Raw genomic sequence first — 144,179 nt, 5'->3', positions numbered from 1 at the left:
ACAATTTACTTTGTAACTCAACCCAAAACTCTCGGCAGTTTAGGTTTACCAATGTCAGAGGTAGGGTCTGCCCTCTAGCAGCTCCAGTTCAGGTGGGAATGCTCTAATTGTCCTCATCCAGGTCTTGAGCAGTGCCAGGCATGGCTATGAAAGGCTTCTTTTGGTCATCAGCAGTCCCTTGGACTACGACCCCAAAAAAATCCTGACAAAGCTTAAATTGTACCACTTACAAAGGAGAATGCAAGACTTAGCTCCTTGTTTTCCCTAATTTTATTAGCTAGGACAATGTCATATTCTCTTGGTTTGATGACCTCTCCGAACAAGTTTTTTTGATTTAAAAAACTGTACCAGTCTGCTTGAAGGAAGAAAGAATATGCTTCCTTTTACTGGAATATGTGAAGTGATCATAGGAAGAAGAAAAAAAAAAAAGAGAAAACAATAAAGACAAAAGTGATCAATTTAGAACAGAACAAAATAAATATATGCACATTAACACGGACTGAACAGAAACATTCTTGATCAGCAGCATAGAAACACTCGAGCAAAGGGATGCTATATTGATAAAAATAAATACCAAAATGAAGTTCCTTTCTATTTCCAGTGTATTCTAATTCTCTTCCATCAGCTGTTGGTTTGAGGTGCTTTTTCCCAGAATGCAAGAAAAGAAAGGAAGAAATTACAGAGTCACAGGAGTCTTAGAAACCAGGTACTGCATACTGGTGAGACTGTGCCAGCCAAGGCACATAAACACTAACAGTTGTTCTTTTGCCACCCACTGGATTGGTTTCCACATTCTGGGTTTCCTTCTCAATCCCATCCTCCTTCATATTTCTTTATGCTATTGTTATTATTCTCTTAACTGTTGAGGGTTTTGTCCAACTTCTTTGAAAAAGTCACCTGTATCTTCTCCTCCCTTTGTTTTGATCTCATTTTAATTAACTCTTCCTAATTTATAACTTTAGTGTACTTGGCTTAATTCCTCTTTTTTCTGAAAGTTTAATTCCACAATCACCCTTTTCTATGGAAAATCCTCCCTAGAGTTTATCAGTCATGAATTTGCACTAAACCAGTTATCTTTAAGACCACAGAATTTTACAGAAAAAACTGAGCTCTGCTTTTTATGGGGTTGGATTTTTTTGGCTATGGTCCTGTTGTTTTGTTGAGTTTTTTAATTGCAGACTCATAAGAACACAGCAGCCCAATAAATGCTACAAAATGACCTGGAAAACCTGTTAAAACATTCACACTGTCTACTAAATCATATAAAGCTGCTTATATCACCTCGTTTCCTATAATTTCCAAGCATCTTATAATCAATATTACAGCTGTACTTACATCATGGAAAGGAGCAAGCAAATATCCCTGTTTGCAGCAGGAGAGATACAGATCTCCATGCATTAAAGAAGATGCAGCTGCTCCCCGGAATGCAGAGCAGGCTCTTTGTTGCTCCGGGGTTTTGGCAGTGGATCAGTGACCCTATTTCCAGGTCTGTGTCCCCACTGGCAGTCAGCTTCTTTTCTCCTGGGGCTCCCAGGACTCTGGGACAAGTCCCTGGAGAGCAGAGCACAGGGAATGCTGCCTCACTGAGCAGCCCTTACTGGTTTGCTGGGGGGAAAGGGCTCCAGGAACCTGCTGGCTCTATTCTGTTCCCAGCTCTAACTTCTGAGAACATCTCATTCCAAATGAATTTCTTATCGCAGAAACATAACTCCAAAGAGCATTTCCTGCAGATTTCAGTCGAGTTGAGGAAAAAAGGATCTCATGAGAAAGGCTGCATCACAGTATCTCCTTATTGGAAAACAGTGATTGCACAGGATCTTTATAAATGCCCAGCTGTAAGGAGGCTTCATGCCTCTCAGACACCATAACGTATTTGTGCAGGAAAGTGTTGGATTATACTCCATGAGGAATGAGGCTTTACTGATGTCACCTCTCAAAGAGTTGCATGAGAATCTGACAATTTTTTTTTTGTTTAGGATCAAAGTATTTTGTGTCAAACTGCAAATAAGTTTTCTTTATTTTGAGACATTTAAGAGAACACACTTTCTTTTTCACATCTAAATTCAGAACAAAAATAGCATTTTAAAATTTTACTTTCTTTTGCCTGAAACTATCTGCCTACTTTGACCCCAACTCAGTAACTATTCTCCTTGAACTCCCTTTATCAGCAAAATCCCACCAGTCTTTATTTTTCATACTCTATTTCAGCTGTATTTCACAGCACTGGAAAAACACCAGTTCTGAAAAGTGCATTCACTTGTGTCTCACTGGTCACTTTATCCTACAGACTGAGACAAAAATTATCCCCAGAACAAAGTATGTGGGGGGAAAAAACTGCTCAGTTCAACCTTCTCAATTACCAAACAGGAAAAGAGAATTATATCTTAGGATGGGATTTTCAGTGTGCATTCTACATCCAGTGCTACCAGTGAGGTTTTAGATCACACAGAGATGGACATTAAAACCAGCAAAATCTCTCATCTTTATCTCCTGCCTTGTTTTTCTTCCCTCTGTTCACAAAGCAGCCTCCCCAGTGTGGGATAATTCCTCATAAAGATCTGTCTTGCTCTCTGTGTCCTGGGATGTTTCTCTCTTTTCACGCTACAAGCATCCCTTGAGTGGAATAATGCCCTGTAAAAAGCTTAATAGTGCATGTGCACATGTTGTCTATTTGTGTTTTAAATGCCTTCCCCAGTGTGGTAAAACACCCTGTAAAAGATCTGTCCTGTCTTTATGTTCTGCATTGTTGTTTTCTGAAACCAGTGAGTTCTGTGACTGAGCAGCGTCAGATCCTTGTAAATGTCAGTGTCCTTTGAACAGCTACTAATACCATGAAAACAGATTCTATCCTGAAATGTTTCTCCTTAATTTCTAGGGTAAGAATAGCGTGTATTCTGCATTAACCACCACTAGTGGTAAGTACCTGAACGGGTAGGGGCCTGAGAGACAGGTGCACAAATACTTTGGGGATATACTTTGAAATAATGTACATATCCAAAGCTCATACCTACTCTCATCCCAGTTTCTGAAAATGACGATAAGCAAAAATTAAACACCCAATTGTGCTTACTCCACCCTGAGAGCAGAGGACAAAAGCAGAGGGTTTGATCTGTGATTTTCATTGCTATCTCCTCCAGCCTGCTGCTCAGGGAACAGAAACACTGAGAGGTAGGTCTGTACACTGATGGCTCTCCCTAATCCAGAGCAGCAGGAAGCCTGGGAAAGGTAGATAATGCAAAAGCATGAGCAATATTGGTGCTGCATTCTGCAGAACATGGTACTGAGACCCCAGACAAGCTCAGGTCCCCCAAAGCTGCTTAGCCCCTGCTCAGGCAGTTCTATCGTGTCCATTCTGCTTTGCCTTGCCCCATTCTCTCTATCAGCACTACACATGCTTATTTTCTTTTTAGTTAAAAACCTTTCATCACCCACAAGCGCAAAAAAAAAAAAAAAAAAAAAAAAACAAGTCCCAGCAATACTGGAACTTGATGAGCATTTTCAGTTACACGTTACTGCTTCCCATATTTTCTGTGGCAAATCAGCATTTATTCAGAAGCAATTTTCTGGTCTAAACTAACAAGCAATGAGTGTGACAAATACTGCTGGTGGTGATTGTGCATTTTAAGGTAATTTTAGAGTGCATGATCTCTATGGGAATTGCCAACCACATTTTGTTTCTCACATACATATAACTTCAAGTCTCAGTGATAAAGTCCCATTAAAGATATCCTACCCTCTTGACTGGGGTTTTTATCTTTGTTAATGTATTGCTAGTGTCTCTGATGCAATGTGGATGTCCTTGGATGGATTTAATTGGGCAGAAACCTTTGAAATATGCTACAGGCTAATACACTTTGAGGGTTAAAACAATGAATCTGTGCAGAAAATAATGTATCAGTGGGTAAAAAGATGAATTAATGGCAAGAGCAGAATACCATCTCTACAGCAACCAGAATGGCTGAATTAATGGCATACTGGGATTTTTTATGGCTTGAGAATTACAGCTGTGATGACACTATGAGCAGCTCGGCCTCCCCCTTTATTGTACCTTTGTAGACACAGTAATCCTTTGGCCCCTGGAGAATTTGTTCTCTCGTGATGATCAGGCAAGGTTATTTCATATCCATGGTCATCTCCTCCCTTAACCCTTTCTATCCCTCCTTCCTTTCTGTCTCTCAGGTTCACACACAGGTCATCCACCAAAGTTATACCTGGACACGTGCAAATAAGTAGGTTGGAATCAAGGGGGAAAAGCTCGCATTCTCGCATTAAAATACAAAAAATCTTGCAATAATTATATTGGCATGAAATTCTTTCTTAGAAATGCTAAGAAATAAGGGACTGAACTCTCCTGTCATGAGTAAAAAGCTGGAATGGCTCTCTTCTCAGCCAAGTAAAGAATATCAGAATTACACTGGAGTAACAGCACAAAGACACCAACATGTGTTTTTATTTCTTTAATCTACTGACATTGTTCAACAAAGAGGCCTCCTTGTGTGCCTCTGACACTGGGATATTTATCTTAATGTACTTTTTTCTGCAGCAAGAATTTCAGGGAAAAAATTATTCAGCTACAGCATTATCTTCAGTTTCCTAAGTACTTCCTTGATTGATACAAGTGCCATCTTAGATCACAGAACCAGGAAGACATTTCTACCAATATGTCTAGTTCTTGAAAGTGCAGGATGAGGCTGTTGGAGACTACAAACATCTGCTAATGCTACCTGTCACTGCAGTGATTCTTCCATGAATTGTTTGTACAAATGCTGCAAAAAAGCCAAACATGCTTCAGGAATGTAAAAGGATGTGATTACCTTGAGGGTAAATGGGTAAATGTTCATTTACCATACTTTTTAAGTCTATTTTTTTTTTTTCAGTCTGTTGGAGAAGGCTGTTGTGTGGGAGTAAGAGGACATGAGATTCTAAGCTGGTTTGGTTTGGGGGGTATTTTTTCCAATTAGAAAAGGAAATTTTTAATGTACTCAGGAATTTGTGCAGCTACTTTTGACCAGCACAGAATCACAAATTCAGCTGAACAGAGCTGTAGAAAGAATCACCATTCAGCTTCCAGTCCCTGGAAGAAGCTGACAAGAAAGGAGGAAAAAGACATGAAAAAAGCAGCAGAGGCAATGGTGAAAGGAAATGAAAAGAGAAGCACCTTCACCTTTAAAGCTAAATTACTTTCTACTACATTCAAACCCTTTCTACCACACATATAATGATGACTTGGCTGTGGATATTTCTATTTCATACACATTTCCTGTAAATGAGAATTAGGCCATTTCAATCATAACCTGCTCACATAACAACTACTCAGGGTAAAAGAGCTATTAAAATCAATGGGAGAGTTTGGACCCTTTAGAGAATGCAGAACAAAATCTATTATTGTTACCATTTTCCTAAACTTATGTTGTTACCCGAACTGAAAGGAGCCTTTTACTGTGCAGGATTTCACAGGGGATAATCTCACCTGTAAAGGGCTGCTGTGTTTGGAAGAGAGGCAGATGAGAGGGAAAATAAATAAATAGCCAGAGCTCTCAGGGTGGGAGCCCAGAGCTTGGTCTGGCTGCAGGGTTTTTCAGGTATATTTGTGCTATCACCAGCCTCTCTGCGCCTGGATCCTCCTCTGCTTTATGCTGGGTTTGCCTTCCTCAGAGTGGAAGCAGTATTTGCCTACACTACAAACAGGCATGAGTTTGGAGCATACATAGACATACCTGACGCAGCAGCTACAGGAAAATATCTAGGGCTAATAACAAGAGAAAAAGAGTCATAGAGAAATGCAACATCTGAATTAGGAAATTAGTAAGTAGAAATTAGTAATTTGGTCACTTCAGACTAGAACTAAAATGCATATTTCTTTTAAATAGAGAAGGTAATTACAAGACATTACAAGACATTACCAGAGGCACTGTTTTGTTTCTCAGTCACTTGAGTCTTTGAACATTTGAATTTGTTTCCAAAACAAATTTGGTTTATATGCCCATGTACAAATCTTTTCAGATGCAATATCACTCAGACTGAAGTGGTAATCTTGATGCCAAAATTCCTAGTTCTGGTATCCTGACTTACACTTCACATTACCAGGTACACATTAAAGAAGATTTCCTCTTCAGAAAGTAGGAATTTCCTAATTAATTCCTGGGTGAAGTTTCAGAGGCCAAGAAAATCAGTGCTGTGGACTGACAGTGCCTGACATTTTATATAACTGTTTGAATTCAGGGTGTTTACACTGAAAACCACCTCAGTAAACCTTCTCATCAGTTGCCTACATCCATACAAGGAAATATCTCATTTACCTTTGCAAATAGATGCATGCAAGACTGAAAATCACATTAGAATTGAGAGCTACAGGCAAGGCTCAACAGAGAGAGAATATGAGAATTGTCACTCATTTGAGATAGGGAATAAACATCATCCCCTGCTATTATAAATCCTGCCTGTGTCAAAGCAATGGAATTATACACCTTGAGCACAAATGTGAGTTGCTCTGGATCTGCCCAGGTCAGTGTGCCATGAACAGCCCATTGTCAGCTCTGTGAGTGGAGCAGGAGCCAGCAATCTGCAGACACTACAGGTGAGGGGGCAGCCCTGCCACCTTAAACTAACAAGAGGTGTGTTGTCTTTAGCTCCCAGTTCTTCACAAACACCACCCCGCATTCATTTCCAGGCCCTTGTAAATTGGACCCTCAAAACCAGGTTTCCTTTGAGGTCTAAAAGTGGAGTTATTGGCACTCCTTGGGGGAACAGGCTACTAAAGCTCTGCATCAGAGAAACCCAGAGTGTTTTGCATGCTGTTGGCACACCAGCTAGTTTGTCCAATGAATGAGATGTGACGTGAGCTCCTAGGGCTCAGGACAAAGCTGAGGGAGGATTTCTCCATCTCTCTGAAGCCTTAACCCTGCCCAGGGTATTGCACACCAGTGTGTAACAAACACCCAGACACACCAATCCATCACCAAACCTTCTGCAAAGCATTAGGAGCCAAAAGCAAGGGAAAGGGCAGGATGACTCTATTCTCTTTAAAAATTCTTGGAATTCAAAATCGAGGTTGACACATGAAGCTTTTGTCAGCATAACAGTGTCTGCTGGGGTTCCAAGTATCTGTACTGAGAAAAGCCCCAAGCAAACACAATGTAAGATGTCCCCAGGGCTACGGCTTGCTTCAATTCCAGAATTACACACAAAATAAACTGGCAAATGAACTTTTTTGCTGGTATAAAGAAAGTCCAGACTATGTCTGTTTGCCTGTGCAGGCATGTCAGTATTGCTAAAATACATTGAATGTGTTTGAAACTATTTTCAAATACCACAGTGTGAACCTCTGCCACAGCTAGGGCATTGCAGGAACTGAACGAGGACCCAGATTAAAGAAAAGAAAAAAAAGGTTCTGAGTTGCAAACTGCAAATGCTTTGTCTCTTATTTGCATAAATAAATGTAGAGCAGAACATGTGGGTGCCACCCTAATATAAATGTTTCTTATAAGCTATAATAACATCATGATTTCCATATGTAATGCCCCATGCATAAGTACTGAAGTGTTTCTCCACAAATTCCCAGGCCTGCCAAGCCGGGCTCTTTCCTTTTCATGCAAATTCTGTACAAAAAGGGTGTGAGCAGGGCAGGGAGCTGCAGTAGAAATATTCCCCAGGCCAAACTGGAGCTTCACCAACATCTGTGACAAGCCTGGCTTTATGCCTGCAGTGCCATCCTTTGCTGCTCAGCTGCAGCCACTCTGCAAGGGAATGCAGGACCTGCTCTTGGTTCTCTCTCTGGAGCTATTACAATTGACAAGGATGAAGAGTTCATAGAATTCACAGATAACTCACATGAGGGAAGTCATCACATGTGGGAAAAGGGTTATTTTTCTAGTAGAACAGAGAGAAAGCAGGCTTTAAAAAAAAAAAAATCAGAGTGGTGTAAGCTTTTTGAAGAGAAAGGAGGGAGTCAAAGCTGGCATTACTGCTGCCTCAGGTATGGCACTGCTAATTACCAGAGAATTTGTTGCAATCAAATGCCATCAGTCACATTTATGCATCAGATATTTCTAGAGGAGTGAGATGCCCCCCCTTTCCGAACAGTACAAAAATCAGATTGTATCTTCATGACAACAGAAACGCCTAAGATCTCTCCCAAACAGCAGATGGACAACTAAACTCCAACAAAACCACTTATTAAAACAAAGCTCCATCAAAAGCATAGTGTTCAGAGCCAGGAGTGATCAGAACTTTAAAAAGGCATAAGCAACATTGACTGCATCTGCTCAGAAAGTTCCCAGTAGATTCACTCAGGGTTCATTTAGAGATTTTACTGCTGCTAAGTTTTAGGATTTAGCAAGCTGCATTCTGGTATAGAGCTCAAAAAGAAACAAATCACACCACTGTGTGAGTTACTCTGAAACCAAATCCTCTGAATACTGACCATCGTTTGAACTCTCTGACCACATAGTTCTTCAGCAAGTAGCCTTTGTTACTAAAGCCACAGTTAAATACTGCTCCTATTTGTCATTTACACTTCATAGATACAGAGAAGTAGAGATAAAAATCTTCTAGTACTGTGTGGCACCCAACCACCCTTCACTGGCAGTAATTAAATCCTGCTGTAAAAGTGCTACAAATATTTCCCAAAAGCAGGAACAGATGTTTTTTTGCAACCAAGCAATGACGAAAATCTAACAAGCTCCATAAACCAAAGGCATGGGCACTTCAGAGAAATTCTCTTCTACGATTTTGCTACCATGTTGTCTCAATTTGCCAGCAATATTATGGAGATAAAACATGACCATTTTCTAGTATTATTATTCTTGTCTTTAGTAACACAATAAGTGTCAAGGGAACTGTGGAATAAAAAAAAATAATAATCATAATAATGAAGCACAACGCTTACAAATTTACAGTTCTATTTCCAAACCGTAATAAATTGGCACAATCCCTGAGACTTTGCTACGATTCACAAATCACATCCTCGTGTGGCTTTTATAAACTATGATTGTCTAATTAATATTGCTACTTATAAACATCTCCTGGTTATTCAGTACCCTTTTTTTCAAGGTATTGAAATTCAATTACAGCACATGAGTTGCTCTAAGCAGGACCCAAGGTGTGAGACAACCTATTTGAGGGGGGACATTTTGCACTTCCCTGGACTGGGCCTGCTGCAAAGACAACCTTTCCTTCAAAATGCCTCTCTAAGCCACGCTGAAGAATTGCTTTGCAATGATGCAAACTTGCTCTCCAGTTCAGTTCCAGAGTGTGTATATCCACACAGTTGTCATGGTAGGTTGTCAGTGGGGTGAGATGAAGAGAGCTGCTTGATCTGCAAGGATGTAAATTGATGGCAGAGGTGTTGAGTTCCATCAAGAGCCACAGCAGCAACTGGAGAGCAAGATCCTCAATGGAGCTGGCTTTAATCCAGTGAAATGGTGTTTAAACAAAAAGGGAGAATACAGAGACTGGATTTCTAAGAATGCTCAGGCCCCTCCCAACTTGGGCAATATTTTTAAAGAACAGCTCAGATCAGAGATAGACACCTGTAAAAACAAAGGGTTCTGCTTGGTGTCAAGAATTTATGAAAACTGGGCCACTTGGACTAAATGTCTCAACAGCAGCTAGGCTGCCTACAAAACCTGACACATAAATTACCCAGAAAATATAGTGCCTGCATAGGTTCTTTACTGAAAAGCATGATGACACCAGCTACCACTTATTTAAACTAGTGCATTTCATTATGTCAGGGCAATTGCCACCCTGGTACATATCTTATTAGTGCTTATTTATTATCAGTGCTAAGGAGGTTAACTGCACTGTTATTTCCTCTGCTACTGGGCTTTATTGCTTCTCTGAGGCAGAGTTCTCACTGGGCTCAGGCAGCAAAAGGAAATAACAGAGCCTGTGGCTTAAAATAAATATCCTCTAAAGACTATAGAAATCAGGTAGGGAAAAACAAAGTTAATTTCTTCTGAGGAGTATCAAGAGAAGAAACCTAGAGTACCCACTTTGATGGGACCTAGATGAATAACCTACAAAGGTCATTTATCAGAGAAATTTAATTATTTTTTTTTTGTTATTCCTGTTGCAGGGTATCTGGGATCTTCACTTGCTTGGCAAATTGCCAGTATTCTTTGATTTAACATTATGGCTTGATTTCTATCAGCATTTCTGTGTAAAGTCATTTCTCATTGCACAAGCAACATTAATTAGTTGTTGCCTGGTCAGAAACGTTACCTTGTACTAGTGCTGATCTGTCATTGCATGACCTCAAAAGCACTTCCACTACTGATACTCATAGGCAATTGGAACATTCACATGTTTAAACGCTTTCCCATCACACCTTCAAACGTTTGCCAATGTGATTACAAGGGAAAGTGATACCAATAGGAGGCCATCTTTCAGAAGCAAAATCAGACCAAAAAAAGTGATGCATTAGTGTTAGCAGTTTTGCATTATCCATTCACTTAACAGGAGCTCTAGCACAAGAAATCAGTATAACAATTAATTTGCCGACACAGAAGTAAAGATGCATTAAATAGACCAAAAACATTTGGAAAATAAGGAGAAAAATCACAATGTTAATCAACAAGCAAACCAACAGCTGCAATTCTCTTTGCATTTCCAAACAGTTAATGACAAGTGCTGAATTTAAAATTCTTTTACATATTGTTGAAATTATATTAAATCACATAGTTTTTTGCAAAGACACAGTCTTGAACAGATAGCTCACTCTCATCCTTTCATGAAATAAACCACATGTTCATTACAGAAAATGATGTTTCACCCTCTCACACTCTCAAGCAATTCACCAGGCTCACGTGCACACAAAACCAAGCAGAAATCCCTTCCCCAGGAACTGGGGTTCCCACAATGTGTGAGAGAAATCAAACCTGGTGTTTCTTATGGGGGAGAAAAATCCCAGTTCTAAAGAGGAAAAAGCTGTGCTGCGTGTTAGGAGACAGAGATGTTGCAGATTGCTGTGTTTGCTGACATGTGACACACAAACAGGGAGTAGCCACCTCAGTTCTGCATGTGGCTCCTGGCTACACAGAAAATTCCCTTTACAGTGAGACTGGAAAACCCAAGGTGCACATTAGCCAGCAAGTCAATACAGTGACTACTTTAGCTGTTGACTTTTACCTAACACAGCGTTTGGGAATATATTATTGGATTTACTGCTACACCCTCAGAAAACACTTTTTAGCTTCACCCCTCTCAGCTTGATTCCTTCAAATACATGAAAGCATATATCCGTGGATACATTTTGTACGCAGCTCTGTAAAGCAGCTCTTTTTCAACAGCTCTCTCATCAAATCCTAGGAGGAATAGAAACAGAAGCAGGTGTCCCTAGCCTGAGGGAGAGGTACCCACTGCTGGGAAGGGAGACAGGCAGCTCCAGAGGTGTCTGGGGGTCCAGTGTTCCTCATAGCAGCCCATGGACCCACTCAGCTAAAAGAGCTGAAAGAAGGCAAGCAAAGCCCCCCTTGAGCTTCAGGCAGCACCCAAGCCCTTTGCTGAACCATCTGACCCCGAGCACTGTGTGCTGCTTTGCTGTAGAGCTGCCCCTGCATCAGGGGGCTCAGCCACAGGAGCACACATTTGTCCTCCAAGAAGGTTTTTGTTTCTTTGCCTCTCTAAAGCCCCTGTTGCACTTGGCCTTCTCTTGCCTTGATGCGGCTCCCAGCAGGGCACTGAATTTGTGCCTTTGGCTTGTCTCCCCTCCAGGTGCTCCCTTTCTTTGCCCTTCTCCATTTGGCATCTACAGGGCTGCTGGACCCAATGTTTCATCGACAGCCAGGTCACCACCCGTGCTGGAAACACCACTACTGCTTTTATCTTTCATCTGCATAAGCCAGAGGAGATAGAGACAAAAAAATATTGCACAGATCATTTGGGCAATCCCTCCAGGAGAGATAAGATTGCTCTTGATTGCAGGTTTATTGGCTCTTTAATTAATACCTATAGGATCAATTTTCAAGAATCCCCCATAGCCTCACTTGGGATGTTATTTGAAAGGCTAAAGGCAGTTCAGAATATTTTTCTTAATATTAAAATTAGTTTTTTTCCTTTTTATGTCCATTCTGCTGCTCCTAATTATATTGTAGCTTCTATGGTGTGACTGAATCCTTGTTTTTCTTCTATATACATCAATTACATTATTTTGCATTCATTTGCTATTTAGCTGCTATCCTGCTGAGCATGTAATTTTACTAGAACACCTTATGTTTACCTCTCCTGAGCAGTCCTTCCAGACTAATTTATTTCTCTGCAATCAGTGGTTTTTTGGGCCACTGATATCTTTATAAGACATCCCAAACACAAGTACATGAGGCTGCATACAGAGTAGTCGAGGCTCCAGGAGATCACTGAGGTCTGCTAGTCTGGGGAAAAACTCACAGCAGTAAAACCCCAAGGAGTTAAACCAAGACCCAGTCTCTGGTTTATTTGCTCCAGGACATGTTCCAATCAATGCAGCCCCAAACTCTGCCAGCCTTTCTTCCGGTTATATCACGTTGCAGATCAAAGTTAATTTTATGGAAGCAATCAATCCCAAGTCTTTTTACTACATCATTTCTTGCTATATCCCTGCCAATTTGGAGCATGCTGTAGAAAGGTTTTGTTCTCATATATCTTAGTTTGCATTTCCCATAGTATATTACATTTTATTTTCAGCTCGAGTGTTACATCTACCTGTGGAAATAACAGCTTTATCTTGATAAATCAGATTTTTGACCACAGACAAAAGTGAAGGGGCTGAATAAAACAAAACCACTCAAGAAATAAAGAAAACTCACAAGAACGAGGCAAACACAAAGATGCTCCATGGCTACGAGTATCCTTGATAGCCTTGCTCTCTGTAATTACTATGGAAATTGAGTTTTACAAGATTTTTCTCTCAATGCTTGGGAAAGCAAATCTTAGCTTTCTATACATGATCATTCCCACAGGAATATGATTAGGAGGGTTATGCTCATCTAATTAAGAAGCAAAAATAATACCACACAGTCTGTGGCAATCTGTGCCACAGACCCTTGCAGAGCAGTTGGAAGTCAATTCCTTTGACTGCAGGAATGATTTGAAGTGAACAAACAACCTGATAGAGACTGCTAAGTATGGCAATAGTTAACTAAATTTCAAGCAAAATTAATGAAACATTTAATCAAATCATTTTCTAATATGAATGACATTTAAAAATCATCAAAGGCTGTATATAAACACAGTGAAAAGCAAGAAAGTACATAGGAAATACACTTTTCCTGTAGTTGTAAGTATTTGATTTTGTGGGAGGTTGAGATGGCTGCACTAAGTTAAACAACATTCAAGTGAGAAGACCTGTGAGGTACGAAAGGATGAGACTGGGGAATAAAAATTTGATCTGCTTGATTTGGATGAGAAACACAAGGTGAAAGAGATGAGGGGGACATCCTACTGAGAGTCTGGACAAGCAGCCCCAGAAGGAATTTCTAACCCCAGGGAATGGCCAGCCTGGTGCCCTCATGCCAAGGAGCCCAGGGATGCTCAGCAGCTGGTGTCAGATCCCTGCCATTGCAGGGATCTTGCGGCTCTCCCCCTTTGACTTTGACTCCTACTGGGATATGGGAGCAGGGCTGGACCCACCCCAGGTCAAGGCAGCTCAAACTTATATCTAAATACAGGGCCCAGGTTTCCATTTCTTTTTTTTTTCCTTGTCAGAGTCCTGTGCTCTGCTCACCTCAGCAAGCTGCTGGACTTCATAGGCTGCTTGCTGCAGACAGCTGCTATGCAGCAGCTGAAATCCTGTTGCATGGCATAAACCTCCCCCTAACCTCCCAAACTGTCTGGAATAATGCAATAGAAAAACAAATTTGGAAGCAAATTGTTCTGCTGGATTGGAGGCTTTCCTTTCAACAGAAGCAGCCCAGCTGTATCCCAACTCCCAGCCCATGGAAAATGTGATCATGTTACCATTTTTCTCCTTCCCTGTTCAAAATGGACACTGGATACAGAGAATGTATCTCTCAGGCCATTATGGATACTATATGCTGTAATGGAATACTATTCCTGTAACATCTCAAAGGGGACATGAGATATCCCTTGCCTGCCATTCTTAGGTGACCATTGTTAAATAATGTATAGACAAATGGGTGGATTACCACACAACAGGAAAAATAGCTTTTTCTATGACTTCCAGTGTTACCTCAGTGAAATGCTCATGGACTTTGTTTATTCAGGTGCCTTTAGAAGGTGTCTGAACTCCCCTATCTCAAAAAGAATGCATCAGTGTCCTCTGGAATAGAAGCTCCCAAATTGGGGTAATATAATCTTTAATGGCCCTGTGCCTGTGTTCAAGATGTACCCTGCAATTTTGTGTCTTGCCAGCCTCACAGGAGCACTTTGCATTGCCATACTGGTGATTCCAGGTTTGATTTTCATTTCCCCTTCCCCAGGTCAGATGAAGGTGCCAAATCTGCTTAGAGATCAGAATCAAAACCACATTCTCAGCTCATTCAGCCTTCAAAGACCAGTGTACCCCACTGTGAGGCCAAATTGGCAGGGGCTGTAGGAAAAGGCCTGGCAGGATGAGAAACACCCTGCTCATAACAATCCAGACTCTGCCTGCTGCTGTAGCACAAAGAACAGCCCAGGAAAACTGAAGCAGCTCACTCTCATTTCATGCCCTGCCTTGCTCAGTGCAATACAGAGCGGAGGAAATCATTGTTTGGGAGCCCAGCTGATAGCACACAGGTTAATCACATGGGTGTGCAAGAAAATAAATAGGTGCATAAATATTTTAGCTATGTTGTGCGTTTCCCAATGCGGACTTCCCTCACTTTAATGCTGACAAGCTCCCGATTTTTTAATTTTTAATTATGAACTGAAATCCCTTTTGCTATCAGTTATGAATATAACAGTCTGCTGTTTAACTTCAAATTCCAAATCACTCATGCAAGTTGTAACTTTAGTCAGCTTAGTATCTCCGAAATGAAATATTTGCCGGCAGGAAAATGAAAGGTTATCTCATATTAAATAAACACACAGTGATATGACTTGTTAGTGAAAATTCCAGCCAGATGACTAGTGTTAATCTTGTAATACCATTAAACAAATCTACAGTCAGGAAGAGCTTCTCAGCCTATTCCAAACAGTAAAATTGCAGAAGGAAAGATGTGCTTGCCATTAAAGAACAGGTTTGTGGTCCTGAAGATCTGACTCCTGTTCCTGAATTTGTCACATACTGTCTGTATGTTATTTAGTCATTTAATAAAATAACTACCTTCCGGTGAGTCGCAATTCTTATCTTGGGAATAATGAAACGTTACCTTTTTTCTAAATATGAGAGTTTCTTTGGTAGACAAACTGTAATTGATATGTTAAATAACACAAAGGAAGTCTCTAAGAAAGACTGAGCTGTTCCAACATATTTTCAGAACTAACCTATAAAAACAGTAAGAAAATTATCACTGTTTCCATCTGGGTGGAGGGGCTGTTAATTGTGGAAGTTAGTGAGCTGCTAAATGACCCTTTTCTCATTCGGTGCATTCCCAAATGTCAGTGTCTCAGCCAGAGCGATCCATTCAGCTGCTGTGGTGTTTGCTCCTGCCCTGCTCTGAGAACCAGACTTCCTTCTCCTTTCCCTGCCCTCCCTTAGGGTCCTTTACCTCTGCCTCCTTCACCCTATTCTCAAGATTGTCAAGGCTACAAGAGATTCACATTTGAGACCGCCTGACACACACAAGTCATGAAAAGAGGATGTCTGCCTTCTGCAGAGAAGCAGATAATCTATCGGTTTTTTAGGACAGCAGTTCTATAAGAACTTGCTTTAACACACCTTGTCAGCGACTGGGATCAACAAATCTGTGCGAGGGAAATTCTGTTACCAAAAATATCTTAGAAAATCTGACTGTCATCCTTTTTTTTCTTTTTTAATTTAAGGAAGAGGAACAGAAAACCTAGCCAAACCCTATGCTTACTTGACAGACATGCTGAAGGAAAGAACAAACATCTCCAAAAATGAAGTTCTGTTGAAAGGCAGTACAACACCTCACAGCTACAGCGAGTGGCAATAGGCAGCGTGCAGGAAAACAAGCTTGTCTTGAATTCATGAATTGACAAACTGGTTTCTTATAATAATTATGAATCATCATAAACTTTAACATTCTAACTCATTATATGTTATTAACTGCTTATTCAGCTCTTCTCTTTCTTGACTTTTGTCTCTTGGGAGAAATGGGAAGGTGTTTCAGAGTTTCCTTGGAATCTCTGTCTTATGGTTGATTACTCCAGAGCAATTCCCAGGAGCATCTAGTTACCATCTCAAACAGGGCTATTACTCTAATTTAGAAGAGTAGTAACAATTTTTTTTTAATCTGTCTATGCTGGGAAAAAAAAAATGTGTCCAGATAACAGCTGCACACACTGATAAGGAAGTCTTTATAGCAGAAATATGCTTTCATATCTATTATTGTATTCTGAGCTTCTGAGGGCAGGGCAAACGTTTTTATAGTCTTGAAATAGGAAATAAAATATTTACTAAGCAAAGGTGAGCCTTCCTGGGACTACCTACTGTTAATCACCAAACCTCACCCTTATTGTGGAGAACCAATGTCACAGAGCAGTTCAGGCTCTGTTTGAGTGGCAGCAAAGGTGATCAGGGTCAGGAGCCCTCCCAGGGCCCCAGCAGCAACCACGACCTAAGCACCACCTAAGACAGTAAAGTCTACGAACACAAGTAAACAAAAGCTTTTAATTTTAATACAAATGAATGTATTTTCTTTAGAGGGTGGCTACCTATAAGCTGAAGGTTGGAGAATAACTACTTACAAGCTGAGTCTGTAATTTTTGCATTTTTAAAAAAACTTGTCACAACAGGTATGCTCACAAAAAAAAAAACCCCAAACATTTCCTGCCAGTGAAGTCAAGCAAGCAAAGAAACATTTTCCAGTAATTTCAGAGAAGACAAGTGAGTCCTAAGACCTAGATGTTACATACATTTAAGCACCTAACTCCAAAAGGGTTGAAATTCAAGTGGGGTCCCTAAAAAGCATAGAGGCACCCAATGGAAAGGGTTCACAGATTCAGAGAGATGGGTTTCTGATGGGAGTAACCAGTCAGGTTCTTTCACTACCAACACTGTCTTGTCAGCATTAATTGTTCTTGCTGCAAATCTATTTGGAAGTCCCTTGGAAGTTCATCAGCTTGAATTCTTTGGATCCTGATTGAAAGAATACAACTCTTGCAAACTGCCTATTTTAAAAAAGTTATAAAACCTGATTACAAGTGTTTGTCCTGTTCTGTTAAAATGAGCAGCAGCATACAGTACTCAACCCACCAACCAAAAAACAAAACCAAAAAACCCCACAAAACCTCTTTAGTTCCTGAAGGCCATTTAGCAAAGAGCACACAAAAATGTAAAGGATTATTTGGAGTACAGAATATAAACTTTTAAATTACAATTGGGGCAGTGTTGTCTGGGCCAAGGGCATGAGCATGGCCACCTACCTACAGATCAAGGAATGAAAAGGTTTTTTAAAGGCCCCATGACAGGTAATTTCTATTACATCAAGATGAAGACCAACCTTTTTCATATTGTATCCATTAGTCTGTTCAAATAATCCATAAGAGCAAAATATTAGCTTCAAGAAAGCATTAATCATTTAAAAGTGTTAACACAATTAGTCAAACACTTCCATTTCAAGCCCTGTAAGTATTTATCTGAATCTAAATATATCCCTGAGACAAGGTAGCTCCAAAGGTACACAATGCCATGTGAAAGCCATGTGAAGCAGAGGAAATGAAGCTCCTTTATCTCATTATCAGCATGTGATTCTGCTGTATCATGTCACAGCCTTGCCCACCTGTACCAACACTTCTGCAAGTGACTCCTAAAAGTCCTTGTGTGCTCTGGCTTCCCATTCCTTTTAAATGCAGATGTGAACTACTGGAAGGGCTGCACATTTCTGAATCAAACTCAGGGAACATATTACTTGCCTATTCAGTGATTTGAATGCTTTTATTCTTTTCCTTAACAGCTTTAATTTTGTTGTGGGTTTTTTGTTTTGTTTTGTTTTTTTTTTTTTTTAATTTAAACAACATGGGCTTTTTCCACACTCTGTTAAAAGAAGAAGGGGGAAAAGAGCTAATTATATCTGAACTGAAGTGCAACCATGGCCCTATTAAATAGGTAGCAGTTATGGGCTATTGATCGCAGTTCACAGGAAAAGCTTGTCATGTAGTGTCAAGAGGTTAATGTAATTACAAGAGTGGGCAGCAGGATCAGCTGTGTCCTCCAATAGGCGAATAACTAAAAGCTGCTTTAGAGACACATAATGTTGTCAAAGCATAAATAATTCATCCCAGCATTCGAGAAGAAATTACTGCTCTGTTCCAGCGTATTATTCAACCATTAAAATCCTGCCCTTGTAAAGTCTTTTGATGTACTCATATTTTCAGTTCTAAGAGCAGTTTTGGAGCATTCAGCTTTTATTAAGCCTTATATTGTGCAGTTTTCAAAGTAGTAAAAAGGATATGAAATAGACTTACAATTTGTTTAATAACTGCATTGCAATTCAGATAAGAGGGAGAGAGCTGTGTGGATTTATGGAGTGCCTGTGCACCACAAAGAGGAAGCTGTGGTGTGATGTGATGGAATTTTTAACTCCCCTAAGCTGGACAGAATTAAAAGGGCTTCAGCTATGTACTAGCACTGATAGCTGCAGCAGTGTTCCAGAATTTGGTGACCCATTGCAGTAGGAGCCACGAGAAGGAACCATATGCCAGGCTGATCTTAACTTCAGCTCTTTGCTTGTCCTTATTACAGTTGTGGCAATTTGATGTTGAATGGCTTCCAGTCTACACCTGCATTCTGAACATTTCGTTTACTGTCAGGGGTGTGGTGCTGATCTATGCTCAATTACAAGACTATCCTAAGTAATGGCTTCTCCACCAGGTTCTTGGCAGCCCCCAAGCACAGGGCTAGGCTGGTGGAACCACAGAAGAGACAGAGGAAGGACAGGGCCTTACAAGGGTCTGTGCTCCCCTCAAATCCCCTGTCCTCATACAATGTTAATCTGATGCCTGGACAGTTCTGCTACTCAGGCAAACCCCAAAAAGTGCCCTTCACTGATAGCTCCCAAATAAAATTCCTAGATTCAATTTGCAAGGAAAACACCTTTGGAGTCGCACCCATCTCTTGACAAACTTAGAGTTGCTGTGACCATGCATGTAAAGGGGGAAAAAAAGGAATCTGAATATATAATTCTGATTATTTTTTATTTTCTTGTTCAAGCAGAAAGTTCAATTGCTTGTTTAAGAACAGACTAAGAGCTTTAAGGCGAAAGGATGTGGCTTGGCAGAGGATGCAGGCCATCATTTCAAGTTGACCAAAAGGAAAGTTGTTCTCTCCACACCCTCAACCTAGCTCTCCCAACTGTAATTATTTACCCTGCTCTCCTTCTAGACATTCTTCCTATTCTTCCCCTGAAGAAATGTGTCTAGAGCTGGAAAGCTACAGTTGGAAGCATGAGCCTTGCCCTCACCTCTGCTAACAGCACTTCTGTAAGAATGCTGCCAATACCAGGAAGTCTACAGCGAGCTCTCAGATAATGATGGCTGTGCACCACTGTTCACTTCTCAAACACAACAGCAGCCTGAATTTGGTGTACAATTACAGAAAACAATCACAGGATGAAATATTGCAGCTCTCAGACACTACGGGGATTGGCAGCAATCTGACCAAGAAAGGAATTGAAAAATCTAGCTACAAAGTCACTACAGGAACAAAAGGAAAATATAACAGAAACTAAAGGTAATGCTGAGAAGACCACAACTACGTGGAGTAAAAGCTGAGAAACAATTTCAGGGGAAAGGTTCACCAGAAAGGGGAAAGATACAAATAAAACCCCAAGAGGACAAAAAAACTCTCTGTAATCTTTTGCCTTATGAAAGCACTTAAAACAACACTATTCTAGCACAGCAGTTACACACAAAAAACGCCAAGTGAATTCCTGCCAAAACCCTTATATTCTAATTTTAGATCTACTTTTGAACAGTAGATATTTTGTCAATGCCACCTTAAGAGACCACATTTCTACGACAAAGGGAGTTCTCCTTTTTATCCAGTCATTTCTTTTCAACAGCAGAAAAATAAACAAATTTTCAGGAAGAAGACTCAGAGCAAGCACATTAGACCTCCCCAGGAATATCCTCATCTTTGAGCCGTGTCTGTGCTGCTTTTCTGTGCCTGTTTCCCGTGCAGTTGTGTGCAGATGTGTGCTGGGCTCTAGGGGAGATTGTCTTGGCTTTGTATGGATCTGTATGGTGTTGACAGTGGGATTCTGATGTTCCTTGCACTGTTGCAGTCAGAGCCTGAGGAACAGGGCCAAGTTTATTCCGAAGGGAAGTTGAATTTAGTATCTTAAATTCAGCATACATGAGTAAGATAATTAGGAATGTGTCAATATTCTGCATACACAGGTTGCAACTCCACATAGTTAATTAGGAGGTTAAGTTTGAAACTGCTGAACCAAGTCTAAACAGCAACCTAAAAGCAGCTTTCTGATGGTTCAGTAGTCACAAGGCATGGGAAAAAACCCAGAAAATATGCAAAATAGGAGTTCTATGCTGTTTTCCTGTCCTTTGGGGTTTGTGTGGCCCGTGGTACCTCTGCAATCTCAGCAGTGCATAGGGACAGCCAAGGGCTAATCCCACAGTGACTCCATCAGACAGACTTTGTCCTGCCAAGGACTGTACTTTTTGTCATTCCCGTCACTAAATCTCATCATCCCCCATCACCTGGCCTGGTTTACACTTTACAGTAGTGTTCCTATTCCTTGAATTCATCCTGTGATAAGCCAGGATCAACAAGAGCTTCCCGCGCACAGCGACAATGAGATCTGTGCATGGGCTCCCGTGCCTGTAAGCAGGAGCTCAGCTGCCTGCCCTGCCCTGTGAAAACACAGCATTCAGTGCTGGGGGTTGGACACAGACCCAAACTCTTCCTAGGAAACAAGCCAAAAGCTGAAGTTTTCACCTGGCTTGGATTTGAAAATTTTGCAGCTCAGCAGTTTTGAATAGTAGCTGTGGAAAAACACCAACTACTAAGGTTGGACAAAGGCTTGTTTGGAAGGCTTTTAACAATTTCTGCAGAGAACTAGCTCCACAGTTCTAGTTCCTAAAGCAGTTTGACCCCCAGTCCCCCCCAGGGAAGAGCTCTCTGAGCCCAGTTCTTTTGCTGTTAAGAGATTCAGTGGGTAACTGAATAAAATAACACACAGGTTACAATCTTTCTTCTTTTGAAGACAATGATAAAACTCCCAGTGGGGCTGGGATTTAACTTGAGGATTACAACTGCTGTGAATCAATCCTCTACCAACTTTAGAGGAGTTGGACCAATTAACACCAGCCAATGGCTCAGTCCTTTCATTCTACCCAGAAGGCAATAATATCCATTATTGTTTTCCCCAGCCAGGACTCTGCCATTCTTTTTAATCACAGTTTCCCCTCTATCTCCCACCTTTTCTCATTTCCCAGTTCTGACACTTGATGTGCAGAGCCCTCTGAACCCTCAAAAATATTCGTTCTCTAAAAAGCAACAGAAAGAAAAATGTTTGGATTTTTGCTTTGTCAGGAATCTGCTTTACTTGCATCCAATTAAAACAAATATAAAAAGTAATCTCCTCATCTTCAGTGAGGAAGGAGCTGGGGCTTTTAAAATATACAAATCAAGTGAAATAACAGCACAGACTGCCAGCCCCAGATCAGATGTGCACGGAGGGACATATGCAATGCATTACAAACATGCACTCCTCAGGCCACATCCAGGGATGTCTTGGGTCCATTGCCTGTGTTCTGAACTCCTTAACACACAACAAACTTTATGTTCTTAGATTATCTTTTCTTGTGATGCTTAGTAAACATAGCTATATGATGTTAATTCATCAGAGAAAAGTGAATACTGTTAAATTTTGCCTCCATTTTTCATTGTGACAACTCTAAAAATGAGCAAATTTTCCACTTTGCAAAAGTTTGAAACATGGTTTTTTTCACATTTTTGTGTTAGAAGTTTTTCCCCTGCCTTTTTTCTCCTCCTCTTTCTTGGCCTCCTTTTTGTTTCTCAGCCTGGCTGCAGCTCTGTCCCAGCTGCCTCCTACTTTCAGACCAACTTTTCACAGCCTGGAGACCAGACTGAAGCAGAGACAACCTCCTCACTCATCGGGGCTGCTCAGATTTATACCTGCTTACAATGCTGGGACTGAACTGAAGTGCTGTAAGACAAACTGCACTAACTCTGTGCTATTTCATGCCAGGAAAACTCCAGCTGACTTCTTAAGCCATCTTTAATGCTGCTTCACACTCCTAAAAATCCAGGCCTTAGAATATAAATGCGTTTTTTCAGTTTCGTGTGTTTTTCTTTTAAATTACAGTTTCTCACTGAGAAAGTTTGATTGATTCAGGCAACATAAAGAAAAAAATTCTATGCAACTCGGTTGATCAGTCACACACTGAATTTCAAATAGCAATGAATCAAAGGGGACAGTTCATGAGCTGAATGCTTGGCTGTGCTCTTCAGCAAATCCATTAAAACAATACCATTTAGTTTACAAAATGATACATAAACAAAAAGAGCAGCACCATCGATATCAGATATCATCTACAAATGAGCACACAGCTGAAAGGCAGCTGCTTTAGCTGAGCTCCACTTGAACCAAAGCCCCGGGACACAACACTGATGCCAAAGAGGAGGGGAAAAGCTGCAAAATGAAACAAATGAAGCAAGGCAGCTCCAGTCCCACCAGTCTGATATTGCCCTTGGTAAACACTGCACTGCAAGTCACTGCATCTACTGCACGAATGCAGCTCATGCAGTTACCTATGGGAGAGGCACAGGGATTTTCTGCACAGATTCAGACTTTACAATGAACACAGTTTGTTCACAACTAAGACCTTCAGTTGCTCCATTTAAGATTCCATATGCTGTTCCTGCTGGTAATTACATATTAAAGATTATGAGATAAACCAACATGGCATTCTGATTCAAAAAGGTAAGCTTATAAGTCCATGGAAATCCCTCTTTAATACAAGCAGAAAGGGCTTAGCATTAGTACAATTTTGTTCAACAATCAATAAAATTAGACCCAATAAGGAAAAGGATGAATGAATAAAAATATTTCTATTCCAGCAAGAAAATAAGAGAATTACAAAAATAATCTGGTGCCTTTTCATGTGCTAGGGAGCTGTTTGGGTTATGCAAACACTGGGCAGCCCTGTGTGTGTTGACAATGCCACATCATGCTCCTCAGTCACACACGGGCAAATTCCTCCTCAGGACACGAACCACACACAGCAGAACGTGCCTGGTGTTTGACAAATGCTTTGTTAGAGAGCAAAGGGAGGAAGGATTCCAGACCCCAGCAGCACATTGTCTTTATTTCCTCAGTAATTTAAGCAGAGCTGCTTTCCATTTTTTTTCCCCTGAAATGTATCTGTATCTGCAGTAGATGCTGTAGTGATGCTCTCTGCACATGCCATCATGACAAGTCTCTCCAGTCCTGACACTGCTGTGGTGGGGCCAGCCAGGAAATCACTGAGCTCCCAGTCTCAGGAAAAGGGAAACTCTTCACCAGTGGAGACTCAAGAGTGAGGGATGAAGGACATTTAATGATGGGGGGGGAAAAAAAGAAAAAAAAACCAAAAAACCAGACATAAATAGGAGGTGAAGAACAGGAAACATGATTAATTTGGGATGAACGTAGTAAGGAAGCAATCAGAAAACCAATAATCCAGGACTTCATCAGACAAAGCTTGACTTGAGGTTGTCTGCATCACAAGTGCATGGAGGGACTGGAGACCCAAGCACAGGTGAAGAAATTCAGTATTGGCACTGCTGGTAACAGTGTGGGGAGTGAGTAACAGTGGATGTAATGAAAACATGCAGGTTTCTGGAGAGAGGAGACTGTCAGGTAAAACCTGCCAATGCACCCACTGACTGCTGACAGCCCAGCCCAGGCCCTGGCTTTGTCTGCTGCTCTATCTGGTTACTTTGATCAAGGCAACACAAACCAGAGCTCAGCCCAGAACTGGCTGTGTGTGCTTTTAGAACACAAACAGATCCTGCTCAGCTTTTCTTCCTCCACTGTGAACAACAAAAGCTTATTTCAGTTGGCTCAGGCTTTGACAACAATTAACTTTGAAAAGAGGGAATGGAGACCATGTAATTTTTCAACAAACTGCAAAACTGTAAGCCAAGAAAAAATCTGCCCCCACTTTTATTTAAAGCACACGCACAAACCCTGCATAATTTCACAGGTGTTTCTGATTTAAGCCACACTTGTTTGTTGCTTGCTGCTTTCCCCAAGCAAATACCAAACTAGAGGCTTGCTGTGATACAAAACATACCTTCATAAAAGCATCAGGATTGTTGCTCCCCAACATCTCAGCCTGGGAACATCATCCCTTGGGATGTCCCAGGACACACAGGACTCGGGTGCATCCCTGGCTGAGCCTGGGAGCACAGTGTGGCCAGCAAGCACTCGAGTTAGTTCAGCTATTATTTCACATAGAACCAGCATTTGCATGTCCTGATACCATATCAGCTCCCAGACATGCCACCTAGCCCAAAGAGCAAAAAATTACATTTTATCCTCAGGGAACTGGCTCCTTGTGAGTTCTTTCTCCCCTTTGAGGTGGCTGCTGGCTGGGGAACCAAGAGCATGGGAGCAATGTAATTGTGGCTTGCAATTAAAAGATGTCCAGCAGGTGTGATACACCTTGGATAATTTCCACAGCTGGCAAAGGTTAGATACACAATGACCACTGCTGATTTTATACACCTTGGAAAGGACACATTGAGGACAACCTGTTGTATTTTCCATAGATGGAAGCAAAAATAATGCAGCTTAAATTTAGGGTAGCAAAAAGATACAATGTCAGTAGTGTATTTGTCTTTTTCCATAGCCCCATTCACAAGTAAAAAGTGCCCCTAGAGAAAGTATTTTATCAACTGAATTTCTTTCATTTTAATACATCAACAGTCCCACCCCAACTCTCAAGCTAAGCTTGGGAACAGATTGATGTGACTTATTTACACTGTTTTATGACAATAAGATATTTTTTATTAAATTAATAAAGGAATTCCCAAGGAATTTCTTACAGTTATTAGAGGAATGAGGTTGACCCAGGAATAAGTCTGTGCTTTACAGGGAAGGTGATTGCTCCCAGGGACTCTCTGGCTAAAATTCCCAGCTTCAGAAGCATTTTTTAAAAAGTTCTCAATCAACCCACAAGAACCTTGGTCCCAACCCATCAACAGACATGTCTGAGAGCTGAGGGTGATGACTGAGCCCTGTTCAATGAGGGCTTGTACCTTTATTTGGATCTGAGTCACCTTCTGACAGGTTGCTCTGTATCATACCAAAGGCATCACTGTGTATTATGCACACTGGTTGCCAGCTGGAGTTGTCTTACTGTGTTGAAAATAAACATTAATGATTAGCCCTAGAACACATTGCTGGGGGAGTCATACTTCAGGACTTGACAGGTTCATTTTCAGTCGTGCGAGTAAAAATAGCTGTCAGTAAGGTAAAATACCAGGAAAAATCTGACATTGGTTTTACAAAGCCTACCTGCATTGTGTCCTAAGGACAGTCCTGGGACAGATAAGCCCATGCAGAGAGAGCTCATAGGCCCTGGCCACTGACACACTCAGCATATCAGTGTAGTGCCCAATGTGCAGGGCAGTGCTCAGTGTGTCAGAGCAATGTCCAGTGTGTCAGTGCAGTGTTCAGTGTGTCAGAGCAGTGCCCAGTGTGTCAGTGCAGTGTTCAGTGTGTCAGTGCAGTGTTCAGTGTGTCAGAGCAGTGCTCAGTGTGTCAGTGCAGTGTTCAGTGTGTCAGAGCAGTGCTCAGTGTGTCAGTGCAGTGCTCAGTGTGTCAGAGCAGTGCCCAGTGTGTCAGTGCAGTGCTCAGTGTGTCAGTGCAGTGTTCAGTGTGTCAGAGCAGTGCTCAGTGTGTCAGTGCAGTGCTCAGTGTGTCAGAGCAGTGCCCAGTGTGTCAGTGCAGTGTTCAGTGTGTCAGAGCAGTGCTCAGTGTGTCAGTGCAGTGCTCAGTGTGTCAGAGCAGTGCCCAGTGTGTCAGAGCAGTGTTCAGTGTGTCAGAGCAGTGCCCAGTGTGTCAGAGCAGTGTTCAGTGTGTCAGAGCAGTGCCCAGTGTGTCAGTGCAGTGTTCAGTGTGTCAGAGCAGTGCTCAGTGTGTCAGTGCAGTGCCCAGTGTGTCAGTGCAGTGTTCAGTGTGTCAGAGCAGTGCCCAGTGTGTCAGTGCAGTGTTCAGTGTGTCAGAGCAGTGCTCAGTGTGTCAGTGCAGTGCCCAGTGTGTCAGAGGAGTGATCAGTGTGTCAGAGCAGTGCCCAGTGTGTCAGAGCAGTGCTCAGTGTGTCAGAGGAGTGCCCAGTGTGTCAGAGCAGTGCTCAGTGTGTCAGAGGAGTGATCAGTGTGTCAGAGCAGTGTTCAGTGTGTCAGAGCAGTGCCCAGTGTGTCAGAGCAGTGCTCAGTGTGTCAGTGCAGTGCCCAGTGTGTCAGTGCAGTGCTCAGTGTGTCAGAGCAGTGTTCAGTGTGTCAGTGCAGTGCCCCGTGTGTCAGAGCAGTGCCCCGTGTGTCAGAGCAGTGCTCAGTGTGTCAGAGCAGTGTTCAGTGTGTCAGTGCAGTGTTCAGTGTGTCAGAGCAGTGCTCAGTGTGTCAGAGCAGTGCCCAGTGTGTCAGTGCAGTGCTCAGTGTGTCAGTGCAGTGTTCAGTGTGTCAGAGCAGTGCTCAGTGTGTCAGTGCAGTGCTCAGTGTGTCAGAGCAGTGCCCAGTGTGTCAGAGCAGTGCTCAGTGTGTCAGAGGAGTGCCCAGTGTGTCAGAGGAGTGCCCAGTGTGTCAGAGCAGTGTTCAGTGTGTCAGTGCAGTGCTCAGTGTGTCAGAGCAGTGCTCAGTGTGTCAGAGCAGTGCTCAGTGTGTCAGTGCAGTGTTCAGTGTGTCAGAGGAGTGCCCAGTGTGTCAGAGCAGTGCTCAGTGTGTCAGAGCAGTGCCCAGTGTGTCAGAGCAGTGCCGTGTTTCCTCAGCAGGGCAGCTCTGCCACAGTGACGCCGTGGAGCTGATGCTGAGTTGCGGTGCTCAGAGCTGCACCACGACACCAGCCAGAACAAAGCTCTTGTCATGCACACGTGTGTGTAAATGGCAATTTGACTTACACACAGACACATACAGGTAGGTTTTGCGCTACTTTGTTGGGGTGAAAGGAGCCTCTTTTTTGAAAACTCTGTTGCTAGATGCTACTATGAGCTTTTAACTGGGAAAAACTCCTCAAACTTTGTTCAAATGATCCATAAACCTATGCCTTCCACGATTTAACTTGTTACTAAGCAAGAGGAAAACCCACCCATTATTCCAGCAGAGCACTTGCACACCCATCTGTATATTTGGCTTATAACACACAGTACTGTTGAAGTCAAACACAGGTTTAACACATCACTTACAAGTTATTCCAAGAATTGAAACACTTGTGTGGACTTCCTTGGGTTTCAGAATAGCTCCTTCATAGAAATGCCACAGTCAATCAATTAAGAAAGCTAAAAGTAATCAGTCACCCACGGTTGATTTGATTTAGTACCTGATGAATGTTTTTTTGTTCTTGGATCAACTACACCCACTTTCAAAGCTGATTAAAAATTGTTGATGATCTCTTCCACCTGTTCAGGGTGAGAAACTGGCTCCAAAACTAATAATTTCCAAAACTCTACGTTAGTCAGAAGTAACTCCTAACAGGGTGCAGCCTGGTCTGAAGACAAAAGCAGGTGAAACATGAAGCAGCATCAGTGGAAGAAATGTTTACAGACACCACTTTTTGAATCCACACTAAAAAGAGCAGTGTCTCTGGGCACAGGAAAGTGGAGTTGTTGCCTGCAAATGCTCAGCAGCTGCCTCTGCTTTGGGATCTCTTCCCTGCCTTCCCCAGAGCCACCCTGCACATATACAGTGTGGGACAGCATCAGTGTGGGTGAATCTGCAAAACTTGAAAAAGCATTACCCTGCTGGTGCTGCTGAAAACACAACAGACATCTTCTTCAGGGCTGCTGAGTCCTGGCTCTGCCAGTCCCAAGGCTCCTGCAGGCACAGATGTCCTGCTTCTTCAGTGGCCACAGTGGAACACTGAGTGAGTCTGCAAAAAATGACAAAATCGGTCTTCGAGGATGTGTTGCAATCCAAACTATTTGGGCAAGTAAAACCCCTCTGCCATTGAACCTGAAAACAGAAGCTGACAAAGCCAGGAGTTGCAGCACTCCATGGAAACCCTCCTGTCTGTTGTTGGATACCATTATTTTGTATTGTTCAACAAGAACTTCAAATATTTATATGAGTAATGGCCACATTAAAAAAAATCAACAGACAGAAAGACCAACCTAAATGTGCTATCACTGCTCGAATCATTGCCAAACCACACTTTAAAATATATTTTCTGGTGAAATATACAAACAAAATTACCTAAGTTTCCTGTGGCACATAGATAAGGACTACATTTTTAAGATGTTGCAAGTCAGGGCACTCCCAGTGAAATCAGTTCATACCACCTGGAGGCTCAGATCAACTCATTTATCCTTATTTCCTTAATTATGTGTCACCTTTCCTAGGCCCTTCATTCATGCTGCTTCAATCAACCCAGCAGCCTCTTTAATTGTGGATAAATATCAACATTAAATTTTAACCCTTTCTTTAGAAGCATTTTTTTTGGAACAGAATTTTAACAATTTGCCAAAAAAAGGTGGAAGGAAGTGGTCTTTTATACTTGTGAGCCATTGGGAATCTGCTGGCTGGGTAAAATCTCAGACACAGGTGAATGTGCTCAACAGATGAACCAGACACTCCATGGGGACTGCTGTGCTGAATTCTTTCTTACATGTTGAGTTCACAGGTGATTCCACTGGCACGTGGCAATGGGAGGTCACGGCACTCTGCAAACTTGAGGCCAGAATCCTTAAAGGGCTTTTGGATTTAAACCTACTGAAAACTGGCACCTCCAATGTCCACTCCCCTCCTGCTGTCTGCATTTCCAGAGCATGGAAGATTTGTCCAGCTTCAGCTGCTGAGCAGCCCAAATACTGCTGATGTTTCTGAGTGCAGGACTTCATCCCAGCCTGCCAGAGAGCAGGAGCTCCAAGACATCTCCTGGGGGCTGTGACACCTCGGAGCCTGCCCAGACCTTGGGGGCTGTGAGGAGGAGGCAGGACACTGTGATGGAGAGGAAGGACTGACACAGAGCAGGACCTGCCTCAGGCAGCTCTCTCCAGACTGGCTCAGGGCATGGATTGCAGCAGGCTCCAAGGCAGGACAGGCACCAGGGTAGCACACCAGCTCACCCCACAGCTCTCCAGCCCCTCTGAGCTCACCTGGCTTCTTGCTGTCATGGTTTGCATCTGAAAAGTCCCTCCCCAAGGTGATTAGAGTGGAGTTTTGGTAATTTCATCAGCAGGATGCCTAATGCAAGGCTGAAAATCCAAGTGAGAAGCAGGAGTTCATTACCTGAGCTGCTGCACCCCTTAGCCAAGCAGCATCATTAAAAATTGGCAGTAGGCACCTACCCCCACCTATAAATGCTTATTGACCCTGAGGGAGGCTGGTTACCTGTCAGAAATTAGAGGGGAGCTGGGTTCCTCAGGATAGCTTTGTTCTGCTGACCAGTGGTTTTTTTATTGTTTTTTTTTTTTTTTAAATTTTAAAAATAGTCTTCAAAAAATTAATGTTTCAAAATGCCTCAGCCCATTTAATTAATTACAAGATTTTATAGAAGAGAGTAATGAGTAAGTTCAAGAGAACTATGAAAACAAGGATTTATATCATCTTTTGTTGGTCTGGTTAAGGCTAGTAATCCACAGCAGATTACTGGGATATAATTGCCCCGTATATATAAATACATGTATATGTATGAAAGTAAGTTAATGTAGCATTTTCCTGTGGCTACTCTCTCCATCTACTCATGGAGAATACATTTTACTAAACTGATTGGAATGAAATGCTTTAAGTTTTAATTTTATTTTTAAAAGTCTACATATTCATGCAACTTTCTCGGAGGCTCCTATAAATGCAGAATTATGTTCAAGGCCACTGCCAGAAATAAGGTATGTCAGGGGTCTGTAACCCATTCAATAGAGGATCAGTCAATGGCCCAGGGGTACTTCTCTGCAAAGGAAAGGGTAAAATAACTGAGGTCAAGGCCTCAAATGCCGCTCTAGTTTTAATAATTTTGCTGATTTAGAGCATAAAGTGCCTTTTTTTTTTTTTGCTTTGCAATTGTCAAAAACCATTTTGTTTTTCCTGACATGTGGCCCCCATGTCTGGTTTTTGCACTACTCCATACTCAGCTCAAGGACAGGGATGTTGACCATCAATGAAATGCAAATATATAGGCTTTATGTGGAAATAGATTCACTTGCCTCATGCTACTGTATAAATATGTGGAAAGAATGCAGAGCAGGGAGAGAAAAAAAGTCTTCCTGGCCAGGAAATCTTTCAGGAAAATCCATATACTTGGAAGTAAACTAAACCATTGGGGTAAAAAATTTCTAGAGGATGATTTCTTAGATTTGGGAGCTAAAAGGGGGAAAGAGAATCAGCAAAAGGAAAAGAAAGACTCAAGTGTTCAATCCTCAGTGGACATTCTGAAACAGTTATTTCTTTAAAAAGATGTAAAGGTTCTTCTTTCAGTTCACAATGAAGCTAAACAATTGGTAAAACATCTGTTTTGCATGTGAAATGGAAAACATATTTCTCTATCCATGATAGATTCCCTCTCTGTACCCCACTGGCTGAACACAGGCACCTCAGAAACACTCAGCTGGCTGCCTTCCTCACCCAGCTACAGAAGGTGAGCCTGCTTTTAAAACACAACCACCCAGTGCTGGCAGCAGGGCTTTTGGGCACCAGCACTGCACAATACATTTCTGCTGATATCACTGCAGTTTCCCAGTGATATCTGTGGTATATCACTGCAGTTTCCCAGTGATATCTGTGATATATCACTGCAGTTTCCCAGTGATATCTGTGGTATATCACTGCAGTTTCCCAGTGATATCTGTGATATATCACTGCAGTTTCCCAGTGATATCTGTGGTATATCACTGCAGTTTCCCAGTGATATCTGTGGTATATCACTGCAGTTTCCCAGTGATATATCACTGCAGTTTCCCAGTTATATCTGTGGTATATCACTGCAGTTTCCCAGTGATATCTGTGATATATCACTGCAGTTTCCCAGTGATATCTGTGGTATATCACTGCAGTTTCCCAGTGATATCTGTGGTGTATCACTGCAGTTTCCCAGTGATATCTGTGATATATCACTGCAGTTTCCCAGTGATATCTGCTGATATCACTGCAGTTTCCCAGTGTTATCTGCTGATATCACTGCAGTTTCCCCAGTTAGTTTGGTTTAAAATCTTCTTCAAATAGCTCAGAATCTTAAGGAAAATTCTACAAGAGCTACAGTAGTTTTTTTTGCCTCCCATGAATGGTGCACATGTGTAATTTGGGTACTAAAAGCCTGTGTATCCCAAACTGAGCAGCAGCCCTGCAGAGGTGTTGGCTGTGCTCCTGCACCCTCAGCCCCTACAGGACACAGCCCACGGCCAGGTGCCCATCACACAGCATCCTTCACACTGCATCCATGCTCTGGTTCCTGGCTTGAAGGCCTCCTCAGGGAAACTCCCTCTCCGTTTTCTGCTGCTCCTGACACCTTTCCCCTTCTCCCTCCCCGGCCACGAGTCCCCAGGAGGAGCCCACTGAGGCAGGCAAGCACAGCCCCTGAGCAGAGCACCACGGGCAGCAACAGGACAGGTGACACTGGCCCAAGGGACACTGTGGCAGCTGCGGGGTTTCTGCCAAGGATCTCTGACCTCAGGCAAGCGCCAGGCTGGGGAACAGGGAAAGAGCACTATCCCTAGCCAACCTCAGCCATGAATATGAAAAATTTTGGCCCTGTAGGTTTTTCTCAGCAAAGTGCACATGGATAGCACGTGGTCTCCAAGAAGTATCACTGATATTATGAACAAGGCTGCAGCACCCTTCCCACACCACAGCCAGCACAGTTCAGGACAGCAGCAAGGAGCAGCAATGTGCTGTAAGGAATGTGCAGGAGCCACGCAGCTCAATGAACCCTGGCAATGCATTCCTGTGAAATCTGCTAAGAGAATAAATCCTTTTGGGGCAAACACCACCAAAAACTGTTACTCTGAATTCTCTATCTGCATCTGTTCTGGATAAACTCTAAATTAAAAAAAAACCCATGCAATAATTAGAAATAGTCCATTTCAGGTTTGTACAGCAACTACTTTATTATTTTCAAATGCAAATGTTTGCATTGTTTGCTATTTTACAATTTTACAAACTAGGTATAAAAGACCATAAATAAATGACATAAGTTATGTGTACCTAAAATTCACAGAGGGAGAAAAAAATTACAAATTAAAACAAAATAGAAAAATCTATATTTCTAACCCAGAGATCGTTCAAATGCATGAACCAAGAAATGCTGTTAGAATTTTTCAGTATGAACTAAATTATAATATGCCTCATACATTCTAATTTTAACCACAGTCCTTGCATATTCCAACATACTTGCAGTGATACAAAAAAATAAATGCACTCTCTTTTTATTTGTCTGATTAGTATTTCAGATTTTTTTTTCTGGTTATGAAAATGTCACATAAAAGAAAAATACTGCTTTTTAAGTCCTGTTTGCTGGTTACTTACCAGCTTTTTTTTGTATTTTATACATATATATTTTTAATACATAAGATCCATCACAAAATTAGCACAGCAAGAAACCCGGACAAACATGGACCACTGGTGTGTGAGCAGGACAATTGAACACACTCGTCGCGGGGGACAAGCCGGCGGTGGCCTGGCCCCAAGGGCAGCAGTGCCACGGCACGTGGCACTCTCCTTCCTCTCACTCCAGCTCCGTCTGGAGCAGCTGTGGTGGCCCAGCCCGTGGCCACCGACGCCAGGCACGGCTGGCACACCCTGGCACACCCCCTCAGCCGACAGCACGGCTCCCCTCGCTCCCCTGCCAGGCCCTGCTGCTGCTCCCCTTTCAGACTGGAATTCCCACGGAGGGTCGGCGAGGAGGGCAAGGAGCAAACAGGAGCATCCTCGGGATACCACGTCACACACTGCCCCGTGTGCCAGAGCAGCCCCTGTCCCACGGCAGGGAAGGGCCCTGCGAGCACCTGGGGAGCACCGCCACCTGTCCCCTCTCCCCTGCCAGCTACTCGTGGCCCTGTGTCCCCTGGGTCCCACTCAGCCCCGCTCCAGCTGCCTCACGCTACCCTAGGGTGAATTCTCCAAACACAGAAAGCTCTCCCAGGTAATATCAGTATGCTGCAGCACTGCTCCCTGGGCCATGGAAGAGTGTGTCTTCTACTGCACTTCAACTGCTCTTCAACTGCACAAGGAACAGGACACACTTCACAACTCTTGCTAACCGTTAACTTTACAGGTCTTGTTGCATCTTTGTTCCTTACCTGTGCTGGGAACCAGGGAAGTGTTCTGATTATTACGTTGCACACAGAGCAAGGTGCTTCTGTGAATGGAAGAACTGCATATATTTGTTATCATTCAACAAGTCTTTAAAATCCTATTTTTGCAGATAAAAAAGGTTATGTAAGAATTCAGTTCAGGATTATCAGTGGATGGAGATGCAGGTGTTGCCTCCACCACCTTGCCACTGAGAAACTGGCTGTTCTTGGGGTCATGAGCAGGGCACTAGTACGAATAAACAACACTTAACAAAAATGTTTTTAGCGCCCTTTAGATCCTGCAATCCATTACTCCAAAACTAACCCGAAATTGCCCCTGTTTTCAGGCTGCAGAACTACTCAACGACGTTAGCGTGGCAGCTAAAAAATACACCTACAGATACAGGAATTTCAACACTTCTTAATGTGTGTGTTCTTGCTATCATTTCAGACATGAGCTATTGGCCTGGTCTCACAGGACAGGAGGATCCTGCTCTTCCAGAGGTGTTTGGGGCACATTCACAGGCAGTTGTACACATGAAGTGACTTGCACACCAACACACGCACACAAGCACACGTACGCACCTGTTGGAGGAGATAATAATCCATTATCCATTCAAGGAAAAAAATATATTTATATCACTGCAATGACACCTTTTGTGTAAAATGTCACTTCAGCAATGTACACAGGTAGCTCACAGGAACTGGGTTCTTTGCTGTGGCACCTGGCCCGGTGTCCATGGTAAGAAGTGTAGTGCTCTGTCACCTTCATTTGTCCGGGATGCAGTGGTGACAGCCAGAGGAATGAGGAGAGACAACGACAAAATATATAAATAAAACTGAAGGTAAACAGAGAAAGCAGAAGAGGAGGAAAAACAAAATCCAGAAGTCTGCAGGGCCTTGACACAGTACATTCCTCAAGTGACAAGTGGGTGCTGAGTCTTTAGGAGTCAGTTATCGCTCAGTGGAGAAAAACAACAGAGTGGGTGGCCCAGGGAAAAAAATAGAGGAAGCAAAAGTCACACTCTCTTCAGGGACCGATGACTGTTCAGCATGTGTTCTCCAGAATCAGTGCTATGGAAGACGCAACTGCGGGTCCAGGAGGCTTCATGTCTAGTCTGTGTTCCTCCATGGTCAATGTGATCAACAGGACTGGCTACGAGGCTGTGAAAGCAAAATCCGTTTCCCTGCATGAAAAGAGAACCCAAATCAAATGTATTGAACCACATGCACCAAGACAGACATCCAGACCTTCCCAAAATGGCAGTGCTCGAAGCGTGGCAACCCTTTGCCTGCCCTGTCTTTCTTCCTTCCCTCACACTATCTCAGAGTCTTGCTTCCATGGCATACCTTTCACACAGACATGTAATCAAGCAATTGATCTTTATATTTACATGGGTCACATTTTTTTCTTCTTCCATCTGCTCACTTAAAGCTAAAATCACATTCCAGTAGATGCCCCTCATTGGCCATATTTTATCACAGGAAACACAATCACCAGTGGCAGTGCTGAAAACACAGCATCTGAGCTGCCTTCACAGTTTTCATTCTATAGGGACACAGTTTTCCATTTTCGTATGGAAAATATTGAATTACCACTACTAGACTCCAAGACAGCAATTTCACAAACCGGCCAGAAAATTGGGTGTATTTTGGTTTTAGATATAAAGATGATCTCAACAGAATGCAACAGATTTACAGCAAGAAAACTTCAAGTATCTCTGCACTTGAGAGGCAGAAGAATTTTTCCTGCTGAAAGTACAAATGTCAGGTCTTTAAAATGAGTAACTACTTCTTATGTTGCCTGGCAAAGTGACATTAAAACATGCTGGTTTAAGTAGATTTAAAAAAAAAATCTTAAATTTCTTGAAATGGAAAAGCTTTTATAAGTAATACTGCAGAACAGTTTATACTGAGCTGTCATGACAGGATCCAAATTTAGCATCTCATATTCAGAACAAGTTGTTCTCTGAGAGAGTTGGGAGTGAGGGAGAGTTAGTGGTTAAAATCAGCAAGTTATTGTTAAAAGTGACAAAAAGTGATGTGAGTGACAATACAGTATGTGTGATTTGTCCAACTGAGTGAACTGTTTTGGATTTAGGATAAACTCAATTATTAAGAAAGTTTGACATATAAAGCCACTAAATGATTTCTGAATCTGCTGTCAGGTGTGGAGTAGGACCAAAATATTATAGACTGAAGAACCAGTCTTAGTGCCATTAAACTACAAATTTCACCTTTCTGACATTGTGCCTGGCACAGCTGAAATGCAATGTCAGTTCTAAAGGACATGTCATGAAAATCCTCCTCCTACTCAGCACAGAATAAGCGGCCTGTCTTTTTTCTGAGGTCATCTCATCACTTTGGTCCTCAGAAGGACTTTAAAGGAATCTAACTTACATACTCTGCTCAAAAGAAGTAATAAAAGCTTCATGACAAATAAATTCAAGCCTCAATGTGTTCAGAGCTTTACTGGATAAAGCTTTTTCCTGTGTGACCTAATGAGGACAACCACATTGCAGTAGCAGTCTCCTCCACCTAGCAAGCCAGGGGATGCCACTCAACTTCCATCTATTCCCTAGAGGAGGCAGAGGGCAGCTTCTCCATGATCCATCTGTTGGCCATACATGCAGAGGGGTGTCAGGCCCCAGCTGTGCAGTCTGCACCTGGCACTCACACCCACAGCTGCCCTCATAGTCCCAGCTCCCACCCTACAGGGCTGGTTTCCAAAGCGGATTTTGGTTCCCACAACTGATCCAACAGGATCACGGCGGATGAGCTGTTACACTGCTACATTGCACAGAGCTGCCACTATGCCTGACACCCAAACTGCACAAAACCTGCAAGGCTGCATGCACAATCACATTTTTTTCTGCTTCCCTTCCCATGAAACCACTGATGCCACGACTGAAATGCATCTTTCTAAAACCCAAGTACTGTTTTTACTGCTGTTAATGAGAGTGCAGCACAAATCGCTGGTTCTTCTTGGTGCATTTATGAGTATTTGTACTTTACAGTATGGCATCCATTTGTGTTGTTTTTCCAATCACAGCATAAAGGCATCCCTACTGCTGTCAGTGTGAAGTGATGTCAAGCTCTCAGCACTGAGCTCAGCCCCAAGACACTCCTACACCTTGTCTGCACACCCTACCAGGCAAGAGCTTAAGAGCAATTTGAGATAGTGCACTTTTCGCTGCCATCAAATAGAGCAAACAATGGGAAAGGCTCAGCAATTAGTCTAGGAAACCAGCACAGGTTCTTACAAACCAGTTAGGAGCCCCCAATAACACATACCACGGCAGTTTTTATTTTTCCCCAACAGCGGTGATATCCTATCACAGCTTACAAAATAAAGCACCATGAACACGTTGGACACTGTACTTCCACTGACCTTCCATGAGGCAAAGGGAGTAAGTTTCTTGAAAGAGAAAAGAAGTCTGAAAGCTCCACAGCCACGATTGTCACAGCTGACTACTGGCAAGATGGTCACAAAAGTCTTTCAGTGGTAGGCTTCAGCACGGCACAACAGCCAAGCACCTCTCCAGAAGTCCAGTTTTGCCCAGTAATCCACAAGGTGGGTGGGTCACTGCATGTCTCAAGCCCATAAACTGGTAGATCACTAATTGGCAGGCACTGATTAGCCACATGATATTCTCACTGAGGTTTTTGCAAGGTGTTAGTGATACATCAAGTCTGCAAAGAATATCCTAGGGCAGGTTCTTCATTCCAGTGAAAGGTACACAATGGTGGTTTCACCCACAAAAAAACACTATGGTTGTAATCCTACAGGTCACAGGGAGAAGAAAAGTAATGCTGTTGTTTTTTAAGCACAGTATCTGGCAGCAAACATAGCATCAAAACTTGAATGTGACTTTATATTTATATAGATACATGTATTTTACATATCATCGACCAACAGAGAAGTATGTTCCAAGAAACAATTTGTTCCAGGTCTGATTTCAAATGACATCTTGTCATTTCTGGAGGCCCCCTCCCAACACACACGCTTGGGTTCTGCAATCTGTACATCAAGCAATGCTGCAGATCTTTATTTCGACGGGCGAGGAGACGAAGTAAAAAAAGTGCAGTTCTTCAATTAAAGTGCATGGATGAGGTAAACTAATTTCAAGAGTTTTGAGTTTATTCAGTGCTGGCTCAGACGGGAACCATCCTGCCGTGCATCTGTTGCATTTGGGTGCGCATCGCTTGGACGCTGCTCAGGATCTTGTTCTGGTGCGCCAGGGCCGTGATCCCGATCCTGGCCAGGTCCCTGTGGAAACCAAGACAACAACACGGCGGTGAGGACCGTGGATCAGATGCTGGGGCAGAGAAAAATATTAAGAGACAACCGCAAGCAGCATTAGCAAAAGCAAGGCAGATGTACAGAAATGTTTAATTAAATAACTGGAAGCATTGCGGAGGCATTTAAAAGTTATCCTCCACCCAAATGAAAGGCATTCCATTCCTTTAATGAGTGTAATGATATGCAGCACAAAGCAAGAGAGGCTGATTAAATCCAGATTTACCAGTTTTTTTGTTATATCGCTGAGTACTTACTCCTGGTTCATATGCACCACAGCCTCTAGGGTGGTATAGCCAGCAGCTGTGAAGTTATCCTTGTATCGCTCCATTTTCATGGCTTGGAGCCAGTCACTGACAGAAACAACCGCCGAGAACTCGGGGGAGCTGGGATCCAGCAGGGCTGTGCTAGGTCTGCATGCCAAACAGTGAAAGGACAGAAGAAATAGTGTCAGCTGGATCATGAACCACAAACCAAAGTTTGGTCTCTGCAACGATTAACCTCAATGATGAGGAAAAGCAAGGGCAAGAGGCTGTGCCCAGTGAAACTGGTGCTCTGCACATCAACTCAGATCAATGCAAGAAACTGAACAAGATGTAAAGTAATGGGCCAATTTTGCTAAGAATGAATTTGACCAGAGGCTTCTATTTTTGGTTTGAGATCTAATTTGAACCACAATACAGCTTATGATTTCCATCTCAGATACAACCAAGTTCACAGAAAATGCTTTTACTCCCCAAAACAAAGAAGATGGCAATGTTGGAAGGCATTCAGCCTGCTGGGTCTGTATCTCAGGGGCAGCAATGCCAGACCTTGCCAACCCTGCATGTGTCAGACTTCAGCTCAGCAGCTATAGAAACACTACTGAAGTATGTGCAAAGAGCTGGGAGCTCACACCCTGCCAGACTGGTTTGGAGGGTAAAACTCAGGGTGGGTCCAGATAACTCCTGTTTCTAGCCAGGTCTGCTCAGTGCATTCAATCAAACTCAGGACAGCAGGGAGTTAATCCCCTCTTTAATCAATCCATTCCTGACCAAGTGTGTGCCAGGAGTGGTGGGAATCACACGAGCTTTGATCTTTGTTTGCACTGTGGAATGTGCTTCTCATTTTGCCTTGCACAATTTTGCTAATAATTATTTTTACAACATTTTCTTCTTTTATTAATATTGCATATAATATTTCACGTATATCATAGGTCACAGTTTCATTAAAGCACTATAAATTACTGTTGTCTATCTAATCAAAACAATTATCATTTAGCAATTTATTTGAAAATGCACATCATCAAAGACTAGGTGTGCAATAGTATGGTTAGATCTTGCCTGAGGCATTGAGTACATGCTGGCAATACTTGGTTCAACTCTTTTACTGCATTATCTAATACAAGACCAATGATGGTAACCTATTTATATATAATTATGCTTTATGCATAAAGTCATATATTAATAATGTTATATTTGAAATTTCCACTCTGAAGACAAGAAAAATATTTATAAACAGCCATGAACATGAAATGACCTTCAATAGGCAGTTAACTTACACACACAGAATGACCTTGAACAGATTATTAGCTATTGGAAAACCTATATATTTTCAAAGAACACGTGTAAATTGAAAAGAAAGCAAAATGGAAGAGTTCATACTGTGATTCTTCAATCAAATTATCACAACAGATCATACCGTGATTCTAATCACGTAAATTATTTAAGCCTCAAGGGAAGATACATTTTTGCCAGGCTCCCAGTTGCAATTAGGGCAATCTGGAAGATGTGGTGATAGTGGCCTCACAGGGTTAATGATTCCACTTCTGGTGACATACACTGTAAGCAAGACTCACAAAGGGACATACAAGTTTAAAAAAGGATGTTGTTCTGTTGGAGGATGAGACAGAATCTCTGTTACTCCCCCACTGATTCAAGTAACTTAATTTTGCATTGTCTAATATTTTTGCTCCTTCCCTCCTGCTAAAAAGCATTTCCCTATTATCTTCCTCATTTATTTTAAGGTATTTTTTCCATATTTGCTGTAAGCAAAACTACCCGACAAAGCAGAGACATTTGAAAAAAAAAAAAGAGACCAAAGCTAGTGGAGATCAGTAAAGCTCTTATTACTTCAGCAGTGTTTCACCAGCTTAAACAAACTGCTGATCTGTCACAACAAAGATATTTTGGTTTTACCCTACAACTCTGGGAGTTTTCCTTCCTGCTGCACTTCACTTGCACGTACCAGGTACACCATGCTTAGCAAACAAAACAAATGTAACGCGGGATCGGTGGAGACATGAAACTGGCTTTCCACAAAATTAAATTCAAATTCACATAAAAATTAATCCACACCTTCCCAATGCCCGCGAGGCGTTGGCTGTAATGCTGTAACGCTCATTTGCAAATCCTACACAAATCTAGGGTTTATAAAACTTGATTATGTGCTTTTCCTGCAGAAAACCACATCACTCCTGTTAGCTGCACTGATGGAGGTGACCCTACCCATTCAAGCCCTTTCTCTGGGGGGAGAAGGGGAAAGAAACAGCAAATTTTGACTTTTGACAGAGCTTGCCTGCATCAGGACGTGATTAATGCTGTGCTGGAAACTTGCTCAACGTTGGTGAGATCCAGCAGCAGCTCTGCTCACTCCTCTTCCTGCCTGGCAGGGCTGGCATACCTGGCTGCCCTGGGGGCCACACGGAGCCAGCAGAGCCCTGTGCTCGCCTGTGCAGAGCAGCAGCTGCTGTGCAGTTTGTCCCTGCAGAGCAGTGTGCCACCTGCACTGTGTGTATGTGTGTGCCACCTGCACTGTGTGTGTGTGTGTGTGCCACCTGCACTGTGTGTGTGTGTGTGTGTGTGTGCCACCTGCACTGGGTGCGTGTGTGTGTGCCACCTGCACTGGGTGTGTGTGTGTGTGCCACCTGCACTGTGTGTGTGTGTGTGTGTGTGTGTGTGTGTGCCACCTGCACTGTGTGTGTGTGTGTGTGTGTGTGTGCCACCTGCACTGGGTGCGTGTGTGTGTGTGTGCCACCTGCACTGTGTGTGTGCCACCTGCACTGTGTGTGTGTGTGTGCCACCTGCACTGTGTGTGTGTGTGTGTGCCACCTGCACTGTGTGTGTGTGTGTGTGTGTGTGTGCCACCTGCACTGGGTGCGTGTGTGTGTGCCACCTGCACTGGGTGTGTGTGTGTGTGCCACCTGCACTGGGTGTGTGTGTGTGTGTGTGTGTGTGTGTGTGCCACCTGCACTGTGTGTGTGTGTGTGTGTGTGTGTGTGCCACCTGCACTGGGTGCGTGTGTGTGTGTGTGTGTGCCACCTGCACTGTGTGTATGTGTGTGTGCCACCTGCACTGGGTGTGTGTGTGTGTGTGTGTGTGTGTGTGTGCCACCTGCACTGTGTGTGTGTGTGTGTGTGTGTGTGCCACCTGCACTGTGTGTGTGTGTGTGCCACCTGCACTGTGTGTGTGTGTGCCACCTGCACTGTGTGTGTGTGTGTGCCACCTGCACTGGGTGCGTGTGTGTGTGTGTGTGTGCCACCTGCACTGTGTGTGTGTGTGTGTGTGTGTGTGTGCCACCTGCACTGTGTGTGTGTGTGTGCCACCTGCACTGTGTGTGTGTGTGCCACCTGCACTGTGTGTGTGTGTGTGCCACCTGCACTGTGTGTGTGTGTGTGTGCCACCTGCACTGTGTGTGTGTGTGTGTGTGCCACCTGCACTGGGTGCGTGTGTGTGTGTGTGTGTGTGTGCCACCTGCACTGTGTGTGTGTGTGTGCCACCTGCACTGGGTGTGTGTGTGTGTGTGCCACCTGCACTGTGTGTGTGTGTGTGTGTGTGCCACCTGCACTGGGTGTGTGTGTGCCACCTGCACTGTGTGTGTGTGTGTGCCACCTGCACTGTGTGTGTGTGTGTGTGTGTGCCACCTGCACTGGGTGTGTGTGTGCCACCTGCACTGTGTGTGTGTGTGTGTGTGTGTGTGCCACCTGCACTGGGTGTGTGTGTGTGTGTGTGTGCCACCTGCACTGTGTGTGTGTGTGTGTGTGTGCCACCTGCACTGTGTGTGTGTGTGTGCCACCTGCACTGGGTGCGTGTGTGTGTGTGTGCCACCTGCACTGGGTGGGTGGGTGTGTGTGTGCCACCTGCACTGGGTGTGTGTGTGTGTGCCACCTGCACTGTGTGTGTGTGTGTGTGTGTGCCACCTGCACTGGGTGCATGTGTGTGTGTGTGTGTGTGTGCCACCTGCACTGGGTGTGTGTGTGTGTGCCACCTGCACTGTGTGTGTGTGTGTGTGTGTGTGTGCCACCTGCACTGGGTGCATGTGTGTGTGTGTGCCACCTGCACTGGGTGTGTGTGTGTGTGCCACCTGCACTGGGTGTGTGGGTGTGTGTGGGTGTGCCACCTGCACTCTGTGTGTGTGTGTGCCACCTGCACTGGGTGCGTGTGTGTGTGTGCCACCTGCACTCTATGTGTGTGTGCCACCTGCACTGTGTGTGTGTGTGTGTGTGTGTGTGTGCCACCTGCACTGTGTATGTGTGTGTGTGTGTTTCACCTGCACTGGGTGTGTGTGTGTGTGTGTGCCACCTGCACTGGGTGTGTGTGTGCCACCTGTACTGGGTGTGTGTGTGTGTGTGCCACCTGCACTCTATGTGTGTGTGTGTGTGCCACCTGCACTGTGTGTGTGTGCCACCTGCACTCTGTGTGTGTGTGTGTGCCACCTGCACTGGGTGTGTGTGTGTGTGTGTGTGCCACCTGCACTGTGTGTGTGTGTGTGCCACCTGCACTCTATGTGTGTGTGCGTGTGCCACCTGCACTGTGTGTGTGTGTGTGTGCCACCTGCACTGGGTGTGTGTGTGTGTGTGTGTGTGTGCCACCTGCACTGTGTGTGTGTGTGTGTGTGTTTCGCCTGCACTGTGTCACCTGCACTCTGCCTGTCCCCTCCCCATGCTCCCTCGTACGTCCCCACCCCCAGAGAGCAGGGCTGACCTGGAGCTCTCGCTGCCTGTCCTCTTGAGGCTGTTGGGGTTGCGGATGAGCTTGTCCAGCATGTTGACAATCTGCCCGAATTTGGGCCGGTCGCTGCGCTCCTTCTGCCAGCAGTCCAACATCAGCTGGTGGAGGGCGATGGGGCAGTCCATGGGCGGGGGCAGCCGGTACCCTTCCTCGATGGCTTTAATCACCTGAAAATGGCACAATTAGGAAGACATCAGAGAACATCAGCCACTGCTGAGTCCACAAGCTGAGTAGGGTTTATCCTAGGGCCATCCAGAGTACGGTGACAAATCCCCAGTGAAGTGATACAACATGGAAAATTGCACTTGGACTCCGACAGCTGGTGGTCTCAGAACTGTCATTTCTCCTCAGCAATTGCAAAGTGAAAGGGTACAGCACCCAGAGCAGACATCAGATACGGCAGGGCAATTTGTCATAAAAAAGCACATGGGACACAGGGATGACAGAAGAGCCGTGGCTAGACATAAGCAATTAGCCTCGTTGGACAGAGGGCTGGAGAAGCAACATCTCTACAGCAAGTCTTTACTATCAGTTGGTTTTGGGTGCAATTATGTTGTGACTGTATTTTTCCTTTCATTTTTAAAGTACAGCAGATCACTTTCTCCCCCCGTCCTCCCTGGCTAGCTAATTTCTGTCAGTAGTAGAGGTCTTGCAGAGAACCTGTTCTCTCACTGCTGTATGCTCTCAGCCAAGAAATGCAGAGATGGGAACCCTTCTGTGCAGCTTTACAAAAGTCCAACACATCTTAAGTATGTATTCCCTATTTAATAGAAACCAGAGAAACTCAGAAACTCAGACTGAAGTCACTTCAAACCCTCTAAAAAGCACTCCAGAGGCTCTAATGGCTTCTTAGCTCTCTCAGGAGAATGGGACACAACCAGAATTCAATTCTGACATGACAGGGACACGACCCAGATGCCTTCAGATCTGAATTAATCAATATGACACTGCTGGCAGGACTCACCATGAGACTAGAGACCAGGACTGCTCAGGGGCTGAGTTGCACTAAATTCTCTCCTTCTGGACTTGTCCAATTAGAGGCTAAAATCCACTGGGAGGACAAGGTGAGGGATATGCTTGCATTATTAGCAGCTATTCAGTGACCACAAACAAAGTGGCTCTCACTCCTCCAGAAAGTATGAAAATCCTTTTGATTTCTCTTGATTCAACAGATACTGAGTAAAATTTGAAATTCACTTCTGCTTTGTTGTGAGAAGCACTGCTCTTGCCATCATTAAGGAGGAAAAAAGGCATGTCTGTGCTACGGACTGTAAAGAGTGTGCAGAGACAGTAATATTGGCTCTCCCTGTCTTGTTCAAGCCAGCTTTTCAACATGGTCTAGCAGTGTACAGTCACAGTGAACACCAGCCTAACACAAACAGCTCTAATAAAAACAGCTCTGTTTGTTGCAGTGAGCTCCACTGTGCTGTGCAGACATGCCTGATATAACCAAGACACATCTGGTGTTTTATTTTCTTGCTAAGTCTTGATGACTTCCTGTTAGCAAAAGGAAAGCAAGATTGGGTGCCAGAAGAGACATTTCACATCAGAAGGAAATTAAAATTATATCCCCCATTTAGATTAAATGCCATCCACATCTAGACACTCTTTGAAAATGTTCAGCTCTACAGAAGAAAGCAGATGACTTGTAAAATGCCTTAAACACTCCCTTGGCTGTATATTTGGATTACCGTTTTCTTCCTCCTTTATTTGCTTGTAAATCCCCTGGGAAAAGAATTACAGATAATCTAGGCCTCACTTTCACTGGGATTTTTTCTTTTCATTTAATAAAAATTCTATTAGCAAAAGCTCTTATTAGCATTATTATTAAATACTCTTCTGGAACAGCAGCCATTGTGCACAGTCCCTCTTGGAACACAGTGAAGTAGTCCAGATGGTATGGTTAAACAGGACATGCATAATTTAACAATGGTCATTTACAAAAGCTGCTTTTTAATGTCCTCAAGGGGCAGCTATGCCATTGCCACAAGGATGCTCTGACTGATAATCAGAATTGGATTTCCTATGTGTTGATTTAGATATCCTACAAGAAACAAAATCACCTGGAAGAGTTATAAGCATAGTGGAGTTTCAAGAAATAACTACCAATAGGAAGCCAAATCAAATTCAAGTGTTTTTCTCTTACAGACATTCAGTAAACTCAAGATATACTATGAACATTCAAATCTTCCTTCTCTTGACAGTATTACAATTTGACAGTTTAAATATATTTGTTTCTCTTTCCTCCATTTTTTCTAAGTTGCTATTATTTTTTTTTTTAAATTTATAAGACCAAACCAAATAAACCCCATGCTCAAGGTATCCTAACTTGAGAATCCCCTATTCCATGACCTTAGACAAAGCTTGAAGTACTCAAGGAACTTTCATTCCAGAGAGGTTCCCGGAGAAAACAGGAGTCCACCACCCATTATATCCTTTTAAAAGCCTGGAATAAACATCCTACAGCCATATAGCAACTGCCACAGAAACACCTCAGCAGACATCTGAGGACAAAGACAAAGGGAGGGGAGGGGAAGGGATAGAGAAGGCAGGGGAAGCCCCGAAGGAGACTCACATCCTGGTTGGACATGTCCCAGTAGGGTCTCTCCCCGTAGGACATCACCTCCCACATGACGATGCCGTAGCTCCACACGTCGCTGGCCGAGGTGAACTTGCGGTAGGCGATGGCCTCGGGAGCTGTCCACCTGATGGGGATCTTGCCACCCTGCCACCAAGGAAAGGAACCACAGGCTACTGAGTCACTCATGCAGCAGTGTGCGTGGCTGACACTGCTCCGCATGTTCCAAACACAAAATGTTTTGGGGTTTTTTTTTTTTGTGTACAGCTCCAGAACCCATCTTAAAAACGCATGCACTTTCTCTCCTGCTTGCCATAAAGCTGTCAGATCCAACCAGGAGGTAATGCTGCCCATCTGTTTTCTTTAGTCATGAGGAGGCAAACCAGAAAATTGTTACATGTATTTTTATCAGCCCTCCAAGAGATCTCTGCTTAGGGCTATGTTGAAGCCTGAGAACAAGTCAGGGGTTTTACAAAGTATATATTAGAGATTTAGTTGACAAAACAAATAAGTACATGCTGTTAATTACTATTTCCTTGGTTGCCTGTCTGACCTGTTCGGCCTGTTTCAGAAAAATGGGATTATAAACATTTTGCTTTTCAAAAAGGTAAAATAAAGAGAGGATAAACTGGGAAGATTTATGAATACAGTGGTGTTTCCCATGGGCAATATCCCAACTCCTACCAGAGTTGTGAGAAGGCAAGCAAGCCTCTGGACTCTCCCAGACCCTGGGGGAGGAGTTCAACACCAAACCAGGCTACAAGACTGCTTTTCATACCTGTTGGAGAAAGCTGCCTCTTCTTACAAATAAAACAAATTATTACAAATTAAACAAATAAAAACACTTGGCCATCTGATTTGGGCCACTGAGGTCCTACACCGTTTAAAATGGAACTCACTCCATCCTGTTTATCTGATTTTGCCTTAGCTGAGTGATCCCAGGCCAGAGATTTCTCCTTTTGTTTATGCTAATATGCAAGGTGTTTTTAATTGAGCTTTTGGTTTCCTGCAGTTCCATCTGGGGAATGACTTAAGCTGAACAAAGGTTTTCAGGGGTTTTTTCATTTGCCTTTATGCTTTTTTGATTAAGTTTATTTTGGTAGTTTTTTTCCCAGCCATCTCCTAGATAGCTTTTATCCATAACTGAGTGCAGTGTGTGCATACTTAGTAGTATATTGTTCTACTATATCTCTCAAGTGTTTAATATGGACGGGTTCCAAAGCCAAGGGAAATCAAAAGAGGTCCTTCGCCTGGCTGTTTCAGCCTTTGCATCAGGCCCCTTGTGAATCAGGTTGTGGCAATATGTGCCTTGGTGACTACAAGATGCTCTCGCTTTAATGAGTTACTATCAGGAGCAGAACACATAATTCTCTTAAAAAAATGTTTCTTTAAAAATTGCATTCTGTTGCAGCCTCTCTGGTAATGCAGAAGCTTTATTCCTCCTTTCAGACACAGATGCACTGACAATGTTTATACATGGCTGTCATTCTAAAAATTGTCAATAAGCTCTTTATATTTAGCTGCTTGAGCACAGTGGAGTCAATCCAAATATTCCTGATCCTTCATTACTGATACCAAATGAAGACAATGACTGTAAAGCAAATGTCATTGGCTCTCTCTAGTTTACTCCTGAGAGCCAACAATACCATACCTCCGCTTTTTCAATTCAAAGAGGAGCTTTTCAGTCATTTGTGTCTTGCCTTTGTGTGCTTGTCTAAACTCTGATTTCCCTGAATACAGCTTTTCAGACTTCTGCTTCTGTTTCTTCCACTTGCCACCCTTATGAGCGAGAGATACCAAGGCTGGCCAGCATTTAATACTACAGGAGTCTATCCTACCCTGTAATGAGCTGTGAATCCATTAAAGGATGAGTGTTGGGATTAAGCAGCAAGATCTGAGTACTGCAAACAAACTCAGCACTAGGGAGAACAGATGGAGAATGGTAGATATTTAAAAAACGAAGAAAATAAGCGATTAAAAAAGAAGACTTTATAAAGCGACATTTTTCTCTTTACGCGCATGTTGATATCAGAGGTATTGGTACAAAGGCTGGTAATGGCTGGGATGTTGTTTTGTGACCAGAATACTTGCATTAGCCCTATTGCATGTGCAAGCATATTAAAATGGCTTTAGCAAAATTACCTAACAGTGGGATGCTGAAATACAGACAAAGTGGGAAAGAAACAAAAAACAGGAACACAGGCCTAACACTTCTCCCAATCTGAACCATTTAGGTCAAATTTATGACTGGCTTTGTGATGGGCAAAAGTGGATGCATCTTTTTTATTTTTTTGTGGTGTGTCTACACCTCCTGTATCCAATATGAGTAGGACCAGCCACTTGGAAACCATATTTGTAGATATCAGAAGGAACAGAAGTCCAGGCTCTAATTTCTGGCGTCAGATTCCTGTCATGTGCTGTATCATGATGAAGGAACAAGAGAAATACATGGGTCACATCCTCAGAAAAGAAATACTGCAGTGGCCACTGCTGTAGCAGCAACAGCGCATCAATTTATAGGAGCTATGGGGCCTGGGCCAATGTTTACTTTTAGGTTGTGATTTAGGTTTTCACTTGTGACTGAGACTATTTTAAAACAAACCACCGTCACCTCCCACACAGCCAGACAAAACCAACATGCAGGCACGACAACATGGCCATTTTCCTTCCCCCCCTACCCGTGTGGTGTAAGCTGCCTCAGGGTCGTCCTCCAGGACGCGGGACATGCCGAAATCAGACACTTTGCACACCAGGTTGCTGTTGACCAGAATGTTGCGAGCGGCAAGATCCCGGTGCACGTAGCTCATGTCAGACAGGTACTTCATCCCTGAGCCAATGCCACGGAGCATCCCCACCAACTGGATCACTGTGAATCGGCCATCATTCTTCTGCATATGGGGAAAGGAGCAAAAATCATGGAGCATTAAACTAAAAGCTGCGTTATTGCCACTGCTGAAATCGGCAAAGAGCAGAGCTACAGATTCCCATCTTCTCTCTCAGATAAAATGCAATTTCCTCACTCTCCTCACCAGGGTCTATAATTCACAGTAAAGCAAAAACCCAGAGGTTCTGTCACAGCTTTCAGTGATGCAGTACCCCGTTTGCAATGAATCTGATTTTAATGAGTCTACAGCACTGCAATGCTTTCAAAAATGGAGCAAGTAAGAACTGTTCACATTAAACATGGATTATTTAAGCTCTTGCTATTTTAAAAACTTGATTTATTTTATATTCTTCCACTTTATATTTATTTTGGTTTTCAATACAAGCAACACCAGAAAAGAGAATTTCCCAAGTACACACATTTCTTTAAAACTGCACAAGTTTCAGTATCATTCTGGAAAAAAAAAAAAAAAAGAAAAAGAAAGAAAACCAGAAAATGTTTCCCAGCATAAAATCTCCTTAGCTTTTGAAGAAATCACTTACCCTGAGGAAGGCATCCAAGGAGCCATTCTCCATGTACTCAGTTATGATCATTACTGGTTTACCTAGAATGTGCAGAAAGAAAAACACAATTCCTAGATGAACACCAGTGTTAATGGGATAAAAATGGCTTGTACATGATTTTACTGCCAAGACACCTGTCTTACACAATCTAATTTAATTTGAAAAGCACCAATCTTACGCCTCAGCTGTGGGAAGCAAGAGATGAAATATTATAGGACAGAAACATTTAAAGGGCCCATCTGGAAGATTAACCCTTTGGCTGACTCATTGACAGGTCTTTAACTAAAGTGGCTCCTGTTCTCTAAGGAATATGCAAATTAATAATTGAGAACTAAGAAACAAAGATCTGTCCAAACCTGACAAAAACTTTTAGCGTAATAAATTGCTTGCAGAGCAGAAAATGGAATTTGAAAATGCTTTGGTCTCTCTGTCCTTTTTGAAAGATAATGCTTAAGGCAAGTTGGAAGCTGCCAGGAACTACAAGGTATTCCAAGACAACTGGATACGAGAATGAAAAATACAGTCCGCTCCTCTCAACCTTCTCAGTCCCACATTTGTACTCTGCGTCTCTCTTACTCATAAATGGGCCAAAGTAATTTGCCTCCTGCAGTCAGCCAGGGACAAAGTGATTCAGAGCCCTGTGTCATGCATGGGGCACAGAGCTCAGCAGCACCCAGCTCCCCAAGCTGCAACAGGGGCCCAGCTGGGCAACCAGAGGAGAAGGGCAATGTTACTGACAGGGGGACGCTTCCTAGGCACTCTCCTGCCTAAAACAACAGCAAATACACAAATAATGCTTCATGTTGTCTTTAAGAGTTTTACAAAGGTCATGCAGCGCTGAAACTGAGAACATTTAGGTGCATACAAGGAACACTAATCACTTCACGGAGTTAAATCCTACTGTATATTTGACATACAAGTATTTGTAAGAATAGGTCTGATAAGATCTCAAAAGAGCAATGGCAGAAGGACAGAAATAACTCATCAAAGGTGGGATGGCAACAGCCCCAAGATGAGCACCTGACAATCAGTGCTGGCTGGCATGGCATACCTTCCTCTCTCTTACGCTTTACCTACAGGAACTACAGAGTTTTCTTTCTAAATAAAAGATGGTGTCCCAGAGAAACTCAGCTTTTACTTCCTGGAGCAGGTCTGAATAAGGGAACATTGTAGGGCAAGCAGGCTTCAACAGCTAGGTCACCTAGACTGTAGATAGCTCAACTGCATCTTGACATGGGAGGTATCACAACTACTTAATTTTTCCTTGCTTCTGTCACCAGCAAGGATCTGCTCCAGAGCAACCATTTCTAAAAATTACCCTACCGTGAAATGTTGCAGCATTTAAAGTTCTCCTAATAGTTTCTACCTCAGTGCATCTTTCACCAAGGTTCTTTTCATTTGTCAGGGATTTCTGGTTCTGAAGTAACCTTTTTTTAATTAGAAAACCACATGCTATAAGGACTGACTGTAGAAACATTTTACCACATTTCACTTAGGCCAACATCTATGCAGGATACATATCTTACTTCACTCATTATTACTTATTTCACCTTTTCGGTCCCAGCCCATCCTTTACAGGCCTTTTACTACTCCTGCTTTTACTTCCTCTCCCTGCTGGTATTCAAATTCTTACAGTTTTGGTCCCATGCAAGCCTGTGAAATGTCATTACTGAATGTTGCAGAGAAGCAATGGTATTGCATAAAGCAAACTGCTCTGGATGAAGGGCTGAGTGACCTTGGCTGAACACACTCTTAAGTAAAAGGGTGTGATAGAACACCATTCTCCCTCTAATTCACCTTTGAAAGCATTCTTTGGTAGAAAGAGGAGAAACTTCAACCAAATCTGCATATTGCACCGTTTCATTTATGCTCTGCAACTGTGACAGCAACCCTTCCACTGAACAAATACAGCTAAATGAGTATTAATTAACCTTCTTCAATCAAAAGATACTATGTCAATGTAGAAGGGAAAAAAAGGAAGACTCTTCCAGTGCATTAACATGTAATTTCATTACTCAGGCACTTCTTTTGCAGGGGAGGGGGCATAGAGAGAGGAGGGAGAAGTTACCATCAGCGAGTCAATTATTAAAGTACTTGACTAGCAGCCAATAATTTATTCATGGTTTTTTGCTGCCTCTCTCAACCCCCATCTATACCACTATTTATCTCACATTTTAATTTTCAGTTTATTAAATGCATTCATTTATCACAGCACTCAGAAAGCCCATGGAGAAATGGAGATAAATGTGTTCTTAAGTAGCCCTGTTTCCCCAGGAGTGCAGCCTGGAGGTAACGGAGCCTGGAGCATCACTTACTGGGAGCCAGGAACAGAGCACTGCCAGGTCACGCTGCCACCTCCTCAGTGAAAATTCCCAATCACTTTAATTTACTGACAACTGCATTACGCAAATGAGCACGGTCATTTATAAGTGCTGGAGCCGTAGCAGCTCAGGGGCTTCCAGCCTCAGTGGGATTTCAACACAAAGATTCCCCTGTTGTCTCTCTTTTACTGAGGTGCTAAAAGAATCACTGAGGCAAACACTGTGGCCTGACCACAACCCTCCTCCCCTTTGTTATAACAATCAGAGGGAGACACTCAGACCTTCCAAATTTAAACAGAGTACTGTATTTTAATTTTATTTTTGAGGGAGGCTTTCAGTAAAGGATGGCCAGAATTAGCCCAAACTTCTCTTTGCCTTTAAAAGCAAACTGCCACACACTGCATGAGCCATTTTCAACAGTTGAGAGAAGTCAAACCAGGAGACAGCAGCAGAAACGAGCAGGGCTAAGACTTCCAGAAACAAGAGAGGCAGAGTATCAGCTCTCACTGACATTCAAGGGGAACAGAGTTTTACAGTGGAACTGATGGTTTTGATAACCCTCGATTATAGGTACTTTGTTCTTCTAGAGATATTTTACTTTTTAACTTTTCATCCATCTTGAATTTTAATTGCTCCCATTATTAATACCCTGCATTCACGTTCCTCATGCTGCAGAGGGTGAGCTTCACAAAGTCCACTCTGACAGCAGCTCACAAGATCACTGCCTGCTTTCTGCATGACCCTGAGCCCCAGCATCCAAAGGGTCTTTCAGGATTGGCAATCAAAGCCAGGCTTTGCCACCATGCTACCAGGGCAGTTGGAGCAGAGACAATACCTACACCATGGCAGTGGCACCTTCTCAGGTCAGACCCAAGCACTGGGGTCTCACAAGTGCATTTGCAGCTGTAACCTACAGACAGCACCCAGCACTGTCACTCTCTAAAGCTCAGGGAACACTGTCACACTTAAAAAAACCCAAACCCAGCAAATGTAAAGACTGTCCAGGTAAATTCTGCAGAGTGAAATTAGAACACCTGCAAATCAGAGAAAACAAATAAGCAAGTTTCACATTAAAATAGCCTGCTTCATTTCAAAGGCTTGCTCCTTACATCTGTGCTTTGTACTTTAAACATATGACTGTGTAGTTTTGTTTTGGTATTTTTCCCCATCATTTTGAATTCTTCACTCACCATCTGCTTTTGCCTATCCTGTAACAATCATCTCAGTCTAGGAAAGATGTGAAAGATGCCTGCTTGGCATAGCAAGAAGGGATAAAAAAAAAAAAAGCCAACCCCTGCAGTATTAATTCCCTCTACAAAATCTTGTACAAGCTGCCTACAGACAGAGTATCAGTTGAAACTGTAAACCCATTTATAGCTGACAACAAGATTAATGACTTGTCCTGCACTGATTTCCTCCTATTAGCTATCAGTGGATCTGTTCCATCTGTCATTTTACAGGAAAGAGGGTAAGAAGGAGAAAAAAAAAGCCAGCACACACCACACAGACTTAATTTCTCAGTGATTTCCAAATTGGACTTGTCATGAAAATGACCTACTTACATTTAGTAACTACACCTTCCAAGTGGATGATATTGGGGTGGTCAAATTGTCCCATGATACTGGCCTCACTCAGAAAGTCTCTCCTTTGTTTATCAGTGTAACCAGCTTTTAGAGTCTTGATAGCAACACAGATTTCTCTTTTTCCTGGCACTTTGAGGCGTCCACTGCACACTTCACCAAACTCCCCTTAAAGAAAAAGGCACAAGAATCCATGGTCACAAGCCTGAAGCATGCACTTGTGTTGTCGAACTATTATGTCAGTACATTTGGGTGAATTGTCATACAAAAATCATAGGATCACACGTTCCCTAAAAGCAAATTTAAAAGTGTATTTACAGAAAAAAATGCAAAAGTCCTGGCACTTACCCACACCAATAACTTTTTCAATCTTTATGCAGGAGGCATCAATTTCTTTGGCAAATTCCCTCACAGCTTGGTTTGGATCCTCGTATGTAAAAGGATCCACATATGTTCTAACACCTGCAAGGCAGAAATGTTTTATTTGAAGTCACTGATCTACATGCTGCTGAACACAGAACATATGAGACTGAAGCCTTAATGATATACAACAGCAAAGAGAGTGTACAATAAAAATGTACTGTAAGCCAGGAATGACTGATAAAGAAGGAAGGACTTAAGCATTTCCCCCCCCCCCCCCCCCCCCCGTGCAATATTTTAAAGTGCAAACATTTAATATTTCCCAATATTGATGTAAGGAGTCAGGCTTTTGCCAATTAATGAGCTTCACAAATCACTGCTATTACTAGCATAGACTGTCATGGACTGTGAGATTAAAACATGTCCCTTTTTCCTATGGGAGCCAGGAAATTCTGAGCTCAGGTCCTGGGTTTGGCTCGTGGAAGTAACAATAGGATTCAGTGCTGGAAAAAAAGGCAGCAAAGTTCACATTCCCTTTCCTGCAGGATTGCCTCTGGCCCATTCAGAAACTGCTTGAGCAGAGTGTTGTAAGCAAAAATCCTGCCTAGAAATCAAGTGGCTAGGAACAGGTATCTTTCAACAGCAAGGAACAATGGAAAAATTTGATAAACCCTTCTCCTATCTGTACCCTCAAAACATTTTACCCAGATACTTCTATTTTCCCTGTTACTAGCCTAAATAAATGTTGAAGCAGGATGTCTGCAAGAGGGGAAACCAGAAACCTGTTTGCCTCAGGAGGAACACAATCCCTTATTTCCCCAGCACCAGAACATGAGCCATGTTTTACAACCCAATCCAAAAGCCCCAAGCACCAGGGCCTTTTACCTTGGTTCAAGTGTTTCTCCTCATCTGCCTCTTGCTTTGCCTTGCTGTACTTACTGCGCCTGTCAGAACAAAACACAGCATGGCAGTTCAGAATAAGGATCTCACTCTGAAACAAGCTGGGTCGTCCTGACCTGCAGAGACTTGAGCTGCTGGCACCTGCCACAGTCATGACACAACACACAGCCAGGGCAGGAGCATCCTCACACTCCTCTATGTGCTACTGGCATCAACAGAGCATCAAAGGAAACACAAATCCATTTACATCTCAGCATTTATAAAAAAAAAAAAAAAAAAAGAGAAAAGAAAAAAAAGTTCATGCTTCGGCTACTTTTTCTTCAAACTTGCTTTTGCAATTGAGGGGCCAAATTGCTTTTTAGCACTACCACACAGGGATTTAAATGCTACAACAGAGGTGTTTTGGTAGATTGACTTTCAAACATCATTAGGTAAATGCCAACATCAATACACTTATTTAACTGCAAATTTAAAACTGGAAACAAGTCTCTTAACACAGAAATCAGGATCTCAGCAGAAAAGAAAAAGGAAAACCACCAACCCTGACCATCAAAAATTAAGATCCCAAGGATTTTGCTTATTCTTTTCATCACTGCTTAATTGAAGGGGCTGAAGAACTCCTGATGGCAGACCTCTTCTACTAACTCTCTGAGCTGGAGGCAATAACACAGCAGAGCATCTTAATTCTATAGATTACTACTTCTACACCTACACCTGTGATACTGTAATCTAGTTATGTATTTAATTAGTTCAGCTTTCAGCTTCAATGGACAAGGAGCACTACGAAAAGCTAATACAAGAAGTTAGTCCATTAGGGAGGATATTTAGAAGTCTGCTCAGCCAAATGTGTAGGAATTTGAAGTTGCCCAGCACCCAGTGGTATGTAGATGCAGAGAAATTATTTTGGCTTTTACCCATCCATCCTTGAATGTTCAGAACCAAGCACAGAACAGACACTGCTGGAGAGAAGGGCATAATGTTGCTTACTCCCAGTTTGCCTGTTCCTAGGAAATCCAAGTTTCCCAGTCAGACCCAGGAGAGCTGACTGACAAGAGGCTGGGGTGGAGAGAAGAGAGAAGGCAGAAGGAGAAACCAAGCCTGGAGAACAGGAGGTGAGACTGGCACTGCCAGCAATGTGCAGCCGCTGCCTGGAGTGGGGCAGGGGACAACCAGGACTGCCAGGGACACCAGGGTGAGACTGGGTGAATTGATAGGCTGGAAATGGTGAATAAGGAGAAGAGGAAAATGGGAGCAGGTGCAACAAAAACCTATAAAAGGTTGAGTTCAAAGGGGTCAAAAAACTCACAGGTAAAAGGAAGAAAAGACAAAATGGAGTCTCACTTGCAGCAAATCTCCCTGAGCCTTACCATACCTCTCCTGTCAGCAAAACCCCTCTGCCCCTCAGCAAAAAGCATCTCACTTCCCACTCTGCACCTGCCCTGTGGGAATGGCAGCTTCCCACTGCTGTCAGCTGGGAGCCCAACTCCCAGCCTTTGCCTTTGCACTCCCCATGCTGGGTCATATCACACAACACACTATGCCAAGAATAAAGAAATATAAATTAACCATGAAACAGAAAGGAAATAATCCTTTTTGACATGTGAAGACAACCTGATCTTTGAACCCAGCATCACAGCTCCCAACACTGACAGGACTTGTGTTCAGACAGAAAAAGCAGGTACACATACAACCATAAACCAGTGAGAGCTTCTTTTCTTGACACAAGTTACTGGAACACAAATGGCTCCAGTCACAAGAAGAGCATTATTAAAACCCACACTGGATCCAGACATCCATTTAAACAGTTTATTTGCCCTAGAACTTACAGCACTAGTATAACAGAACTGAGTGAAATAATGGGATGATGTTCTGCTCCCAGCTGCTGAACTGAGTAAGAAGGAAGAGGCAGCACAAATCTCACCCAAGGCCACAAAAGACCAGGCCAGCTAAGAGGACTGCAGAGATGGAAAAGACCAGGCCAGCTAAGAGGACTGCAGAGATGGTTTCAGGTATTATACAATTTCTCTCAAAAGATAGAAAAAAAGGGAAACGAAGATTCTGCATTTTAATCAGGATCCTTCAAATTAATTTTATTAATGTTCAGGCACAGATGGGAAATACAAAACGCAAACAGACGTTGCATGAAAGAATTTTAAGTACGAAAAAAATTCTCTTTATCTTATTTTTAAAAAGTACAAGCACCCTCACAACAGATTAAAAAATAACCTTCCCCCACTAAAACTCAAAGACAGCGAAAAGCAAAGGGAAACAAAGGGATTACTGTTGAAGCAATGTAATTGTAGCTTATTAAGTTTAAATAATACCTTCTAAACTAACTACCTACTTCCACCTCTCGCAGTGTCACCTGTTGACCTCTCCTGCCCGGCTTTGGGCAGGACACTGCTGTGTGCCATTGTCTGCAGAGCAGCCCAGGAGCCCCACGCCACGGGGCACAGGGGCTGGGGCTGCCTCTGGGGCAGCTCACCTGAGTGGCAGAAGGGAGCCTTTGTCACAGATCTGAATCCCCTAATTACAGGGATTTGGGCAGTGGTGATTAAGTAGCCGGCATTCAGGAAAAGAACACAGAAGCTTTCAGGAACTGCAGGGGTCAGAGACAGGCAGAGCTACAGGTGGGGCTGGTGATGAAGAGGAGTTAACAGCTGGGGGAATTAGCGGGCACTGAGGTGAAACAGCAGGACCTGGTTGCGTGCCCCTGCTCCCACCTCCTCCTTCCTACACAAACAGGGGCTGGGGGGCTCAGCACCAGGCTGGCACAGCACCTGCTCCAACCCCACCGGCAAAACGTGGGCAAATGTGTCAGCAGAGCAAAGACAGATCCATCCATCGATGACCAGAGGATTTGGTCAGGCCATCTTACTGCTCACAAGTCCTTTTAGAAGGTTTCTCTCTCTCTGTTTTATGCTTCCCCAAATCCTTTACAGCTCATTTTGAGATGCAGCATTACTTAGGAGCAGGGTTTAAGAACACCCAGCCATGTCCTGCCCACTGCCCCAAGGATGTCCCCATCCAAACCTCGGGAAGTTTAAACCAACATTAGGCAGATCACTTCTCGCATAGCAGGACAGAGTCAAACAGCTTGAGCTGCCTGAAGGCAAAGTCCTTTGACTAATTCTGCTGTAAAGATGAATTTTGGGATCTGAATGATGTCTTGAAAAAAGCGTGAGGCTAAATTACCAGTAATAACCCAGTGTTCCAAAGTGGGCACCCACAGCACACACCCAGCTCCCACATTTGGCTCGTGGATGCAGAGAGGCCATGTCTGCAGGTCAAAGCACAGGTCTGATTGTACAAATATGACTTACAGGTCATGGTTAGATTAAAATACCTTCTCACAGGGACTGTCTGGACAGAAAAGCTTTTCCTCATCTGAAGTAATTTCGGAACAAAGCGTAATTATTTTGCTATTAACTTCTTCTGGCGTAGGAACATCATGGAGTATCCCCAAAGTCCACACCTCTAAATGACATTGTGATAGTGGTTAAAATCATTAGAGTAACAGTGACTGTTAAAGTAGATTCCGTTTATTGAGAGCTAATTCCAGCTACTGGAGAGCTGTGTATTGAGGGCTATTAATTAGCAAGGCACCTTGCATTAGTATGCACAGAGTAGTTTCACTGTATTTCACTAGTATTTCATTCATCTTGCTCTGTCTTTTCCCTTCCATGGCCGCTCTGAGAGAAACCAGTGGAGAGCCACGGGACATCCCCATGGCCACCAGGATGCTTTTATCTCCACTGCCACCAGTGCCTGGACCAGGCTTTTGTCCCTGCTGCCCACCTGCTCTGTGGTGCCTTTGTGGGCAGAGATGAGTGAGCAGACAGCCCTGGGCAGTCCTGTCTGAGCCCAGCAGGTCTGGCAGTACCTGGCTCCAGGCAGCCTCTCCTCTGACAGCTTCAGGGCCGATCCTAACGAGAATCAATACAGGGGCAAGGGGTTGACAGTTCATTTTCTAAAGAGTGATCCATTGAGGGCCAATCACCAAGCAGTGTTTATCAGCCTTGGGAAGAGACATTTTTTTTTTATAGGGGGAGAAGGGGAAGGAATCATCTCAAAGCAGCTCGACAGGGTCAATTCTCCAAGGTGGCGACTCATAATTAGAAATCCAATGTATCCTGCTATCAATCCTACCTTAAATAATAAAGTGATCAATAAAAGCAGAGACGAGATTAAGTCATCAAGCTCAGTGATGCTATTTTCTGTTGCAATGGCTTTTAATAAACCTGTCTCTCCACACCACATTTTCATAAGTTCTGCTCTTCCTTCCTCTTGCTAGCATGGAGGCTTTGAGTTGAACGCCCACAGGAAGTGATCACAATGCATGTCTACTTTCCAGATATTACAATCATAGTCACTTAACTGCTCCATAGGACAATTGAAAGAGAGCAAATGAAGAGCAGTTTGAGCCCATTTACAGCTGATGCCATTAAACTGACCAACAGAGACTGACAAAATGTGCATCCCTCAGATCCCAGGCTTCAGATGCAGTAACGATACAACCAGTTTTATCTCAAAATTACACTGAAGCAACATCATGCTGATCTTTTTAAATGAGATCGAACACAAAAAATGAAGACAGAAACACTCACACTGTGTTTCTGCTACACTGTCCTCCCACTCACGGGATTGTTCCTGATGCCTGGGTTGAATCTGGGAGAATGCACAAGCACTTGGTAGAAGATTACCGATGAAATACCTGTCGATCCAGTTCTGCTGTGTTACTGCATCTGATGCTGAATGACTGTGGCTTCCATTTTACAGTCATATCCCCTCACACAGGAAGGACTAGTACAGACTCATAGACTAACACAAAAATCACAGCATAGCAGTCTGATGGCTTAGTTAACAAAACTGCCGTTGTTTATTCCCTGTCCATCAGGAGTCAGTCCAAGAAAATCTACTGTACCCATACCCATTAAACTTAACTTCAAATTACACTAACCACAAGTCTCTAGCTGGCTTGCTTCTCAATGCCAGTTATTGGAATCAGCTTTGCATTTGAAGGGCAAATAGAGCTGGAACTATTGCCATTACATCACATGCAGCTTGGTACTAATGTCGAGAAGATCAAAGCTACATGGGAGAGGGCTTGTAATGCAAATGTACTGTTTATGATGCTAATCAAAGAATTTAGCTTTGTTTGGAGGAGACAAAAAGCTCCCTGATGAAAGAGAGAGAAGGAGAGAGAAGCTTAAGTTCTTACCTCCTGCTGATGACAAAGGCTGCAATGAGAATGACCACAAGAACAACACTGCCAGCCACTGAAACAAGAAGTACTGTGGGATTGGTACCATCACCAATGATAGGGGAAGGAACTGAAAACAGAAAAGGGAGCATTTGTGTCAGACAACCTCAAAAAATCAACCTAGGTAGCACTCCGTGAGCTTTTCTGGCTTACAAGGCAGTTTAGAGTAGCACTCAAATCTACTTTAGGCCTTTACTATATAGTCATTTGAAACAATTTTCCAACAGGTTGCTAATGAGCTGAAGACATGATGTTTGATAATGATTTGGGGAACTTCAGCTCACCATGAACAAGGACTCCCTCTCCTTCTCCCCTCCAGGGCTGCTCAGAGGGTACAATGACTATATTTTTTTGCCTTTCTAATTGCTTTCCACACTTCTTTCCTCCTCCTTTTTCTCTCAGGGGGGCCAGATGATCACTCTGCAACTGACAGTAGGAGAGCAAGTTATTTTAAAATGTCTACTCTCCTCCTGATAGATTGTTTTCAGTTGTTAACATCCTGAATGATATTGCCACTAACTGGCATGACCCTAACTTGATTTAAGGAGGCCTGTATGTCCAAAATAAAATAGGCTTGCTCACAGTGCCTTTCTGCCACTGAAAAGCAAACATTTTGGGGGCTAAATCTGCATGCTTCCTTGAGCAAAGTGAAAAGCCCTACTGACAATGTAGTTTGAGCATTCTTGTCTTTATGTAACTGTCTAAGGAAAAGTGCAAATATGGGAGCTGATGTAGGACACCTAACTGATCTGTCGATAGCTCGTAACAGGGTTCTATTCTCATTGAAATAAGATATTCCAGACACGTGCAAATGTCTGCTTTTACAGAAAACAAAATCTCTGAAGCATCAATGGCTTCCAAGTGTTTATGGGGTGCCTGTTTCCTTACGCCGCAGTGAAGCACTGCCACTGCTAGAACCTACAACACAGCATATCCAAATAGATGCCTGGGGTCAGCTTCGTGGCATCCCTAACAGCCCCGTGGCCACGGAGGAACATTTTCTCAGAGCACACACACCACTGCCCGAGCATCCACGGGACACTCCCAGCACACGGCCCAGGTATGCCGGCACTGCGTGCTCGGGAGGAGCAGCAGAACGCAGTGGCAGTGTCGTTACCTGTGTTGGTGGTGAACTCGAAGGGCCCGCTGAAGTCTCCGTAGCCTGCTGCTGTCCTGGCCCGCACGTGGAACACGTAGGAGGTCAGGGGGTTGAGACCTTTGATGTCCGTGTTCCTGGAGGCTGTTTTCACAATGCGATAGCTGCGCTCGTTCTGGTCCTGCCAACACCAGAACACAGTGGTGATGGAGTGAAAATACCTCCCTGCACCATGAACCTCCAACCCCACCGCCTTGCCAAAACTGTGAGATGGAAGACGATGAGTAACAGCAATGGAATTCTCAAAATACATCCTGAGGGCTCCTGCTTCTGGCCTTGCTCAATCCCCCTCGCACTGCGCTGCATGGGGCTCTGAGCCAGCCAAAAAAGGAGGATGAGGCAGTAGGTATGATGCTCATATATCACTGATTATTTAAGAAGTCACACAATGAAAACCTTTGGAAAACGGCCAAGCATTCAAATAAGATCCTCTTGATGAACAAGCACATTTTAGTCACACATGCTGGCACTTTCTTTATTCTTCCTACTAGCCAGAAGACATATTAAAAAATGCTAAAAATACTTTAAAAAGAAAAGACTCAGAAAATATCTTCCAGAAAGTTCATTATTAAAAATTGTTCTATTTGTGGCTGGAAAATCTATCAGAAAACCGAACAATTCAGCTACCCTGCAAATCAGATGCCTTTTTCTGCATGCAGAAAGCAAGCAAGTAATTTTTTTAAATTAAAAAAACTAGAAGTATGCATGCGCATGTGAGAGACAGCGCATACAAGAGCAAGAGCAGGCAATTGTTCATTTTTGCAGAAAGCCTTCAAAGAAAATAGCTCTTTTCATAATTCCCTACTTGAGAAGTTATTTGAAGGAATAACATCTCCCGCTAACTTGGAAAGTATGAAGAATCTAATTTTCTCTCCTTATTCTCTATTAAAAGCCAGCCAGTCCACACTATCACTCTAAGCAGAGGCTGTCAGCAAACAGATCTTATTATTATGACTCTGTTATATACTTCATTATTATACTTCTGTCTATGAAGTAAAGCTAATGTCTCACTTCTGCCCAACATTATTGACTCTCATTATAAATGTGATTGCTGTAAAAGCTCAGTTTCTAGGTAGGAAAGAAATAACAAAATAAACTCATACCATACAGCATGAACAGCCTGTGAGTCTTACTCTTTCAAGCAACCATTCAAGTGCATGAAATCCTTAACTGGATTTTATTAAACTGAATCTATTTTGTTCCAAATGATGGAATCCTATCTGGAAATAAACCACAGTGGAATGAAGCAAAAAAGCTCTGCCCAAGCCCAAAGGGAACTCCTTGCTTGTCCATTTTTGAGCATTACCTTTTCATAGTATTTGACCTCATACTCCAGGATGACTCCATTTGGCCTGTCAGGCTCCAGCCAAGCCAAGGCAACGCTGTGCCTTGTTATCTCCTTAGCCTGGATCAGTGCAATTGGGGATGGAGCTGCCAGAAGAAAAGAACAAACATACAAAAAAAAATTATAAACAATAATTTAGTTTTAATGAGGAATACGTATTTTTAGTTGTAACTTTCACAACATGAGCACTTTCAGAAACTGTGTTTTTCTTGGGGCGGTGGGGGTGAGGGGAAATTAGAGCTATTTTCTCTACCAAAATGACATTGAATCATCTCTAAGAAAGATTGGGTTTGGATGCTGGACAGTATTATATAGGCGGATTTTGAAGTAGCAACACAGTTGCCTAAACACTGCAATATTCAGGATGCCCAGGTAAAAACCTGCATAAGAGATCATGTACCAAAAGGATCTCTTCTTTTTGTCCTGTGTCATTTTGGTCCACAGTCGTTCTTTTCTTCCATCTCCTAAAATAAATCGATGCTATTCCACTAGCTGTTTACTTTCAAGGAACTATGAAGTTCATGAGGTTCCAATCTGGTTTTCTCTAAAGCTGAGAAACTATTGCCACTGAATTAAGTACGGCCACAGTAAAGCTGAATACATATGATTTTGGTCCCTCCCATTAAAACCAGGAAACTTGTATTTCAAGAGTCTGAGCCAACTTGTGCCTCCTAACATGCCCTGCTTACGCCCAAATCTGTGAGCAGCCGAGGGCCAGATTCTGGCTTTGGTAGCTCCTTCCCAGCCAAAAGACACCAGAGACTGGTCCAGTGTGTGCTGAAATGGCATCTCCTGACCCTGTCCCGTGTGGGGCTGCATTGATACCATGAACAGAATTGCACCACCAAGGGTAAGGGCTGCAGCATTTTTGGAAAAACTCTACCTAGCAACAAGCGAAACTCCAAGACCCTTTAAACTGTATCTGTGTCAGTAATAAAGGCTGCAGTGAAGAAGATAATGGAAAACATCTCTTTGTGCACCGTGCACTGTCTAAAGAGCCCCTGCTAATGCTGAAGTTCAGGTTTCTGGCTGGCTGGAGGACAATGCCTTCTCCCTCTGCCTGTGATAGCAGCAGATTCATGGCTGCACTGGGGAATGGGTTTTCTGAAGATTTATGAACCTGGCTGCCCCTTTCTTGCTGTTGTGTTGCTGTGTGGTCACATCTCTAGCCAGCTGTTATCAAGCTCTTTTGATGCTGACAATAGCTGGGATAAATGGCGGAGTCTCCAGGGATAAGAAGGGACATTCATGAAATTTTTAATCTTATCTAACAAAGCTGTCCTGTATAACCAGAGATTAGAGGTCTTCCTAAATTGAATATATTTCTTCTTTTGTCCCCTGATGCCGTAGCTGCTCTTTTTTCCCCCATTTCCCTTTCTTTTTGTTTCCTTTTCTACCTTTAACTTTGGGATGAAGATCTACGAAAATGCAATAAAGTTAAAAGTATCCTTGAAACAGGTATCCTTGAAAACTACCAAGAAAGGCAAAGAAATAAAACAGTCACTATAAATGAAAGGAAAATTGAATGTTGAAAGCTTCAAACCTACTTGACCATATCAGACAGTTCTGATGGAAGTGAAAATAACTGGTAGATGCTGCAGTCACAAAAGGGTGTCTCCTCGTGATGTGAAACCATCAGGGAGCTGCTTCCCGATTTACTATTTGACAGTTTGGCATCTCTGTTAGAAATGCCTCCAAAACCTTTATCTCTTTTTTTCCCTGTCTGTCTCTCACAGGCAAAGGCAAATACTGAATGACAGAGGAGACTATAAACACAGCCAACAGGGAGGATCCAGGTGTGCTCCATCAAATTATATCTGTGGCATGACTGCAAACCTGCTTAATAACCTCACACTTCCTCAAGAGAGAATCAAACCTTTCTTTAATTCCCCTCTGCAATAAGAATACTGCTCAGCTAATAAATCAGAAATCGGATTTGTTACCCTAAAACACACATGCACACGCCACTACTGATAAACCAAGTGGAGAGAAATCTGCTTAGTTAATCACTGCCTCATGCAGGGCAGACAAGCAATTCTTTTTACTGAGAATCCATCACTTATGCTGGTCTGACCTCAAGAACTGTAGAGAGCAAGTTCACTTTCTTTCCTTTATCCTCTCTTTAACCTCCTTGGTTTCCCATTTCATTTCAGCAGGCATCTATATTGGAATTTACTGAGTCCTTCAATATTGGGCTGGTAAGTGCTGTATGAAAACACATTTCTTCTCTGTTGTAAAATGGCTATTTGCAGCAGAAGAATTTATATTAACTAAGCTTTCTTGTGAAAGACTCTCAGCTTTATATAGCTTAACAAGAGCTTTCTCACATCTCCCAAAAATGGACAACTGATCTTAGGCACTACACCATACTGAAATAAGCAACACACTCTGGCCTTCAGGACACAAAAATGATCTGTACATCAATTCCTTCATTACTCCTTACACTTTTAAGAATGGCTCTATTTTCTTCCTTCCTTCCTTCCCTTTATATGCAAATTCATCCTCCTTAACTTTCAGTATCTTCTTTTGTCCTGGATTCTACAGATGAGCCATTTGTTCCTGACTTTGTTCTGACTGCACATCCTGCCTCTCCATATGCCATACAGAAATCCTAAGAATGCCAAAGTCCCACTACAGAACTGCAAGAAGCCCTTCAGGAGTGACATCCCTGCAGCACAGACTTACAATGGTCTGTGCAATAGGGTGGTGAGCTGAAACACTGAGGAACTTGAAGAACTGGACCAAGTACCCGCAGGGTACTACAGTTATCCCACTGCATGGATACAGCCCTCAGTTACCAATTCCCTCTTCTTTCTGCAAGTAGCCCTACAGATCAGGTTTATTTTTTCCCCTTGTTCTTCAGGATCCACCATCTGACCCGAAAGACTGGACTCCTGGGAGAACAACAGTTTCTCCTTGCACGTGTGCTACCAAAGGTCATAACAGTCTGATCAATATTGTCCAGGACAAATAGGACATCAGCACTGCCAGCTCAACATGGCGCTTCAGGCAGCAGACACAGCCTTCTGAGTGAGCTTGTGCAAAATATTTACATTCTTTGTTCTTCTCCCTTTTGCCTTTAAATTGCCTCTTAGAGATGATGTGAAGATAAACATGTAACAGGTTGTAAAATGATGCTTTGATCACAAGCAGAATAAAAGACAGAATATTCTCCTCTATGTGCGTGGGCTAACTTCATTAGATGCACACATTCCTACATAAAACACATTGAGGACAGCTTGACCAAAAAGAATAACGTACACAATTATAAGATGTTCACAGTTTCCCATGAAACTTATGGAAAGGAGTGGAAGATCACTTCTTTCACTTTTTGCACTTTCTTCCACCCTGCTCCCTTATGTTTGGAAAGAAGCAGTAAACAATGATTTATTTTTCAACCATCACTGCTCACAGCAGCAAGCTTTCTGCCACACGTGCACAGACTGCACATACCAAGCACCAATTCTACCAGAACAACCCATTTCACAGAATGAGGTATTTTGGTGTCTAAAAAGGGGTCTCCCCTTGAACAAAAGCACCAAGTGTAACTTTCCTGAGTTCAAAGCTCAGCAGTTCTCTCCCTTAAGAATCCCACTCCCTACTGATGTGAATGTTGCAATTTTCTTTCATCTACTTCCTCAATAACCTGCCATTAAACACCTACTAGTAGTTTTATTACCTCAGTTCTGAGCTTGCAGCCTACAGAGAGAGAAAGAGCACAGATGTACTACAAAAAACTTCACCCAAATGCCATAAAGCCATATCCCAAGGCTAGCAAGTGCTGAATTGTAGCAGTTTTGAGGCACTTTAAAGGATGGCAGAGTCAGAGTGTCAGTTTTTCATTACTGGTTCAAATTAGGAGGGGTGGGGGAGAATGGAAAGAGGAAAAAAACAGGAAATAAATAGATGCAATAAAGTCTCTGGCATGTAGGCATCCATGAGTGAAAACAGCTCTTTATAAAGCTACAGCACATGAGTACTCAGATATCAAAGATACACAATGCCCAGTGTTTTATTGAAGATGCCTTCTTGCCCACAGCAGGGTGTACTTTCCACTCCCCATGATCTGAATTTAAATGGATCATGTTTACTCAAGGGGTCTTTCACTGACTGAAAAATATACCCACAGTTTGTACATTATCTGAGCTAAATTCAAATAACATATTTAAATTTAATTACTTGAAGCTTAGGGGTTTTCATGCTTTTCTTTATTCCCTCAATTGCACACAACACTTATTTGTTCTTATCAATGGCTATGCGCTTTGTCAAGCATCAAAATTAAATGCTTGAAAGCACTAATGATGTTACTGTGATTAAGGGTTTTTACCTTCCAGGGTAGATACTAAAAGCCTGCTCCATTATTAATTACTTAAAAAAAGAAAAAAAATTTCTGAGAATCTAACACTGAAGAAGAGTCCTCTTAGAAATGAAAACAAGAAAATAAAAGGTCCTCCATTAAAAAAATCTTCTCTTGATCAGGACACAACATATTTAAGGGCACCAGGCGCATTTCAGGTTTTCTCTTTGACTATTTACCTTGTAATACTGTGGGTGTTTACATGAGATTTTGGAAATTATATTAGTAAATAATCTCACAGCAGGAAAAGAATATGCAACACAAAGAATCAAATATGGTTTTTATAATTTTAAAGGCCCATGCTCTGGGCTCTGATCAGATTCTGGTAATTTTATTCATGTAAAAGACCATCTCAATTGACTAGCTGTCACACTGACTTCAGATCAAGGGAAGAGAGAAATGTCCAACCCTCTTTAGTTACATGTATCAGAATAAATTAAAAAGAAGGCAGTTCTCTTTCACGGAATCACAGATTTGTTAGAGTTGGAAGGGACCTCCGGAGATCATCCAGTCCAATCCCCTGCCAAGGCAGGGTCACCTGGGCAGGTTACACAGGAATTAAACCCAATGGATTTGGAATGTCACCAGGAGAGACTCCATGACCTCCCTGAGCAGCTGTTCCAGTGCTGCTCTTCCTCATGCTGAGGAATTGCTTGTATTTTAGTTCATGGCCATTGCTCCTTGTCCCATCACTGGGCACCACTGAAAAGAGCCTGGCACCATCCTCTTGGCACCCTTTGAGATCTCATTATTGCATTAATGAGATCTCCTCAGTCTTCTCTTCTCCAGACTAACCAGCCCCAGATCCCACAGTCTCTCCTCATTAAGAGAGATGCTCCAGACCCCTCATCATCTTTGTGGCATCCACTGGACTCTCTTTAGGTGCTCCTTTTCATTTTTGTACTGAGGAGCCCAGAACTGGACACAGCACCCCAGATGTAGCCTCACCAGGACCAGGAAACATTTTAGCATGACCACAGTTCCAAACATACGCAAAGCTTACGTACAAGCCATGTATGCCCATCAGGATAAGCACAGGAAAGGCTCCTGCAGATGTGTGAGGCGATGTGCACTCCCAGATTTGATGTCTGTGCACGCCTGAAGAGCCAAGCTGGAGTCTGGCATTCCCATTCCTCACTGTCAGCATGACAGCTACGCCTTCTCCAAGGGACCTGCCAGAGTCTGTGGGCTGCCTGTGCACTTTAAAAACTAACCACATGCATATTCGGGGCTTTTTTCATTATTCCCTCTGTAAAAGCGGAGAAAACATTTGCACTCGTGATGATTGGACCAGGCTAGGACTTGGACAAGGATCTAGAGGCCTGATTGCTCAACCAAGCCATTGGAAGCTTCCCAAGACATTCCCGAGTCCGCTGTCTTCCCACCGTCTGCCTCTCCTTCCCCCAGGAATGACGACTGGCGAGGAACACCTCCCAGCCTGGGGAGTGAGACACGCCAAGATTCAGGCCAGCATTTCCACGCTTTCAGTGTTTAAAGCAGAGACTTTAAATCTCTGCCTGTGGAGTAAAGTGCCCTAGGTTCTCCACCCACACGGGAAAAGCCTGGCCAGAGCAGGGAGAAGCAGGGTGACAGCTCAGCTTGGCTTCTTTCTCCCAGTCCTTTAACCAGCCCCAATGCTGCTGAACTGAACTTCCCCTCCTTGTTGCTAGAAATCACACTGCTGAGGGAAAGCACCAACTTGGCTACAGGATATTCTCACAGGACACCTTCATCCCAAAATAACAGGCATGAGGGACCTTCCCTTTACTTTCCAGGATCTGCAACCCAGTCACAGACCTCTGAGAAAAACAAGTGACAGGCTCTCAAACCTAGGGACCAGCTCACATCAGTTATTTGTAATGATGTGTTCATAAAGAATGGGGCTAGAAAATGAGATTTTAAAGACTGTTAACACAGTATTATTATGTTTTAAACATTTCCTCTGTTTTAAAGTTTTCATTTCTTGCCTCTCCCAAAAGAACCTGTGCTGCAAATCTTGCCAAACCACAAAAGCTGGCTCTGACTTGCATCAAATCAAAGCTTGCAGGAAAACCCAGGCTCTCAGCAGTAACAAACAGTAGTAGTTGAGGATTATTAGAGTGCTGTACTTTTACCACCTAAGTCCAGATTAATTTCTTGGTGACTTGCAGTGGCTGCTGAGGATCCACAAAGAGCCTGTGCATTTTCTAGGCTGCACATCCAGTTCTGTGTCACCTTAGCACAGACTACTTCAACGTACCAGAACTGCTTCAACTTAGATCAAAACTATTATAGGAACCTAGATGTGACCACAGTTCCCTGTGGTTTACAGCAGAAATGAAGGGAGGATGAAGAAGATTTTGCAAGCCCAGGGGATGGCTTGTTCTGGTGATCAAAGAGGGCCAAGCTCTTGACAGCAATACATTATTTTCAGGTACTGGCTCCTCCAATTTTGAAGGCCAAATAATGATGTCAGCTTATGCAATGCAGGCCTGGAATTACTCCAAAGATCCGAATCTGCAACCTACAATCCCAAACATTGCCTTAAACCAAAGGATTATAGAATCTACATAGCATTTAGCATGAGATTTGTATTGCAACTCAAGCATGGGGTCTGTTTCGTCTGAAAACTGCTTGTTTTCTTTCTGCTAGCTTGCTAAGAAATCCTGTTGGCATGTTCTGACAAGGGTAACTTAATAGTTGCCAACAGAAACATGGCAGAATACTGTGTATTTCCTGTATGTACGAATGCCAGCTTAAAACAAACAGGAAAACAAGCCTTTCAGTTGGAAGGCAATTTATAAAATCTATCTGAACATCACAACCACTTAAAAACCCCAGCACCGAAACATTTCTAAATGCTAGAATGATTAACATGGAAGGGTGAACATACTTTGAGCTGTGAGCTGCTCTAGAAACTCCAGAGCTATAAGTAATTTGTTAAGATGGGGCATTAGTCAGCAGCTGTCTGACCCGAGCAGGTTTGGAGCCGCTGGTCACAAAGCAGGTCACGCTGCAGTTACTCTTCCCTCTAGTTGAGCTTGGAATCTGACCCACTATAAACAACCATAAATGTTGTAGCCTAAAGAAGCCAACGCTGATGCTCCACTGCATTATATTGGCATGAGAGAAGCAGAAAAAACAGGCCAGGCAGTCCAAAAAAAGAGAGACTGCTGTGGGCCAGAGCTGTCACACTTAGAGGTAGGACCCCAGGACTGAATTTGGATGGGACACTTGTGGGAAGGATGTGCTGTCATCAACCTCTCACTTCCCAGATGCTGGTCCAAGCAAGCACAGACCAAGAGAAACCCCTGATGCTGTGACACAATGTACAGCACCCCTGAGGGCAGTGGCTCTGGGGAAGCTGAAAGGAGGAATTAGAGACCATAACCCCCAGTTATTAAAGCAGATAATAACGTTGGAAAGGAACATTCCCCAACAGTTCAAAATAAGCAGTCTGGAGCAAAATGCCACACTTAGCATCTTCCCTCAGGGCAATTCTGCCTCACCCACATGCCCTGCTGTTCCTCCCAGGAAGCCAGAAGTAGCCACCAGAGTTAATTCCTCCCCAGAAATAGCCTTTCATCCCTGCACTGCTGCACAGGAGGACGATCCGCTGAGCTGCCTTTTCTGAATGAACTCCACTCCCCCCCAGCCCCTTCCACCAGGAAATCAAAGCTAGTCTTGAAGAAACACCAGTTACCCTCAAATGAGACCCCTATCCCATTCTCTAAGCCTTTCCTCAGGCCAACCAACCATCCTTCCCTGCAGCCATCCTCCTGCCCACAGTTAAGACATCTGCACACACGTCATAAGTCAACACACACGAGGGGAAGAGCTGTTCTTAAATTGTACAGAACCAATGACATAACTTACTGTATCTGTGCCCTGCAAACCACTTGTTGTGTACAGCTTTCAAACCTCATACAACAGTCTTTCAATAGTCCATAAAACAACATAAAAATATTGACCCTGCCGTTGTAATAGCCCAAAGGGGCAACCCTTTGTCTCACAGGGCACAGGACAGCTCTCACCTGATGCCCCATGTCTGTATCTATGAACAGAAGAAAGCCCCATTTCTGCTCTCTGGTCCTTTCTTATACTTACCACCAAGTCACCTGAGCATGTGGTTACCCCAACAGTTACGGCATAAAGCTTAATCCATTATGGGACAATAATATGTGATCTGGCACCCAAAGCAACAAACACATCTCCTAATGCTGTTCTCCTTGGCTCTCGCACAGTTACTTTTTATCTACTTGAAACATGGATGTCTAGATGATGTATACACATGTGCTAAATAACGTCCTTCGTCACTTATCTTCAGCATTAAGAATATTAGATTCTGTAAAAAGTACTGCTTAAAAGCCTTTTTAAAATCCAAACAAACAGAAGCCTCTGCCCTATTTGCCACTTAGATGCCTTGAAAATATTGAAGTATCTTCTGAACAAAATAAATAAATAAATAAATGGCATGACTCATTCTGCTAAAGCAGCATTCGCTATTTTAATAAATAGATTTGGCCACATTGCCTCATCCTTGCTTCTGAAGTGCTTCAGTAATAGCAGAGACTTAGACTTTGCCATTTGGGTTTCTCAGATCAATCATCTAAAGTCACAAATGGCAAGACTCTTGAGGGAAGAAAAAGTAATAAAATTATAAACATTTTACTTCCACTGTGATCCACAGCCCCAACAGCAACTGCAGGCTGGGTTTCCTGAGCCTGTGGTACCCAACAGAATCTAAACACAGGACTCACTCAACAATAAACATCACAATTCTCATCTTAACACTTGAGAGCATAAATTGTTTCAAAGCCACCAAAGGTAAGGAACTTCAGCCATATTTAGTTTCAACTCCATCACGCAGAAGAGGCTGGTGCAGAAGGTTTGCATTTACATATTTACATTGCAGCTGAACAAGCTATAAATTTTAATTACAGCTGATATTTGGAGCTGAAACTCTGGTGAAGTGTCTTCTGTACAAAAGGTTAGAGGGATTTGACATGATCTCTGTGCTGTTGAGAAATGCTTGAGATTGAATCAAGGTTTTGGTTTTCTGGGCTCAGGTTAGTAGCACTTTGTGAAGGACACTGCTCTGACTGCACTTGGAGACCCTCATTCTTCCAGGATACTGCAAGACACTCTGCCATCCTCCTCCATCAAAGTATCTCTTCTCCAGAGAACAAAGATACTCTGTTCTTTTGGAAAGTACCACAGAGAATCAGACTGCAGCACTTAACTCACACTTGGAGCTCTCCCACCAGGCCTTTTCACTAGAACTGAATTAAACCCCCTTTCCTTCACCCACAACAGGCAGATTTGTTCAGGAAATTAAAAATCATTAATAGACCCAATGAGAGAGAAAAAACTCTGCACACAGTGTTGCTGCAAAAAGCAAAATTACCTATGTTTGCCATTCATTAAAAAAAAAAAAGTGATGAGGTACAAACTGGGGAAGAGTCCTAAGCATCCTGAAACACATAAACCTTAAAATTAAAATCTTAGTTCATGATGTCAGTAGTCAATTACATCATAGGTGGCACATAATTAAACTTATAAAGGGGTTTCGTTATTTTGGTTTTATGCTGTTTTAAAACATATGTTTTATGTTTTTTTACTGCAAACCAGTGCATTATTTGTTTTAAAACTGTGTCAATTGGAAAAACCCCAAGTGGAATCAGCAATTAAATATTAAAGGTGACTGCTTCAGTGTAAAACACTCCAAAGAATAACTGGTTTCCTGTGCAATGCAGGAGCCCTTACAAAGTCTGAAAAATTTAAATCCTAAAAATAAATAAATAATTTTTTAAAAAAATTAACCTTGTGAGGTCATGAAGATGTTGAGCTGCACAAAGATCAGCCAGATTTATGCCCTGGAAGAGTACTGAGCTACAGTCTGGGCAAATAAAAGCCCACGAAAACAAACAGTAATTTGTGCAGCAGTTGAACAGCCTGGTCTGTATTCTGAGTTTGGACCCTGGTCTCCAGTCCCATATCCCAGCAGACAGGCTGGCACTGAGAGGAGCCCACCCCAGCTCCTGGCATGATTCCTCCAGGCCTTTCCTTCCCCCTGCAGCCAGGGCTCCTAAGGGTACTGGAGGGTACACCTGAGACCTGCACAGGATATGGACTGAAAGTGAAAACAATCTTCCTTCAAAACCTGCAATTCAACAATCATTTCTTCTTGTAACAGCACACAAAGCATTTTTCAATGCTATTTCTCTCCTTCCTGAACGATTCACTGTTATGATTTTAGCTCATTTTTGTCATCAAGGTCCAAATATTTCATCATCTTCTCATTTAATCCAGGTGAAGCTGGTACCTTCCTTTTAAGGATCACTCAGACCAAAAATAAGCTAGGGAAGCCCTGTGCTACAGAGCCCTTCAGCTCGTCAGTGCAACAAATATGAATAAAAATATTCTTTGGTTAAAGAAAAACGCCACTTGTGCAAGCAGTGCTGAGAAATCTCCTTCTGAGCCAGTCCACCCTTTTCACGTCGTTCTTTCCCAGTCCTTCCACAACTGCAGCTTTAACCTTCAGCACAGGCAGCAGTGAAAGCAAGAGGCTCTTGCAGAGGCACGCTGGGTCTGCACCCCCTGTCTGGAGTGCCACAGAGAGCCCACAAATCCCTGCAGCTCCTCCAGGACTCCCCTTGGCTGCTCCATCCCCGAGTGCCCAGGGAGCTTGAGAAACATGGGATTTAATGCTCAGCCACTTACATATTCCAGTCACTTTCTGCCTTACTTATGTGCATGCACAATATCCTGATAAACTCTAAGGGAGGCTGTGGCTACTCCATCTGCATTCCCTTTTATGCTGGAAAGATAAATTGGGGCTGATTCAGAGGACAGATTTAAAGAATGCAGTCTGTTACCGAGACAAGCGCAATCTTCCCAGGGAGCCCTTGTACAGGCTGTCTCCAGATCATGCCTTGATTTGTTTGCTAAAATAAATGGGACAGCCACAAAACTCAATTCATATACTAGACAACTCTTCCAGCCCACTATACTTTCCTATTTTGCTTAGTCAAAACTGTCTTGTTCCATTATCTCTTGATGAGACCACTTAACAGCAACACAGAAAATTTAAAAAAAATAAAATAATAAAAAGTTAATTAAAAATTTCAGTGCTTTCCTTTTAGCCTTTGGTAAACTATGGAATTGGAAGACATTTATATCCCTCCAGTTTAAGGGTTTTTCTGACTCTAATAATCCATGGATACTTTCAGCAGATTTTAATACAGAAAAAAACATAGATATTTTATGGAGCAGTAGAAGAATTTAATAAAAATATCAGAGTCAGTCAATTGTCTTTTTAAGACTAGGTGATAGAATTCGATAGCAGGGATAAAAGTCCTAATAAACTCTGCAGGAACAGTTCAGAAGGCTGAGACAAAAGCCATAATTTCCTTTTAAATTAACAGTAGGATTTTTCCATAAGGGATGGTTTGAAATACAAATGACCACAGGAATAAAATACAAATGCTTGAGCTCCCTACATCTCTTTTAACTGCAATTTTAAAAGTAAATACAAAACCGTGGTCAACTTTTGCTATCACCAGTTTCCAAACAACAACATTCAGAGACCCTGAATCCATTCTCAGAGTGCACTCAAAGTTCTGGGGCTCTGGTTCTCGAATTTAGTAATGAAGGCAGATTACCTTAATCTAAGGAGACGCCATGAAATCCTTCAAGTGGATGCAGAGAGAGGCTACGCCTTTGCCCACTTTGTTCGGGAGGGGAAGCCCACTGGAGCCCTGCCATGATAATAAAGCGCTCCCTGCAAACCAGTTCACACGTGGGGCTAAATCTGAAGTGACATTTCTCAATGAAAGAAGCAGTATTCACTCGTCTACTCAGCATTTTGATGTCCACCAGAATCTGGCAAACGTGATTAGAGGGAGCCAGCAGGCATGCCACAGCTCTATTTAGCCCTCATGGTTTAGCGCAACGCTATGCAACACATAAATAAAATATAACGGGCTGCCTTGGGATGGCATTCTGGGAGTGGCATTTCATGCATATGGATGGACTTGACACACATTTCACAAGGACCGAGTATCTGAACCAGAATGGGCTGTGCTTCACCCACCCTTTGGGGTCAGTTCAGCATCCTGCCCTCCAAACTATGAGCCAATGCAGAAACTTTTGGGCTTCAGGGGCTAGTGATGTTTATTTGTGCTACTCTGCATGGCATTTTAATTAGCAACTGTGTGGATTTAAAAACTGTGAATGGACACACAGGGGTAGTTGTGCAGCCTAGCTTTTGTGTTTCTATTCCCTCAAAAAACCCCTGTTTGAGGACATCAGCAGGGGGTTAATGGAAGCTTTGATAAAGTTCTCCGAAGCCTTTTATTGTTGCTGAACTACCGACTGGACTCTGCTGTCTCTCTGGCTGCCTTCCAATTTATTTAGTCAGCTGCAAAAAAAACCTAGAGAATTTAGAAGCCCATCTAAACATTCAGTAGCCGCAAACATCCTTGGCCAAATTCTCCTTCCATATGAAAATATTTCTGTGCCAGTTGTTTCAGGGAAGTGCTCGCAACTATCATCAAGCTCCATGAATGGGAAATGTCAGTGTGCTGCCAGGGAAAGTGAACACACAGTTAAATAGCCCAGGGCAAATAAAAGCTGCAGGAACGCATCTCCATCTCTGTCGGTTTGGTAACTATTCATCTGTACCAACATCACTGAGACCAGAATTTTATGCCTCCTTGAAGTAAATTTATATGACTTAAATACGATCAACGCTACCCAATGCAGAAACTAAGCATCTCTTTCCCTAGGAGGATGTGTAACTAACTTCCATTTTCCACAGCAAACCAGGAGATCTTTTTAAAAATGTCACCAAACTTTTATTTAAATGCTGCAATTACATCTTGGCTCTATCTGACATGCAGCTTGTCTAAGCTGTTCACTGAACCCTGAAGGTGGTTATTTACTAAGGATCTTTAGAAAGCACTTTTTTTTTTGCTTCCGACCAAGACTTGTATCCCCCACCTTGAATACAAATTCATGGAAATGGGTGGTGCAGACAGCTTTGCCAGAAAGCAGGCAGTTGTTATTTTAATTATTTCTTTGTGGAATGCTGCAGTTACCTTAAAATAATAATTTAATCCTTCTCAACAATAGTTTTCCCAGTTTTGTTTTCAAAATGGGAGCACGTATGTCTGTAACTACACATTTATAACAGACCATCAGTTAAAGCCTCTGCAAGAACACGGAGTTGTTAGGAAGAAACTCCCACTTGCATCTGCCAGCCTGGAGAAGCTCCTTACTCAGACACTTAAAGTCACACACGTAATTAAACGTGCAGCAGAAGAAACCTGAGGCAGACAACACATGACATCTTCAAGTCTCTAAGAAATCTCATGCTCAGTGCTGAAATTTGCCCAATTAAAAGTATTCCCCAGTGCTCAGTTCCACACAATTCCCAAATTTCTAGCGCTAAGATCACTCTTCTTTCTGGATCTCCCACTGCATTATTATTTGAAAGATCTGTGGTTTCCCAAAAGACATTTGGTTTGGTTTAGAAGTCTTCACAGTAACTCCTTTCAGTGTAAATCTTCAGATGATCCAAGACAAAACACAAGTGCCTTTGAAAACCAAAGCAGGGGAAGAAAAGGCAGGTGGCTGTCCTGCACATCCTGGCAGGTCACCTCACTGATCAGGGCAGGTGAAAGCCAACAACAGCAGGCAGCTTGTCCCAACCCTCCTGCTTGAACGAGTGCGTGCAGGAGGGATCGCTGCTCATGTCTACCAGAAAAATGTGAAACCTTAGAAATCCCACTGATTTCGATTCAAAACAGGAAAGTTGCTTAGAATTACCCTGGAATTCTGCAAGATGCGGTAAGAAATCACTCAGAGAATCACACTCATGGATCACCCCTTTTCCAAGTCCTCGCCTACTGGTTTTGATTTTCTTTCCCACTGAATTCAGGCTTGACACAGCTCCATTTGGGGAATAAGGAGACTGCTGATTTATCATCCTTAGTACAAACATCTTTAAAATAAAGCAAGAACATCCCTTTGCAACTCCCCTTTCCCACTAACCTTTTACAGAAAGGTAAAACATTATTTACATTATTTTACAGAAAAAAAAAATGCAGCCAGTAGTATCACACACACTTCCCGTGCTCTGGACAGCTGGCATGCTTCCAGATGTTTGCCAAGAGATTGTTTTAAATCAGGCTTGTTGGGAACTGGGTGGCCAGGGTGCTGTGACTGTTTATACACACCCAGCTACGTGCATGAGTTTCCTCACGGGTTTGTGTGCCTGAAAAAAAGACTACTGGAACAGGCTATTTGTATCCTTTGGCTGCGGGGAACAAGTAACTGGAAAGGGTGGGACTGTGCTGGTAGCAAGCACTCAGAATAAAAATAAAAAACTAAATTGACTCTTGGATGCCTGTGAAGGCTGTGCCTTCAGCTGTGCCCAGCATCCAGAGTGCCCCCTGCTCCTCTGCTCGGGCAGAGACACGAACTCACCCTCCTGCACCTCTCTTGCAGGCTGGGCCATCCAGCTGGATGTCACCTCAACACTCTCCAAAGGTCCAGAGACTCCTGAGGAACAGCCTGGCCCAGCACCTTAACCCTGCCTCCACAAAGCCCTAGAGCCCAGCAGCACGGCCCCGTTCCCACATCTCCCAGGGGAACGGGGCAGGGGCTGGGCTGCAGAGCCCACCCAGCCTGGGACAGCAGCTGGTGTGCACGAGCATCCCAACAGCCTCACCAGGCGCCAGGGAAGGGGGATGCCAGCACAGAAAATGACTTATCTTGCCAGCTTACACTATTTCATGGGGTCTGTGACACGAAACTGTGACACGAGCGCATGATGAATTCCATCTTCACATTCACCAGAGCTCCTTTGCCGGCTATTTGGAGATTAAGTCTTCCTTGGGGTTATACAGCCCTTCAGAAATTATATTTCAACGTAACAATAAATAGCTTTTCACCAGGACTGCATTTTAAAAAAGGAACATTTTTTTGCGAGAGCTGAGCAATCTGAATGACTACAGACCTTGCGATTTTTAAAATCAAAATTAACTTCCTTCAGCACCTCCCTATCGATAAGATTCTTAACGTGCACATAAATATCATCACACACAAAATCAAAAAATGTTATGTTCACTCTCAGAAAACAGAAATGATTTACTATTACTTATATTGCAACATGGATTATACTCAAAGAACATGAGGGAGCTTAAAGAATCAGATGGATCGATCAGCCTTCAGAGTAACTGTTAATTTTATTTTCAAGGAGTAGTTTATGGGTGTTCATGCAGTCACCTAAAGAAAGCTCTGTGACTGAAATCTACTTAACTATGTCTTTTGAGGTTTCACTACAGAGAAATTCTTTATAGGTAAGTTATAAATATCCAGGAAAATAGTACATTAAAAAGAAAATACTAAAATCCTTACTTTCCTGGCCTTGGCATGCATTGCTTTTGATCTGCCTGAGCAACTATTATTTTTTTGACACAAGGAGCTCACACTGACCAAGGGCAATGTATGTCCATGAATTTTTACCGACTGAAAATGTAGCTTAGCACAGGCTAAACCACACTGGCATAATGTAAGACCTTATATGCATTTTCTGTGCTGTTCTGTACAACACGTGAGGAATGCTAATCAGCATTTGAAAGGAAACGTGAGCTTTCAAAGAAGACCCACCAAAATGCAAAATGGGAATATATATTCCCCTAGCAAACAGTCCAGTAGAACTTATGAGTCATAACTCCCACTTCTTTCCCCCCTACCCCTGACATTTCTGACTTAAAATACCATCATCCTCAAAGGATTGAGATCTTTCAGGTTTGGATTTTTTTTTCCCTTTTTAGTAAAGGAATTAAGAACATAAACAACAAACAAACCTAAAGGCTAAATAAAACTGAGTAACAGCTGACATCTCCCTTCCCTGCACTGGAAGTCAATATTTTGGGCTCACCACGAATGCAGCCTGTCCCTGAAGAATACTCAATTCATATGATTCTTCTTGGAGGTGCTGAAACCCTGGTGGCACGGTGACCCAATTGAGCTCCTGCCTGGAGAGGGATGCTGAAGCACTGCAGGGCTCTGAGTGCCAGGGGAAAGCACAGGAGGAGGGGAAGGACAGCAGCAGCAGCACCCTGCCCTGCCCGGGGATGGGGCAGCTGCACAGGACAGCAGTGGGGCATCACACACACTAAGGGGCTGGGCAGAGGAGTAACTACAGCAGGAGGAACAACCAGGACACAGAGCTCAGATCATTTCTTGATCCTGAGCACAGGCAGATTGAAAACATCCAGGGTGATGCAATGGAAGAAGTAAGTTTACTTCTTTATACTGTGTTTTCATCCTAATTGGCTCATCCTGCATCCATCTAGCTCTGCCAATGCACTTAAGGAAACACAGAGCCCAAGGTAACCTAACAAGGTAAGAAATCACCAGGCAGTTTGTTTATTCAGAAATAATAGCTTTATTTCTGCTTTAACTCCACCAAGCAAAGGAGCGACCAGGACACCCATCCCTCATAAAAAGCAAACAAAACAAAGGGAGCCAAGCAAGCAGGATAGTAAGTTTGGATTTAAAATCTCATTTAAACCTGTGCAGGCTCTGCCCTCCACACCCCCACACGCTGCCCTGCCTTACAAATGCCTTCAGCATCCACTCAAAAACCTTGTCCCTGTGGCACTGTCCCTGCAGATGGGCACACAGAGGGACTGAGCAGGAGAGCCAAAAAGCTCAGCTGTTTAATCCTTAATAAAAATGTAAACTGTTCTGCACCTCTTCAAAAAAAAAAAAAAAAAAACAACAACAAAACACCACAAGCTTCTTGCATGCTGTGAGCAAGATCTCTTTATTGAGAGCTTTACTTTTAATTTTGAACAGCTTCGCAGCATTATCCTTAGCAGAAAAAAACCCCAAAAAACAACGAACAAGCCCCGAGATTTCTCAGCTACTCAGTCAACAGCCTGAGTTCCTTATTGAAATTAGCTTCTCCCAGCAGCTTCACAGGGGAATTGCTGGTCTGCACCTCTTCCACAAATCATTTCACCATTTTTTTAAGATGGACAAAGTGCTGATTTGATTTCATTGAAAACTGAAAGCCCAAAAGTCACCACTGCTGGTGGTGAGACCCCCATTATCAGCACTCTCAGTTCTCATTGTGCCAAGCACACTGGCTCCAAGTTTCAGCAGCTCAGTGTTCCGTCCTTGCTTTTTAAATTTTTTTAAATCTCATATGGGAAAAGAGTAATGGTTCCCAACTCAAAAAAAAACAATCAAACAAAAACAAACAAATCCAAAACAAAACAAAAAAAAACCCCAGAAATTATACTAAATATACAGAACAATGAGCTGAATTCACTCAAAATTCTTAAAATACCACAACACTGAAGTATTTCACAAAGAGATAGAAATTTTTACTTGCTTCAAAGCCTGAAATTCAGCTGTTTTTCTGGGAAAAAAAGCAAGCTAGAAAAACCAATACCTTTTCCAAAGAAGCAGAAAAATACTTTTTCAAACTATTTTTGATCCTACTTTGAATGGCAAATCTTATTTTCATTTAAACACTTTTCTATAGTATTGGAAACTGAAGAGCTTGTAAATGAAGAGTGGAAAGTAAACTGCCTCATTTCATTATCTCAGGAGTAAAACGACAAAAGCAAACAAAAACCCACCTGTGCTTTTCAACTGCACCTTTTATGTCATTGCAATGCATTCCATCATTTTTTGTGCTGAATATACCACAAGTGATTTCCCATTGCTTTCTGCCTGTCTCCAAATGGACACCTTCCACAGGGGCTGGCACCAAGGCAAGCAAACACACAGACACCCAAATCCCTGATTTCTCATCAAAAAACTGCTTTGAAAATTTCTGCCTATTTTCTTCAGATTATACGGTTGCACATTTGGAAGGTCGAGTTGTTATGAGGAAGAATTCCCAGGTCTCTTGCATACTTATCATTTCTAGTGAATTTAACTCAGAGATGCACCTCCGGCAAAGAGTTCTAGCAAATTCTCCAGAAGACAGCCCAAAACCACTGCTGATATGTAAAGAACTAAAAAAAAACCTCCCCATACCGACAACATTTTTTTTCCAATCAAGTGTTGGGAAGCATAAGCAGAGAGAACACAACCAATGAAGTAATATACAAATTTTCAGTGTTGGTGGCTTCATTTTTATTAGTAAAGCAGGGAAGAAGTGCTATTAAGGGAGGAGTTTAGCTCTAACCTGAATTTAGAATTGCCTTAAAGAAACCAAGGCAGCTTTACATTAGTGTAAGAAAGGTGCAGGATGAAAACGAAGCCTGTGGCAGTGCTCCATCATGACATGATTTCTTTATAATGAAATATAGTGAAAGAAAATTAGTGGCACAAGGATTTTAATGCACCCCAGACACACATTTAACAATGATTGAACAGATCAGTACTTGTAAAACCCAAGGGTCTAACTTTACAAACCTTTACTCAAGCAAGCAGTTTCACCAAAATCAATGGGATAATTTGCATATGTAAGGCTATTTATCTCAGCTGGGATCTGTAGGTTTAGGCCACATATTTCTATTTAGATGTTCCACGCAGCAGAAACCACAACTGTTGTATGAAAAATGAAAGAACACTGCACCTTGGAGTTAATTTTCATTTACACCAGTACAATTTTCTCCGTCCCTCTGATGCATTTGATAAACTGGGCATGTTTCAAAACTGGAAATGTTAGCAAAAATACAAATTTCTTGATGGGAAGAATACTACTCATGGATAATAAACAAAATCAATTCTTATTTGCATATTCAATCAGATTTTGGTTTGCATATAAATGCATAAGATGGTAGAATTTTCACACAGTAGATGGATCCTGCTCACTTATTCATGCATATATGCATCCACTAATCCTTACACACGCCAAAATCAGTCAGAAATACTCTCTTTGCTAGGCATTCATAGCACAAAACCACTGTCCCTGCTGCTGTTCTCAACCTTCTCTTCCCGTATAGTGTATGACAGCACTCTCCCACAGCTTTCCCCCCAGACTCTCTAATAGCCCCTGCTCTCTATTAGTCTTCTTTTCACTAGGCAAAGTGGTAGTTTGAATTTTTGAATCATAATTTAAAAGGGATGCTGTCAACTGTATACGAAGAACAAGAAACACTGGACCAGATTTTCAAAGGAGCTTCAGCCTGGACTTGACAATTTCGCTTGTAACTGTCACTGCAAAATTGAATGTATCTATCTCTCTGGTAATACTGACATGTCCTGGACTACAGCTAAAAACTGCAGATTTAGACCATGCCTACCTATTTTTCACACATACCTACTAGGAAACATAATTCAAAATATTTATTTGGTCTGGTACTATCAAAATATGCAATATTAATATTGTCTCATACCCTGCAAGCCTGGTAATAAATAATACCCTGTGAGCTACGCTCCGAGGTGCTGAATGCCTGCAACATCTGTGGGACCTGAAGGCAATCAGCACCCTGAGCCATCAGATAACAGGTTTGACGGTCTTGTAGCCAGTCTGACAGTCTGGATATCTCATTTGCATTTAGAAGAGTGTCATATTCAAATGTATATAATTTTGTGCATTAAATTAAAAATTCAACTGGAACCCTGTGTGTTAAACCCTAGCTGGCTGCAAACTAAGAAATGTTTTCATGTAATTAAAGATCAAACAAATTAGCATCAAAACGAAATGGCAATCTGCTGCTGCAGCCTTTGCCCTTACTAGGTCAAGCATGGGGTACCAAAAAAGCAGAGCTGCCCAGGGTACCCGAAATAATCTCGTATACACAGAAATAGCATTTCACTCTCCCAGATGAATGAAACCCAAAAATCAGGCAGCATGAAGTGGAAAGCTCATATAGGATTTCTACAGCAATACCAGCTCTGATCAATTGAAACATTGTCAGCTGCAGGTTAAGGAGGTATTTATTTAACTAGGGGACAGAATTTAATTGACTTTCCAGGAGAGGAGAGCGAGCAGGCACCCGCTCGTTCCGCTCATTGAATGTCACACAGCCCTTTCTGAAGGCGGGCAGGAGCACAAGCCTGGTGCTCCCCGAGCACACATCCTGCCCTCTGCAGACACCAAGGACATCCTTGTGTCCCTGTACAGGGTGTCCCTGCAAAGAGCAGAGCTGCTGGTGGGCCGGGGGGGACAGGGCAGCCATGCAGCTGTGCTTCTGCAGAATGCCTCCCAGCATCCTGCAGCACAGCCTGCTCCCAGACACAGCACCCAAACCCTCCTCTCTCTCCCTGCCTCTGAAGCATTTAAACGATCCATACAAATCACCAAAAAAGAAGGGTTTGACCCAGTTACACATCTTAGGGCTCCTCGCATTCATTTGCTAATGTTAAATGCAATGGAAATCACAGCTTTCCTAAAAATCAGGCAGCAGAGATCAGAAGGGAATTGCTGTTTGTGCTCCTACCTGCTTGGTTAGTTGTCACAGTGACAGACACAGCCTGGTCCTGGCTGGGGTTTTGCTTGGACACTCCGTTCACCGCCCAGACTTCAAAGGTGTAGTTGGTGTGTGCCAGGAGGTCAGTGATGGAGACTTTGGTGGTTTTCAGGCCGTTCTGCTGGGGGCTGAAGTGCACCCCACTGCCACAGGAGCGGCAGCGGCCGAGCTCGCCGGCCCCGCACCTCTTGCACACCACGTTGTAGGAGATGTCCTCCCGGCCACCTTTGTTCTGCGGGGGGCTCCACTCCAGGTTCACTGAGGTCTCATTGACATTGGAAATCAGGTGCTGGGGAGCAGATGGAGGGCCTAAAACGACAAAGTTCAAGTGTTTTTGGTTAAGAAAACAAAAAGCTGACATAGTAACATCGGTGTTAAGGGTCTCTTACCCTGTTCAACTCCTGTTTAAGTTAAGGACAGCAGAGACTAAGCAGGATTTTACTTCTCTATGTTCATAACAAAGGCCAAAAAATTAAATGGTAAGTCAAACTCTGATCTCTTCATCTGATGAACTAACAGTATTTTCCAGCTCTAAATGGGCCTGAAAGCTCAGTATTGCAATTAAACAGGAGTGGGACATTTTCCCTTTCACTCTTCATACTCGTTATGAAAAAAAGTTAAATTTGCATATCATACATTCACTTTTTCCATTATCTCCTAAGCAAAGCATCAAATGCACAAACTTCTGCTTCACTTGAGATTTTCAAGGTCCCTCATTACCTACAGGCAGATTCTCATTGAAATTATCATAGAAATACCTCATTATATATTTTTTCTGAAAAATGTAAGTGCAATATTTTCCAGACAAGTTGATGTCAAATCACATTCAGTGAATACTGAAGCCCATCAAGCAGGGACCTGAACATGACACTTCAGCATGCAGGATGGAGATTTGAGCAGAAAACCAGATACAGAGCTAAGGCTTTGAAGGATGGAAAATAAAGTTTACAACAGGGTAATGCTGGAGAAAGTGAAAGAACTGGAGAGGAAAACATGGTCAGCATCTGAAGGAAGAGCTGATAAAAGAAACCTGGTCAGAAATAAGAGGCTAGAGGGAAAGCTTGCAATAAGGCTGGATTTGAGATGCAAGGTCAGCTTTCCCACCTCGGGGATGGGAGACTTCAAGACTCGTAAACACACTGCCAGAGAGCTCCCAGCTGGTTTCAACACAGGGCTGAAGGGATCAGAGCACAGAGCCCAAGGCAGGCTGGGCAGGAGAGGGCAGAGCCCAGAGGCAGCAGCACCTCCTGCACCTCTGCAGAGCTGCCCTGCCAAACAAGGCACGGGCACAAATCCTATTGATGTGCTTCAACCCCCACAGGCCCCAAACCCACAGGCAAATTGAAAACGCAGAAGAGCTAATCCTGCAACTCTTAATCTAATTTCAATACAGTTGAGACATGCCTTTTGTACCCTTACATTTAAGACAGATGATTCAAAGTGAACCCATGAAAGAGATGGGTATTTTATCCATCCCAAAAAGCTTCCCTGACCTTTGCCAGGCAGCCTGCTCTGGGGCAGAGCACACAGGTACTCTGACACACACAGTGCTTTGGGAGAGGGCTACAGGTAAGCACAGCATCGAACACAAATGAAACAATGAGAACGAAGATTGCAAAATGTATCAATCCAAACCGGAACACCGTAAAAATAGCTGTCTTACTAACTACTGATAGTCAGAGCTTTATACACCCATATTATTAGCAGAAAAATACTGGAAATAATTTTGTAGAAAACCACAAATTCAAGATGCAAGAAAGCTCATTAAAGCTTCTTAGATTTCATCAAAACACATTTGATGGTTGCAATTCAAAATAAGTTTAACTAGATCTCCTTGCAGAAAAGGAAGGAAAGGAGAAAGTTCTGGCAAATTAGTCAAATGTTATGAAACTATGAACCTGGCAAAAAAGAATCAGCCAGCACCAACAGTTCCATTAAGTGCATAAACAAATAAGTCATAATCTCTCATATGCCAAAGGTACAAAAACAGTCATCGTGGTAAGGCAGGAACCAAATACATTGAAAACATGAAATTCTACTGAAAGTACAAAGTGATTCATCAAGTGTAACAGCAAAAAAGTTAAGCTGTTAAGGGATGAGTATGGAGAAAATTAATTGTGGCTCCCTTTTCAATTCATCAGGTTTGTCTCAAAGGAAGCCCGAGGTCTGAACAGGTTGCATAGGACCAGGTTTTGCATCACCTCCTCAGGTCGGTGCTTGGAGCCACCAGGATGTAACACATGCTCAACAGGAGACAGGACTTTTATTCTGAGAGAGGTAGGTAGGTTAAGAAAAGAATCTAAATGACACAGAGGTCAAATGGGTCTTCAGTGCCTAAATGTAAGGTCTCTGATGCAGGAGTACCTAAACAAAGATTGATTGTCTGTGTTTACTTCAAAAATACAAAATTAATATATCTATTTTGAAAGGAGGGAAATCCTCCCTTCTTGCCAAACCTTTGAAACTGTGTCTGAGTTAATCGAGGTTGACAGGTAGAATTACTGCAAGAAGAGACAGCTGACTCCAGCCCCTGAGCCAAGGAGCCCTCCCACCTGCTGCACCACCAGGATGCCATTCATGGCTTTTATTTATGCACTGGCAGCGTTATGGACTCCTAAGGACAAAACCCTTCTACTCAAAGAACAGCTACTGAGCACAGTAAGGGACGTTTCCTGATCCAAAAACTAGATGAGAAAGAAAAAGGAAAGAAACTGGTCTTAATCTCTATTTGTCATGTGGAAATGGAGGCAGAGAGAGAGGTGGTGAGCCAAGGGCACACAAGACAGGATTCACACATCTGGGCAGTGGTCAAAACTGCCTGAATCCCAGCCCAGTGCCTCTGTCCCATAACCAGCTCTCCTTCCTCCAAAAGCTGGCTTTGCCAGCTCCCCTGGGTATGAGAAAGTGGTCTCAGCCTGCAAATGCACGAGCTTCCTTTTCAGAAACAAACTCTGAGTGCAATGAGGTGGAAGACACTCCTGAAATCATGAACTCAAGCGGCAGCGCAGGAACCGCTGAGCAGGAACTGAACCAAACTCTCTCCAATCCCGGACTTCCCCAAACTACTTCACACCTGGGCTCTCTTCAGGGCAGGCAGGTGCACAAGGTGACAACACCTGTCCCTCTGCACTGTCAAGGGAATAGGAAAACCAACAAAAGCCTCTTGGGGGAACAGCAGCCTCAGCAGGCTGCAAGCTCAACTGCACATTGCACAGTGAAGGTCTGTCCTGGCCAGAACAGCAGCCAGAGACATTAGGAGCTGAGGCTGTGTGTCCTCCCACAGACTGGTCAGGACCCGGCAGCAGCAAGCCCTGAACAAAAACTGCTCCAGTGGGAAACATCAGGAGCCTGACAGTGAGAAAAAGCAAAAGGCATTTTCTTACAGAGCGTTCCCTCGCTGCAGTCACACAGGCGAGAGCATCGACCTGGAGTGCAGCCAGGAGAGCTGAGATGAGGTGGTGCCAGTGCAAACACCTCAAACCCTGAGCAGCACCAGCTCTGCCAGGGCCAAGAATATCTCCATTCCAGGGGGGAATTCCTGAAGAAAATACCTCCGTGGCAGAGGGGCTCATTCTGCCACAGCTGCAGGTCTGAAATATGTGCCTCTTAGCTCAGATGCAGCAGTCAGTTTGGGGTTAAACATCAGACTGAGTCTGATGTCCATTAAGATATTTTCCAAGGCTCTAGGTCCAGTTTCACATGGGAAAATGTGCCAGAATGAATCAAGCTCCTCAGAAGCAAGAAGTCAGTAATTAGTATGTGGGACAGGGCAGTGCAGTGTCTAAACAGAGACGCGACCAAGCGGAAAACCGGGGAAGCAGATGCTTGCAGGTCACAGAGATGAGTGCACCACCTCCAGCATGAAAAGGGAGACGCGGGGGAGTCTCCAAATGGTGGGCTGACATTACAGCGAGGGGAAAAGCAATTTCTTTTCTTCCTGGAGCACAGTCATCAATGGAGCTGTTGGCACAGGGAGTGGGCACTAGCTTCAAATTGATGGGCCCGGTTTCAGATGTTGAAACACAGGGCGTATCAGCTCCTTCAACGGTGATCAGGATTTGCTTTGTTTCTGACAGCAGAGCCACTGCTGATAGATGAGACAAACCCTTTCAGGGCCATAGCAAGCTGCAAAGGCCAGGACAGTACCTGGATGAACCCACCTAGCAGGATCCCACAGGAACAGCATCCTGACAGCCAGACCATCACCCTCACACAAATCTGTGTCCTCTGGCAGAAAAATCTAGCTATGGGGCAGATGAGAGAGGAGACAGGGACCTGTGCCTCTGAATCACCACCACCATCTGTAATTTTGTCACAAGTCTCATGATCTACAGCGTTTTTCATAAATCTCCTGCCAATGGAAGCATGCTATTGCATGCTATTGCTATTTGGCACTGTGGAAGAATGGAGCTAATACTGCCACACTTCCTAGAACAGTTGGAAAATGTGACAGTTCCTACAGGAAATCAAATTTAAATCTAAACATTTTATTCTGAAAAACAATTAATTTTAAAATCCCTTTTATGATGTTGGGAAGGCAAGGTGCTGTTACTTTCCCTGCACAGGACAACAGAATCTGAGGGATGGATCTGCAGAGCCACTCAGTCTTCTCATGGCAGTGACTGCAAAGGGGACACAGTTTGATCATGGGGCCTGAAAGCCAGGTCTCTCTCCAGCCCCTTGAACCAGCACCCTGAATGGATGGGGGGACTCCTCTGTGGGAACACAAGGAACGGAAGTTTTCAATTTTATTCCTTCCTGGGGCTCCATAAATCCTCTTCACAATAAACCCATCAGAATCAAGTGAGCCATGAAGCAAATGGGAAGGCCCTGGGTGGAGCAGTCCATTGTGCGTGTCAGGGCTGAGGGAAACACTGAAGAGTCCGTTTAGCAACAAATAATCTTCATCAAGCTAATCTTGCTATCTTCCTCAACCCTCCTATTAGATTTCCTTAAATGTATTGGGCAATGTGGATTGTTTGGCTTTCTCTTGCTGCAGTAGGCTATAGCCATTACAGCTATCTGTCTTTCATCCACAGATGGAGATCTGTCTGTCTTAAGGACAATGTTGTACCCTACGTCAAACAAACATTCACCAAACAAGAGTTTTTAAGGTGTTAATAGCATAAGCAGTACTTGTATTAAAAGGACTGATATATTTTTGCACTCTTTCTACAACTTCAGGCAGTATTTTAACTTTTCATCCATCAACATTTCTCCCCCTCCCTTCCTACACTCGTCTCTCTCCAGTCAGAAGCCTCCCACACACGCCTGTACAACTGACAAGGAACCTGGTGAAAATCAAGGCAAGGGCACATTCCAACACCTGACTGTCTCCTTCCTCCCTTCCAGACCTCAGGAGATCCCGGTGTGCCAGCTCTCTGTGGATTACAGGTCTCTGTGGGCACACTGAAGGAGCCTTGATGATGCCTACCAGGGATCAAGCCTGGTCCAAGCACTGCAGTGACTCACAGACAGCCTCCACAGTGAAGACCCAGTAATGAACTTGCTCTCCAGGACTGAAGCAGCACCTGTGGGGTGCAGATGGCAAGGGGACACAGCTGGGAAGTCAACCAGGCTGCAGACTAACACTGGGCATAATAACACCTCAGTAAACTGTTTATTTGCAAGGAGTACAGTATTTTCCATTTAAATCAGCTGCCCTATAGACTAAAGGGAACCACAGATAGTTGAGTCAAACATCTACAGGTTGTTTGACTGTTGTTTGGATGCCATCCAGCTGAGAACAGTTATCCCAAAGCCCCTTTCTTCCTGTCCCCAAAGGATAGGAGGCTCAGCCTCAGGAATCTGGCAAAGTCATTCTGCCAAGGAGAAAGAACTCCACCCCAACAGCAATGAATGATTTCAAAGAAAGACAGCACAAAGGGGATTAGCTGCAACCGAGTGACTATTCCTGCTGTCCTGGGGGATCGGCCCTTCATGCACAGCACAGGGAAAGCACAGACCCCAGGTGCCCAAGGACAGGGTCTAACAGGGCAGGCCAGGACTGCAAGTGCGGCACCACCACAAAGGCACAAGTGGGGAGGAGAGAGCCCCTCCCCTGACAAATGCCATACACCACAAACCCAACCAAAGCCATGGCAGAGGACGTGCTGCAGCTGGGCTCCTGAAGCTGGAGGGGCTCCAGCGAGATAGACAGGCAGGCACGGCTGGTTGGGTGTGCAGGGAGACTCCAAGTCAGTCCTCCCTTCCTCCCTACAGCTGCAAACCCAACAGATCCACACAACCAAAAAATATCTCTGAAAACTAACCCTGGGATTTGAAGGCAGACTTGTGAGTGCACTGTGCTGAGGAACTGTATTTAAATGGTTATGACAGAGGTTTTAATATCCCTGGTTTTACATCTTCCTTTTTTATTACTGATCTGCCCAGCGAGATGTTTCTCTCAATGTCTCTGTGGGTGTATGCGGTAAATTCAATTACAGTCTTCTACAAGGAGACCAGACAAACTTGTTTGACATCAAGAATACTGTCCTCACTAAACCAGTTAATTTAGTTCAGCAACAGTGTATGGTTAGGAGGCGTGGATTAAAGCACAGAGAACGGAGATGAGAAAGAAATTATTCCCAGCAAAACAGCTCCCAAGTGACCTTGTTGTCCCATAAAATCAGAAGAAATAAGAAAGACCTTGCAGCTTGGTTCTCTGCTGCCTCAGGTTGACAGGACTCCAGAATCCCACTTCTAGACAACTAGCAGCTTCAAATTTTGGACAAACAATTTTTGTTTGCCAAAGGTAGACATGAGTAAAAAAAAATCCTCCTTCCTTTCCTCAGAGGTCCCATGGCCACAAGACTGAAGGTAAAACTGAAGGCTTTGGTTTGGCCAATTTCATCAGATACAAGTAGCCTTTAATACTATTTTCTTGTGCTGAAAACCAAAAACATCACAAAACAAACCAAAAAGCACTTCAGCACAGGGTTCTGACACTTAATTCCTTTAAACTGAATTAAACACTTCCAAGAAACCCACTCAGGTGGCACCCAAAATAAAGCTCTCATAGCCACAAATAGCTGCCTGTCTGCACGTTTCTGTCACAGTCTGGCAGAGGACTCCTTCAGGAGCTCCATTTTTATGCCAGCTTACTCTTCAGCCATCAAAAGTGGTAATGAATTATTCTGGCAGCAACATTACCCATTAAGGACTGAACTGATATTATCAGTATTAGGACTGTAACCACATCTGTTTACTACTAGCCTATGTTATAGTTAAGATTTATTACCTTGAAAGATCTGGCTGTGGGAGGAGATCTATTAAAACAGCAAACTGAAACCCACACTCTCCATGGAAGTGCTAATGGAGATATTTCAAATATATACCCTCCAGAAGGCAAGCCTTTGTTAGGAGCATCCTTGTCAGTCACCAGATCAGTGCATTTAAAATGTACCTCCTTTAAAAGAAAGATGCTGTCTCTAAAGGTATGTATGCGACTAAGTACTAGCAGGGTGAAACTTTTGAGCCCTGGAAGGATAAAATGATTTAAAAAATAATTTAGTCCATCTGCATGGGCACATATGTAAAAGCACATTTCTCCAGCAGGTAACGGATGTCTCTGCAGCCAGGGCAGTGGATAATTATTTCCAAGTGGGTTGTCACACTGCATTCAGCCCGCGTTCGCCTGACAGTGTGAAATCGGAAGGAAGCTTCATTGGCAATTCCCACTAGACATCAGGAAACCTCAAGCATGTAGAAAAGACTTTAATCTTCTTTAACCATTCCCACACTCTCCTTGAAGAAAATATCACTTCTTTTTTGAGGCAGAAAAAGCAGAACTTAGCTTGATAAGAATTCAAAATTATTTTAACAAACAAAAAGTATTAAAATACTGTATTAAAAATAATACAATAACCTGCTGCAAGGTTCAACGCTTTCTAACTTCACCCTAAAACTGTTAAATACACAGCTAAACATACAATTAAAAATACTGTTAAATGCAGCTGTGTGCCACCTATGGGTGTTTGCTAATCAATCAGGCAGACCAGCAGGGCTCAATGGGCTTTGCACCAGCACAGACAGAAGGATCCTCTTTATGAGCCTGCTCCAGAGAGGCTGACCCTCTTCATCTGCTGTGGTTTCAAAGGGAACTCAGGGTATTCAGAAATCTTGAGCTAATTTGCTACATAATAAACAAGATTCATACAACAGGGAAGGTTGCCATGACTCACGGTCGCTTAAAAGGAGTCTAGGATGAACCAGCCTGTTTTGAATTGGCAGCTTGGCCTTAGCTGCACTACAGAGGAGCAGCAAACTCTTTGATAAGTTAAAGGAGCAGCAGGCACCTGGGAGCAAGCATCCAACTGTCTAATAGCAAGAAAACCTGACTAGAAATGCACTATCAGAAGCAGGGAAAAGTTTAGCACATCTGCTGTACAAGATCTGAGAGCCAGCTTTCGTGTGTAACACAGCAAGAATAAAGAGACCAAATAAAGAGGTGCACACAAAAAAAAAAAAAAAAAAAAAAAAAAAAAAAAAAAAAAAAAAAGATCCATACAATGAATGCTTCCAAAGATCTTTGGAGCATATCTGCAGAGAGGTAGAGCCTCTGAAGGGGCTGGCTAGGCACAGAGGCAGCACCAGGGCTCTGCTAAGGCTCTGTTGGTCAATGCTGCCAGCCTCACCCACCAGGTCACACGGCTGCTCTCTCAGCAAGGCTCACCACGATGGCACTCTGTGGATGGCCTTTAGCAGCTCTAATCAATGCTCTTTAATTTGATCATGATTCTGGAACCATCTCCCTGGGGGTAGGGCTGAGCGTGAAACGGAGAGCTTACTATTTTCAGAGAGGATGCAAAGAAAGTAATTATTAAATAATCAATGTCTTTAAACACCATAAGTCACTGACTAAAATGTCTGGCAAAGCAGTGCCAGGCACAGTGTTCAAGAGGAACCACTTTGGCCTCCTCTTTCCATCTCATGAGGCTTCACTGAACCTGTACAGCAGTGGAGCTGTCAATGATGTTTCAGCACGGGAGCTGCGATGCCCTTCAGATATGCCTTTGTTGTTGGTCTCTAACCACCTGAAAGAAAAGTTCTGAGACTGAGTAAATACCTGGGTCCTGTACATTTTAAGCTTGCAAATAAAGCCCACACTTTCCCGTGACAGCTGTGCATGTTGCTGCCACTAACTGCTTCTTTCAGCAGTTGTGGACAGGTCCTGTGTTGCTGTGGGCTAATTTACACAAGCAAAGGCAGCTCAGACAACCCTCACTTCTTGTCTGCCTGGCTATTCCTGACCATTCATCATTACAGATTATGTGTTTTACAACCGGTGAGACCAAAGCCAACAGGCCACAAGACGTAGCAGTCACTTAAAACACCAGTCATCTGCTCCATTTCCACCCTCTCTCCTCTCTGTGCACAGTTAGCTTTACAACTGGGTTATAATAAGGCAAATGATTTGGTAAACAATTCTTCATTTATTTACTTGGGCAAGATTCCTTTGACTTCAGCGGGAGTTCTGCCAAGCCAGGGATCCTGGACCAGCGCCAGTGACAAAATGCCCATTCCACTGGAATGTACGATTTCCTATTTACTTGCCGAGAGTACCCTGGCTACCAGCTTCACAATAGGCTTTGTTCCTTTCACCCGGAGAACAATGCAATTAATAGCTCCTCTCCTAAAGAGGCTAAAGAAGTTAAGCAGAGAGGTCCAGTTACACTGGCAGAGGTGAGGGAAAACTGATGCTTGCAGGTACCACTCCCTTGGGCTCTAGGCTTCTCTTCCAAGAACTGCCATGTAAGAACATTTTGCAGTGTCACATATGCTAAGACATGTTATCACATCTACTCTAATGCACTTTGCTGCAGATAATATCACCTGTGTTCACTCACTCTTTCGAGATAAAAAGAATTCCACTGTGGAAACCAGAAAGTTATCTGACAGTCTGACAGGAAAGAAATCCAACCAGAAAAATAAGTTGTTCTGTAATTAGCCCAACTGTTGAATTTCTTATTCTGTTTGCCCTCTAATTTACTTCAACAGCTCTACAGAACTGGGTCCTGACTAACCAAATCAAAGCCCCCACTTAACTGAGTAAATGTCTCTGTTAATTTAAGGCTCTGGCCAGAAAATCAGAAGACATCTAATAAACAGTTGCTGTATTTAAAGGAGTGATGATTTCAAGTCTACTGATTATAAACACACGCTGCCAAATTACTCCCGTCTCTTCTCTTCAAGCCATAACCACTCCCCTTCTTATTGAATTCCTTCAGCCCATCACCACACACAAGGGGAGACAGCTTTCTCCTTTGAGATTCCCATCACTCACAATCCCTTTCTCTCGGTCTGGCAGCGATGCACCCATGGATGGTCTATTTTCCCAGCCTACGGGGGGAAGAAAAATCATTCTCTCCTTACAACCTACCCACTGTTCCCTCTGCTCTTGTAACTGCTGTACTACAGCTTAATAGGCAATCTAATGCACTATTTACATGAACTATTTAATGAACAGCATCACAGGATGTCTTAAGAACAAAATAATTTACTGAAGGTGCGGACATTATGTATATATATATATAAAGACGTGGAAGAGTTATTATAAATTTAAATTCTAAAGATCAGAGGCCCTACTGGCATATACCTCATACTACAGAAAACAGGCTTCAGCAGCAGAGGACTGCAGTAATGCCAGCACAAGTGTGGAAATGTGGCAAAGCCAGTGCAAAGCCACCTACAATGCAGCAGCCAGCACAACTGTATGATGTATTCTGCTCTCCTTTTTCCTAGCAGCCACAATGGTGATAACCCACACCCGACTGGAAACAGAGAAAAAAGGAACAAGTTAATTTGAAAGAAAAAGAGCACATTTGCTTATTTATATTGTTTATAGTCTAAGCAATCATTATAAACATGTGCTCAAATAATCAGCTCCTACATCATTACTCATTTGCAGCCACAGTTATTAGGTAGGTAAATTCAGTCTTTTTTGAAAATGCAGGTCAAATATTTATCTCTGAGATACGTTAAATGTAACACAAGATTGCATTAAGGGTATATATTAGACTGCAACATTAACAAAATTGAAGTGTTTAGACCTTTCAGACCTTTTTTAAAGCCTTGACCTTGGAAACAAATAAGGACAGTGTTATTTTAATGTGCATTCAAATTTTAACAACACAGTCACACAGCTCTAGTGGAATTCACATTGAGTTTCCACTGTAGATTGCTCATCATTTCATTATGGTTCATTATGCTGATAACTGTCAGAAAGCATTAGAAGCAGGAGCCTTGAGTAATAGCACTGAAATGGTAATTTAAAAACAATATACTTTCTGAAGGAAATACAGCAGTGCACTAAATTCAATTAGAAGAGGGGAATGTAAAGACAAGTAAGTGATGTTTGCTGTTTGAAGTCAGGCTATTCAGTTTCTTGATAACCTAGACTGGAGAAAGTCCTTTCAAAGCAGGCACTCTTCTCCTGCATCTCACTGCCATCTGCTCTTATTATCTCCAAGCTTCTCCAGTATTAACTATCTTAAATGCAACTGGTTTTGAAATATTTCAGGCCACAACAAAATTATCAATCAACTCACCAGTCCCTCTTTGGGTGACACAACTGACTGAATTACTCAGGGTCATTTACTGAGGCAGATTTCAAGCTGGACAGTCCATGATGGTAATCTCTCTTTTGTAAAGGGCTCCCAATTAAAAATCATTAATAGTTTGAATTGAACAGGCAATATAAACAATACAAAACCGTCCCATTCTCACTCATAATGCGAGCATTGTTTGTTAAGAGTTAGGGAGCCCAGCTCATTAATGGTGGGGACACAGGAGCAATGCCCATTAATTTGGGTGGGAACTGCACCTGCCTGCACCAGGCTGAAATTCACAGGATATCTCCTTACAGAGAAGGGAATTCAGGGACAAGGGCCATGACTGAGACTGATTTGTTTTCCTGCCTCATGGATTCATGTGTGGGTAAGGCAATTTATTCTCCATTACATTGCTAACCTTAGGAAAGACCCTTCCCCTCTGCAAGCACTGAAATATAATGAAGGTCTGTAGAGTTGCCTTAACATTACTTCTGCAATGCCTCCAAAAGGGAAAGGCATCCGTGTTTTCCATGCTTCTGGCTCAGGTGTATTATACAAGTCAATCATGCAATCTCCATGCCCAAGCACACAGCTGACGAGCCCACTGTGCTTCAGTGCCCAAAGTCTGAATTCCCACGTTTGTCCAAAGCAGCAGATCCAGACTGGCTCTGCCCCTCGGTGGTGACAGACACGTTGCTGATTATCCCCAAGAGGCAAGTTTGAGGGGAAAGATGCGCCAGTAAACACTGGTTTACTGGTTGTACAGTAAGCACTGGCTGTCAGGGTCTCTGCCTGGCCTTTGACACAGCCCACTCCACTGTCCCTAAACCCACCCTGCCACATTCTGCTCTTACTTGCACAAACTTTATGCCAGACAAAATTACTCACTGTAGCAGAGCTGAAATAGAGTGGAATATAAAACTAGAGTCTGTCTAACTTGTTTAGAAGCCTGATGCCTGGCTTACCTAAGGTTTTTACAGCTCAACAAGGGATGGCAATGTCAGAGACTAGTGTTATGGAAGGGTAAAACTTTGGAGCACCTCTTCTGGCCAGCACACCAGGAAGTAGCTACTGCTTTTGTTACTTATCATGGGAATTGCAAGAAAGGCAAAGGAAGGGGAATTCTCTAATTCCCTTGCATCCACTACCACAATCAGGCTAATGGAAAGTCCTAACAGTCTTCCTTCTCCCAACCTAGAAGGCAAGCTAAGTGACAAGGCCAGCCAGTTTACTACTAAAGGAAATCAATAGCCAAGGGTCAAAGCTTTACAAAAACACATTTTAAGAAGGCTGAAGTTCTTCATCATAAAAAGTGTTTAGGAATAATAAAGAAGGGATCAATCCACAGTCCATTCCAGGTGTTCTTTCCAAATTATCCAATGTTACTTTTATTCATCTGGTCTAATAGTTCTCCAAGTGAACAGAAACCTGATTTTACAAACCAGTGGAGCAGAGTCTATCTTTTTGCTAGAAGAATGGATCTCAGATACTGTGTTTTATTTCTTCATTAGTGTGCCGTCACACTGAGCGATTACTAAATGCAGGCCTGAATGAGAATACCAGAGTTAAAGAGCATAATGAACAAAGAAGGTGCCTGATTATTATGGCTGTCAGCACAAGGGAATTGGGTTTGTCACCGGGTTTAACCAACTGGTAAGAACTGATTACAGTCCGAATCCACCTGAAAGCACCTCTGATGTTTCTGCTCCCTTCTGCCCGCACATCTCGTCAGGAAAGTCAGACAAACAGGGACCTTCTTCTGAAGGGTCTTCCTTCAGCAGAGGCCCTTGGAATGCTGTCACTTGCCTCAGATACATGGGCAGAAGGGCACTCAGAGGGGGAGTGTGGCCAAGGAGGAGCCCCAGAGCCCCAGGGCAGGGCTGTCCCTTGTCCCTGAGCAGCAGCAGCATCCTTCCAGCACAGCCAGGGCAGGGCTCCAGGAGGGGCTGCCAGCAGGACCAGCAGGCTGGGGAAGCACAGCTACTCCACAGACCAGCCCACAAACAGCTCCTGCTGCATCCTTCACGTTGGATCACAGAAAAAGAAGCCCTTCAGCTACAGGAAAATTCAAAGCTATCAAACAGGACCTCCAGAGACAGGCCTGTTTTCCAAGAGTAGGTATCCATAAGATTGTGTTGTTGGCTCACCTCTGCATCCTAGGCTGCTGCAGAGATGAAGACTGAGGCCAGCACTACAGCCTTTTCCTTTTCTCCTTCCCTCTCTGTATTTTTGGGGTAAAAGACCAAGATCAGAAACTTCAGCTTTATCTAATGTCCCAAGACAGGAATGGGGAGGAGTGCCTGCAGCAAAACCAAGACTTAACAAAAAGGGCTAAGCTTACAGGGGTACATTTTGCAGTACCAGCAAACATACATATCATCCATCTGGAAATGTTTTGCTCTTCTCATACTTCACTTATTGCACAGGCTTATTTAAATTCAACCAGTTGATTGCTAATTTGATTTCAATTTGGTCAAGATATTCATACACAAGGACCAGGGCTTTGAAAACTTTTGTTGGTATAATGTTATTTAGGGTGTACATTCTAAACAATAGTTTTGTTGTTGCAGAAAGACATTTTTCCTATCAAACTGGTCACATTTTAGATCTAGTAGTGTAAATTATATTGTAGAAAGCATGTTCTTGCCCATTTAAATAAGGTTTCACAGTACAGTTAAGACTCCTTTCCCAGTCAATACTTGGCAAGGGACGTATGCACCACTCTGCTTCCTACTAAGCAAAAGCAGCTGCTCTTGGCTATGCCCTGGCCTCCTTAACCACCAGCAGCAAAATTCACTGCTGGAAAGAAGGGAATCACTGGAGAACAGCTGGAATCAAGGGGGTGTGGAGAAGGGATGTGTGCTAACTTAGTTATGGACATACGCTGTTTCTGCCTTGTAAGGGAGAAATTAAAGTTTAAATAAATGTGAGTCATCTCTCACAAAATTAATTCTCAATATATTAAAATGTTACAAAAGAAATATCACGGCCTTCCCTCACTCAAGACACACACAGACTCTCTCTACATAAACATACAGCTGAACTCCAAAAATCTGGAAACACTTCCAATAGTTTTCAGAGAATGCCACACATGGATATCCCCCTGGTAAAATACAGCCCTTTCACTTATTGTTTCAAACTGCTCTGCTCCTATGAAAGTGAAAACCAAAGAACTAGATGATCACAATTTAACACCAGGACATGCCTGGAATCCCAGGTCTTTGACTGCATGAGCCATTAACCTATGTTAACCTATGTGTTACATAGGAAAAGGAGTTCATCCAGCAAGCCTTGTGACTGTGCTCAAAGCATCTCTCCTTCTCCCTGATGAAGGCATTTGGATGGAGTTAAAGCAAATTCCATTTGCTGCACATGATGTATTTACCTACACAGGATAAAAAAAACCATGCATTGGGTGGTTGTTTCATTAAAGTTTAAGATTTATTATTACCATCCCTTTCAGATGAACGCTTAGGTTCCCAAGGGTCACCAGTTATATTTCAAGCAAACTAGAAAATACAATGGGATTATAAATATTACCTGTTTACCTGAGGTCATACTATTACAAGGAAAGCTTTCACAATTTCTACAAATATCCATTTTTAAAGAGACAAAAGATTATGTGATCTACTGGCCAGGTGCTCAGACTACAACCAAGGCCTGTATTTTACTTCTACCTGTGTTGCTAAGATATGCAAGTCCCTCTTTTGTAACTTTGTCTCCTGATTTATTTATACTGCAAGCTCACAAGGGTGAGCATAACCATGCCACCATTAGGAATTGAGGGCTGAGAACCAACACTGTCACTCAGAAGTGCGAGCCAAAATGCAAATTGCATCTGCAAAGGGCCATAAGAGATACTGAGCACTGCTGTCAGAAGCAGAATGCTTTTTAGAGGCACAGAGAAGAAACGGGTGATAAAAGGAGCAAGAGATTGTTCAAAGACCAACTTACGAGTGCAGGGCATGGAGGCAGCATCATTTTCTGCTCGGAAGAAGCCCCGATCGCAGGTGCAGGACGTGGAGCCTTCCCAGATGGAGTAGCTGTGAGGTGGGCACTTGGCACAGGCCACATCTGTCGAGAGAGCCTTGTAGTATCCGATTTTGCAGGCTAGATGGAGGAACAGGAAGGGACAGTGTTACTGGCCCGGGCTGTGATCATAAATTGCTAGCTTACTCATTCAAAATCAAGGCAGGAGACATTTCAAAGAGATCTAATGATGTCCTCTTAGCCCCAGGTGAAGAATTAACTATCATGACACTCTTAATGAGTACTCCTATGTCAGGGGATACCGATTTCTAATTCCAGCAAGAGCCATTTTAAAAGTTGGCTTAGAGATAGCAAAAAAAAAATAAAAAAAAATACTCCTCTGTTGACACTGCCAGAAAATCAGCTGCCTCTTTGGGCTTACTGTGGAGTTGCATGAGTCTTAACCCATGTCCACCTGCACCCCACACACACAGAGCATGACAAAAGGGGTTCAACTGCTTTATTCTATGACCACTTAAGGAATGGCAGCTGACAGTCAGACACTGCCAATTTTTAAGAGGGAGTGGGACAGGAACCCAACATGCCCGGAAATGGCACATCTCCCTCCTGGCAAGGCAGAATTCATTTGGCTCTTTCTCCCCAGGGGAGGAGATCAGCAATGCTCTCTCTCTCCTGCTCAAAGCTGGGGCACAGCAGTAACTGCACCACTGCCACCCAGACCCACGTGCAGTTGGCAAGCTTTCAGTGACATCAGCTTCATAAAAGGCTACTTTTACATCACTTGGAAAAAACCCATTAGTATCATTAATAACACATTTTCATGGTGGCTAACAGGTATGTCATCCTAGAAATTTCTCCCTTGGCTAGAGAAAAAAAGCCCATCATCACCACTGGCTTTTAGCACTGAGGAGAGAGAAAATTCCCAGGCAAGCAAACCAGTGAAAAAGAAAGGTTGTTCCCAGTATTTACTGTGTGACTCACTCCCACATCTTGTCATTTATCACCTGCACTACCTTTAGGGTTCCCCTGCTACACACAGGCTCCTGTTGGAGGGCAAAAACCCCCGCACAGCCAGGGCTCGCTCTTGCTGTTTCAACCTTCCCTTAGTCCCCCCTCACCCTCTCCCTGCTTCTCTTACAAAGCCCTCCAGTGAGAAATGGAGGGGGATATTAGTAAAATGTTTATAAAAGGGCGAGTTACTTCATTCTTGTTAGGCCAAGCCATTTATGAAATGTCCTGAACAAGTCCTGACTTTACGACGTGCCGCACGCCTTCCGTGAGAGCGCTGGGAGACCAGCCCGGTGTCACTCGCTGGGGCTGTCCCAGAACCAGGACCTTGAGAAAACACACTGCTCAAGTGACTGAGATTGACACTTCCAGAGCTCACATGCATCCTGGTGTTAGATAAGGTTCGACTTGCAAGGTGTGTTTTGGCCATGCTTCAAACAGCCTTGGGGTTTCCATTAAAATCAGCAGCCACAGCTCTGGCAGGGAGAATAGCAGGGGTTTAAACTCAGCCTGCCCACGTCAGAAACTTATTCTGGTCCCTGAACACAAATCCAAACCCACCACGTCTGGCCCATCGGCCAGGCACCAGCAAGATGCAACACCCAGAAAATATTCTGCCTGGGATGGGAATTGCTCAGCAAAACAAGCAAACAAGGAAAATAACCCTTCTTTTATATATATATATATATGATTTGCACTATCTGGCTATATCACTATATGTCCTGGGTTTAACAACAGCAGCAGCCAAGTGGTAGATACTGGTCTTAGATATTATTCCTGGTTTTCACTGTCACAGCTCAGATGAGAAATATGCCTAAATCTGTGTGTGACCAGAACAGACACCCATGGGAAGGATCTTGCTACCACATACAAAGACAAGGCATTGAAAAAGAGAATACAAGAAGAAACCAAGCTGACTGCTTTTATCCGCAAAATTATTTCTATTGTTCATGGTTTTAAAAACTAAACATGTAAACTCTAATATTACCCTTAATATGAACACCACAACCCACAGAAATCATTAAACAGTGAGCCATCTTTAGGATACTTGGGGTATTAAAATACTTATCTATTCAACAATCTAGCTCAAGGCTGGAAATCCTACTTGGGCTATAACATGCTTCTAGAAAGACAAGAAAATGTCACAGGTAAAGATTTCTGTGACCATTCCTCCCTGTCTTTTCATACTCTGTGGTTTAAAAGGGAATAGATGCATTCAGTGGGTACTGCAAGGTCAACACTCTAACTCAAGGATTTTTTTCCCCCTCATTTCATGCACTGTGTTTTGTTTTCTACTATATTAAGCCAGGATGTTTAATATTTCAAGCCCTGAAGAAAGCTCTCCAAGCACAGTAGCTGCTCCTAAAGCACACACAATCATTTTGCTTCAAAAATCAACTACTCCTGAAGACAATTTTCTTCATTTTAGTGTGTTCAGAGATTCACCACATTTCATAACAGACATAAAAGGGCATTAGAGGATGTGCTGCATTAAAACAGGAGTTCTCTGCCCCCAAGAGCTCCATGGTACTGCCACTTAAAAACTCAAACCTAATCCTGTAAAAGCTGTTCTTAGCATGGAGTGCTGCTGACACACCTATTACAACTATGGATGGACTGTTTTTTGAAGGGTAATGATTTAGTAGGCAAACAAGAAGCCTGTACAGAACTCATTCCCTGGAAGTCTTTATTGCTTGCTCATGACAAATCTTCACACAGCTGCTTTTCTAGGAAGGATTTGCTGGGTGAGACCCAGCATGAACGGGGTTCTTACACAGTTTTCGAAAGATGCCTTTGTAAAAAGATTAGCTCACATGTGCAATGCAAACTTTGAGTTCAATTTCTTAGCTTTGCCTTAATTAGTCTTTTCTGTTAGGTTTCCTTTTTTTTTTTTTTTTTCCTTACAGGAGAAAAACCTTTTCTCACACTCAGGTCACCCACGAGTGTAACATGGTTACAATCGACTGCACCACATTTGAGGGAAATTCTCAAACAAAAATATTTTCAGTTCACAGTTTTTCCTCAGAACAAATCACATTGATTTAAATGGACATCAGCTTGAAATAATTATGCTGATGTCTTTGATTTATAAGATTAAAATCCATTTGATTTCTATTTCTCTTAAAGCAAGGCAAGATCTGGCAAACATTGCTGGTCATTATTACATGCCTTTTTCCTTCTTTTTTTCCAAATATATCTGAGTGATACATGTCAAAACTACAAAAATTGCTCTGAATCATTATGGAACTTCAGTCAAATCTAGATATAAATTTTCTCAAGCTGTTTTTCCAACTCCATTTTCACATTAAAACCTGATTTTCAGACTTGAAATTTCCTCAAAAAAAAGAGAAAGAATACATGTGTGGGTTGCAAAGTCTGCTTGCCTGGTGTCTCCAAATGCCGAATTTTCTACCAGAAAATTTCAGGCAGCAATTTTACAATTTAAAAACTCATAGTGGATGGGGCTCTAATCACACTCTCTTTAAACACTGCTATAACAAAATACATTTATTAAATTGGTTTTTGCTATTTTAAAATAAGCTATGTTGTTGGGTTTTTTTATTTGGGGGTGGGGGAAATATTTTTAGAAAATTATTCTTTCAAATTTAGTGTTGTTTAAAAAATCCCCCAGTACTTGCTCTTAAATTGCTCCTTTATCCTTATGAAAATTGCAATAATTCCTTCCATCTGAGTTTGGAAAAGGCTTGACATACCTAATAGTTCTTAGAAAAAAATTAAAAACTGTGTAATGTTCTCAAAGGGTTGTATAAAGAAATCATCCCAACCTGTTTGCTGACGAGTTCCCAAACCATTAAAAATGCAGTTCTTATCTTAAAGACATCTCAGGGAGCTCCGGGCAGAGGCTGTGGCAGCGCCTGGAGGCTGAGCAGGACTGAGGCAGGGATGGGAGCCACCCCTGAGCCTGGCTGGGATCTGAGCAGTGATGGGATGGGGGATGCCCAAGAGGGCCAGCCCCGAGCTGGAAACTGCTGGGCAGGAGCTCTGGCAGCAGCCCTGGACACCAGGGACCAAGGCCAGGAGAAATCCTGCCTGAAGCCTCAGCCTCTGCTGAAAACGAGGACTTCCTGAAATAAATACTAATTTCTGATTAGGACCTAATAAAACAAACAGGGAGAAGAACAAGCACAGAAACGTGGCTTTGCTCAATGAAATCTGGTTAAGTCAATAAACTGGTATTAGAAGCAAACGTGACAGAGATGTTCTGAAGTGCTTATTCACAAAAGCCCAGTGGGATGCAGTCCTGGCTGCAGAGCCATGGCCATGAGAGAGATCCCAGTGCCAAAGGCTGAGCTCTCCACACAGGCACCACAAGGAAAGGGCCCCCAAGCAGGACAGGAGCACAACCAAACCCTCCTGACAGAAGGAACCCTCTGTACCCCCAAGAACATTTATTATCACAGGCAAGTGAGCAATGCCACTGAAAGTGTGGAATCAGCTCAGCCGTCGGAAGCTATGCATTCCAGTTTCCATTTCTTGAAGCAGAAAAAATATGTTAGCTACATACTCAGGACAACTTCAAAATTCCTTGAGAAGAAATTTTCAATCAAATCTCCTTCTGTGCACAACAGAAGAGGGAAAACTACTTTTAGGTCAATGACTGTAGTCAGCTTTAATGAAAGACTCCAAAATAGTACTCTTGGTGAAATGAAGGACAAGGCAAATAATTTAATAAGAGATATTTCAATGTCACATTTATACATTTCAGTGAGAGAAGAAATTTGTGTTTGAAGACTTGAAAAAATACTTTTATAGCACATTTGATGTGTTTTATCACTGGTTACTTTTTCTACAGCTCTTCTCTCTGGAAATGTTTTGAGCTCACCTTTTTAACTGCACCCTTAGGAACAAAAAGTTACTTTTACTTCTCCCCTTGAATGTTGCTCTTAGTCTTTAAGAGGATGGATCTTTTCTCTTGCACTGTAACAAAACTACATCTGCCACATAAGGCAGCATCCTGTCAGCTTACTTTTACTGTTATTACCATTTCTGAACAGATTTTTGTGTGTTAATTATAGAACTCAATTGTTTGGATAGTCTCTTCTGATGAGCTTTCTGCCCCGCACCATGAGCCCTTCTGTTATTGTACAGCTGTTTTACTTCCACATGCTCATCAGGGTTTTCTAATTGTCAAGCTGTCCCAGCAACTAGGTCTTTTGACCTAAAAGTCAAAGAAAGGGAGTCACCCTTGTCTCCCAGACATGAATACCCCAGCAGTCCCAGTGGCCCCCCCAGTACCTAACAAGACAATGCCTTTCCAGATCATTGCCACTACAAGCATAATTGGGTTTTGGGTGAAATGAGAAGATTTAAAATAGGATGAATTAATGAGTTTCTTGTAAAATTAAGTCGTTCTCCTGGTCCAATCTAATTACTCACTGTAATGCCCCTGAGGGTAATAAATAAAGATCCTTAGAAGCCAGGCAGGAGGGGGAAAACAAAACAAAACAAAACAAAACAAAAAAAACCCCAAACAAACAAACAAACAAACAAAGCTTTCTCTTGAGCATTTCTTAAAAGTCAAGTTGTATAATGTGATTTAACAAATGCTCTTTCCAAATAACATCAGGTTCTTTTGATGTTCACACTGTAAGATCTTTGCCTCCTGTTAATAATGACTGTACTATTGCTACATGTAAAAAGGAGCTCCCCATCTTTAACTCGTATCTCTGATGAGAAAACCAGTATTTCTACACACTAAGCATGTACTTTTGATGCATGAGTGACACAAGGAAACAAACACAATCCCACTGGGGAAGAGTCTAGACTGTTCAACTGCAGAGCACTTTCACTCCATGATTGGGTAAAAACTCAGGAAGCTCAAAACTGAAATAAAGGGACCTTGGAACATAAATGTAATATGATTTGAAATCCGAACTCTGAGGATCCAAGCCACTGGACCTGTACATGCAGATGCCCTGGCATATTAAGCACCCAGACCTCCTTTGCAAAGCTGCAGCATAAACCAAGTGGAGGAGCTTTTCACACATCCAATCTGAGCAACCATAAAAAAAAATTAAAAATTAAAAACCTTTGGTTATTTTTTCCCCAGTATAGCTACAGGTCTGCTGCTAGTTCTGTGGTTTGCTGAGTTAAGGCTGGGCATTGACCCCATGATGCCAGAGCAGGACTCAAACATATCTGGCTAATTTAAGAGTACCTTGCCTGATGTGCATCCATGGAGTCATGATGACCACGTTGTTCATAGGTGGCCAGATTTTTATTTGGCTCATGAGAGACTAGAAAGTCAATTGCCTACTTCAGTTTAAGAAGTGAGGAGCTAGAGTGACCTTTGGTGTGGGAGCAAATCACCATCACCATCCAAGGTCTCTTATTGAATCCTCAGGAGGGAAAGGGATGAGGCACTCACTGCTAACTGCAAGGTGCCCATTGCCACAGCCTGTCAGACAGCAGGGAATGGCAGTGCACTGACATCAGCCAAATCCTTCTGCACCATCAGGCACATCCCATCAGCTCCATTTCACTCAAGCTCCTCTGTACTCAGTCCTCTCCTGTAACACTTCACAGACTCTGGTTGACCTGGAGGGCCAGCAACCAACACTGCCAGTGAAAGCCAAGACCAAAAAAAAGGCATTCAGTACCTCTGCCATGTCTTTGGTCACTAGCTCTCCTCTCCCACTGAGCACCAGGACCGTGTTTTCCTCAGCGTTCCTTATTGTGCCTGCAGGAGCAGGTGTCCTTGGTGTCCTCCATATCCCACACCAGACAAACTCCAGCCAAGCTTTAGCTTTCCTAACACCTCCTCTGCATCCTCAGGCAATGGCTAGGCTCTAGAATGATCCCTGGATGCTTCTCTTGTGTGTCTGAGCTGAGCCAAGGGCTCCCTGCCCATCCACCTTGGCCTTCTTCAACACCTCCTTTAGCTTCTGCAGCTGCTGGACATGTGCTTGCAGCAGCTTGTCCTTTAAAACCCACCAGCCCATGTGTGCTTCTTCACTTCCCTCCTGATAAAATTCCTGAAAAAGCCAAAATCTTCCGACCTGAATTCCAAACCTTTGCTGTTTGGGTTTTTTTTTTAATGTACATGAAACCGAGGGAAACAAACCACAAAAAATGAAGTCTCCAGCTCAAAGGGCACAAGCACAACAGGACAGGACATCTGACTCGTTCAAGAGAGAGACGCAGGCACTCACAAAACTCCCAGGTGTATGATACAAGAACCAGAATGGCCTATTAATCCCAGCCAAGGAGGTCCTGCTCACCTGGGTATCATTTTCTTTGCACAGGCTCCAGAGGTTCCTTCCATGCCCTCGGGCACTGCACACTGTGGGCACAGACCCACGGCACTGCTGGCATGGCCACGCTGCCAAAATCCTCCCTGCAGGGACACAGCCCATGGGTTTGGAGTGCCACTCCTAAGCAGCATCAGTTCTCCTGTGCTTTACACAGAGAAATACTTTGCTTGTGCTCTACAGAAATATTACAAATCAACTTGTACCTCACGCAAAAGAAATGTAACTATGCTGATAACACAATCATTTCAAAAGCTGAAATCTGCTGTGTCAATTTCTAAATTAATTAGAAATTCTTTTTTCCAAAGAAATTAGATAGTCAAAAATGTAAACCAAAAAATTAAATACATATACAATTCATATATCAAGTTTAATAGGCACATGCATGCAAAAGCCAAGAAAGAAAAATTAGCTTTTATTCTTAAAAACTAATAAGAATTATTCTGAACTTTGCTACATAGCTGATACAGCATAACAGCTAAAAAACCCTCTTCTTAAAAACATAAGAATTTGAAAAACTCACACTTCTATGTATTAATAATAACAATAGCTTATCTGTGCAACCCTCTTCACTACAGCTGTTGTTGTTATGGGGTGGGAATAGCTGGGCATAAGCTTGACATTTCCCACATCATGCTCACTCCTGGTCCTTGACAGCACCCTGAGATCTGACATGAGCTCTGTCAATCCTGCCAGCAGACAAAGCTTCCAGCCCTGCACCAGAGGGGGGAAACAGCTGGAAAAATCTCACCAAGGAAAATCAGCCCCTGGATAGAACACTTGCTGCACCGGGCTTTTGTCTGAAATTAAAATAAAAATAGAAAGCTTAAAATTCAAGGACTAGGTGAAAAAAAAATCGTGACCGAAAAAAAAACACCAAAAAAAAAATACATATATATATCTCCTTTCTCAGTGAGAAGTCAGCATTTTCCACAAGGAGTGAAAATCCCAAGCTGCTCTGCTCTCTGCAGGAAGATACTTGCTAGGACTGGCAGCGGCGAGCGAAGCGGCCAACACTGGGGACACTGTGGGACACAGGGACATGGCCCTTCCTTCCAGCACAGAGCACTAAAAGCACACACAGCTGAAGCGCCTTGACAAAGGGGAATGTGCTGCTGATCTGGGGCACTTGGCAGGTCACTGTCTGCAGCTCTGTTTTGAACAAGTATTTCAGCAACAGACAGATGCCCTGGTATGATCAAGCTCCCTGTGCTCGCAGGGTCCTTTTGGGGAGCAGAGAGCACCAACCCTGCTAGCACACTGATCCAGGGCTACAGGCACCCCTAAAACACTGCTGCCTGAGCCAAGTGTTAGATGTTCTGCTCTTCAGAGCGCTCAGGCTGGCACTCTGCTCTATCACAGACTTCATCTAACTTCGCAAGTTTAATCACCTTTACACAAGCTGTGAGATTTAAGGCATGAGTCACCTAATCAGTTTCAAATAATTACTCAATTAGGAAAACAAGTTGATGGATTCCCTTGAATAGAAGCAGCACACGGAGAATAACAAAACTGACAGATTTTGAAGCAAACCTAAGATAGTAAGGTGGGGAGAGGGGAGTTATATATAAATGAGGAAATTGTGATTTTTGTTCTTTAGCAACTACATTTTACAGGGGGAAAAAAAAAATCCCTACTGAAGTTTTATGATATACTCCAGTGAAAGGTGATTAATTGGCCTGAATCTCCACATTAACAAGCCTTAATCCTCTTGTCAGGAGACTTGCTTACAAGCTTCTCTCCCCAGTGGTGTAAAAGCACTGATGAGAACAGAGATCTGTAACTCAAAAGCACTGTCCAGCCAGCCTGGGATTATCTCTCATCTCCTAAATCTTAACAGCTCTGTAGAAAGACAATTAAACCTCCAAAGTTAGATAAGCCTGTGATAAAGCACAGTATCAGCTTGAGCACTTTAAGACAGAAAGGCCCTACACAGAGTTCTGACATTACTGTTTAAAATGTCTTTTTGCTCTTAACACAAGCATCAACTCAGGGTTCTGGAATTTGCAAAGATTGTACTCGTAATGTATTATAGAGCATCTAACACATTACTCCCAGTTATTTTAAAAGTGCTTGTATCTTAAACAGGGTAATGTGACATTGCAAGTTTGCTGAAGTAATTATTACATTAATACCCCTTAACAAATTTTCTATTGCTAAGAATCTGAGGATTGATTCTTCACTTAAATCCCCTTAATGCTGTCTCTTTAGTGCAAGTGGAATTTCACTCCACAACAGAACCCACTACAGCTGTAATGTTTTCTGCTACTGTTTGAACTTGTATTATGAGTGAGATGGAGCCACATCATGCCAGCAAACTAAAAACTACAGTGTTTTCCTGGGCTTTTTTGATTCTTGCTTTAACTGTGAGCAGCCTAGAACACAATTTAATCTCCTATCTCCAGAGCTATAGCAAGATGTCTTAATATGGTTTAATCATCACATCCTCTCTAGATGGCTGTACAACATTATACATAAACAACAGGGGAAAAAAAAGCTATTTTTGTCTCTCCAGAGAATTGCTTGACACAAAGGTTTTGGAAGATGCCTAAATATAGGCAGTTCTGGTGAGATCCGGGTCTATTCAAGATAACAACTCTGCACTATTTTTGACTGTTTAACAAAGATGCTGGGAACACAATGACTTCAAAACACCACTGCTCTGGCTCTCCCCAGCACTAAAGAAAATAGACGAGGTGCATACAGAGTCATTTAGCCAGGAAAAAACCGAGTCCAACTGCTAACTCTGCACTGCTAAGTCCACCACCAAACCACGTGCCTAGGTGCCACATCTACACATCCTTTAAATACCTTTGCTTCTGAGAGACTCCCATCAACACCACAGTAAAAAACTATCAAACCTCTACTAAGTAGTACATCAATCAAAATAGTGGCATGCAAATCATGATCCATTAAGTACTTCACACTTGATTACCCACGACACTTCAGAGAGGGTCATACATTGACGAGTTGCTTCTCTCTTCTTTGCCCTTTGCTATTTGGAGCATATGAGCACTTATAGTTCATTACCAATGCAAAATTTAGCACACAGAGCAACTTCAGCAAGAGGAAAACAGCAGCCCCATTGTTTGTCCTTTTCTCCCTAAATCTGCTCGAGCTGCATGTTTCTCTGTTCTACACAGATCCCACCTTTTCAGAAGTGCTGGACCTGAGGCACATGCAGGTGCACCCTTCTTTAAACGCAGCACTTGCTACCAAAGAGGTTCTGAAGGAGGAAGATTCAAACCACCCAGGATTTCCCTAGATGCCTTTTTTTCACCCCAACTCTCTCCTAGATGTGAAACTCAAGCTGAAGCATCACAGAATGGGTAAGGTTGAAAGGACCACTGGAGGTTCTCTGCTCCAGCAGGGTTCTGCAGAGCACATTACTCAGGATTGTGTCCCAACCACTTCTGAGGGACAGTGTCCCTCCACTTCCAGGGAAGGAGATCTGGCCCTCACTGGGCTAACCTACAAACCTCCAAACATGCCTGGAGCCATCTGGAAGCTCTTTATCCACACTTGTTCCCCCTTACAGCCTGAAGCTTCACAATGAGGTGCAATCTCACAGCTACATGGGAGACCAAGAGAGGTGTAACTCCTGGCTCTGTCACAGAGGCTGAGTACAGCTTGCCTGACCTGCCTCTGGCATTCTTCTGTGTGTGTCACTGCCTTAGAGAAGAAAAAACATTCATTTTTTCTCCCAGATAGTCTGGCCTCACCTTCTGCTCACTAACTTCCAGCTCACCTCCCTAAAGATCGTGGTAGATTCCCTTGTTATGGATAATCCTCTCACAGCAGTTAATGGCATGGAAGAAGCAGGGAGCAGAAGAGGAGAAAGGAGGGCTGTTCCTCTGAGCCCCCTAAATTGAAAAGTGTAACTACACAAACACCCAGAGTTCGTGCTTCAATATCCCTGCCTCAGTTTATCCACTTCGGAAGCCACAATAAGATTCACAATAGATACATCTAAAAGATGTTGTGAGGTTTAATTAAGCAATAGAGCACTTGGAGATTTCCAGATAACAAGATGCCCATAAAACAAGAGGAGGTGATTATTTCTGATGAAACAAATCAGGGCAACAACCTTGCTCAGCAGGGAATACCCAGGGCTGTCACAACTCTCCTTTTACAGCCTTGATGGAGGAAGCTTGTAGAGATTGTTTGCCTGCTCTTTTGCATCTCAGGCTTTGGCAGGACATTCAAGAGGAGGCAGCAAAATGCCAGCATGGGCTGCAGTTGCAGCCATGTGAAATACAGCCCCTATTTAAAAATCAAAGAGCTGGGAATCTTCTGTCAACAAGCCTTACAATGGGGAAGAATAATTTAGCAAGAATAGCTGAAATCTCCCACCTTAGGGTGATCTGGTGGCTGTGAGGAGAAAGGCAGTTTTGGCAGTTCCCACATTCTTTTGTCAAACTTCTGTTGTCTGGGAAAGAGCAGAGTGCCAGAAGCCCTTGCAGGTGAATACCTTGGCTGTTTCATGCTCATTTGATTCAGAGCAATAGCGTGTTTATCTAGATGTTTGGAAAGTTATTAATGAGATCAGCAAATCCTCTCCCTGTATAAATTGTAAATCACCTTCAGCAATGCCATGTAAGTTATCAAGTCAAGTGAGAACATGTCTATTTATCTGTGATAGTCTTTTATCACCAACAAATAAAAGCAAGACAGGGAATTACCTCAGGAGAAAATAGCTCTGAAGCAGAGTCTGTTAGGTCACCAACAGAAACACGAGCACACAGAACCCCTGTGAAGTTGTGCATCAGGACATTCTGAATAATGTGCCAGCAGTGACACTGCACCAGTCGAGAAGGAGGAGAGCAGCTCTCGTTGCTGACCCCATTCAGGTGCATTCAGAATGCTTTGCACCATTCTGGTTCATCAGCATTTGCTCTGCAGAGAGCAGATGTCTCCCCCCCACCCCGCCTGCATTAAGTGCCTCCTTTTATCCTCACATATCCCTGCAGAGTGAGGCAAAGGCACTTGATGTACAGGGGATGGTTTGGAGGACCTGCTGTCAAGCAAGAGGTTCAGAAAGAGAACAGCCAAAAAGAGACCAGTTTTATGAGTGGCTGCTGGGGGTCCTGGATGAGAAGAAGTACAATTTGAGCTGAACTCAGGTTTTAAATCCTCTGCTATCCTGAATTCATAAGATGTATGGTATCTTTAAATCAGAGCTCTGCCCATCCATCTTCCAGGTCTGGGTAACCCAGAGATTTACAACATAGCTGCTGCTCCAGGAGTACAGGATTTGGCCCAGCTGTGCAATGGGCATATCACAATGGTAAAACTTGAAAGTAGGGGTTTTTACAAAGTCAGACATTTAATGGATGCTGTAAGAACTCTTCAAGGGTCCTCCAGAAAGTCTCCCTTTTTATGAGAAGGTAAATTAAGTAAAGTCCTGGGGAAAAGAAGTCCATGTCAGGCATGAACAAAAATAGCTGTGATAGGTCTCTTTCCTCCCAGCTTAGTATTTGCCAGATAGCTCCAGGGAGGCTCTCAGCAGACACACCAGTGAGCAGCACAAATGATGAATTACAAGAGGATGGCAGGGCCCTCTGACTTGCTCCAGGGGAAGCATCCACAGTGTGAATCCACCTGTACCAGAGCAAAGCCTACATGGAGGAGGTGCCTGTTGCTCCTGTGTGAGATGGAGCTCACACTCTGGGCACTGCAGGAGGCACAAACCATGGCCACAGCTGAGCCAACTGCTAAAGCAGATGGAGACTTCTCAGGTGACTGGGTTAACGTCAGCCAGTGCTGATGAGAGGTTTGTTTTCTTCCTTCTCTCCATACAGATCCCAGTACGCCAACCCCATCCCCAGCATCCCCATTCCCAGTGGGGCTTTGTCACACTGCCCCGAGCTACCTTCAGCCCTGGTGACCTGAGCAGGCTCCCAGAGGGCACACACCGTGCCCAGGCTGGGATACAGGTCAGGACACAGCCCAGCCCACAGAGCCTCCACTCCAGATACAGAGACGCACAAGAAGGAAAGCATCCCTTCCAATTCCTGCTGGATGTCTACAGCTGCTAATTAGGAGAAAGTGACAAAACAAACACAGTTTTGCTTCTTAATCTGGAAAAGCATCTGTCTCCAACAAAACTACTGGCAAATAAACTCAATGAAAACATTCAATTTTGGCTCACAGGCCCCCATGGTTGACACAATAAAGCTATTTAGTCAAACATCTACACAATAGTTAAATTAGTGCAAGATAATAAAGAAATTAATTTTGCTGACCATGGAGCTATTTAAAAATGGCCAAAAGCATCACTGACTTCAGTCCAGGCCACAAAAATTCACTTGAGCAAAGCAATCTGGTGGCAAGGCTGGAGCTGGCGTGTGACTCACGTCCGCCCTGATCACCTCTTGCTCTTCCTGAAATGATAAGCTATGGGCTCAGAGTTCTTATGAGCACTAATTTATCTACTTGAGCTCACTAAACCATATCAAGACTTAATTTTGCCTCAACAATTAACAAAATGCTATCACCAACACCCCAATTGTATCTAAGATAGCTTAGGAGAGCGAGGTTTTTAAAATGCTGTCCACACAGTGATCTTACAGAAGCTAAACAAATTTGCTTGGGTATGCAAGACAATCTGCTTTCAGCATATATTTCTCACTTTCCAAGAGATCCCAAAGTCGTACAGAGTAACCTCCACTCCCACCTTCAGCCAAGACAGAAGACCTGAGGCAGGAATGGATTTTCTCTTCCCTTTTTTCTTTCTGCCTCTGTCAACTACCAGTAGGGTCTTCCCAAAAGAGAAAAAAATACCTTCTGAAACTTCATTGTCTTCCTGGTGTTCCTGACTGCTGAGTTCCATACAGTGAGACATCTTACAACTACACATGGATAACCCTCTAGAGCAGCCCCAGCATCCACCTATGGCCACCAGAGCCTTTTCCCCTGTGCCCACCCCACAGAAGGGTTACTTGCACTCTGCTTTTAACCACCAAAACTGAGCTCCTAGAGGATTTGTTACGTTGCTCCAGCAAGGAGTTCTTCAGGGACCACCATCTAGTTGAATTTGCAAGCACTTCATCACTCACTTACCAAAATTTTTATTAACCATTAAAAAAACCATAGGAGAGCCTGTACTTTCAAAAACTAATACTGAGATCAGCATACTAGTTTTCCATGTTCCTCACTTGTAATTACTTAGTGCTTTCTCTTGCATGCATTCATTAAGAAATATAAATTTAAATAAATAAACCCCAGATTTTCTAGCAGAACCAAACCATTAAATTTGTACATAATCAAAACTTGAGGCAGTTAAGCAGAACAGGAGGAAATGTGCTGGCTGCAATGATTTAGTTATGGTGTGTCTGATGTGCCAAGTTTATTTTCCAGACATATTTTTTCCCATGTGAAGGTGCAGCCAAACAGCAGCCACTAATGGATCAGTAAATCTGCACTGTGCCAGGCAGAGCCCCAAATACATGAGATCAGCAACCAACTGGGGGAAGAGAGGAGATGGGGTTTTTTTGCTATATTTTATTCTTATGCATTTGCTTGTGTTTTGTCAATGTGACAGAGCTATTTTTGCAGTTGCACTCAACTCATCATGGGAGATAAGCAATCTTTTATAAGACCCATATGAATCACTTTTTGTCAACATTAAGTGGATTTTGATATTGCAAACACTTAGTGACTTTATTCAGGCATGCACCAAACAAGCCAAGGCCCAAAGACAGAGCAGCTGCTCTGGTATATTAAAAGGTTTCCCAGAAATGCTGTCAAGGAGCAGCCTCAGCATCCAGACACCTGAGCGGTTACCTGAACACTCAGAGAGCTGCTGCTGACTCATAACCCAATTGCACTGGAAATTCTGCAACTGAGGAGCACAGGGCTGCCTCAGAGCTCCAACACCTTGTTATACACACAGTGCCCATGACAAAGAGCATTTGCAACTCGCAGCACTCACAGAGTTAAGGTCAGAGTTTCCAAGCTTCAAGAATTCTCTGTAAGTGCAAAGTCTAAAGCACGGATACCAACAGATTGATTTTTTTAGAGTCTACATGAAGAAAGCAAAGATGAAGGCTATCATTAGCTCAGCTTCTTGAGGGGGACTTCCCTGTCAGTGTGTGTTAGTGACTCGTTAAACAAAATGTTTAGCAGTAAATCATACGGAAACGTGAACTCAGCAAATGCCAGAGGCTATGACAGGCAGGATATGAATGACAATCAGAAAGGTGTGTCCGGATGCTTGAGGTATGAGCCATGACAAAGTGCTTGTGAAATTTCACCTGCCCAGATTGGGACAAGAGGTTGTGGCCTTCAGAAATTCATAAAAAAAAAAAAAGGGGGGGGGGGTGGGGGAAGCAAGGAAAAAAAGCATTTGATGTGCTAATTAGAAAGTAAACTCTGTCTGAACAGACATCCAAAGATTCCAGCCAGCCTCAGCAGGGAATAAAACCTAGAGATTGTGGGAATTAGTATGAATCAGACCTCACTAAATGGCCATGGCAAGGTTGGAGAAAGACAGTGCAAGCCAACAGCTACTGAAAGCATCTCTAGTCAAAGGGAAGACTGATTTTTTTTTTTTCACGTAATCATTCATTTGAACTCATGGGCTTCTAAAATAAATTTAGCAGACCTCTGTTCATCTTCTCTGAGCTGCTTTTGACTTATTAGAAAATACACGGAGCTGATAACAATCCTTGCAAGTTTCAAGAATGAAAAGCAGACAGACACATACCTTAGCTGATTAAATGTTGAACATTAACAACATCCATTACCATCACCAGCAGTAGAGATAACTAACAAAGAGGAACATGAAATCATATTACTGCATTCAGCAAACCTTCAGAAAATGCTACTTTTCACAGTCAAAAATAGCATACCTTACCAGCCCAGATTTCATCAGCCCATTCTGTCAGCAGTAAAAACTGTTTTCTAGGCCACGCATTTTCCATTAATGCAATCTGATTTGCCATTGCATTTTAAGAAAGCTCAGGTGAATGTGTGATGCTGAGAGAGGACAATTGGTAATCCAGAAATGAAAGCCTGAAACTCTTCATGTAGGGCAAGGTCAAAGAACAGCTGCCCATGGAAACCCCCACACAGACAGACCTGCAGGCCACATTCCAGCTGGTATTCCCAGGAGCTTTGTACTAAGGGTATTTTAAATAAACAGCAACACACATCTCAACGAATGATTTTAAAAATGTGAAGATAATGACTTCTCATATGGCTTTACTATTGCTTACATTTACAAATATGTCACCAGTAGTTTTATCTCCCACCTTAGTTGATATTTAAGAAGTTCTGATTATTACTAACACTGTGCTGAGTGTTATATCTGTTCCTAGCAACTGAGAGAGAAAAACAAGCTAAAATAAACCACAATGGTATTTTTGAAGCTACAATATAATAGCCACCTGGCATAAAATCCTGCCTGTGTGCTTCTAAGAACAGTGGTGCCATAAGAAAGTAGTGATGAAAGAGCTGGTGGAAGTTGTTGAAAAAGACAACAACCTCTCATAAGTTACAAGCAAACTAAACAAAATTTAACAAGCTCCATAAAGCAATTAAAATCCAAAGTGTAAAGTAGATGTAATGACTCAACAGCCTGATCACTGCTCTCATAAAACCATCCTCATAATGCGTGGCCTGAGTCTCCCCACCTCGCCTAATTTCATCACCATAAAATGAAGCAGCAAATTGAAATTCTCATCATCTATCAGTGGGGTTTCACTGATAGAAAAGTTGTAAGGCAGAAGAAGCAGAGCCAAGGGCTGAGAAGCCTCAGAGGAAACCAGACCTGTGCACCACGGGATGTGTGAGTTTGGCTCCATCAGGTGTCCCTGTAGGAGCCAGAGGCCAGCTATCAGCACTGCACTGTCTGCACACCGTGCTGCTTTATCAGTCACATCCTCTAAAGACAATTAAGCAGGCACTGTCACTCACATCCTAGAGGCAAAGCACATGCCTCCTGGCAAAAAGAGCCTGGAATGATTTCTCCAGTAGGTTTAAAAAAATAAAAAAATATATATTAAAAAATTAAACTAACCAAAAAACCCCCACCCCAAACTGCAGAAGAGAACAAACACCATGTAAATCCCCAATTTCTGCATTTTAAACTTGACTCATTACTGGGTGGACAACCCTCCTCTTTCCATCCTGCCCTCTGCACTGCCAATAAAATACTGCTTACAACTTGACGTGGTTCAGCCTTAAGAGAACATTCTCATTCTAGACTCGTACCCAGCTGAAAAGTTTCAAAGATATTGTACGACTCAAATAACAAAACAAGTGTCCTTGGTCTCCCAGATAACCAGGCTTTTTTAGTGTTTGAAATAACCAATACGCATTCCATGCATATTTAAACACATCATTGGTATTATTTCTTTATAAAGACAACTTTGGTCCTCACAAAAGAGGCTGTTCATGGTCTTAGGTAATGCAGAGTATATTAACTGGGCGATACCTCGCACTTATTTTGGAATGCTAATTCGGACAGAGCCAGCTCTCACTGCACCCACTGTCACTTGCTGACTCTTTACAGGGGTGGCAGTGAACCGGGAACACAACAGCACACTTGTGAGGAGAATTTCAAGCATGCTTGGGTGTCACAGCATGGCTGGAGCAGTGCCCCTGAACCACCAAAGCTGATGGGTTGAGATTTAACCACCTAGTTTTAGGTGGTAGATGTCATCGGCAGTTTGGGATCAGCTTTTAACTTGGGATGGAGTGAGAGAGTTCAAAAATTAACTAGATAACCCCAGCCACTATCCACCACCAAGCCTCTGCCAGGAATGAAGCAGCTCTTACTCTTTGCTTATGCAGCTCATATCAAACTTAGCCCTCAAATTCAGGTTGTTAAAGACTCCACGCCACATAATAATTTGGGACACCGCCCGCCTGCAGAAAATGCAAGCAGCGCGTTTAAACAAATGGAACGGCCCAGGAAGCACAAACCTCCCAGCCCGGGCTGGGAGAAGGAGCTCAAAGCAGCCGAGCTTGGCAGAGATGCCGCTGTATCCCTCCTCGCTGTATCCCTCCTGCCGCTCCCGAGGCCGTGCCCGAGGGGCAGCGGGAGGAAGGAAGGCCGGGCAGGAAAGCGGAGCCCGGCTCCCGGCTCGGGCAGCAGCCCGCATCCAGCACAGCGGAGCCCGCCGAGGCCGGAGATCGCTCCAGGGCCGAACGGGGCAGCCCCGGGAAAAGGCACGGCTTTACAGCACCTCCAGACCCACGCTTCAGCAAAGCCTGCTCCAGCCTTCCCTTCCCTTCTCATCAGTATTATCCGGACCAGGACAGTGTTAGTGAAACCCTGGCTATCCTTGGCACTTTCTGTACATCAGTTTGCCAGAGTTACTCTGTCCCAGTAAAGCCACCAGCCGCGTACTGAGACCTGCAATGCTACCTCCCCTTAAGGGCACCCTAATACTGCCTTTCCTCTTTCTCTAAATGAAATGCGGCTAAATCAACACAAAATTAAACACAGACTAACAGAAAGACCCTTCTTTCCTTTAAAGGCCTTCCATTGACAACAGACAAGTATTTTTGGCAACCGGAGTATTTTTTATCACACAACTCTGCAAAGGACCCCATTCAGTTTTTGATTATTTACGTGCTTCTTTCTTACACCAAGCCAGGCAGGAGCTCCCACAGCCAAGCCCTGCTGTGAGCAGCATCCCTGCAGCTCAGGTGAGGGCTCTGGGCACTGCCACCTCTGCTCAGCTCACACATCCTTTCTCTCCGCTCGGGAAACGTCACTGTTGACCCCAGCCCTTATTTCCTGCTACTCCCTCCCTGTTGCAATGGCATTCCCAGCAAGAGCTTTAAATAACAGCCTGGGGTACAAGAAGAGTGACTAACTCTTTACATTTCCAGTCATACGCTGTGATCTCCCAACAGCAACAGCACTGACAAGCCCTTCCTGCAATACTCCATTTAGCAGACTTTTTTTTTTTTCCTGTGGAAAGATGCTCGTAATCATATCTTAGAGCAATTAGAAACACAAATTGTTTTTCCCTTTCTCCTCCCAGGCACTGGCTGGCTGTGCCCTTGAAGTAGAGCCAGCCGAGCCAGGACAGGTAGGGCCAGCTGCTGCAGGGAGCAGGAAGGGCTGAGCCCCGGGGGATGAGACCTCAGCTCAGCCTGCTGGGATTCAGCACGACTGCTCTGCAAGTGAGGGCTCAGGCAGAAACCTGGGTCAGGACCAGATGAAACTACGCAGATGAGCAAGAAAGGATGACTAAAATGGGGAAGAGCATCCCAGTGGCCAGGGCAGGTGACAAACCATGAGAAGATGCTGCCCTCATTAGGGCTCAGTGTTTTCCAGACAAGGTTTACTGGGCAGGTACTGGAGAGCAAAGCACCCACCTCGCATGAGAAAGTGAGCTCCTAATAAAAAGTAAACAGGGGCACGTCAAACTTGTCATATATTATTGTCTTGGTATTGCACTCACCCATGAGAACACTACAATAGTCTATGACTCTAAGAAACTTCAAAATGTTTATACTAAAATCAGCATGATCCCTCAGCTAAAAAAATACAGTTTGATTTTTATTAAAAACTAGAAACCCAGTGATTTGCTCACATTCACATAATTTAAAGGAACAGTCCTTCTCTGGCACTTCCCTAAGCTCAGGAGTTTATACAGGCAAACTAAATGAGTGTTGTAGGTTGAAGGTACTCTTTGATCTGCTAAATAAATCCATAGTAAATTCAGGTTCAATTACAGTATTCAAATTTATGACATCCACAGTGCTTTATGAAGCTAGTGACAAATGCCAGTTTCATATAGAAAACATGTATTAACCTGCACAAGCCACAAAAAAAGAGGAAAAATCAATTGGCTCTATACATATGTATCAAAATGTACTTTGACAGTTTTATACAGTCTTTTATGTGCATTTGTCAATACATTTGATTGCAGCTGTAGATACTGTGAACAACTCACTGTTACAAAGAAATTTTTAGTTTGATACACTGAAAAGTAAAATTTGCTTTACCGATACACCTACATGCATATTCACCAATGCAGTCATTGTTACTGCCAAAATTTCATTTGCATGCAAAATACTTCTGGTGCAAATTACCAATAACATAAGGGAGCCCAAGAAATGTTAAAGACTTCAAAGGATGAGAGAAAAACTATTTGCATTTTGGGCCTGATCCAAAGCACATTAAAGTCAAGAGGAACCTTTCCATTGGCCGCAACAGATGTTCTGACTTGAGGAAGTTTTGATGCAAGTCATTGACATAACAGCAGACAAGCAAGACCACAAAATCTACTTTCTAAAAGAAACTGAAAGTTAACTTTGCTAAATATTGGTTTACTACAGGGCAGTTGTGTGTCAGTTTCTCCAAGGACAACCTCTGCTGCCTCTCCTGCTGTCCACAGCACATCTTTCTATTTGACAGCCCACATTCATCCAGTTTCTACATCTACGCTTTCTTCTCTCTTGTTCATGGCTTTTAATTTCTTTCTCGCTCTGCAGACGCATGACTTCATAATAGCGCTGTTTAATTCCAAAAAAAGTGACTTATGAGACAAGTATCTAGGCAGGACAATATAAAAAACTGCCAAAATATGTTTTGATAGATCACTACCTATAGATCATTAAGTGCTTTCAGTCCTTGAAAAACAGTTGTGGGTCTCAAAATATGTAAACTGCTAGCTTCTCTCATCTGTTTGAGAATAATCAGCCTAATCAGTGTTACTTCAGCAATCTCTGTTCTATTCCATCAACGTTTTAGGTGCAACTTTTCACATGGCATGAATGTCATAATGGCTCCTACTCCAGGGCAGAAAAGAACCTGTTCACAGAAAGGACAGAAAACACAGTGTGCTAAAGGAAAACAAGTGATTGGACTTGCAACAGAGCAGGGACCAGGTAGACAAATAATAGCATGTTTATTTACATAAACTTGAATAATTTAGTCCTTTTCGGAAGGAACATTTTTCATAGCCTGACCCAAAAAAGAAATTAATTAGTAAAAAGAGTATTTCTCTAGCACAAACCTTATTAGCAAATGCCATATCTATTCTATGCGTGTCACCAGTAAGCAAAAACAAACCCCCGGAAAGAAAAAAAAAAAAAAAAAGGCACTAGGACATAATGCACATTTTTCTTCCTCTCCATACTTCAAAATCATAAGCACTCCTTATATTTCACTATAAAAGGTTTTATTTCTTGGCTCCCGCAGCTCAGGTAATGATATCGTAACTCAAAGGTGGTGCAAGGCTCACTATAGCCCTGACCTCATAAACAATTTTAATATCCCTTCTCCACATCCTCACAGACATAGGACTGCACCTGAGCAGACAGTATCTCCTCAGGAGTTACTTGTTTATTCAACTTTTAAGTGAACACATGTGCTCCACAGTAAAACTAACCTGGATGCAAAGAGAAGGCTTTCCCTTGGCATAAGGCGACCATCTTCTAGCAAGCTGAGATACATCCGCCAAGTATCTCAGGTGCACAGGAGGGAATGCAAAATTAAGCCAAAATACAGCAGAGACCCACAAAGCAAGGAGTGCAGCACCACTTCTGCTGCACACATCTACTCTGGGCTGTCCCAAGGGTCCAGGACAGCTCCACAGCGAGGAGAGAAGTGCTGCTGCAACAGGGGAAGGACCCAGGCAGAAGCAGCATTTCTGCTCATCTTTCCAGGTGAGCCAGTAACAGGCAGAGCTCTTCCCAGCTACTCCACAGCATCCCTGACATTCTCCATTACCACCATGGCTCAGATACTCAGAGGGGACACTAAGGCCAGTAAATAAAGCTGTGAATCTCATGTGTAGGGCCATGATTCACTGGAAAATCCAGGGCCTGTCCAGGATCCCTCTGGCTCCATGAAGGACTGGAACAAACAGAGGGGGTTATCCAAGCCACCTAAAGAAGGTTCTGTTTAGCTGGAAGTAGCTGGTTAAACTGGAAAGCTGAACAGCACAGCAAGAGCTCTAGTAGCCAAGAGACCTCTTCAAACTGAAAAAGTTTCTCTTGAGGGAAAGAAGTCAGGAGACAGTATGATCAAGTCTTTCTTTCTAGGTCAGACCTCAAGAGCTGCTTTTCACCTGCAAGACAAGGGTGATCCCATAACAACCGTACAAGAGCACTTAGCACAAGAAACACAGGTAGAGATCATCCCAGTCAGCCTATTCACAGCCCCACAGGAGGATAACCTGTAGTTTAACCATGATACTGGATGTCTAACTTATTCTGAAAACCCTCTGATACTCAGATGGCCCCACATTCATGGGCAATCTCCACTGGCACTAGAGATATTAGTAATTATGAGGTTTTTTCCCTTCGGATCTAGCCTAGTCTTTTGCTTTTGCAATCTAAGCCCATTTTTTCTTGCCCTGTTTCTCACCTCCATCTTTACAGCGAAATTCTGTGCACCTCTGGTTAAAGAGGAAAGGTGAGAGACATTTCAAGACATCTTCAATTCTAAGCAGTTCCAACCTTTGAACTACTAAAAGTGAACTGGACAGTAAGCCCTAACATAGGCAGAAGGGATGCCTTAGTCTCTTAAGCCTGCTTAAGGACTACAGATCTATCAATCAAGCTCTGTACTACTTAGAAAGCCAATGCACGGTGCTTCAATTACCTCCTTCTGGAGAAAGGCCAAAATAAGCTTGTTGATGTGAATAGGTAAAACAGAATCTACTACTTTCTGAAAAAATCACTTTGAGAAACAAACTGAAGTGCTCTCAAAAATTTTTTCTCCTTACCAGGAGGACTTATTTGTCATTGAAAGTCTGCCTACAAGACTCAGGATGCTGAATTCAGGGCAATAAACAATTCATTTTGAGAAATCACAGAGAGACTGAATGAAGATAGAGGAATTAGAACCTAATACAGAAAGAAGACACAGGTCAAATCAGCACTGATTGATAGTATCTCTATAAAGCATCAGTAATGATAAACTTGAATTTATTCTGGCTCTTCAGAAGGCTTTTACAAAAAAAAAAAAAAAAAAAAACAAACAAAAAACCCAAAACAAACAAACAAACAAACAAAACCACCAGCAAGAAAAAAAGTACCTGGCAGACAACAGGGGCTATTTTCCAAAAATAGTAATGAGGTCTAATTTTCTGTGTCATTGGCACAACTCATCCATAGCTTCACTATCTGGCTGACAACTTCCCTGGACAAAATCAATCACAGCAGTGGCACCAAGCAGGGCCAAGTCTCCAGACTGTGGAAATACTCCCAGGACACATAAGGAGCCTTTTTCCAATCCCTGCCAACACTCTGGCAGGGAGAAGAGGGGCTTTCATCCTTTTAATCATAAAGAGTTGTAGGTAAATTGTCAGAGTATCACATCTCCATATACACTTCAGATTTTTTATAATGGGCCAATTCTGCCCTCTTCTATACTCTGACAACCCCTACTAGCTCAGAGTTGACACAGATATAGTATTTGACCTAATTGTGTTTTAAAGCACAACTAAGGTTCTTGCACTCTAAGCCGAGACAGATAACTTTTTTCCTACCCACAAGTCCCTGTGACACAGTACTTCTGACACATTGCAGATTTCTGAAGAACCATTCCTTCCAAACAAGTATCTTCCTTGTTATTTAGCCAGGCTGAAGGGCAGTTCACTGTCATTTATGGCACAGGCACAGAGAGGAGTGAATAGCAATTACTCAGCATTTGTTAAAGAGAAGGCCTCACCTTTAATAATTGCACAGTCACATTTCTTTCCACAGGGTCAACCAGAACTCCGGAAAGGAGACTTGCTGATTGACACAAATATGTTTGTATTTCAAAGGGCGAACTACAAAGTCAAATAAAAGGCAATGTTTGCACAAGAGTTAACTTTGTCATTCGGCATTCTCAAAGAGCTCAACAATCCCATGGAAAAATGTCTCTCCTTTGCTACACTACATTTTTGACTCAAACTTTAATACAGGTGTACAGAGAGGTCAAATTAGCATTACTGCAAAAGGCTAGCTAAACACACAGCCACAAGAAAGAGGAATTAGTGGCAACCTTTAAAGAAGAAGAGGAATATGGTGGGCAGAACTCCTGCCCCCCATATTCCCACAGTGAGCTGGGAATGACTAAAACCTCAGCACAAGTTAGAGCAGCAGGGTACTCTGCACAGACAGATAAACAATTCCCAACCAAACGGGAAAGAGGAAGGAGATCTTCTGCATACTCTCAGACCCCAATTACAGTTCATCTTGAATTAAAAACACCAGCTCTGCACAGTCACCGCCTCAGCACAGCCTAATGGGAAGGAGATGAGATAATAAGGCCACATACTGCTCTTGGGACTGCACCACTCCTGGTAAGACAAAGGCAGGTCCCTGCAGTGCTGGACCAACCCACAGGGCACCTCCAGCAGCCCCTGTCACAGCCAGGGCTGCTCCTCCACAGGGGACAAGGTCTCCTGCCCCTTTCTAGAGCTCCTCCTTGGCAAAGCTGTGGCTGTGCTCCTTTCCCTTCTGCTGCTGTGACTGGGGGTGGATTTTGGTCTCCTTTCTCTCCCAAATTAAAGAATCCAAAAGCTACAAATGGGTGCTTTCACAGTGCCCACAACCCTTTGAGCTCACTTTCCCAAGCTATTGGGTGTGTTGAACTCAAGGTTACCAAGTGCATTAATTCTGGGCACATTAAAACTGGGCACCAAGAGCACATCTTCAAAGAGCCACTGAGAACTTTAAGGTGAATCAACTAAATGGATAAAGGATCTGCACAGGGGTAGATTCAGACAAAAGGGATGGAAACAGTCTTGCAGGTAATTAGTGATGCACCTTCAGTTACATATGCTGACTTCACCCCTTTAGCTGATTACTTTCAACTTTCTTCCCCACGTAGAGAGGCCTTTGAACCTCAAAGCATTACAAAACTGTACATTATCAGCCACATCTATAGGAATGTGTGTTGCACTCAGCACCCACCAAAATGTAATGTCCAGCCTAAATTACTGGACCCACTATTTTTGTCTCGTATGGATTTTTGGAAGTAGTTCAAATGTGGGCCAGCCTGACAGAACTGCACCTGGGAGTAGCAGAGGTTTCTAATGTGCCATGGGAATGACTTCAGCAACAAACCACAAAAAAAGTTCCTTCACATTAAGTGCAACTATTGCTACTCTAAGATTAAATATTACCTGGAAATTACACTCATTAACAGCAGAGCCCTTGATTAATGAGCAGGTGGAGTGTGCACAGGGACCTGGTCCTGATTTCAGCTGTCTTATTAGCTCTACCCAGGACACTACTGATCACCACAAAAATAAATGAGGAAATCCAAGACCTAATTATGAGTGGACAAAATGTGTCAATCTAATAACTGTGTTAGGGTACTTCAGAGATTAAGGGAAGGCTGGCAGATGTGCAAGATGCAAATACAAAAAAAAAAAAAAAAAACCAGCAACAGAACTCTGCTATCTTCTGGTATCTCTGGTAAGTGAGACCACAGGAAGCCTCTCAAGAAATAGTCTCCATTTCAGAACAGCTCCAGAGCCATTTTGATTACTGCAATCATGTGTTCCTTGCTTTAACAGTGGTGGACAGAGGAGGAACCTCTGGTGCTCCCTACACTCCTAAGGCAGGGGTTGTCTCTCCACAGGGAACAGACACTGGGCTCTGCCCAAGGCCCAGGCAGGGAGATGTGGGCAGGAGTCTGGCAAAGAGAAAGTCAGGAGAAGAGACAGGAGAGAGCATCCCACACCAGCTCCCAGAGGGTGGGTGCCCCTGCAGGTGTGCAGGCACACAGGCTGGGGCTCACCTGGGGAAGCCAGAACCGCCTTCTGCAGTTTGTCAGCAAACACAGCTGGATCTAAGCATCTCCTGCTACACTAATCCGGCAGCCCCTGCCTCCAAGCATTTCTGTGAAACAGTAGGGACTGCCCACACACCCTCTTTTTAATTTGTGTTTACTTGTCTCTTCAAAAAGCCCAAAGAAATCTTCTACACACAGCAGCTAAGTACAACAAAACTCGACCATCAGAAGAGTTGTTCAGCCAACTTGTGCTCTACGACTGATCTCCTATTTCTCCCTCCACTTTCCTTCTAATCCTGTTTATAATCACACAAGCTGTCTGATCTTCCCGAAGCTACCAATTCTCTCGAATCCATTTTCAAATTGCCATCCCTGGAAGAGCCTGGGCAGCAGATCAAGTAGTCTCAGCTTGACACCAGCCACACCACTATTGATGGCTCCCCTGAAATGCTGGGGTGCAGCAGGCCAGAGCAAGGGCTCCCAAGACCCAGCCCCAGCAGAGATCAGTATTGAGAAGAGAAAAGTATTGATCCGCTGCTTTTAACATGCTAATTTGCCCAGTGGCTGCTTCAGTCATTGCCAGGCTGGACACTTCAAAAGGAAACTGTTTTCAAAGCAGCCATGTCTTTTTTTCAGCAGCAGAAAAACTTAAAACTGAAAGCACATGAATTCAAGCCCCAAGTTCACAGCAGCACTCGCAGGTATTCTTCAGCTCCCCAGACAGAGATGTTTGATGTATGGAAAGACAGACTTGTTAATTAGGGTTATTAAAATGTGGCCTGGCAAAAACCCTCTGGGATTTAAAATAAGAAAATCCACACCCTCTAAGTGCACACTTTACTACAAAGATAGTCTGTACTTGTATCAAAAATATTCAGCCATAACCTCTGGAAGTGTTCCACTGATTCCCCCACACACGCATTTCTTAGGAGAAGAATAAAATGTATTTAAAATTAAATTTCTGAAATTCAATTTCTGTAATTCAGCATCAACACCGGAGAACATTCTGGCCTTTCTTAGCATTGATAATGGGGAAAATAAAGGCAATTGTTCAATCCCTTCAGGCTGCTGAGAACACACAGCAAAGGGCAGATAAAACCCTCGGTGTGACACAGACATTATTAAAGTATTTCAGGAAGCAGCAGCATTATTGACTGACGCCTTTGCTACCAACACTCGCCTTTCAATCACGGGCTAAATACAATGCAAAGAATGGATAAAATAGCAGGGTTTAATTAACGGTCTGGGCAAGTACTGAAATGTGTTACATGACACAAGTTTTGCAGGCAGAACAGAAATCTACTCAATGTTTTGCATCAGTGTTTGTGGCTCACATCATGCTCCCAGGAAAACCTGATATGAACTATGAAAACCAAGAGAGCTCTCCAAGCTAAGGGAGACATCGAACTGTAGTTCTGACCCACAGCGTGTTACCCTGTTTGTAAAGACTGAAGAACCAAAAACGTGAATCTCTCTTGAAATATGTCTTTATTTCCAAATGCAGGAAGAGTTGAAGTCACCAAGCTCAGCCTGCTCCCACTGCCCTGGACCAGCCATGACCCACTGAGCCCAGTGCTGGCTACACCAGCAGCACCAGCTCCATACTCACATGCCCTGCTGAAGGAGGGAATTCGGGATGCTGCTGACCTCCAGCCCCTGGCCGCAGGGGACAAAAAGCTACAGGACAGAATGGCAAATGGGGAGAACTGACTATCAGCCCAGCCTTTGCTCTGGAGCAGGCAGCAGCATCACAGCAAACTCATTCACAGAAACAAGGCATGAGGAGATAACACCAGAAAATACAAGCAAAACGGAACTTGCCTCCTTGCCACTAAATTGTCAGCTTTATGGGACTTCATGCTGAACGGTATGAAAAAAAAATCCAATTTGCTTTGAAGCACATTAGTCTAACATCCTAATTATTGTTTACATTGCCATTTGCCTTCTATTAAGAATTGAATAATTACCCAGCGCTCCATAGTTTAAAAATACAAGCAAACAGGATTATCTGGGTAATTAAGACACTGTACTGAAGCTTTGTAGTGAGGCTGTACAAAGCTTTCACATACACAAGCAGAAGCAATAGGTATTGATTGTCTTAGCACAAATTATGTTTTAAGGATGTGTAAGATGGGTCCCTCATTAGGAAAAAGCGAGCAAAAACTCTTGACAAGTGAGGAGGGGTAGAAGCTCTCTGCAGCTACACTGAGCCTTCACTCTGGTCTTATCTCAGTCACAGACATCCTCTGTGCCTCTGGGAAAGTTACCAGGCTTCATCCCTCCATCCTCTGGCTGCTGAGCATCCTTCCTCCTCCTCCTCCTCCTGCCCAGGGCCCCACGTTTGCCCAGGCTGCTCAAACTGCTGCATCTCCACAGCCTGGGCCCCCAGTGAATGTAAAACTTATTTCCCAGCACACCTCTTTCAGTGGGTTTGTACAGATTAACTCAACATTGGTGAGATTTAAACTCACCCTTCTAAGCGAAGTATAAAAAGCAGACCAGCAAATGGCGTTTTTTCTAGGCGTCCATGACTAAATGAGCCAAAGCAAATACCAACTGTATAGTATAGCTTTTTCTTTTTTCCCCTCCAAACCTTAATAGCCCATCCATATTGTACTTTGAACAGCATGACCTCCCCTTCTGGGTGACTGTTAGGACAAAAGCAAAGTTTTTGCACGTTCCTTTGTTGTTTTAAAGAGCCTTTCCTCCATTTAATTATGCCATCAGGTTTCACACTGCGCAGTTTACTACCCCTGTGAAATTACCTTCAAGTTAAACACTAATTGGACAGCAACAAAAAATGAAAACCCCCCACACAACCATGTTTTTCCTTCTGGTTTCTTATAGGATGTAGCCCCAACACGATCGGTGTCCCAATTTCATACCACTGATTTATAAAGACACAAAATGAAAACCAGCCCTTCAAAGAAATACAGTACATCCATGCAGCATGTGTTCTAACTTATATCAATAAACCTTTCAACAAATCCATTCTGAACAAGCCTGTGTTTTGGGAGCATTTAATGAGCCTCAGCTTTATTTCAAGCCAAAGGCAATTTTAAATAAAGTTGAAATAAAGAAAAGTTAAAAAGAAAAGAAAGCCACTAAAACCAAAAATAAAATAAAATATGGGTTCTTGTATAATCATGAGGCTTAAGAAAACAGAACTTTTCTCACAGATTATTTTCATTCAATAAATAAAGACAGCAGAGCATTTCTGCATGTTTACTAACCCAACTGCTGGGAGCCCCTTTTCACCACACCACAACCATGGGCCAAGGCCAGCCCAGACAGCAAAGGGAAGAGCACTAACCAGACCTGAGCAGGCACAAAGCATAGGAAATGTCAAAACGCAATGCTGCCTTTTCATGCCCTAAGTGCACACTTACAGCCCAGAGGGGATCCCACCTCCTGAACCCCATCATCCCCCCAGCTGGGGCTGCAGCTGCAGAAGAGATGGGTGATCACCGGTGAACACCTGGAGGAGATGACACCCAAGGGTCTCCAGTCCCTCCAGGCATGACAAGGGCTGCTTCCACACCCAGCCATCATTTTAGAGGTGCTCAGGGTTTGAGCACAGCCCTGTCCCACACAGGGACAACCAGCCATGGTCAAGACACGAGGAGCATGCTGAGCAAATAGCACACTGTCTCTTGAACAGGGAGATAAAAAAAATCAAAATAAATCATTTGCATTAAATCCAAATCTTTTGAGCTCTGCATAAACAGAGGATTTTGGCTGGCGAAGCTCTTATCTCCTTTGTGAAATGGGGAAATGGGTGTGCTACTTTGCATGAGGGTGTATACAAATGATGTAAATGAGGAATTTGCTGCATGCAAAAGGCAAAGCAGCCGACAGCTGCCAATCCCCATTCACAGGGACAGAGAGCTTCCCCAGTCTCTAGCAGGAGGAAGGAGAAGGGAACCAACATGCTTGCTTCCCAGGGAGGTGAGGCAGGCTCTGAATATTCATTAAATGGCCGTTTTAGTCATGGGAGTGTTAATTGTCTCTGATTCACAAGACTGTGTGACCTCACCTGCTCCTTGCAACATGCAAAAAGGATGTCCCATAATGGGACGAAACCAGATAAGATATTTATCTCACAAGTTTGGGGGGCTTTTTGATGCAGTCTCAAAAGAACTTGGAGTACTGCTGGGTATTTCTTTAATCACTACTCACAAGCACAAAGACCAAGCTCAGCGGGGAACATTATTACACAGATTATAACCCTTACCCAGCCAAGATCTAAACACTGAACGCATCACACACTGGGTGAGTTGTCTGGAAAGTTTTGGGTTGCCTTTCTTTTTTTAAATCCTAAAAGAACACACGAACCCAAAGATGGGCTGGAAGTCCCACAGAAGACTACCCAGACCTGCCATGAAATTCATTCCCACCACAAAGCTCATCTGGCTTTGACTCTGAGGACTGTGCTTTCCACCAGTAACACACAGAATAAGGACCAGACACTGCTCCCCTGTGTACTAGCAGAAGTCTTGTCAGAAATTCAGGAGGAAGCAATCACAGCCTTTCTCCAAGCAATACATGAAGGGACAACTCTAACTTGACTTCTGAGGAGGCCAGGCAGGAGAAAAGCAATACAGTTCCTGCAATGACATTTAAATGCAGATTTTTAAATGCACCAGGTGGCACAAGAAAATCACAGAGGGAGTAACCCTTGGAAGATCTATTGAGCTACATGAGAACATAACATAACCAAATCAGCAGAGAGGAGAACCAACTAAATTTGGTTCAGACAGACTGTGTTTCAGTATCGCTCCCAGGCCCCGCCTGTAGCTTCCGTCTTCTCAGCTCCTTTTAAAACCTAACATGTTGAGTCTGTGCATTTTTTTTCCCCTGCCAAAAATAATCAACCTGAAAAAAAATCCTTCTGAATTCTCCAATCTGCAGAGTCTTAGTCACCCTTCTGATCACCCTTGTGTGCAGACAGACTGTGTACATCGGTGCTATTTTGACAAAGAAGTTATCTATGACTAAAATGGGTAAGTACACACAAATTACTTTACTTCCCCGCCCTTAAAAAAACCCACCATCCAAGAACCTTATCGCAGAAAAACATATAATTAGACTGTACACTTCTGATGTAAACTGAACTGCTGCTTTCAATGATCACAGCCACTCTTCAAAGCCTCCAAGATAAAAAGAATCTTATCATTCAAATTATTGCTTCTTAGGGATGCTCTTATCAAAGTTCGAATGAAAATTCTAAAAACAGCAGTGATATGAAACCAGGACTGAGCCATATTTTAAATGACACTGGATTTTCTGCCAATTGGCCAATTCACAACTCGGAAAAAGCAAGTGTAGATGAAGACAAAGCTGTTGGCTCTTGTAACCTTTACAATATCACAGAAAAAAATCTCAACTGTCTCACATATTTATACTAAATGGCAGGTCTAAAATTGAGATTTGTAATTTCACAGCATCAAAATCATCACAGATGGCTACAGTCTATTGCTTCTTTAATCTGTCTTTTCTCCCTTCCTGCTTGTGTTCCCCCCCCTCTTTGAATTAGAAAGATACGTGTTTTATCATAAGGAAATCATAACTAAATCCAAACCACATTTTATTAATGCGCAACAAAACAATTTCCATAACAATGATGAGTACAAGTGAAGTTCAAAATTACTTTTATGTCTCAGCTTTGCCCTAAAGCACCGATTGCCTCAGCCTTGAGATGTGCCACTATTTGGGCTAGTCATCTTCCATCAACAATATTCCACATTCATACTCTCCTAAATCGACAGTCACTAACACAGATGTGAGGGATAATAAATAGCAGTAGAAATAGCAAATCGGAATTTTTTTGGTATCTAATTCACAGCTTCAAGTTCATCTGCACCAGTTTTGGATTAGAACCAATTTTGCAGAACCACTGCCACTTCATACACCTGTGAAGCTTCCCAAATAAATATGGATTAAGTAGTTTGCTCCTTTTCCTTCCTGTCCCGTGATTTTACATATATACATAGACACACAAACTCATGGATATTTAGTAAGAATCATAATCAATAAAGTCAACTGGAAAAAAAAGAATAGCAGTCAGAAAAAGGATAGTTTTTTTGACATCATATTCAAACACCTCCATACCACCAACACAACTTTTTTAAAAATCCCATTTGAGGTCAGAAAGTCATTAACTCCCACTACAAGAATTTTAGATGTGAAAAGGCTTTCCATTACGCTTCCCACACACACATCAGAAATTAGGCAAAAGAATCTCAAGGAAAATGTATTATTTAAAAATTGGGAGGGGTGAGTGAACTTGAAGCAGCTTGGAGGACAGCCCAAGGACCAGCTGGTCTGTCCCAGCATTGTGTGGCAGGCAGCAGGTCCCAGGAGAGGACCAGGAGCTCCAACACAGACTGGGGGTCTTCCAGCAAGTGCAAAGCGCCAGTCCACTGGCCCAAAGTATTCCTGCCCACTGAGCTTTTGTTAAACATTTAAGATCTTAATCAATCCTAAGTCTGACCCTAGGATCACAGGGGAAGATGGATGAGGAAACGGACAACCTCTGACCTTCCCTTGTATTTGTCCTGCCACAGTCAGGCTATTGAAAAACAATTGAGGTGGAACCTGCTCACCAGCTCCCGTCCCACACCAGAGCCCCTGCACAGCCTTTCCCAAACTCAAAGTCTCTTCCCCTGCCCCCAGTCCTCTGCATCAAAACCACAGGAATCCTCCTCACTTCATCCTCCTCCTCCCCTCCAAAAACCTGTCAGAGCAGAACATTAGCTAAACGATTAAGTTAAGAGTGGAAAGAAAAGAGGAAACCTCATTCAGTAGTGTCAAAGGCCAAACTGCTTTAACAGCCTCACTGGAAACCAGAGAGAAGCTGCACAGTTCTGGTAAGCTCCATGAATTCACCAGAAGGAGCTTCCCAGCTAACTGTTCTGGCTGGAGAATGGCAGAAGTGAGAAAAGGAAACCACAAGTAACAGCTGATGAAATGGGTTTAGCACTTGCAATTATGTGCTGGCTCAAGCACTCTCAAAATGACTAGCACAGGCCAACCTCACTCTGGAGAGCCCAAGAGACAGAACATTTCTAACACCTCTGTCCATGTGGCATCACCTGATCTTCCTTTTAATTGGGAAATGGAGAATAAGGTTTCCTGAGCCCAAATATCCCCAGATGCAGCAAAGAGCCTTTAGCCAAGCTGACATTCATCCCCAAGATCTAGTCCAACACTAACAAAAATAAACTTAAAAAACATGCCACCATAACCACTGCCCATCAGCAAAACCTCAAGAGATTTCCCCTGAAGAACACTGGATTTGTTGGACAATTAGCTCACCACACTTGGGCCACTGACACTGAAAAATGAATGATCTATGTCAATCAGAAGGATGCAGTGCTGACCTAATAGGCCTTCAGGAGAAGGTGGAATCACCTCTGTGCAATAAACCAATAAATGCTTCCCCACTTCACTTCACTTCCTCCTCTCACAACCCAGGCTGGTAAGGTGTCAGGAAGCTTTGCTCTGAAGTTATTGAGCTGTAAGAGAGTAATAGCACCTCCCCAGGCAGCACCCAGGCAGTACCACAGCCACAGGCTCACACATTTTGTGGCAAGCAGGCTTTCAAGTTTCCATCTCACAGGATGGAAAAAAACAACCAAAACCAGAGCATTTTACCCCAGACAGGATGCCCTGTCATTGTGCAGCTCATCTTTCAGTCCTCTAATGTCATCCCATAGCAATTTTGTTACCACTATACCACATTAGGCTTCTGTCACAGAGCAAAAACTCGGGGAATTAAGGCTGATTTCACACAAAGCACTTCTTTCCTACCAAAATTTAATCTCAGTGCATAATAATGAACTTCATATTGACTGTAAATTACCATTTAAAAGAAATCAAGTAGGACATTCAAAAGACACCGTTCTCTTAGGAATCCATCACGAAAACAGACAGTTACTTGCTTTGCTAACTTGTTCTCAGTATCAAGATGATAAAAATGCTCTAGTAAAAAAACACATGAAGAAGATGAGGCAACTGACTCCAAAGAAGCTTTTCTATAAGCATGCTTCCAAATCCCTGAAGGAGCTGAGCACCTTCAATTCAGCACCCAGCAAAATTAAGCTCACTGACCTGTGCAAGAATCCATTTAAGTTTGATCTTAATTTATGCTTACATGAGCAAGACTTTCAAAGCAGAGGCTAAAGATATTTTATTTATAAACTCTCTTCTTCCGTAACCTTCTACAGCTTCTTTATCCAGAAAAGGGAGGCGAAGATAATATAGGTATTGAGGTTTTTTCTTTTAGGCGAATCTGTCTTTTATACAAACTTTAATCCCTAATTCTGCAGCACACAGGATGGTGTGTGTGTGTGGGAGGGTGGGGTGGAGACTTTTAGCATTTCTAAGAGTATCCTAGCACCTCTATTATTTAACTGACAATAGAGGCTCTCTGAGAAATGAAAATATTTAACAAAGGCAGCAGCGTCAAATATCAAAGGGTATTTAGTGCTAGAAATTTGCAACAAGTAAAACACCAAAGATTGTCACTTCCTAGAGCAGGAAAGTAATCCAGCTAAAAGTCCTGTTCTGCCTCCCAGACTGGTTCTTAATCTACTGCATTATCCAAAGTCAACTTTGCCAGAATTTCCTGTGTTTAACATAGTTCCCTTAAAAGATTTGTCTCTTCAAACAACGGTAGTTCAACTGCACTGCTCTGCAGTCATCTGCATTTTGGTGACTATCATGAGCCAAATCAAATTTAGGCGTCTGCTAGAAAATGTGTTTCACCTTCTGCCTATTACAGCAGTATCATTTGTTTTGCATTATATAATTCTTAGCCTTGCCACCTGGAGCCATTGGACTTCTTCATTAAACCCCTCTGTCCCACCACATCCCACAGGGCTGCTAATCACTGGCTTTAGTCCATTTGCTCTCATCCCCGATCCAATTATGCATTCCACTAAGCCCTAATGAACAGTACAATATGGCTCATCCTACCTTGGCATTCTCCGTTGCGCTCCTCGTAGCCAGCATTGCACAGGCAGTTGCCAATGGGCACCAGCCATTCGCCATCTGCCCCACAGTACATTTTTGGCACATCCTTCTCTTCCGAGTTGTTGACACAGGAGCCACGAACCTCCACCAGAGAGGAGGTGTCAGCCCCAGTAATGGTGTCTGGAAACTGCGCCAGGTTCCGAACCGTCAGCGGGCACTTCTTGTAGAACACACGGACAGAGACCAAAGCAATGCAGGCACCAACGTCCTGGAAAGCCAAATAAAACCCCTTCTTGCTGAGCGGTCCCACATCCCGTATCTCTGTATTCAGCTTCATGATCCTGTCACCAATGTCCACCTGGGTGAAGCTCTCATCAGCAGCAATGGTGTCGATCTTGGCAAACTGGCTCTCGCGAATAAAACGCTCTTTATCATTGTTTGATTCGTAGTAATAAAGGTTGAAAGTCTCTTTGCAAGTTCCCATGACACCAGGCAGGCTGTTGCAGTCTCTTAGCGTGAACTTGATCTCAATATAAACCCTCTGAGCCCCCTCACGGGGAATCCAATCAGTTCGTAACCAATTATTCTGACTGGGCTCCATCACATTGCAGACTTGATAGGTGCGGATAGGAGTGTTCTTCTCATCCATGATGCTCACTTCCTCCCACTGCAGGGAGGAAAACGGGGAGAAATATACATCACTATTAAAAGGAACAACAGAACCTCACAACAATGTGCACTTGTTCCATTGCAGGGAAACAAACAGACCAAAAAACAACCCAGCAGGCCAAGCCATAGCCAGGACTTCAACTGCTTGGACATTAAAGGAAGCATTTGTTCAGGAGAAATTCCAAGTTGCTCGTGCCTGGAGGAGCAAGCGTGCATTTTAAGGGCCCTCTGAACCAATCCAAGAATGCTCCCTTGCCTGACTAGGTTCACTTGCAGTACAGTTCAGCCCACAGAACACTGCCTAGAGCAGGGCTACACACAGAATTTTACAGACTCACAGAGCAGCACTGACCTGCTCTGCAGTGTTTTTTCTGCAGCAGATCTCATGGACCCTGCCTTGCACCTGGGAATATCCAACAGGTGACACAGCACAACTGAGTCACACAGACAGAGTGACATCCACATTTCAGGCATCACTACCACTTATTTTCAAAACTCTTGAGCCATCCCTTATTATTTTTCTAAGCTACCAACTACTTTCCTGGGCTATCAATATACCAGACAGACTCAATAAATTCTATTTTGGAGCTGGGCAAAAATAGTGGTCTACAAAGAGCTGGGTCCTTGACTTAGGTAGCTCTTAGAGAAGGAAAAACAGGTAAAGAGACAACATCATCAGTCTGTCAGCAACACCACCATAACTTTGTTACCCAAATAGAGCTTCTCACTAGCAGGAAGGTAAAAAAAGAAATACTACACATCTTTTTTTTATAAAGGAAAAGTCAGGGAACTGCCAAATTCACATTACCCAAATCCCAAAAAGTTTAGCAGTGAGGAAAAGGGCTGAAAGATCAGGACAGCAGCATTCTTCAAAAATTGTTACACCCCTCAAATCAAGTTCAGGCATCTTCAGAAGTGCCAACCAGGCAACATGATTAAGAAACAATAAAATGTGTAATTGAAGGTGGGTATGGAAGGAGGAGATGCAGGTGTTCAGCAAAATGAACTCAGAAAAGGAAAGTACCCATACACAACAGTTCTGAAAAAACTGGTCCAAGTTTTATCATGAACAGAAGAAAGTTTATCACAGTACTCTACTGACAGGATGAGAAGGGAAAGTAGGGGCATTAGGAAAATAAATCATTCCAGGGGAAAGGAAAAAAAAAAAAAGCAAAACCATAGCACTTGCATTTATACTATTCAATTTATCCTTCCCTATAAAAATATTAGATAATGATATGCTGACTATGTTTGCAGGCAATACAATGAAGCATATAAAATTATCCTTAGGAAACAGCAATAACTTCTAAGAGACTTCTCAGAAGTGCTTTTCAGAACTACTGAAGCCATAGCTTTGATAAACAGAAGCCTTCTTAAGATGAAGGGGCTTCTTGTATAATATCCTGCATTCTTCTCCAAAGGATTGCTCTTATGCAAGTGATTTTTACTTAAAAAGCTTCCAGCTTAGCTGAATCCCTTTATAGAATGACAGCAGTTAGCACCATGAGTCACTAGGAGCAGAAAGAATAATATTTTATTTGCTGCCTAGAGATAACTGCAAATTAAAATGAAGGAGGGGGGAAATCAATACTCAGCATGTCACTCCTTTCCAGAGAAAAGGAAGAAATAAATCTCAAAAAATCATCTATCAATGTAAAGTGTAGCATGTTGTTAGTAAGAAGACAGGCTTGTTTAATTTAGAGCGCCACAGAGCTAGTGTAGTGCTACAATATTGTCTTTATGATCCATCACTTTCCATTCTGCTTATCTTCAGATTGCCTATGCTACCAATATTGTGTGTGGTACAAGAGAAAGGAAGAAGCAGAGGGAAATAATACTTGTTGATAGGATTTCCTTTAGTGCATTTACACAATGGAGGATGCTGCTAGAGGATTCAATAGAGGGACCACTGAGGTCAACAGACACACAGCAATTGAATTCAGCGAGTTTTTGGATCATGTTCTCAACACACCCATCTGCTGACCAACACACAAATGTACAGAGCTGGGCTTCTTACTTCATTAACACACAAAGACAAAACAAACCCAACTGCATCTTTCTGACAGAGCTGAAAATAACTACAGCCCAAAATTTCCAGCCGCTGTAAATGACTTGTAATTCTAAGTATGTGGTCAAAGCTGTAACTTTTTACTTTCAAGCTGAAATTAAATTTTATAATTGCGCTCTTCCCACAGTTTAATGACACAGATTAAAACTTTCTGAGCAAAAAACCTGCTTTTCAACTGTGAAATGCAAGAGTAAATCATTAATTACATTTATAATGCAATTCATTAATTCCTCCGGGGCTACTATATAGTTAGTCACTGCTAAATGACTAAATCTTTATCTCCAGCCCTTCCTATCCAAACAACCCTCACACCCCAGGAACAGTGTGGTTCAGAAAAATACTTTTTTTTTTTTTAAACAGACAATAAAGTATACACAATTTAAGAAAAGCACTGAAGGACAAATTCTTCCCGGGAAGATAAAGGAGTTTGTTCCTGCTGCTTGAAATGCATCTGCAGCATATGAAGTAAACGCTTTCCAAGCACTGTATCTCAGAAACAGACCATGTACTCTTAAATTTTTCACTACAGGCTTAAAAATAGAACACACGGATGTAGGCTTGGTGAAACGAGTCACGTCCACAATAAGAGCACACATTTCTCCTTCTCAAGCTTGCATGGCGCTTTCAGAAAAACCATGTGGGGAAAGGGGGAATCCAAGAGCCATTAATAATACACAGTTGATCATTGATTCCACTGCTGACTTATTAAAACTTGCATTTTAGGTTCTGTTTTAATACACAGTGTAGATATCCCTTGGAGAGCCATCCGAAAGACCCCGTCTCATTAACCAACATTTCCAGGGTGTGGGATTGACAAGGCAGCCCCGACTCTCACCGAGATAGAGCTGTACCTTTCCACTCTGTCAAAGGATGAGGGCAATTGCCTGCAATCAGCACTGAATGTGCACCGTGGGTACTGCCAGAGGCCTGCCAATCACATCCCCAGTCTCTGAAAAACCAAGTTTCGGGGACAGCACAGTGTGCTCAGGCAGAGCACAAGCCAGGACTGTAGTCAAGTTCACCCAGAAAAAACAATGGGGGAGCAAAACAATCCCCCATTCTCCCATATTATGGTTATTCAGAGCTTATGCATAATGCATCACCAGCCAACGCAGCCTCGGATTCCTTCCGCTCACTGCTGTTTCCTTAGCTCTGCTTCTTCTAATTACGAGTGGGAACGCACACACAAAAAAAAAAAAAAAGTAAATTTGTAGGTTTTCTGAAGAATTCAGTGTTATGTTGTGCACAGGTCCTGATCTTTGAGCACTTTCCTTTTTCAAACACTTTGACTTAGTTACTTCTGCTTAAAGAATCCAAGCTACTTTTACTCATTCAATATTAAAAGGATTTGGGATTTATTTTTTTGCATTCACGTTTAGTGCTCACTGCCAGCATTTTTGCTTCAATTGTTCGTATGAAGAAAGAAAAAGCTTTTCTAATTGCTTATTAAAAGAAAGTCCCATGAAGTATGGTCTCCTCCAGATCCCAGCAACTCCAGAGTCCAACATTCGAAGGAGTTTCCCAGAGAGGCACTGGGCACCCTGCAGGTCAGGTCACAGATGAGGGAGCAGCAAGGAGCAACAGATAATATAAAGCTAAACCAAAAAATAAAGCTACCTTGTGTGCAGCTGTCTAAGCAAAGGGACTCTAAGCCCACAATGAACATCTTAACGTCATCACAGCACCCCTGCGCAGTGCATTCGAGCAACCTTCTGTTCAATAATCGTAAAAGTACATAAAAAGAAACTCCAAGGAACCACAGTCAAGCATTGAATGCTGCAGTTTATCCGCTCAGAAACCAAAACAAACGACATTTACACTATGAAACAGGACAACTGTCGCATCACAACAAAAGGTCTATCGTGTATATTGATCCCTACTCTTTCATCCAGAAATAGAACGGCAATTGCCCTGAACATCTCCCAGCCAAGACAGTCCACAGATAAAATAACAGCAGTCAAGAATGCCAATTCAGTCGGCAGATCGCATTTCTTGTTGGTATTTCAGTTTTAAATAGGCATCTAAGATCATGTCTCAACCAATCTCTTAATTCTGAAACTCTTTTCTGCCCTTTTGGTTTCCACTTATTCCATGACAGAACTATCCAAAGGGAGTATAGAGTTTCTCCAACAAAGAGTAATTCACTTGGTAAGCCAGGGAAGAAATCTGACCTCCTCACCACAATCAACAATAATCGAGCCATTAGGACTCTCTGAAAGTTACTAATCACCCCCTTTACCCTTTTGATCAGATAGCGGTTTAAAACTTACCCCTCCTTCCAGGGGACTTGCTATCCACCCCAGTTCTCCCTGAACTGATCTGGAATCCAGCAAGGTAACTGCAGAAAGGTACAAATAAAAGAGATTAAATTCCAGCTGCCAAAAGGCAATATTAAAATAAATGGTTCACCTGAACGTTTCCATATGTGCGGAGCACGATCGCATCCACCTTCCACTTGAAACGAAATGTTATTTCCGACCGCGCCAATATCTTATAAACACTTCGAAACTCCGAGAAATCTCACGCTCGTTTCCCGGCGCACCGGAGCCGCTCAGGGGCGCGGAGGTGAGCGGCGGAGCCGCGGCACACCTGCGAGAGACAGCGGAGCGGCTGTCGGAGCGCTCCCCCGGCGCTGGGCACCGCACCTCCCGCCGCCGGGGACAGCGCGCCCGCATGCCAGCGACGGGCCCCGGGTCGGTACTTTCCGAGAGCCCGGGAGCGCGGCTGGGCATGGAGAGATCTGGCAGGGGCTCCCGAGGCGACCGGCATCCCACGCCCATACCGGGGGCTTCCCCCGCGGAGCCGCCGCCGGACGGTCCCGCAGAACGGGCTGAACCGGGGCCCCGGGGAACGGCGCGGAGCCGCCGAGCGCTCCCGGGAGAACCGGTTTCACGAGCCGCCCTCCGTTCCGGGGCCGGCCCGGCGGAGCTCGCGGGAGCGCTGCATCTCGGCGGTCCGGCCCGGCCGGGGCAGGCGGAGGCCGATCCGCCCCGCGACACCTGTGCCGGCACCGCGGCCGGCCCCGGCAGCGCCGCTCGGGCAGGTCCACCCGCCGGACGGGCAGCCACCGGCCGGAGCGGCGCCGGGACAAGCGCCGTCCCGACGGCGAGCGGAGCGCCGAGGCTGGGAGGGGACGGGAGAGCACCGCTGCCCGCCCCGGGGACACCGAACTTTGCCCCGGCACCCCGCCGGGCGAACGGGCAGCCCGGCCGCCGGCAAGCCTCACCTTCGTTGGCGGGATAGACCCGTGAGCCAGTGACGGCGCCGCAGACGCCGACCAGGAGCGGGAGGAGGGCGCAGATCGGGACCCCGGCCATGCCGCCGCCGCGCTCCGGCCGCGCTATCCCAGCGGAATAACTGCCTACATGGGGCGCGCGGTGCGCGCTAGACATTGCCAAGGGGGCGGGGCCGGCCCGTCCGTCAGGAGCCGCCGCCAATCGCCGCCCGCTCCGCTCCGCTCCGCGCCGCGCGCCCCGCCCCGCCCCGCCCCGCCCCGCGCGGGGAGCCGGGCCGGGCGCTGCGGGGCGCTCCGGAGGGGCCGGGTGAGGAGCGCGGCCCGAGCGGCTGTTCCGCGGGGTCTGCCGCCTTAACAGTGTCCGAACTCCGGAGGATGATGGAGAAGGCGAAAAGGCAAAGTTAGGACAGGCGGACTGGCGGGAGAGCCGCGGCCGTGGTGCGCACACGGATCTGCCCCGCGCCGAGCCCGCGGCGGCTCCGCGTCCCGGGCCCGTCCCGGGAGCGTCCCGGAGCTGCCACGGCCCCGCCCGGCCCGGCCCGGCCCGGCCCGGCGCCACCGTTGAGCAACAGCGCCACCTGGCGGGAGCAGCGGCTCCCGCGGCAGCGGCTCCCCGGGGCCGGACAGGGAGGGACAGGGACCGGCAGAGATGGCCAGGGACGGGCAGGGATGCTCAGGGACCGGCAGAGATGGCCAGGGACGGGCAGGGATGCTCAGAGACCGGCAGAGAGGGCCAGGGACGGGCAGGGATGCTCAGGGAGCGGCAGAGGGCGGCCCCGGCGCTCACCGTGAAGGTGCCAATCGTTCACGCTTTATGCGCCGGGGCAGCGGCCGGGCGGGGCGGGCTGCTGGGAAAGCCGGGTTCGGAGCGAGTCCCTCCGAACGCTAAGATCCATCGGGCTCGTGCACTTCCCCCTCGTCCACAGCCGTACACGGGACGCGTCCACCCGAGCCGTGCCCGGGGACACCTGTGTTGGCTGACGTCCTTCGGCTGTCCCCGGGAACCTGCGCTGTGCAGCCGCAGCCCCGCTTTGCTTTGAACGCTCCGAACAGCTGACTTCTTAAAAAATGCTCTCTAAACGCGCCTTGGCAGCAAAATCGTAGTTTTTAGAAGCCCGCTAAGCCTCGGGTGGGTCAGGCAGCGGGTTGAGCACCGTCCTTGATCAGTCCGTACTCACAGAGCTGCCCCCGGACCTGTCTGTATGTCCGGGACAGCGCTGCGGGACGGGCGCAAACCGAGCAGCACCGGCGCTGCCCGCCCCGTGATGCTCCGTCCCTCCGCCGCTGTCGGTACCGCTGCCCGAGCCTCGGCAAGATCCAGAACCGGCGGTGCCCGAGCGCCTCCCCTTCCAGTCCTCCGCGTTCCCACCCGCAGCTCTTGGCGGCGGCGCTGCCTCAGTTTCCCGCAGATTCGGAGGGGTAAGAGCCCCCTCTTCTCCCGTGGGGCTCCCGCAGCGCCCTCCGGCACCCCCGGCACTCCCTCGCTCCGTGCGGGACTCAGCTCCTTCCCCCGGCTGCATCCTTGCACCCCGCGCTCGGGGAATCGCACCCAGACTCTCGGAGGATCTTTCCGCCGTCTGGGACAAAACGAATCCTTGCCGATTAGCTGTAGCTTCCGCACAGAAGCCCTTTACAGGCTCGATTAGCTAAAAAATACTTTGAAAGCGACTTAAAGCTTGACTAACGATTCTGTGCATCGGGAAGCACGCCTGCTCAGAATCTGCTGTTTTCTCTTTAAATCGTTCTAGTTTCCCCCAAATTCAAATATCTGTGAAACACAGTACTTATAAACACACCCTTACTGACACTTTTTGCTTAAAACATAGAGTATCTTTCACCTGGTTTAATTTCAGGTCAAGATCTAGGGCGGATGCATTTTTTGGCACTTACAACTGCTTTTAAAGTTTGTTAACACCGTATTTACAATGAGGTTCCTATTTCTGAGGCTCAGATTATCTTCCTTAGCCTTGAACATTTCTTTTGGAGCTCCCACTGGCAGAAGCTTAAAGATAACCCTGCAAAGATACCTGGCGTGTTTTTCTCTTTCCGTAGAAAATAAATCTTTCAAGCGGCTGCTTGGATAAGGGGCGTTAGAAAACAGTGTAGCACGGTCAATGCAACTGTTAGAACTTGTACTTCCTGGCTTCAATTATCTACAACAATTCTTGGCCTAATGAGAAGGAAGAAAAGGTTTAGTGCCTTTTTTATTATTTACACAGATATGTAGGCAGTCCTCAATTAAAACTATCTGAATGTTCTTCTTTTCACATCTTTGATGCCTCTGACAGATCGACTACTAGTCAGGATAAACTTTATGGGAATGTTGAAGCATCAAAACGTCTTCTTTTTTTAATTCAAGTTATTTTTGTGGCAATGCCAGAAGAGTCAGTCGTCATTAAAAGTATATAAAAATGCTTTGGAACCTTAAATTTTTTTTCTGTAATTTAATGCAATTTTAATTTGTTAAGAAAAGTCATATAAAATAAACACAGCCAATGTAAAAAAGGCCTGCAAATGTCATAAAATAAAATGTTTGCAGTCCTACCAAATCTCCTATATTTTGGCTCCAGTATGTGGGGTTTTTTTAAGAAGTCTTGCCAAAATCATCACAATTTCCTTACTTTGTGTCATTTCAACGAATCGTAAAAGCCCAGCTTGGTTTTAACAGATGTCATTGATACTTGGACTAAATCCTGTTCTCGGCTTCAGCCAGCAACTCCACCCTTCAACAAAGTATCTGACATCAAAATTTATTCCTTAAAATTTTGTTGCAGCCGTCAGGGCTGCTACATTTGTCTTAAACAAATTATTACCTGAGCAGACTGCGCAGCTGCCGACCTGACAACTTATGTTATTGTAACTCACTATCAGGAGCGATTTGGCTTTGATGGGAACTAATCATGTTTGCACCATCATCAAGTTTACACCGTTTAAATGGCCAATTTAATGCAGCTCAATAAAGCACAGCCAACGTCTCTGGTATTTGTCTCAGATCTTGTATTTGTCTCAGCTCCTCAGTGAAACTGCATTCACTTGCAGCAGACACTGTAATAATTATGACAGTGTGTTAAATGTTTGATCCTGTCTGCTTCAGAGAGGTCAACCCCAGCCGAATTATTTAGAGATCAGGACTCGAGTGGTATAGACGAACAGGCACATGAACACACAAACACGGAGCCTCTGAGAGACTGTAAATCATCTTGAAATGTAAGGACTGAAATATTGTTGTATTTCCTGTTCACTCACAATTTGTTCCTTCGTATTTTAAAGCACTGAGGGAATATATTCGTGTATAAACAACTGGGCATTGACACAAGGGCGTTGTCTCAGATGTATCTCTGTAGTTAATAGAATTTCTAACAGAACACTGAATGGATATCAAATGTCTCACACACATGTATGCTTATACATGCAGAGTTGCTTTATGTTTTTTCCAACCACAAACACAACGTTTATATGTTACATTAAACCCTTGAAAGGGCTGTTATTTTGGATGAACATTCGGTTCTATTTTTACTTTATCTTTACATTCTCCATTTTTCTATGTCCACCTACTCAGGCTCGTCCATCTCCCCAGAAGCTTTTTGCTGTCAGTCAAGTGACAACCTCAGTAGGAAGCTCTGTGTGTTCATGGGCCTCCTGAGGCCCAGCACTACATTTAGAAGGGGGAAAGGAGAAAGAAGAAGAAGAAAAAAAAAAAAAAGCAGTGGGGGGAGGAAGCACGGCACAAGCTCTTCCTTTAATATGCAATTCCACAGCCTGCAGGAAAAATTCACCCATCTCCTCTGAAAAGCCTTTTCCTACAAAAATTTGATCCTATTTACTCCACTCCCACACAACTTCCACACTACTTGGCTGTTTGCAAGAATGTAAAATAACCTCAGGAAGTGTAAGACTCACACACAGAGTCTCATTGTCAAAGGAAATCATGCCCCAAAGGTGCACCTTTATCAGGCTTGGCACCAGAGAGTCACTGCCGGCTCCTTCCCAGTACAAGTGCTCAGATGTGCCCAGCCTTTCCTTCCCTGGATTTACTGATTCTTTTGGATCTGTGAGTATTAAACGTTTGCCAGTAGATTACTTGACAAAATTTATTGCTAGCTATTTCAGAACAACAGCTTTTTATTTGATATGAGTAAGATTTCATTCCTCAGGTTGTGTTTGCTTTAGATGAAGTTGCAGGCTGTAATACAAAAAGCCGTAGCGGGAGAACATCTCCATGAAGGTAATATGCATTTCTATAAACATCAAGCTGGCAGAATGATTTTGTTTCAGCTGGAATTAGCAGGAGTTTTGCTGCTGACCTCAATAAGAAAAGGATCGGGTTTATAGCTCACTTGCAAATCCACTCTGCAAAAAAAAAAAAAAAAAAAAAAAAGTGAGCTTTAGGCACTGTAGATTATTTACATTTCCTTTTGTTAATCATGATCATCATCAGAAGATTTTCCTATTCATTACTGCCTTGATGCTGATTACAGGACCTGTGACAGTGTCTTTATTCAGAGTAGGCACACGGCGTGACTTGACAATATGCAGACAGACAGATGCATAGATTTTTTTGCCTTTTCTAACCAGCAGTGCTAAGGGAAACTAGAGAAGCGTAAGTGAAATGTAACAGGATTTTAATGACAATTGAAGTAGTATCTTTTATTACATTGTTCCTGGCAACCCAACTCAAATCACATAGTTAGTCTAAAATTTATAATATGCCGTTACCAGGTCCATGAGAGGAAATCCTATCAGCAAAGCTATTTACAAATCCAGGAGCCTTTATAATGCAGATTATGTTTCCTAAAATAAATAAACATAAAAGGGCACTGGCAAAAGGTAAAATCAGTAGGGATGAAGCAGAGAAAGAAATGCACCAAAATGCCAGGACAGGTATTACTGCTCTTCACCGAATAAGCCGATCAAACGTAACCAGTGCGAGCTCCCAGCTCTGCAGCAGAGGTGTCGGCTTAGCTCACCACAGCTCTCACCTCAGCAAGGCCAGGGGCAAGCAGAGACCTGCAGGCTTTTCCTGTCAAAGCGTGACCAATAAACCAGAGCAAATAACTGTATAAGGCTGCAGGTTGTTCGCAGTGCACGGATGCTTGGCAACCTGGAGAGGAACGTGCCTGCCCACGTTTCACTGAAAGGTTATTTAAAGCTGTGGAGGTTAACAGACACCTTAG

At 43.4% G+C, this 144,179-nt stretch overlaps 1 protein-coding gene across 4 annotated transcripts; it reads right to left on the bottom strand.

Annotated features, from left to right (window-relative positions):
* Positions 1-37,662: 37,662 nt before the first annotated feature.
* Positions 37,663-139,087, bottom strand: EPHA4 (EPH receptor A4). Of its 4 annotated transcripts, XM_062499396.1 has the most exons (19): positions 138,041-138,097; positions 133,037-133,700; positions 98,039-98,194; positions 82,503-82,841; positions 61,707-61,831; positions 60,343-60,521; positions 59,619-59,641; positions 59,203-59,314; positions 57,744-57,749; positions 53,967-54,019; positions 53,525-53,533; positions 53,070-53,183; positions 52,704-52,889; positions 48,800-48,861; positions 48,052-48,261; positions 45,371-45,520; positions 42,769-42,962; positions 38,065-38,220; positions 37,663-37,777 (listed from the first exon to the last, which is right to left on the bottom strand). In XM_062499396.1, exons 2-19 carry the CDS (start codon positions 133,680-133,682, stop codon positions 37,663-37,665), a joined length of 2,835 nt encoding a protein of 944 aa, XP_062355380.1. In that variant the 5' UTR covers positions 133,683-133,700; positions 138,041-138,097. The 4 variants fall into 4 exon arrangements, with proteins under 4 accessions (XP_062355380.1, XP_062355379.1, XP_062355381.1 ...); XM_062499395.1 differs by lacking the exons at positions 53,525-53,533; positions 57,744-57,749; positions 59,619-59,641 and adding an exon at positions 138,997-139,087 and having other exon boundaries at positions 53,967-54,025; positions 60,362-60,521; positions 138,041-138,108; XM_062499397.1 differs by lacking the exons at positions 53,525-53,533; positions 57,744-57,749; positions 59,619-59,641 and adding an exon at positions 138,997-139,039 and having other exon boundaries at positions 48,052-48,258; positions 53,967-54,025; positions 60,362-60,521; positions 138,041-138,108.
* Positions 139,088-144,179: the final 5,092 nt, after the last annotated feature.

Source organism: Cinclus cinclus, chromosome 10 (assembly GCF_963662255.1).
Source record: "Cinclus cinclus chromosome 10, bCinCin1.1, whole genome shotgun sequence".
Taxonomy (NCBI): Eukaryota; Metazoa; Chordata; class Aves; order Passeriformes; family Cinclidae; genus Cinclus; species Cinclus cinclus.
This window is presented reverse-complemented; position numbering and strand designations above follow the sequence as displayed.

Bases quoted from the DNA above. Each gene is read 5' to 3' on its own strand.
- EPHA4 (XM_062499394.1), bottom strand. From the start codon at position 138,445: ATGCGGGCGCGCTGTCCCCGGCGGCGGGAGGTGCGGTGCCCAGCGCCG. The intron at 52,890-53,069 runs GTAAGTGCCAGG...TTTTTCTTTAAG, and splicing joins TGAAAAAGTTATTGGTGTGG to GGGAGTTTGGTGAAGTGTGC. The intron at 48,862-52,703 runs GTAAGTAGGTCA...TGCACATTCTAG, and splicing joins GGAAGGTGTAGTTACTAAAT to GTAAACCAGTAATGATCATA.